This window comes from Mercurialis annua, linkage group LG2, assembly GCF_937616625.2.
Source record: "Mercurialis annua linkage group LG2, ddMerAnnu1.2, whole genome shotgun sequence".
Taxonomy (NCBI): domain Eukaryota; kingdom Viridiplantae; phylum Streptophyta; class Magnoliopsida; order Malpighiales; family Euphorbiaceae; genus Mercurialis; species Mercurialis annua.
The window spans coordinates 10,482,555-10,626,733 of record NC_065571.1 but is presented as its reverse complement, the minus strand read 5'-3'; the positions used below and the strand labels follow the sequence as shown (position 1 = coordinate 10,626,733).

The 144,179-nt window shown below is 31.4% G+C and overlaps 6 protein-coding genes, 1 non-coding gene and 1 pseudogene across 9 annotated transcripts; 2 read left to right on the top strand and 6 right to left on the bottom strand.

The window, feature by feature from the left end:
• Positions 1 to 15,073: 15,073 nt before the first annotated feature.
• On the bottom strand, positions 15,074 to 19,753 carry LOC126669419 ((-)-germacrene D synthase-like). The gene is made up of 7 exons (XM_050362880.2): positions 19,503 to 19,753; positions 19,172 to 19,424; positions 18,557 to 18,917; positions 18,198 to 18,416; positions 17,758 to 17,896; positions 16,348 to 16,599; positions 15,074 to 15,496 (listed from the first exon to the last, which is right to left on the bottom strand). Exons 1-7 carry the CDS (start codon positions 19,608 to 19,610, stop codon positions 15,203 to 15,205), a joined length of 1,626 nt encoding a protein of 541 aa, XP_050218837.1. The 5' UTR covers positions 19,611 to 19,753; the 3' UTR covers positions 15,074 to 15,202.
• Positions 19,754 to 80,559: 60,806 nt separating this feature from the next.
• Positions 80,560 to 82,961, top strand: LOC130014708 (premnaspirodiene oxygenase-like). The gene is made up of 2 exons (XM_056104808.1): positions 80,560 to 81,583; positions 82,189 to 82,961. The coding sequence occupies exons 1-2, from the start codon at positions 80,588 to 80,590 to the stop codon at positions 82,795 to 82,797; spliced, it is 1,605 nt and encodes a 534-aa protein (XP_055960783.1). The 5' UTR covers positions 80,560 to 80,587; the 3' UTR covers positions 82,798 to 82,961.
• Positions 82,962 to 89,788: 6,827 nt separating this feature from the next.
• LOC126670620 (premnaspirodiene oxygenase-like) lies at positions 89,789 to 91,794 on the top strand (annotated as a pseudogene).
• A 1,422-nt stretch (positions 91,795 to 93,216) lies between these two features.
• On the bottom strand, positions 93,217 to 97,981 carry LOC126670414 (alpha-copaene synthase-like). Of its 3 annotated transcripts, none has more exons than XM_050364128.1 (7): positions 97,728 to 97,981; positions 97,380 to 97,644; positions 96,662 to 97,034; positions 95,874 to 96,092; positions 95,199 to 95,340; positions 94,200 to 94,448; positions 93,217 to 93,660 (listed from the first exon to the last, which is right to left on the bottom strand). In XM_050364128.1, exons 1-7 carry the CDS (start codon positions 97,854 to 97,856, stop codon positions 93,370 to 93,372), a joined length of 1,668 nt encoding a protein of 555 aa, XP_050220085.1. In that variant the 5' UTR covers positions 97,857 to 97,981; the 3' UTR covers positions 93,217 to 93,369. The 3 variants fall into 3 exon arrangements, with proteins under 3 accessions (XP_050220085.1, XP_050220086.1, XP_055960452.1); XM_050364129.1 differs by having other exon boundaries at positions 97,380 to 97,641; XM_056104477.1 differs by lacking the exon at positions 95,874 to 96,092.
• Positions 97,982 to 100,067: 2,086 nt separating this feature from the next.
• On the bottom strand, positions 100,068 to 119,372 carry LOC126670413 (alpha-copaene synthase-like). Its single transcript, XM_050364127.1, has 7 exons — positions 119,180 to 119,372; positions 118,776 to 119,040; positions 108,103 to 108,475; positions 107,143 to 107,361; positions 106,889 to 107,030; positions 105,068 to 105,316; positions 100,068 to 100,430 (listed from the first exon to the last, which is right to left on the bottom strand). Exons 1-7 carry the CDS (start codon positions 119,306 to 119,308, stop codon positions 100,140 to 100,142), a joined length of 1,668 nt encoding a protein of 555 aa, XP_050220084.1. The 5' UTR covers positions 119,309 to 119,372; the 3' UTR covers positions 100,068 to 100,139.
• A 7,172-nt stretch (positions 119,373 to 126,544) lies between these two features.
• LOC126670875 (U12 minor spliceosomal RNA) lies at positions 126,545 to 126,691 on the bottom strand. Its single transcript, XR_007638865.1, has one exon. It is a non-coding gene; the product is annotated as a U12 minor spliceosomal RNA (small nuclear RNA).
• A 1,090-nt stretch (positions 126,692 to 127,781) lies between these two features.
• On the bottom strand, positions 127,782 to 130,681 carry LOC126670631 (pentatricopeptide repeat-containing protein At2g17670). The gene is made up of 2 exons (XM_050364405.2): positions 129,235 to 130,681; positions 127,782 to 128,097 (listed from the first exon to the last, which is right to left on the bottom strand). Exon 1 carries the CDS (start codon positions 130,591 to 130,593, stop codon positions 129,238 to 129,240), a length of 1,356 nt encoding a protein of 451 aa, XP_050220362.1. The 5' UTR covers positions 130,594 to 130,681; the 3' UTR covers positions 127,782 to 128,097; positions 129,235 to 129,237.
• Positions 130,682 to 132,264: 1,583 nt separating this feature from the next.
• On the bottom strand, positions 132,265 to 135,412 carry LOC126670317 (chitin-inducible gibberellin-responsive protein 1-like). Its single transcript, XM_050364020.2, has 2 exons — positions 135,176 to 135,412; positions 132,265 to 134,417 (listed from the first exon to the last, which is right to left on the bottom strand). The coding sequence occupies exon 2, from the start codon at positions 134,313 to 134,315 to the stop codon at positions 132,624 to 132,626; it is 1,692 nt and encodes a 563-aa protein (XP_050219977.1). The 5' UTR covers positions 134,316 to 134,417; positions 135,176 to 135,412; the 3' UTR covers positions 132,265 to 132,623.
• Between the last annotated feature and the right edge of the window lie 8,767 nt (positions 135,413 to 144,179).

The window sequence follows — 144,179 nt, the reverse complement described above, 5'->3', positions numbered from 1 at the left end:
AAGTATAACAAATTTATGTATTTTATAAATATCGTAAAAAAAGAGACTAACTCGTTTTATCATTGTTGAAATGTAAAAAAGTTCAAAGTTAAATATTTTTTTATTTATTTGTAGTATTTTCTTTCTAATTTATGTCATCGTATATAAATTAATTTTACATGCTTTTAAGCATTCATGCTAGACGTAGTATTTTTGAATATTAAAAATTGTATTTTCGAGGAGGTTAAATTGATAAAAATTAAAACTTTAAATTTGTAATAGGAAAAATATAGTTTAAAGGTTAATTATAACAAAATAGTATAGTTTAAGGCTTAAATTATACGTTTTAATTATCCTTCACACGCTTTAAAGCGTTTGAATATACGCGTTTTTCCACGTTGGACAAAATGAGATCAGAGAGGCGAAAATATTGAAATTGAGAAATTAAATAAAGTAATATTTATAATTAAGAGGTTTAATAGAAAATAAAAAAAATTCACAGGGAATAAATTGATAAAATTTAAGAGTAATTCGACTAAATATGTAGGTCAAGGATGCCATAAAAAAGGATTTTACTATTCACCGCCCAATTTAATAAGCACCGCCCCTAAAAATTATCATTTTACCCTTTAAGATGTTTGTCCCTCTGGGCCGGCGCCATTTCAGGACACCGACTTTGAATTTTTTTTAAAAAATAAAAAACGTAAAAACGCAAAACCAATCATTTATTGGAAGTTCTCGTCCTCTATCTTAATTAAATTCCGATATTTTTATTGTAAATCGTTATATTCGTTCGACGGATTTTGAACGAGTTAAGAGCATTTGGTTTTTTGTTTTTTAATTTGAAATAGGGTTAAGGGTATTGAGGTAATAATAGTGTGCTAGTAATTTAGAGACTGTTTAATAGTTCACTAAAAAATAATAGTATATCTTTACATCAACACGTTCATGTGAGCATAGTGCTCCACATCAGCACGAGTTATGCTCACGCATACCATCAGTGGTCAAAGTGGCAAAACAATTGAAATTTGTATGTGTAAAGGAAAATCTATTTGCTAAAGTTGTTAAAGAATAAACAATTGAATATAGTTCACCAATAAGGGTAAGCGGCTTGATATCAATTAAATAAAGTTTCGGATTCGAGTTTTTTGAATGTAAAAAATCTCTACACTCATCCACCATACCAGTTGCGCGACACGGGTCGGATTCAGATTAATCAGGGCGAAACCCTGAAAAACGGATAGGCTAACAAAAAAAAATATACAGTTCATAGGTTAATTAAATAACGCATTAAATCTATAATATATAAAGTTAGAATATTCTTGTAGTGTTAATATGTATAAAATGGCAATGACTAAATGCATTCTAAAAGTGGCTTCTTACACTCTTTTTTATAAATAATTAAAAAATAGGAATAAACTATAAAAGAAATATAAAAAACTATTATTGGAGTATATGTAGTTATTTTCGGGTAAAATAAATTTATAATATCTTACTTTTCGGACCTTGATTGTTTTAGCCATTTTTTTATCCGTAGTTTTTAATGTGTCATTTCTTTTGCGAAAGTTGTGAATTGAGTTTTTACCATTTTTTGCAAGTTTAATATATATATATATATATATATATATATATATATATATATATATATATATATTATTTATAAAAAAAAATTATAATATTTTAAAATAAATGTGTGAATATTAAAAAATAAAATAATTATATTAAATTTATAATCTTCTAATTAAACTTTAAATTCAAAAAAATAAGTTTTATATATAGAAAAAATTAACAACTAAATATACTGATAAAGAATCATATTAGTCAGTATAATATAAATCAACTTATATATAAGACAAGATAATTTATATTTTAGTAAAAAAATAATTTTCTACAAAGAAAATTTGTATAAATATATAAAAGTATATATCATAAATAATTTACAAATTAAATTATAAATTATTTTAGTTTATTTTTGAGTATTTTATGGTTTCTGATTATTTGATAAATAAGTCAAAAATTATTATATAAATGAGGAAAATATAATATTCTGTTAAGGAATAAAAACATTGACTAAATTCATTGGTTACCAATTAGAGGAAAAAAAAACAGTCAAAATAGTATTTCTACCATCTCATTTCTAAAAAAAAATTATAAAATGAATTTATTTTTTCTGATTAAAATACAATTTCGATTAGTGATATGTTTTTCATTTTATTATATTGTGTCTAGTATTTCTGAAAGACAGCTTTTTTATTGATAAATAAATATTTTTTTTAGCTTATCTTATATTTTTGATCAAAAAAACCCTTATAATTATATGTTATTATCATGAAAATTTAGTGGCCGCTAAAACGAAAGGCAAGTATTGCCCCTAAAAACTGCACGTTTATGATTATACGTTATAACTCAACATCATGATAGCTAGGCTAGAAAGTGGCCTGGAAAAAGACTTTTTTTTTTAGAGAGATATTTTTATTCAACATTTACGATTGTATGTTGTAATTCAACATCACCATAGATGGGTGAGAAAAAATATGAAATGTTTTTAACATAAAATATTTTCATTCTGGTTTTAAATTTTGGCAATACTATAAATTGGTACTGAAATATTCATTTACGGGTTATAACCAATAGGCTAGCTTCACATACAGCATTATATAAGACTAATTGAAATAGAGTATAGTCTAATTAATGTAGTAAAAGAAAGATATTGAAAATTAAGAGACATGACAATTTACAATAAGTTAGCAACCGCTTACATCCACTCTCCAAAATATTTCCATCTTGAATATTTCAGTACCAATTTATAGTCTGAGTTAGAAACAAAAATCTTAAAAATACAGCACTAAAAATTACCATATTTAGCCTGATTTTTCCTTCTCTGATTTTTTTTTCAAGACCTAGGCGTTTATAAAACTTTTAACAAACAATTTGTTCTTTTGATGCACAGAAAAATCTTACTGATACACAAAATTGCAAGTGTACTATGTCGATAAATCAAGTAATATAATGATAAGTAAAAGTCGAACCCACGAGAAATTGAATTTAGTACCAAAGTAATTAATTAAGAATTATTTGAACTAACAAAGATAAGGTTTGTGTGGTTTTAATTAAAACTAATAAAAACAGAAAATAATAATCTAAAGAATAAACAATTACGACAAATCACTCAGAATATTGCTTTCGTATGGATTATCGATGCCTTACAAATCTAACTTATATCAATCAATTTTAATTGTTACATGCAATGGAGGATAGATCGAAGATACTAGCTCAATATTTCTATATTATTGCTAGCCTATTGTTATAACCCGTTATCCCGAATCACCCTTACTGTCACGGCTTACAGAACGATAGAAGATAAAAGGCAATTTATAAACAACGCATTATCAATTAGTTATCCACATAGACCACATAACGTAAACATGGTAGTCGGTCTCATGTTTTGTAATTATGCCTTGGTTACCCTTTTCCAATTAAATTGCTTAAGTCCCCTCATCACAATTTAATCTAATTTCATGAAATTGTTAGCTACTCAATCACAAGCATTACTCTCAATAACTAAGGATTGCATTAACAAAGAAAGATATAGAAATTAGTTTTCAGAATTTAAATCTAGCATACATACTGCTCACAATATTCCAAGTCAATGAAATTTAGCTAGACATAATTGAATTAACTAAACAATTAATAATAATGAACATAATTAAAACAAGAGATTGAAATAAAATTACTTGAATAAAAACCTGGAATTATTCGGAACACAAGCCTTCGAATCAAAGTTTCGAAGATTTAAGTCTTGAAAATAAACTAAGGACTAAAACGAAATTAACCTACGACAAATTGTTTGTAGAAAAGAAAATAATGAAGAACTAGATAGAATACATGATCTTAAGATGTATTTATATAGTGGAGAAGTCCTTCATGTGTTGCAAGAGTTGTAGTTGAAATCGGGTCCAAATCCTCGTAAAAAAAGGACTTTCACGTTTTAGGTTCGTAGGTAAATCCAGGCCAGTTCCTCAATAGTGTCTGGAGGCACTTTTGAGGAATTGGCAACAAAGGATTCGCAGAAAGTAATCCGGGCCAGTTCCTCAATAGTGTCTGGAGGCACTTTTGAGGAACTAGGCATTTTTTCCAGCTTTTCTCCAATTTGCTCCAAATTACTTCGCTTCACTCCATACGCATAAACCTACAAAATAAATACCTTTTCAAGCATAATATCCTCAAAATATGCAATAATACTATATGAAATAATTGGAAAAACCCTATATAAAATATGCGTATCAAACTCCCCCACACTTAGTTATTTACTTGTCCTCAAGTAAATTAGCACTTTAATTAAATCAAACTTCACAATCCTAGCATAATAAACTTCCCCGAACAAGATTGACATTAAGCGATCAATAACAAATTGAAATATATCATGAAATCGAAATGACTTTGACTTTGATTAATGAAGTGTAATAACTCAAACTAAACATTTATTCACAAAAATTCAATATTACCCATAACTTAATATCAAACACAAAAACTCAACTCCATCATTGCCAAGATGTATCTAAGAATTAAAAAGCATCATAAGAACTTTAAATTTCCAACCACACTCAAACTTTAAAACAAACCTTTTCCTCACAAGATTTCTCTCAATACGCTCATGTATTTGGGGTATGAATTCACTCCTCGTCATCATGATATAAATTGAACCATAGGCTTGCAATTCAAACAAAATTCTACCACTTGAAAATAAATGACAACATGAATCAATAGGTCTTTAATTTTGGTTGTAATGAGGCTAAGGTTTAAGGTAGGATTTAAGGCTTAAATGAGGTTAAATGAGCTAAAATTCAAACAAATTTTTCTTTATCAATCTCAAGACAATAACAATCACTAATTTTTCTCATGAAACTCTAAATAAGAATTCAATTGCTATAATTTTTTTTCAAACCAAATTTTTTCTTTTTCTTTGCTATATATATTTTTTTATTTTTAAGAGCTTCTTTTTTCTTTCAATTCTCTTTGGTTCTCATCTCTTTTTGCTCATCTTTGAATTTTTTGTCAACTATGCTTAGTGAAACATGTTTTTTTCTTTCAATTTTCTTGCTCAAAATTTTAACTCATTGGGTTATCAAAAGAGGAAAATAAAAGAAGGATAAAAGGTGTAAACATGTGTATAATAACAAAAAAAGACTAGACTCAAATTTGGTTAATCCTAATGGGAAATTGTTAGTTTTTTAAGTGGGAAAAAGAAAGGTTATCTAAATGCCCAAATCACACTCATGTCATCACCTATTTCATATGGTCTCAAATCGATTTAGAATTGCAAGTTCTAGCAAATAAATACCAAGTAGCACACTCAAGAAAAAATATTGACACTTTAGGCTCAAAAATCTCACATTCTTAAATGTAGTTTGTAAAAAGCATAATGTGATTAGTCCTTCAAAAATTCTCAAAAAACTTAATTAAAACCTAAGCAAAATTAACTTTGATAAGAGTTGAAATTTTGCCTATCTTTAAATCACAAGTAATAGAAAATTTTGTGCTTAAAAGTTATGCTCAAAAGTTAATAAAAAATATTAAAACAAAACCAACCTTATGATTTCAATCAAATACTTTCAACAAAATTTAAAGATTTCATAATTTCAACTTGACATGGGAATATCTAAACATGCTTCTCAAGTTCTATTTGACCAATCAATGAACTATCCTACTTTTTGGACAACAAAAACTAAGCTAGAAAATTTGAAGTTTTCTCAAGATTAAATATTCTACTAAAACAGAAAATAAAATTGAAAAAAAAAATCCTAATGTACAATAAATAATACCCCCACACTTAAATATCTCATTGTCCTCAATGTATAAATATAAGAAATCAAAGAAGATAAAACAAGATTACTTACCTAGTGTGCACCCTAGTTGATGTAACTTCTAAATTTGATGACTTTGATCTTGTTTGTTACATTAGTTATCATTGCTTTCCAATTTTAATGACCTACAAAATAGACATAAAAAATTTCATGATAATAATGTGAAGGGAAAATCACAAAAAAGAAAAAAACTAAATAAAAGATATGTCTTGGGGTGCCTCTCAAGTAGCGCTTTAGTTAGAGTCCATAGCTAGACTCTTCACATATATTCATTAAGAATACATTCGAACGTGAGAGAGTATTCTTGGAAACATCTTTTCCCTCTTTTCTCTTGTCGGTCCCGTTTTAACTTGGTAGTAGAGAGCATATTCCACTTGAATCACCTTTGGATCAATAATAAATTTAAGAATATAAGGTTCTTCTTGTGGGTTCTCAGACAATATGCTCTCTTTCACATTCTCTTTATAAGACGAATATTCCTCATATGCAACATTTATAGTTGGTTGTTCATCCTCTAAATCTTTCCTACTCTCACTTGAAGATATAGGATAAACTTTCTAATAACACGATTCCTCCATATATTCTTTAAATTGTTCAATATTTTCACTATGGAGTGGTTGTGTTTTCCCTTCAATTTAAATTTCACCTAGAAAACATGAGTTAGAATCACAAGAAAGAGATGATGGGTTAGACTTGATCTCATCCTCGATCGATAAGCAATCATCATCTTTTGAAAGTTGTGCAAACACATGTTTTCCGATAAAAGTTATGTGCTCATTGATTCTTGAATTCCAAGTAGCCGGATCGTCTTCTTCTAAGCACGGAAGACTAAGATGTTCAAGATTGTTGTTACGAGCCCACTCTAAAGCTTGCTCATATATTGATTTATCCTTTTGATCATCAATCACAACCTGAATATTAGTATCACCAAAACTAGAAAACGAGTTAAAAGAATCATTAACACAATAAGAATAATCGGGTGAAGGCAGTGTTGGTGAATAATATGGACAATATGCCCAATCATGATTTCCTTGACACCATTCACAAACTTGAAATTGATTATATTGCATATTATAGTCCATCATATTAGAGTATTGTGCATTAAAACTCTCATATGGATAAGTTGATTCACCAAAATTCATGATGACAACTTATAAACAACATAAATAAATAAGAAACAAAACAGAAAATAAAAGGTGTTCAAAGCAATAATTAATTAAGTTGTATTGATATAAATATCAATTTCCCGGCAACGGCGCCAAAAACTTGATACACAAAATCGCAAGTGTACGATGTCGATAAATCAAGTAATATAATGATAAGTAAAAGTCGAACCCACGAGGAATTGAATTTAGTACCAAAATAGTTAATTAACAATTATTTGAACTAACAAAGATAAGATTTGTGTGATTTTAATTAAAACTAATAAAAATAGAAAATAATAATCTAAAGAATAAACAATAACGACAAATAACTCAGAATATTGCTTTCGTATGGATTATCGATGCCTTACAAATCTAACTTATATCAATCAATTTTAATTGTTACATGCAATGGAGGATAAATCGAAGATACTAGCTCAATATTCCTATATTATTGCTAGCCTATTGGTTATAACCCGTTATCCCGAATACCCTTACTGTCACGGCTTACAGAACGATAGAAGATAAACGGCAATTTATAAACAACGCACTATCAATTAGTTATCCACATAGACCACATAACGCAAACATGGTAGTCGGACTCATGTTTTGTAATTATGCCTTGGTTACCCTTTTCCAATTAAATTGCTTAAGTCCCCTCATCACAATTTAATCTAATTTCATGCAATTGTTAGCTACTCAATCACAAGCATTACTCTCAATAACTAAGGATTGCATTAACAAAGAAAGATATAGAAATTAGTTTTCAGAATTTAAACCTAGCATCCATACTACTCACAATATTCCAAGTCAAGAAATTTAGCTAGACATAATTGAATTAACTAAGCAATTAATAATAATGAACATAATTAAAATAAGAGATTGAAATAAAAATACTTGAATAAAAATCTGGAATTATTCGGAACACAAGCCTTCGAATCAAAGTTTTGAAGATTTAAGTCTTGAAAATAAACTAAGGACTAAAACGAAATTAACCTAAGACAAATTGTTTGTAGAAAAGAAAATAATGAAGAACTAGATAGAATACATGATCTTGAGATGTCTTTATATAGTGGAGAAGTCCTTGATGTGTTGCAAGAGTTGTAGTTGAAATCGGGTCCAAATTCTCGTAGAAAAAGGATTTTCACGTTTTAGGTTCGTAGGTAAATCCGGGCCAGTTTCTCAATAGTGTCTGGAGGCACTTTTGAGGAATTGGCCACAAAGGATTCGCAGAAAGTAATCCGGGCCAGTTCCTCAATAGTGTCTGGAGGCACTTTTGAGAAACTAGACACTCTTTCCAGCTTTTCTCCAATTCGCTCCTAATTGATTCGCTTCACTCCATACGCATAAACCTACAAAATAAACACCTTTCCAAGCATAATATCCTCAAAATATGCAATAATACTATATCAAATACTTGGAAAAATTCTATATAAAATATGTGTATCACTTACTAATACATATAGGCTAATAAGTATTCTGAGTTTAAAAAATACCAACAAATGAAGCTCAATAAAACAATTAAAAGATCAATGCAAAAAACTTTCTGTCACTGGAAGTGGATTTTTTTTAAAAATCACGCTTGAAAATAATGGAGAAGAACATGTACTATTTTTAGACAAAATGTTCAAAATAGCCTCAAAGATATTTTCCAAAAAATTATTTTCAATCCATGTTTGTTAGACTATAAGACAAGGCAATATATTGTAGAAGCTTTTTAAAAACGCATAGTAAAAATATGTAGAAAATTGTTATTCATTTTTTGTCGAAAATTGTTTTTCTCTCACGTACAATTAGTTTGGCCTTTTTTGCACATGTGCATACTACATGACAATCAGTCTCATGTTAGCAATGTTTTTCCAAAACAGTCCTTTAATAAATTTAAGAAGAACGTTCTAGATGCATTTAAACCTTTTAAGTTTTAACTTTTGAAATTCTATTAGATCCACATACCTTTACAAGAAAACCCTATCAACCACTAATGAACAAAATCAACTTGAATTGCTCTTAAATTGGGTTCCTCAATTCCAAAATCTTTGTCTTTCGGTCTAACTTCATCATATTCCAAATTAGCTCCTATTTTTCTCAAAACCCACTTGGAAAAAACATTAGTTATTACTCAATAAAGTTGTGCATCATAAAATTAGGAGTAACCTTTATCTACAATTTCTCCTTTTTTGATGATGGCAAAATTTTGAGAAGTAATTCTGGATAAAAGCTAGAAAATAAGACTAACAATGAATGCATGATATGTATAAAATGCAGATTGAAGAAAATAAAAAATTAGTTTGATTATTATCCATATTAGCCTGGGTATGTTGATTTTTACTTATGTTAGTACGTGTTGAAACAATTGCTCAAAATATATTTAAATTCGATGAGGCTGAGTCGTAGACTAGGTCGCCTTTTTTTAGACGTTTCGCGGCACAGCTCGATGGTGCAATGCTGACCGACAACCGCGAAACAATTGCTCAAAATATATTTAAAATCCGTTTTAGCGACGGATTTTAGCGACGGATTTAAATCCGTCGCTAATTACCGATGGATTTTAGCGACGGATTTAAATCCGTCACTAATTTAAAAAAAAAGCGTAAAAAAATTATTAAATTATATAAATTTTTTATCAAAAAATTATTTAGAAAAATAATTATTAAAAATAATTATCATTTTTTTAATTATATATAATATTATTTAAATAAAACATAAATATATATATTGAAAACATTGTTATTTATTTATTCATTAATAATTATTTAAAATAACTATTAATTATAAAAAATAATTATCTTAAAATGTGGGAGGAAGTATTTGTCATTTTTTAGTTACATTTAAATATAAATATATATATATATATATATATAATAAGAAGCTGAGCTGCTTCAGGTGGAGATACGCGTGGGAGAACTTCAAAATTAAAGAGTAATGAGTGGGAGCAATGAAAAGGATGGGTGACCAACTGGGAAGTTTATAAAAATTGCGAGTGGGTGATGGAGGCAACGGATGGGTAACCGAGGGCGACGGCGACGGGTGGGGGACGGAGGGCGACGGAGTGAGACGGGTGTGTGATCGATTAAATAATAATAATTTATTTTACGATTTAATTTTTTTTTTTGGTAATTAGCGGCAGATTTAAATCCGTCGCTAAAATCCGTCGGTAATTAGCGACGGATTTAAATCCGTCCCTAAAATCCGTCGGCAATTTCTGAAAAATCCGTCGCCAATTTTTTTGGTCCGTCGCCAAAAATTTAGCGACGAGGATTTTGCCGACGGATTGAGTCCGTCGGGATTCCCGACAGACTTCATGCTTTTAGCGACGGAAAAATCTATCGCTAAAAGCAAGCATTTTAGTAGTGGGCGCACTGTTTTCCCTCCAAAGCCCGCCATATTTCGCGACGGCTTAGCGACGTAATAGCCGTCGCTAATTTGGCGGGCTTGCTCCCGCCTTAAATTTTGACGAAATAGCGATATATCTAGTGTCTGTCACTAATTCCGTCGCCAAAATGTGAATTTAGCGACGGATATAGCATCCATCGCTAAAATCCGTCGCAATTTTCATGTTTTCTAGTAGTGGATGTCTGAAGCATACATTTTTATTTACAATGGCCCATAGTTGGAGCGCATATATTAATCAATAAAATTTCAATTTTTATTTAATATTTAATTACATTAACAATTACCAATTAAATACTATAATATATATTTTTATAAACAATTTTAAAAAAAATTAAATATGTATAATAAAAAATTCAAAAAATATTGCAAAATATAAATTATTTTATGTTTTTTTTATAAAATACGGTACTAATTAATTATATAAAATATTATTTTTAATAATAATAAATTATTTATTCTTATAAAAAAATTATTATATTGAATAAAATTATTATTTATGACATTTTTATAATCAATTTAAATGGATAGATGTCAAATTTAGTACGAAGTTTAGCATATGTTACATTTAGTATAAGATATAGCATGACAATAGAACTATATTTTTCATTCTAAATGCGAAATTTAACATTGTAGCTATTTTAGCATAGGAGTGGAGAAGCTCTTATATCATACAGTTTTTTAGGAAAAGGACATCTCGTTATTATAAAATGTAATCAAATGAAAAACAAATGTAAATAACAAGCTGCCTTTCCAATTGATAATTTGCTATTTGCTGAATGAACCACATATGATTCTACTGACGTGGCATTCACTGAATGAGACTGTTCATTGATACAGATCCATCCTATTAAATGAAAAATATAAATATATATTAATAACACTATCACGGAATGTTTAATTTTCCGGGTTTTTGACGGATTAGTGCCTACGAAAATTATAAAATTTCATTTTTGTGCCTGTAAAAAAATTAATTCCAATTTAGTGCCTGGGTCCACTCAATCCGCGATCTAAAATCGCGGATTGAGTGGCAATCCGCGATCTAGAATTGCGGATTGCCCTTAATTACTAATTAGGGGCAATCCGCAATTCATGAATGCGGATTGCATTCTCAAATTATGGTCAATATTGCTTTTTGATGCTTAACTTAAACCAATTACTTATTTATTCCTTCTTGTTTTTGTCTCCATTATCAATAGAAAATATGGTCAATGATCACCTCAATCCTTCATTTCTTTAACTTATACAATATTTCTTTTAACTTAACGTTTAAAATTAATATATAGGTGTCCTAGGAAGTAGGTCGTAATTGTAGGAATTTAAAATTTAAATTTAGGAATAAAATTTTAATAATCGGTTTTGAACGGAACAAATGAAATTTAGAAGGTAAATATATCAAAATTAATATATCAATGTACATCTCTAAATGTAGAGTCAAAAGTTTCGGATAAAACCTAGAAATTAAAATGTCGAAATTTGAAAGTTTTGACGTAATATGAAAGTATATAAGTTATATATATATATATATATATATATATATATATATATATATATATATATATTTATATATATATAAACAAATATAATTTATGTGTGAGGCGAAGAAAGTTTAGGGATTAAATTGAATCTCTTTTTTATTTTTTTTATTATATATATTTCTTAACTTATATAGTTCCGTATTACGTCAAAACTTTTAAATTTCGATATTTTAATTTTGAGGTTTTATCCAAAACTTTTAACTCTACATTTAGAGGTGTACATTGATATATTAATTTTGATATATTTACCTTTTAAATTTCAAATGTTCCGTTCAAAACTGATTATTAAAATTTAAATTCCTAAATTTAAATTTTAAATTCCTACAATTACGACCTACTTCCTAGGACACCTATGTATTAATTTTACACTTAAATAATACGTAAATAATCGAGTTTAATCGAGTATTTAAAGGTTAAGTTAAAAGAAAAATTTAAAAGAAATATTGTATAAGTTAAACAAATGAAGGATTGAGATGATCATTAACCATATTTCCTATTGATAATGAAGACAAAAACAAGAAGTAATAAATAAGTTATTGGTTTAAGTTAAGCACCAAATAGCAATATTCACCATAATTTGAGAATGCAATCCTCATTCATTAATTGCGGATTGCCCCTAATTAGTAATTAAGGGCAATCCGCAATTCTAAATCGCGGATTGCCACTCAATCCGCGATTTTAGATCACGGATTGAGTGGACTCAGGCACTAAATTGGAATTAATTTTTTTATAGGCACAAAAATGGAATTTTATAATTTTCGTAGGCACTAATCCGTCAAAAACCCTAATTTTCCTCCATTCGAATGAAAACGCATGTAAATAAAATCACATAGTAATCAATTACAACATATACTAACAATATATAATATGATATACGCACTAAACCGTATAACTTATTAAAGTCGTGAGGTTAATTTTTTCAACAAACACTTTTTTTAATTCATATATTATATAATTTTTTTTAAATCTTCGAAATCACTGTCATCGTCGTCATGTTCAGCAAGCTTCCTTCGGTTCTTCATAAGATTTTTTTTTATCAAATTCTATTTTTTTTTGCTAGAAGTTGCTTTAAATTTGGGAATAGTGACTTTTTTTTGTTGGGGACTGTTTCAAAATAGACCTAGTTTTCACCATTTTCACAAATTGATTTGTGAAGAAAGGAACATAAATGAAAAGGTTCGTAATTAGAGAAACGGTTAGAAAAGATGGAGTTAAAATTGCCGAGAATCTCTCTCAAATCTTTGATAATGAATCCAAAAATGTGACATGTAAAAGATTGATTCAAATAATCGATTTTTGAAATTTCAAAAGATACAATTGAGAAAAGAAAAGTTAGATTTGAAAGTTGGAACCTAAAATAAAAACCATAAATCTCAAAACTCAAACTTGGTACAGTAATTTTGAGATTACTTTGGGCTAAGCCCCTATATCTATACTATATATAAAAGCACGGATGGGGGGGACAAACACTTTTACCTAATAGCCCTTTCTAATTCATTATAATTAGAGGTATAATGGTAATTACTTAATTAATTATTAAGTTAAGTATAAATTCAATTATTAATGACATTGATTTCATAAAAAAGTTTAAGTTAAATCAAAACATCTTATTATACTCGGTAACATAGAATTCTATTTGTTTCAAACCTTCTTTTCCGTTTCTTAAGCTAACAAAATTGTGAATGCTCACATCAAGATTTTATTTTAACAAAATTAGAGAATGATCAAATTGTGATAGGCTTTGATGGTTTTTTTTCTTAGACATGGATACAAAGATTATTTCACATAATTAATTAGATTCAATTTTAATGCTTAAATTTTTTTAAAGGTCCAATAAATTTACAATTCTCAATGAAATTATCTACTTTTCTAATTATTATATTTATCTAGATCTATTTGATATAATTTAAAAAATTAATCAAAACACCATAATTCAATATAATATGAGTATTTGCTAAGTTTATGATATTATCTTAAAATTATATTCGCCTCTCTTTTAATTTTTTTTACAGATTTTATATTCCTCTAATGTTAGAAATACCAAGTGAAGAAACGTTGAAAGATAAAAAAAAGAAAATATGTTTGCAGTGTTATGAATGTTTGAAAATTACATGTCTTACTAATTTTATCATTTTTTTGCAAATAATCACGCATTACTGCACAGTAATGTGTTAATGAAAAGATGTAAAATGCACATTTAGAATAATCTCTTTAATTTTATCACCCAACAATATATAGTATTTTAAATTTAACCAAAACTCTAATTTCGTATCATATAGTATAATATACAATTATAATCCAACTAAATTTCTATTTTTGTATCATATAGTATAGATTTATAAATATTATATCTGTGTAATTTTAAACTAATTTTAACTAAAAAGATTACAAATCCAAAGAAGTAAAGTATTTTTTTTAATAATTAGGGAGGAAGAACGTTTGTGAAAGAAATACACTATTAGTTATGACGAATTTAATTAGTATAATATTACATTTACTACGCCTTCGATCATTAGTATAATTAATATATAGTCTCAATCCAACTCATAAAAATATTTCATAATTCAGCAAGAATTATGAGTAATTTAATATTAATTATACATAAAATACATCAGTGTAGTGATAAAAAATTATTTTTGATATCAATTAATTTTTAAAATTAATAAATTAAAGTAATATATTTACTTCTAACAAAAAAACTAATTAATTTAATATTTGATTATAAATAAAATATTTTAATATATTTAAAATAAATTTAATTATTACATAATTAAATTGACGAGTTAAATCACGAGCCACGTGCGTAGCACGTAATGCAAAACTAGTAATGTAAAAAAGTCTTGAAGTAATATATTATACTAAAAGTTAATCACATGCCTAAAATCTTTTAACTCTTCTAAACAAAATAAAAAATTCCTTAATTTATAAAAAATTTCAATATTAATAGAATAAAATTTGGTTAATTAACAAATTATGCAATCAATATTAATTAGAAAAATACAATTTTACTATATTCGTAAATTTTAAATTTATAAAATGTAAAATCTATAGATTTATAAAATTTTACCGTTTGGGTTGAACTTAAAAATTATGAATTTATATGGATGATCAAATAATGCATTATCAATAATCCTCATGACAAATGTGTGACCAATAATAATGCATTATCAATACTAATAAAAAGTTCAATAACTTTTTAATAGTAATATATTAAGTGGTTAAATTGATGGTTATACAGGTCCGTCCAATCATAGAAGAGATACAAAGTAAACAATTTGTTTCAAGGTGATTAAAGTGGGGCAGGGTCAAGAAGTAGAGAAGAAACAAAATCTTTTAGCACAACTCCAGCGTTCGTATAGCCATCTTCGTACTTGTACACAACATTGATTACTCTTGCAAGATTCAAAATCCTCGTTAGAACAGGCATAGGAACTGAGGTCGGATACATGCACTCTTCATTGATGTCTTTCCATGCATTTTTTATTTGCTTTCGAAGTTCTCCGACAGCTTCGTCTTCAGTCGCTCCATATTGTTTCATGTAACACTCTATGCTCGAAGCTGCATGCCCTCTCTTTTGCTCGAACTTCATACACAAAAATTAATTTATTAGAGCTTCACGCAAACCGGATCGGAAAAAACTAATTTAATAACTAAAAATGGTTATGAAGCGTGAAATTTGCTTTTATGAGATATGATGTGAAGTATGATATAACATTATTAAAACTTTTTTAGAAAAGAACATAGAGTTTTCGAGAGAAGATACGATCAGTTTGATTGTGGAAACAAATTAGATAAAATTACATTAGTAATGTTTGATTTAAATTTTTTTAATATGTTATTTTTAGTACATGTATTTTTTTTCTATTAAAATTAGTGTTTTTTTTTAAATATTAAATAAGTACTTTTAGCGTTTTTATCACTTGTACGTGCTAAAAGGATAAAAATAAATTAGCATATTGACATAAGTTTCGTTATCAAATTAGAAAAAATGGGTACCATGTGTGAAAATTACATACTTAGCTTGTCTATGTACAATGACAGGACCTGGGATGGCTTTGGCCCTCCAATTTTTCATAATTATTTAAATTAATATAAAAAATTACACCATCTTTCAATTTGGCCCCTAATTTTCAAAAATATCTTCTCATATATAATGCAATAGTGCAATTTGCCCTCTTTCCTGATATAGAAATTTTATCTCTGTTATTGTCCAATGAAAATAAAATAGCAAACTACAGCTGTTATTTAAAAATTATTTTCGACCTTTATAATAGTCTTGTATTGTAACCGAAGATGATTAAAGTACTCATTTGATATACTTTAGAAGTTTGAAAAAGTTGTTAAAAGAAATAAAAGTACAAACATTAAAAAGATATATTTTCAAAAATTAAGGCACCAACATTATAATTATTTCAAAAACTTTTAATATTATACCTTGTGGGACACAATGTCATCCATGAGCCTGCAAATAATTTGTGAGGCTGTTACCATCTTATTAGGTTTTGTGAATAACCAATCAAAGGAGTCTTTGGTTACGATATCTCCCATGCCAAGAAGGGACGTAGTTGCTAGCATTTCATAGGCTGAGGTAACCAATGCGATGGGCATATATTCCTCCATTGTTGGAATGTATTGCTTGTGGAACCACGTGGATTCAACAAAGTATGCTCGCACTTGATTTTTCATCTGCGAAGATAATTAATTAATCAATAAATTTCTTGAATTTCATTTTAATAAATAGATAAAATAATTTAATCTTTCTATCATTATAGTATCAAATTGATGGAGATATTTATGAAAATAATTTTAAGAATTTGATCCATCAATTCTATTTACTCTGACAATTGTATTCAAACAGATAGAGAATCTATTCTTAAAAAAGGTATTCTTCAGTCCCATAAGTTATTTTTACTATTAGTTGGTCCATAATTGAAGTAAATATCATAGATTTTTAATAAAAAATTATATATTATCATTAAGGGTTAATGTTATTAAAATTCACCAATTTTACACGTTATTTTTATTTTAATCACACCGTTTAAAAATCGTCATTTTCATACACGAATTACCAATTTTTCTCAAATTCATACAACGTTTAAAAATCTCATGAAAATTGCCGAATTGGCAACGGGATAGTGACATGTCATAACGAACCGGTAGTGACGCATCAGCAATTTTCACCGGATTGTTGAACGGTGTATGAATTTAAAAACAATTGCTAGTTGGTGTATGAAAATGACAATTTTTAAACGGCGTGATTAAAACGACAAAACATGTAAAGTTGGTGAATTTTTAATGATATTACCTCTATTATTAAAATATTTTTAATTATTTAAATTTTACTATAAAAATAATTAACGGTATTAAATCGAATCTTATTTGTGTTAATTAGACTCGCCCTTCGTAAACATCCTTCTAGCCTGAATAAATAATTTATTATATAATTATAATAACAATTTATCTATATTTATTATGATTTATAAAAGGGAAAAGGGTCATTTAAGCCCTTAAGGTTTAGCTTTAGGATCAAATAAGCCCTCAACGTTCAAAAAGGTTCAAATATGCCCCCAACGTCTTAAAATGTTGACAACCAGGCCCTCGATTTGGACAACCAGGCCCCTAACGTATCATTTATCCGTCAAAATTAGGGGCTTAGTTGTCAACATTTTAAAACGTTAGGAGCATATTTGAACCTTTTCGGACGTTGAGGGTTTACTTGATCCAAAAGCCAAACCTTAGGGGCATAAATGACCCTTTTCCCTTTATAAAATTGAGAGACCGGATTGCTAAAATAATTTTTTGAAAATGTTTTAATCAATTTAACTATAATAATAGATATATAACCGCTTCTTTTGCATAGTGAGAACGGTATAGTGTTCCTTGATTGAGCATGTTTTCTTCAATTTCTGAGTAGACATCCAAAAGTGCGTTGTAGCATTCTTTCATGTAATCAGGTAGCTGATGTACGGCACTTATGTCCCACCTGCGAATGAGATAGATATTCTTACCAATGGAATTGGTGGTCCATACACACAGCCTAAGCCAACAATTTTATCATGCTCTAAAACACTCTAGGTTATATTACTTGGCCTAATTATATACAAAAAACTCAAATGTTTTCTAATTTAACAAATTTAGCCAAAATGTTTAATTCTAATTTTAGGGTTGCCAACAATTTGTCCAATTTACAAAATTTACTTAATTGGTAAGTTTGAAAAGATATGAGAATTGCAGTAAGAATCAAATTTGAGATCTTTCAATAATGAAAACACAAAAAATCAAACCTCTCAATTGCTTGTGTAAAGAGCTCAAGTTCATCAGGGCTACCAAAGACATCATAGATATCATCAATAATGGAAGTCATAGCTATCACTTTCGTCAACATCGTTCTAGCCTGCATAAACTGGGACTCGAAATACGCTCCCAAAATCCAAAAGTAGCATTCTACGACCCTGTCCCTTGCAAAAGGTAGCTTGTTCGCGAAGTCCAATTCTTTCCACCACCTATTTCAAATTATATCACCCGATAGTTTAGTTTAGACTTGAAGAGAGAATAAACACGAATATTAATTAATTTGATCGAAAGAGAGAGCTTAATTGGGTAACACATATATTAACCTACAAGCTATAGTTTATATACGTACTTTGTAATGTCGCTAAGTTCCTTCTGATGCTGCTTTTGCAATATATTGAAGTCTAACTTGGCAAAGGATAGTAAAATTCCATTTCCTTGATAGATAGAGAAGTAATTCCTTGCCTCAAGCCTTGGCAAGCCAGTATGAATAGGCTGCTTTAAAGCATGAGTAATTTGATCCGAAAGAGGAGACCTCAATTGGGTAGCCATGGAGTGAAGATGAGTCCTAGTGAACGTAAGTTCTTCGTCTAATATGTCCTCTCCATGCACCCTCAGGTGTGTAGCTTCGTACAGGCTTAACATTCCTCGAGCATCGTTGAGAAGTGAATCCTTGAACCTCCCTCCGTCATCCTTGAACTTGTCGAAAACATCTGCTTCACCGTAAGAAATCTTTTATATCAAACAAGGCGATGCAACTGACACGGTTACTAACTTGACAAAATGTTATAAGAATATATTTCATCCATTTAATTGACGAGTTACGATTACTTGAAACAAAAATAAAAAAATTGGAATGACTTTGAAATGAATTGAAGTTTTGATACCAAATTGAAACATAGAGCAAACATTAGGTATCATTTAGTCTTTTAACCCGAAAATTTGAGAAGAGCATAAGAGGACATACCGCAAGACATGTTATAGCCTTGTTGTCTAAGTAAACGAAATTTGAGAGAAATGTCATGTAAATCAGAGCCATGGTGAAATGTATCTGCCGCTCCTAAGATTTCATAAATCTCGGTTTCGAAATGGTAAGCGACGCCTAATCGTTGGATTGCATCTACAGTTTCGAATGTTTTTGAAGCGTTATCCGTACTCTCCATTAGCATCTTTCTCACTTGTTCCTTGAGTGTTTCATGCTCCATTATGTCACTTGTTCGCTATATTTATAAACAACAAATTAATAAGATGATATCTCTATTTTCTCTTATAATTATTTTAAAAAATTTATAGTTTACCGTAAAATTGTTATCATGATCAAAGGAAAGAAAGTGGTTTCCCCAAATGCTAGGTTGAAAATTTGCAGATCGACGAGTAGCTGCAATGGCTGAAACTTGAATAGACATTTTCTTACTTTATTTTAGTATTTGATTTCTTGAATTGTGAAACTAATAAGCTGCAGTCCTATTGGATAGCTAATAAGGTTTCTCCACTCAGGTATTTATAGAGAAGGACTCCCAACAGGCTGGGGAGAATTTTTATGGACTAAAATGAGAAAATAAATTTATATGTTCATTTTACTTTTTTCTTTTTAAGAATGTTATATTTATAGAATTTTAAAAGTTGGAGTAGTGACATAGGCATTATAATATAGACTTAACTTATTATATGATTTTATCCATCGGATCATCGGCAGTTTTCAACTATATAATTAGTTATTAAATAATTAATTTGCTTTTTCCTTTTAACCTCTAAATAATTTAAATTTATCATTATTGTTAAGATATTTATGCAAGGGTAGTATAGTCCTTTGTATAAGACTTGGAGTAGTGGCCAAATATAAGATTTGAAATAGTGGCCAAGTATACTTGCTTATTAAGTTAGTTTGTCTATATATATAGATGTATCTTTGTTTTAGGAATTAAGATTTTCTCTTCTAATGTTAGCCTCCATCTTCTCTTTTTTCTTATCAATGGTATTTGTTATTTCTCTCATTATTCTTACCATGGTATCAATTTCTCACTTTTGCCATTGATTTTTCTCTCTGGTTGACGATTTCTCTACTCATCTTTTGGGTTTGTTCTCTCTAATTAGTTGATTTAATTTGTTGTTGATTTTGTTGATATGGATGAAATTAGAGATGATTCGCTTCAAGCGGTTAGTATTCAGTTAGATGGTAAAAATTATGCATATTGAAGTTATGTGATGAAAGTTTTTTTAAAGGGTAAATAAAAATGGGGTTATGTTTCGGGTGCCTTTGTTAAGCCTGAGGATATTACAACTACCGATTATGTGACTTTGTTAGATAAATGGGACGTGGATTATTCCAAGATCATTACTTGGATTAATAATTCTGTTAAGCACTCGATTGGTATCCAGTTAGCAAAATATGATACTACTAAGGAGGTTTGGGATCATCTAGTTAGACTATGCACACAGTCTTTGCAAAACAATATCAGTTGGAATCTGATATTCGTGCTCTAAAGCAAAAAAACATGAGTATTCAGGAATTTTATGATGCTATGATAGATTTGTGGGATCAACTGGCTCTCACAGAATCTACTGAATTACGCGCCTTTGGGGCTTATATTGCACGAAGAGAGGAGCATAGATTAGTACAATTTTTAATGGCTCTTAATGATGAGTTTGAAGGACTTCAAGGGTCCATTTTGCATCGTCATCCGTTGCCTTCTGTTGACTCTGTTGTTAGTGAACTTTTGGCTGAAAAAATTCGTCTTAAGCCTTCTGTTGTTATGGAAGTTTCTACTGCCTCTAATCCATCGGTCTTTACCATGCCTCCACACGATCAAATTTTAATTCTCAATTCAGGCCTTATGGAACTGTTACTCGGGATGAATGTGGTTTTCGTAAGCAGAAAGGTCATTGGAAAGGGGGGATTTCTGATTTCAAACATCACAAGGCTTGATTCACATTGCCATTTTGGGCCCAACACTCTTGTATTTGATGTTTTTATTTCCTCTTTTGTCTAGTACTATGTAAACATCATTATCTATATTTTAGGTTATGACACCTTTATGCAGTTTTATTCCTTTTGATTGTTGCTTCTCTTAGAATAGATTGAATCCTTTTTGAAATTATTGTTCCATAGCTTCCACCATTGTTGGTGCTTTGAAGCTTTTATTACTTTGTAAGAACAAGATCTTCATTGTTAATGCAAGCTTATTTCGTATTGAATCTCCATTATCTCTTATAGTTTATTGTTCTACTTATTTAATTAAGGTAATCCTTCTTTACTCTCTAATGCTTTATTGTTCTTATTTATTGCTTGCGTGTGTTGCTTTAAGCATGAGTGGCTAAACCCCCTTGTTTGGGGGTTGATATGAATCCTAGTTAATGCATGATTGGGTTAGGGTTTGGGTTTGTGTTGATGTTCTAATTAATGCTCCTAAGGCTTGCTTAGATTAGCTACCTAAATATTATTGTTAGATTAAGACTCACCATGAGAGTGGGTTAGTAATTAAGTGGCCCTTGAGTTGTGATTTACACTACTAGAAAACAACGTTTTAGCGACGGATTTTAGTGACGGATCTAAAATCTGTCGCTATTTTTTCGATTAGCGACGGATTTAGCGACGGATATAAAATCCGTCGCTAAACACCACATTAAATTGGCGGGAATGATCCCGCCAACTTTAGCGACGGATTTTCCGTCGCTAATGTTGGCGGGAATAGTCCCGCCAATTGTTTTAATAAAATTTAGCGACGGATTTTAAAATCCGTCGCTAATTACTGGCGGGAATACTCCCGCCTTTTATTTTTCGCAATTAGCGACGGATTTTAAAATCCGTCGCTAAATTATGCCTTTTGCGATGGAATTTAGTGACGGATTTCAAATCCGTCGCTAATTTTCAATGTCAAAAAAAATTAAAAGGCATCTAATATTATTTAGGATAGTATTTAATAAAAAATAATTATTAATTTTTTAATTACATTTATATTATTATAATATAACGTTTTTATTTATAAAATAATAATTAAATATTATTTATGAAATAATAGTTATATATTATTTATTTATTTAAAGTATATAAATATTTTAATAAAATTATTAATTATAAAAAAATTATCTTAGAATGCGGGTTTAAATTATGAAAACAAATATTTGTTGTTTTTGGTTAACATTTAAGTATAATATACATAAATATATAACATGAATATGAGCTGGTTAAGATGGAATTGTGCGCGGGAGAACTACAAGGTTAAAGAGTCTTGAGTGGGAGCAATGGAAGAATGGGTGACCTACTGGGAAGTTAGCGAAAATTGACAGGTGGATGCGGGTGGTTGATTTAACTCGGGTGGGTGAGTGACGGAGGGCGCGGATGAGGGATTGATTAAATAAAAAATTTATTTTACGATGTAATTTTTAATTTTTTAATTTTTTTAAAATTAGTGACGGATTTAAATCCGTCGCTAATTAGCGACGGATTTAAAATTCCGTCGCTAAAACGGAGACCAAAATCCGTCGCAAAATTTTTTTCCCGTCGTTATCAAACGTTGCGACCAAAAAGGTTGCGACGGACTGTTTCCGTCGCAAATCCGTCGCTAAACGTGTTTAGCGACGGATTTTGGTCATTTAGCGACGGAAAAATCCGTCGCTAAATGACTGTTTTCTAGTAGTGTTATAGCAATTGCTCTAATTGTGTTTAGTGCTACGAGAGTAGGTTAAGCTTGATTAGTTGTGATTTTGTAGCTCTTTGAGACTCGAGAGAGCGGGAGTTGCGATTTAGAAACGCTCGGCCCTCGTTGTATAACCCTACACCCGAGTCCCGATAATGCATGACCTAGGTGGATTGTCGACCTCCAAACCTCGTTTATCATTTGAATTCTTGTTAATTGTTAATCGTTTTTAGTCTTCTATAATTGTTAAAGTAGTTGTTAATTGCTAGATTAGTGTTAGTTGATTGATTAGTTGTTTATTTGATACTTGAAACCAATCTCTTTTTGTGCTTTCCGAATTGAATTTCACAATCGAATTCGCTCACTTTAAACCTCTAGTCCTCGTGGGATCGATATCCGACTTCTGAATTTACTACGAATTGGATTTTTGCTAACAGTAAATAAATTTTTTTATAACTTTATTCATTTTATGGGCTAATCTTTTTTTAATATCAAACCTTTGATGGTTTTGTCAGTTATAGCTAAACCTTTGAAAATCATTAGGATTAGTCCAGTTTGGGATATTCAGAACCTTTTCTAGCCATTTTTTGAATTTAACCCTAAGTTGTTACATGCATAGTTAGCCTAAATGGCTAGAAAAGGTTCTAAATATCTCAAATTGGGCTAATTTTGATAATTTTGAAAGTTTTGACTATAACTGACAAAACCGCAAAGATTTGGTATTAAAGAAAGAATAGCCTATTTTTAAATTTTGGAATGATTAAATGTTTTTTTTAATTTGAAATTGGAACAAATAATATGTATTTTTTGTCCTTAAAAAATTAAGACAAATGAATAACCGAGAAACATGGTGATTAGCATAAAAAGCCTAACGACAAATCATCGATCAAGCAAATACCTCAGTAATTTTATTTAATTTAATTCAGTTGTTGATTATAATAAATTTTCTTTTTTTAAATATGTTTATTTCTGAAAAATAAATGTTTTTTTTTTGATAAATGATGATTAAATAAAGTACAACCACAACAAGTGGAAGACAAAAGACCCAAATGAATCAAAAAGTGATTATAAGATTATCTAAACATCTAAAACATTGTTTCCCGAATATGGAAAATGAGGATGAAAAGCCTATTGGACTGCCTTGTCAATACAAGAACAAGCTAATGACTCAAAAGAAACCAAATAATCATTAAACACTCTGTTGTTGCGAGCTTTCCAAAATTCTCAAATTCGAAGAACAAAATAAGACGCCATAATTCCTTGTAAGCAGAATGCGAGAATGAAGTCCATATATCAAAAAGATTCTCAACCGAAGAAGAAGTAACCCAGACAATATCATATTTTCCCAAAATATAGCACCAAAAATTTCAAGTAAAAGAACAATTACAAATAATATAGGTAGTAGTTTATTTAAAATTGGAAACCGAACAACCAATTTGTTGCTAATTTGTTAGTTCTCAAAGTTTTAATTGTTGTCGCCGTTAGAGAAATACTTTATGGATTAAAAGGCTTGTTTATGGCCTTTGAATCAATTTAGAAGGAAAAGGGAGTGTTTATTCGACTTAAGTATCAATTTATCTTATCAACTTATAAAGAATGGACAATTAATATATAAATTAATTATGTGGGCAAATTAGTCACGAACTTGGTGTTTATGGGAAATTAACCCCATTTTGGCAATTTGCCCCCTCAACTTGTCAGCTAATTGTCCCCAAATTGACTATTTGCCCCCTCAAATTGTGAGCTAATTTGCCAAAATGAGATTAATTGACATAATCACCAAGTTCGTGACTAATTTACCCACAAAGTTAATTTATTTGTTAATTGCCCATCAATTACAAGTTGATGGGCAAATTGCTATTTATATCGTGTTTATTTCATGAAATAATAGTTATGCCATGTCATATTTATAAAAAGTAATTGAGCATTCGCAATATGAAATCTTTAATTTTTTTATGAATAATAATTATATTAAAAGCCACAAGGTGTGGCAAAGACCAAAGCTAAATTTTTTGCACAAGAAGTGGCACACACAAGGTGGCACACAAAAGGCTTCTACTTAAGCTAAGGACAAAACAATCCGAGAATAAAATACTTTTTGGATTCTTGAAGAAATAAAAACCAGAATACGCAAAATTCCAATTACAACACTTAAACAAACAAGCCGCCTTTGAATATCAATTAAATAGCACGTGTATTCTATCCGATGTCTTGTTCTAGAAAACTTTACCGTTTCTGCACTTTCAAATTTTCCAATCCACCGTCATCTAAAACACATGCCATAATTTTCGATAAGGGCCTCTCGGAATGATATCCTGCCACTGAATCATAAAATCCACAAACGATAATGTAAAATTCCATCCTACCTCCAACTTCTGAAGAATACTACACCAAATATTCCTAGTAAAGGAACAATGAATAAAACTGTGTTCTTCTGTTTCCACCACACCGCAAATAGAACACAAGAAATTATTCAAAGAGACTATTGATCGAGTAGCTAAAAAAATGAAGCGATAGAACTCTATTAGGCGATGCGAGCCAAATAAAAAACATAACTTGGGGTGGCGTTATAGAAGTCCAAATATTCTTGAACGGAATTAAAAATTTCTGAGATACCAATGAAATTGTTGAACTGTTTTGCCTATCACCATCCACCATGTGAGCTCCCACTTGATCACTATCTCCACTTACACGCCCGATTCCCATACCCGCAACATCAGCCATAACAGACCTGCCAATACCCATACCCACACTATCATCAGCTATTTCATTATTTGGATCTGCCGAAGCATTTCTATCAACAGTACGTTGATTTATACCCAATACAGCTGGGCTAAATCCATTAATAATCCCACACAAACTGCAATATGAGGCTGTATTAAATACACCTTTAGTGGAGATCCATGAAACCGCATCATTACGACCCATAGTAAAGCTGAGGGAAATAAACAAAAAATTCATTTTATAAAGTAAAAGAATTTCATTCCCCCTTAATCGTTGTCTCCAACGCCAACAAACACCTCTAACACCTTTAATAGTTGCTCTTTTTTTATTTGAAAGTTGATAAAGCCGAGGAAAGAGTAATATAGCCATGCCCTTCCCCGACCAATTGTCGGTCCAAAAAGATGTAGTGTCTCCCTCACAGACAATATATTTCAAATTATTGATGAAAACACCCCAATTTCGGTCATCAACACAGCACAAAATACCTCTTCAAATAAAAGATAATTTCTTCACATAACCATTCAATAAAAAAATCCCAAGCAACAAGTAAAGAGCAATGAGAGACAATTTTAAACCAAGTTGATTCGACATTATTCATCCTTAACTTCCAAACCCACTTAAACAAAAGACTTAGATTTGTAATATTGAGATTTGAAATGCCCAAACCCCCTTTATTAAAATCCCGACAAATATATTTCCAAGATACTTTACTCATCACTAGAGAATTCACGTCACCCTTCCAAGAAAATCTCAACATATATGACTTCAACTAATTACGCACTAACCGAGGCATACTAAACAGAGACATAAAATAAACCAGATCACTAAATAAACAAATTTAATAAGGACTAACCTTTCTACAGGAGAGAGCATAGAACCTTTCCAGAGAGCCAGACGTGATTTAAATCGCTCCACAACCAAATCCCATAAACCTGCGGAGAGCTTCCTGTTGTACAACAAAATCCCTAGATATTTGATTGGGAAAGAAGCAGTCTCACACCAAACCAATTGTGCCGCCACCAAAAGATCAGTCTCACTGGCATTAATTCCTATAACAGAGCTTTTATGGAAATTAATAGTCAAACCAGATAACCTCAAAATAGCGAAGAATCCTAGTCAGATTTTTAAGCTATTCAATATCGTAGGGGAGATACAATATCGTGTCATCCGCAAATTGTAATAGAGAGATAGGATCATGTTCAAAAGAAAAACTAAATCCCTTTGTAAAAACCAACTCCTCAAATTTGTCAAGCATACGCTTTAATCCTACCGCAATAACAAACAAATAGGGTGAAATTGGGTCTCCCTGACGAACGCCTCTCTGTCAATCAATAGGATCAATCAGATTGCCATTAACAAGGACATCCGTAGTAGCAGAGGATAAACAACAAGATATCCACTCAATCCATTTATCAAGAAAACTCATGCAGCGCATAACCGAGAACATATACTTCCAATCAATATTGTCAAAGGCTTTGTGAAAGTCCAATTTCAGGACGAGTAATTTTTCTTTCCTCCTTGTAGCAGCATGAACCAACTCATTTTCTATCATAGAACACTCTAGAATGCTCCTGCTCTTTAAAAAAGTGTGTTGACAATCAGAAATCACATTTGAAAGGATATGAGCTAATCTTCTACTAAAAGCTTTAAAAAGCATCTTATGAAAGCTATTAAGCAGGCTAATAGGACGATAATCCTTGATATTTGAAGACCCCGCCACCTTTAGAAACAGAACTATAAAAGATGAATTAATATCTTTAGGTAAGATACTAAAGCTATGAAACTTCCCAAAAAAGTCAATAATAACCTCCTTCGTCACTCGCCAAGCATTCTGATAAAAATAAAAGTTAAAACCATCCGATCCTGGAGCCTTATTAGCATTGCATGAGGAGAGAGCATTAAGGATCTCTGACTCCTCAAACGGCTTTACTAAGGACTCACTCTTTTCAGCTGTAATCTGATAAAAAAATGAGACCAGAGATATCAAAGCTGACACCCCCTCCCCTTCCATGCTATTCAGAGAATAATAGAAATTACTGATATGATATCTGATATCCTTAGACTCTGAAAAAGTAGTTCCTTCCACAATAATTGAGGAAATATGGTTATTCCTGTAATGAGAGGAAGCTATACTATGGAAGAACTTCGTGTTTCTATCACCCTCAACAATCCACTTGAGCCTAGATTTTTGAATCCATGAAGATTATAGATGCTTTTCAGCTCTCCACAGCTTTGGATGAGATTCGGAGTGCTAGAACAGATTGAACTCCAACTCTCAACAATAAAAGGGCCAAACTCCACATGCTTCCACCAAGAATATACCGAGCGAAACAGTTTAGTTCCCCAATTAAAAATATTAGCAAATCGAAAATAAATTGGAACATGATCAGATTGACCACCTGTCAAAGCTGATAATACCATGTTCAGCCAAGTTAGACATGTAGAAGCAGAAATCAAACATCTGTCAATATGAGATTTGGAGGTAGAATTTTGCCAAGTGAATAGCCTTCCGAGCAAAGGTAAATCTAACAACTCGGAGTTGTTAAAAAAATCACGAAGAGCCAACGTAGAAGCAGTGAAGCTAACACAATTCAATTTGGAAGCGAAATTTCATTAAAATTACCGCTGATAATCACTATTCCCATGAAACTCAATAAACTGCTAAGCTCATTTCATAAAAATAATCTTTCAGATAACAAATTGCTAGCATAAATAAGAATATGCCTACAACAAACATTGCAATAGACAAAATTTAAAGCAATCCATCTCGCATCCTTAGAAATTCACATTTTTTAATAAAATAGACTTTCAAATAAGGACCAAATCAAACCATATGATGCACCAATAGAGAAAATCCAAACATATCCAAAATCCAAATTAGACCACAAATTTCTAAGGAGAAAGTCATCAATAGTTTCCTTCTTAGGCTCAACTAAACCAATAAAATTACTTATATTTCTAATCATTAAAAATTCAACACATTTAACGCACTATTAATTTATTATACGAATAACATAGTAAAATGGTTGCATTATATAATTTGTCCGGAAAAGGACATCCCTTCGTGATGAAATGTAAATAAAATGAAAAACACATGTACATAACAAGCCTTTTCAATCGACAATTTGCTATTCGCTGAACGAACCACACATGATCGTACTCACGTGGTATTCACTGAATGAGGCTGTTCATTGACGCAAATCAATCCGATTAAATCAAAAAAATAAATATATGTATATTAATAACATTGTCACGAGAATGCTTAATTTTCCTCTATTCAAATGGAAACGCATGTAAACAAAAAAAAAATGGAAACGCATGTAAATAAACTCATATTGTACTCAATTACGACAATATATTACCAACAATACATAACTAATATGATATACGCCCTGAACAATAATTTATTAAAGTAGTGAATTTAATTTTTTCTACAAACAATATTTTTATAATTATCAAATAAAAATTGCAGCAACACGTACGATTATGTTTAATCATTATTACAAACTTTTAACCACTAAACTTTGAATTTTCATAATGATAAGATGACTAAATATGTTAGAATATGCCTAAAATTCTAATTTTTATTTGTATTAGGATTCTATTAATGAAGTGTTTGGGAGAAGGATAACTTTATTATCATTGGCTAACTAGGAAGTATAAATCTAATTAGGATTAATATTCCTAATGCCATATAGACTATTTATTCACTATATATACACTACCTTATTCACCTTTTAGAAGACCAAAAACCGAACACACAATGTAGACATTGATGTGAATAAGGGAAAAAGGGGGTGTGTGTGATGTGAGGAATATAAGTTAATTTTTACCCTTTTGGGTTACTTCTTGTAGAGAGAGAAACACTTTATGAGTTTTTTCTTCTAAGGGCATATTTACTAGAGATGTTCTCTATTTGGTGATTCTCCACCAATTTTGTACTCCTTTTAATGATTAGTGGATGACTCGAATCTTTCGCCCGTGGATGTACGCTTTAAAGAAGAACCACGTAAATCTCTTGTGTTATTTATTATTTTGCTATATTATTGTTTGTTGATCAAATCCATAATTAAATACCTACCAATGATTTCGATTCCGCTGCGCATACCAATCCGGTCACGAACCGGTCACGACAATTGGTATCAAAGATTCAACATCGGTAAAGTTACAACAAAATATCATTTGCTTTCTAATGTATGTCTGAATGTGCGATTTCATACACGCTTTATACCGGGACAATAAGAAATTTCTTAAACCTATGGCCATGTTTGGTTCATGGAATAGAATAGTATGTGATGGTTCTGGTGATGCTGGATCCGGTCTTGATGTGGCCGGTCTGAGTTTGATCTTCAATCTACACAGAAAAGATAGGTTAGAAGGATTCGAGCTGGTGTTGGCTCGAACACCCTCCGATGCCTAAGTCAGATAGACTGAATTCATAAGAGTTTAGAGTGAATATGAGTAATAAAAGGTCTCCTTTACCTGACCTAGGTCCATTAATATATAATAGATAGTCATTGCATTGTAGTATGAGTCTTGTTACTGATTTGAGTTCATCTTCTTGTTAAGATAAGGTAAAATCCGTCCTTATCCCTGATTTCACGGGATAAGGGCGTTATCTGGTCTTCTGGTAACACTGCGAGCTGAGTCAGTGACTTCGGACTTGTCTCTGAGTCAGTGACTTCAGGCTTGTCTCTGAGTCAGTGACCAATGCCACCTGTGTGGGTCTTGTGTACAATTCTGGTGGTGTATCCATCATTAGTCCCTCCTAACAAGAATATTTATATCAAGCATTTATGTTTGTTTCATTGTTTCTGTGGAGTGTGTCTGTGACCTTTTGTCTTGTATTTTGAAACGTTGCTTTCTTCGTGCTGTGTCTTCTTATCGAGCTTTCCTCGGCCCACTTCATTTCTTTGTTTTGTTCTACATGTTACATACTTGGTTTCTCCTTTATTGTAAAGATGGGTGATAATTTTCTTGATGACTTGACTCTCTGTCTCTCTCTTTTGATAATAATGATGATGTTGTGTTTGTCGGGTTTAAACCTGTGTTACCCAATGTGTATGTGAGCAGCTGTTTGACTGACTTCTGTTCCACTGCGATAAAGATCATTCGTGAGGACTACCCCGATTATGATATCAACAAGTTTATGTCGATTGATTTTCGAGCTCTGGGTCAGTGAGCTGCGGCAAAGGTTGCAGCTTAAGAAAGATGGGTTGCATGTTTCTCCAGTTCTCCCTTCGTACGCTTCTAGAGATGGCATGAAGGACGCCATGGAATCAGAGGAGAAAAAGAGCTTGCTGATACTACTGTCAAAGATGGCAAGGAGCTTTTGCCTCTTTCGGGACTATTAACTGCGTCCAAGAAAATTTCAACCATTATTTGGAGGTTGAAACTTCAGAGGTCCTTAAGCATGATTCTCTTGTCCCTGACTCAATCGAGGAACTTTCTAAAGAGAAAGATTCAGGTGGTCCAAAGGAAGGGAGTGACCCTTCTAGAGGAAAAGATGTAGGCCGTATGTTGGACCTGTAGCTAGCTTTCTTTTACTTTGTTTTGGTGCTACCTTGTGAGGTAGTACTTCTTTTGTTTGTACTTTTCTTTAGGGGGTCTTTGTGGTAGACTCCCCCTTTCAGGGAACAGGTGAGAATACCACAAAGACCCCCTTTCAGGTAGTACTTAAGACCCCCTAAAGATAGTACTTCATTTTCATCAATTGTTCCCTGAAAGCATGAGAAAGCATGAAAGCATCAAACCACTTGTACCACTGTTTAGGAGACTGTTTCAAACCATACAAGGACTTTTTCGGCAAACACACATAGTCCTTGTGATCAGAATCAAGAAATCCCTCCGGCTGTGACATATAAATCTGCTCCTCTAAACTCCCATGCAAGAATGCTGTTTTCACATCAAGTTGTTCTAACTCAAGATCCAACGCACTCACCATAGATAGAAGAACCCGAATGTTTTTGTGCTTCACAACAGGTGAGAATACTTCATTGTAGTCAATTCCCTCCTTTTGTGAAAAACCCTTCGCTACAAGTCTCGCCTTGAATCTAGCTGATTCAACTCCAGGAATACCCTCTTTCTTCTTGAAGACCCATTTGCATCCTACCGGTTTCACTCCTTTTGGTCGAGGTACCAACTCCCATGTACTGTTCTTCTCAAGAGACTGCATCTCCTCATTCATGGCAATTAACCATTCAGATGCTTCTCTACTCTGCACTGCCTCTTTATACGACTGTGGTTCATCAGAATCAATGATCTCACTTATTGCCAAAGCATAAGCCATAGGATTAGTATCAACTGTATCAACACAATCCACATATCTCATTAGTGTTCTGATTTGCCTTCTTCCTCTCCTTGTTGCTATACTCTCTTCTACCACTTCTTCATTAGGCTCGTTTATAGGATCAGTAGTAATCCTATTTGGAGCTACAAACTCCACCTTCTGGCTAGCACCCAGATCAGTTTTTCCTGCAAGATCACCAAGTTCCTCTTTCTGGCCAAACATAGTAGATTCATCAAAGGTTACGTCTCTACTAATAATCAGTTTTGGAGTTCTATCCATCTCTGTGCACCACAGTCTGTACCCTTTAACTCCAGTCGCATACCCTAGAAATATGCATTTCATTGCCCTCGCCTCAAGTTTACCATCATTAACATGAGCATAGGCAACACAACCGAAAACACGCAAGCCAGAATAATCAGAGGGTTTACCATACCATACCTCTTGAGGTGTCTTCAAATCAATTGCAGTAGATGGCGATCTATTCACCAGATAACAAGCAGTGTTAACTGCTTCAGCCCAGAAACGCTTTGGAAGACCCGCGTTTAACCGCATGCATCGAGCACGCTGTAGTAGTGTTTGATTCATCCGCTCTGCAACCCCATTCTGCTGTGGTGTGTACCGTACAGTGTGATGCCTCACTATACCTTCCTTTCTACAGAAGTCATCGAATGGTGCATTGCAAAACTCTAACCCGTTGTCCGTCCTGAGTGTCTTGACCTGTCTATCAGTATGTTTTTCAACCATGGTCTTCCACTCCTTGAACCGTCCAAACACTTCATCCTTCGATTTCAGAAAATACAACCACACCTTTCTCGAGTAGTCATCGATAAAGGTCACAAAATATTTGAGTCCCCTGTGGGATTCAACCCGAGCAGGACCCCATAAATCCGAGTGAATATAATCCAGGATGCCTTTAGAAGTGTGCCTTCCAGAAGTGAATTTCACCCTGCGTTGCTTGCCAAGAATACAAGTTTCACAGAACTTCAGCTTCCCCGTTTCCGCTCCTTCTAACAACCCTTGTTTACTCAATATGGATAGCCCCCTCTCACTCATATGACCTAACCTCTGATGCCACAACTCGGTTTTACCATCATGTACCTCCAAGGACCGAGCAACCGCCACAGTTCCCACCACTGCACTCCCTGTGAGAATATAAATGTCGTGTTGTAGCACACCCTTCATCACAGTCAATGCACCTTTAGAAATTCTGATATGTCCATCTCCACCTGAGTGGTTGTACCCTTGCTTGTCAAGTGTACCCACACAGAAATCAAGTTCTTCCGCAGTTCAGGAATAAACCAAGCATCAAATGTTCTAACCATACCATCATACATCTTGATCTGAACAGAACCACTACCCTTGACAGCAAGCTCCTTATCATTCGCCACCTTTACAGTGCCATTCCACTCCTTGAAAGAATTAAACAATTCCTTTCTAGAAGACATATGATAAGATTGTCACGACCCGATTTCTCGAGCCGCAACCGGCGCTAGGGAATGGGAGTGGTAGCTCCGAAACCCGTAGCAAGCCTAAAAACCTGTGTAAATTTTTCGCAAATCAAATCATTTTTTTTATATATCAAAATACATGGGACCCTATTTTACAAAAATATCAAAGTTAAAATGCGCTAGTCAAATACATAGACAAAAACATCTAGACTACTGCGGACTGCTAGAATGAAAACCTTCTTTCACTTTTTGTGCAAATGACTTCCGAGAATTAAAACTTCGGAAGCTTGACTTTCCAAATAATATCATGCTATCCCTGAAAAATGGGAGGAGCAACGGGGTCAGTATAAAACTGAGTGAGTTCACCAAATTACACGCAATATCACATAAAGGGTTAAAACCGTTGAAAACCCATTTTATATATAGAAAATACTCTTTTAAAATCATATTGCATACCCTCTTTACTTTCCTTCATATCTCTTTATTTATTTCATAAACTTATAGTTTATACGTATTTGACATCTTCGATTTCTTATTATGGTTTTGATATTTTTCTTCTCTCGTTTTGTTTCATTAGTTTTCGACCGAATCTTAAATCTTAGTTTATATCATCATGATTCTAAGTCGAACTAAATCATTGGCAAGTCTCTTGTGACTTGATCCTTATGGTTGGGTCCCGAGATAGTTCAACCGAGTTACCCATAACCATATGGTACAGTCCCGAGATAATTCAACCGAGTTACTTGTACCATTTCTCAATCCCAAACGATCGATAGGAGTCCCGAGATAATTCAACCGAGTTACTCCTTAGACACGGGTCCCGAGATAGTTCAACCGAGTTACCTTCGTGTCTGCATTCAGACTCTGCACCCTGCAGGTCTTTTGAACTTAACTGTCGATTCATATGATTCATATTGACATTTAATAGGAGTAATTGTTCACATTGCGTCTCGATCTTGTTTCGTATTGATTCTCGATGTATCACACTTACTTTTTATTTCGTATGAGTTCCGAGGATTATCATCGAGAAGAGATGAGATACAGGTCCCGGGATAATTCTACCGAATTCAACCTTGTATCTCAGTTCTTATTATTGGGTGTACCATAATACAATTCTCATTTTACGTTTACTAGTTGATTTTGTATTTTTCGTTATGTTATATTGATCCTTTATGGACCATGGCATGCACATTACATCTACAAGCATACATCTATAACACACGCACGTATGGGTATTTATTATGTTTGATAGTACATATCGGAATGTACTATATTTCCTTATTCATATTTGATTCGATTCATGTCATTTTACTTTACCCATCCCCGGTGCCTTAACATTTATGTTATTATCAAAATAACACATTACGATAAAACATCATTTTCAAAGCATACATACGTATACATTTTAAAAACAAACATTTCAAATATATATATATTCATATAGCTTTTCGTATTAAAATACGTAGCTTTATGAATATTAGCGAGTAATTTAAAGTGTACTCACCACTTGCTATCCATAATCTTTAAATAACACGAAGACATCTCGATCCGTTCGCCTCGATCCTTATCGATAGTCGCTTCTTCGAGTCTACGCAAATTCGATAACGCTACGAATTAATAAAATTTCTAAGTATAACTAATTTATCAAATAGCTATTTTTCTAGTCTACTTCGGCTAACAAAACTCTTATCTAAAAATAGTCCGAACCCAAAACAAAATTGACATTCTTAAAGTTCGGAATGTCGCCTACAATTTTCATTTAGGTCTCGAAATGAAATCCGCATCCGAAGGTGTCGGAATCTAGCCCATAATGTTTTTACATAGGGCTGTCCTAAAACTGCAGACCTGCTCTGAGCAATAAAATTTTCTGCTCAATTTGATCATTTTAGAGGCAGAATTAGAGAAAACTTAAAGCTAGACAATTGTAGTTAACATCTCAAAGTTTCCGTACCAACAAACGGAACTTGATTTGAACTTATATAACTCGAGATACAGTCTCTGTAACATGGCTGTTTTGCAGAACGATTTTCTGCAAACGTCCTACTTGTTTGCGGACACTTATCTCGTAATTTAATTATGGCTCATTTCAAACACTCTTATCTCCAGGAACCCTAATCAGCATTCAACATATTTCCATCAATTATTTCAACCTTAAATCAGCCACAATCTATTCATGAAACTCACAATCCAATTTCATCATTGAATCAACATTCACTCTTAAACCATAGAACCTAAGCCATTTGTTATCAATTGTTCATCATTCAACATTTCAAAATTTCCAGCCATAATATTCACAATATAACAGCCCTATTTCATCTACAATTTAACCATTAAACACTTAATCTAAAACTATAATCCTTAAGGATCATTAAACACACTATTCATCACTTAATTTCCAAAAATCATCCTCAATTACTCATCCCATTTCTCATCCAATTTTAATCATTCAATTTCAAAATTTTCGGCCATGACCTTTCTCTAATATCTCAGCCTTAATTAATCACCACTTAACCATGAGAACATACAATTCATAGCTTATTATCATCCAAAATCATCAAAACACATCAATCACAAATTCTCACTTTTTTGCCGAAACAAACAGCCCTATACTTATCAATTTCGTGCAAAATTTAACCAATAAAAACGTGAATTGATGCTTACCCTGAGTAGATGATTGAGTCCTGAATCCATAGCCACCGAAATCATCAAATTTGATCGAGAAACGAGCTCCGTAGCTCGATTCTACCAAAACCGCTCCAAACCCTCATCTTTCTCTCTTCTCCATCTTTCTCTCTTTTTTTTTCTTTTTTTTTAATGAATGATGATATGAATAAGCTAGAGAAATTGATAAGTGTTGGAAGTCAACATCTTCCTTAGGAAGTAATTGGCTAATATCAACTTTAGTCCTTAAAATTGCCACCTCCTCATTGTTTAATTCGTTACTTTTCTTTCGTCCAATTTAATTCGTCAATCGCTTAATCATTCCAACTCGATAAACTTTATATTATTTATATCCAAATAAATAATATTATTTCCATATCTCATATTTTATATTCCGATAATTTATTTTGGCAATTTTGGCCAAAAACGCTCAAATTTCCATTTTGAGCTAACTTGCACCTTTTCTCACTTTCTCGTCCAATTTTCATATTAATGACTATCGATAACCACTTTATCAATATTATTTTCTTATCTTGAGAAAATAGAGTAAACCACAACTTCCTCCGGAAATTTGTGGTTAAAAGTCCACTTTAGTCCTTAAAGTGGTTAATTTACACTTTAGCCCTTATTCTTAATTAATCGTCAAACTTTCTCCTAAAACGATTTCGTATACTTACGAAACTTTGACGATCATTTATTAATAATATTTCACGGACCTTGGCGTGAATATTATTAGCTCTGGCTTTCCAACTTATTTTATTTTATTCTCTTTTTATCTTGATTAAATCCCATTGCTCATCTAATAATTTTCAATTAAAATTATTATTTTACGATAATTCCAATAGACCCGCTTCGGTCTAAGTCCTTATTATCCAGTCTTAATCTGATAGTCTCATTCTTAATTCTTACGATTATGCCTCGTGGCACTTCACGTAATACCTCAAAAATTTAGGTTATTACAAAGATGCACCAGTATCTAGGACCCAGGTACTATCAGAACTTGATGTACTCACAGTCAAAACATCACCACTTTCTTCCTCATCAGAACTCTCCTGTACCACAGCTGCATTAGCATTACCGCTTGATTCCTTGTTTTCGCCACCCTTTTTCAGCTTCGGACAATCTCTTCTAAAGTGCCCCTTCTCTTTGCAGTGATAGCATCGTCGTCCATTTGACTTCGATTTGGAACGCGACCTGTTTCCTTTCCCACCATCTCTCTCATGACTCCTGCCCCGACTCACCACAAGACCAGAAACTGATTCCTCCTCATTAGAGTTACAGACCTTTTTCTTTAGTTCTTTGGATTGCAAAGCCTCCTTTACATCACTAACAGAAATCGAATCTCTACCATATAACATTGTATCAACAAAGTTTTCATATGAACTGAGCAAAGAACATAAAAGAATGAGGGCTTGATCCTCTTCTTCAATCGAAACACCAACACCTTGTAAATCTATAACAATTCGATTGAAGTTATTAACATGATCTCTTACCTGAGTATTTTCCGTCATCCTCAATGTATACAAACGTTGTTTCTGATACAACCGGTTTGTAAGAGATTTCTTCTGAAACTTGCTCTCCAACGCTCCCCATAAAGCATCAACAGTTCCTTCACCGATAACCTCTCTCAACACCTCATCAGAAAGACTCAATAGAATCGTACTATGTGCCTTTGACATAATATCTGCCTTCTCTCCCACAGACAAACCTTCCAGTAAATCGCTTTCTCCTTCTAACGCCGCTACGCATCCTTGTTGAACCAAAACAGCCTTCATCTTGACTTTCCACAAAGTAAAGTCATTCGAACCATTGAATTTCTCAATATCAAATTTATGAAGCGACATCTTCAATCAACAAAATACCTAGAATCTCAGATTTGAAATCTAGGCTCTGATACCACTTGTTAGCGCAGCAGAAAATAAATAAGAGAAGAGAAAAGAATCACACAAGATTTTTTACGTGGTTCAATCAATGCGATCTACTCCACGGCAGAGAGAGAATTTATTCTATATGTTTGTTGTGTGTTTACAATAGGGTCATCACCTCTATTTATAGTGAACCCTTAAGACACAATTTAAGTCCTAATCCAATAAGGAACTAGACTATAAATCCTAAAAGGAAAACAATGCTAAACAAAGGATTAAGTATCCTAATCTAAATAGGAACAATATATCTTAATCCAAATAGGAACAATATGAGTCATTACTCAACATATAGTTTATAGCGGTATGTTTAATATTTATCCATTTGAGTAATAACTACATGTCTATAATTTATAAAAAAAAAACACCCAAAACGATTTCTATTAATCTGAAAAAGAATGAAGTATTACAGAAAAGTTTTACTCCCTCCGTCCCATTTTAGAAGTCCCATTTGACTTTACACACAGATTAAGAAAACATTAATTATTCTTGTCTTTTCATGTTTTTTCATGTTTTGCCCCTATTAATGATAGTGGAATTTTCCATAGAGCTCTTTTAAGATAACTAAAATAAGGGTAAAATAGGGTATTTAATGGAAAAATATTCTAAAAATAGTAATGGGACTTTTTAAATGGGACATCCCAAAATAGAATATGGGACTTCTTAAACGGGACGGAGGGAGTATATTTTTTAAGATGGATTCGCCACTGCAATTAATGTCGTCTTGGTGAAAAAAGAAAAATTTAGATAAACATAAAAAGTTTATCAAAATAAATTTTCATTGTCTAGAATTTTTGTTTTAATTTTTGGCTTCTACTTGTACAAGAATGGTTGCCCGAGCTGTTCCTCTAACTCACATCATTCCTGAACAATTTGATAGGACTTCTACATCACCATGCAAGACCAAACTGAATTTTAATGCTGCTCTCAATTTAAAATCAGACTGATTTTTTTGACGCAGTTTGTTTGACTGATTTTAACACTCTAATTTTATATTTTGCAAACAGATTACCAGTTGTATTTTCTTCACTAGTGTTAGAATTTATTCTTATGTTTAGAAGTTTAATGTCTAACAAGCTGATGATATATTTATTTATTATTGAAGATGATGTTAATAATATGCTGCGAATCCTAAAATAGTATTTTACTGATTATAATATTAAGGTGGTTATATTTGATGTGGTTCGTCTAGCAAAATTATTAGTATCTTGTTCCTTTCAATTTGTTATAATAAATGTATGATTGATAGGCGATCGGTAGGCGCTAAGTTAACATATGTTTGATTTCTTTTGTATAATTGTTTTTTGATGGAAGTATAATATTTCTTTTTAGAGTGGCTCATTACCTATATAATTTCTTTTTACAATTAACCAGTTTAAGTTCATGGTTGATAAAAAAAATTGTAACAGTCTATTAGACAGCTTTATAATATTTACTTACCACCATCTCAAGAAATTGGTTAATAAATCAATTTAGTATTGCTAAATTTATATCATTTTGATTTTAATATTTATTTATTAATAATTTATATTTTATGAATGTATAATTTATAGATATTTTTATATTATGTAAACTGAAAATTTATTATTATTTATTTTGTATCCGTATTATATATATATATATTGATTTGTTAATTTAAATATATAAATCTAACATTAAAATAAAGAGATTTCCATTTATCATAAAAATGAAAATTAATAATATTTTAAATTCAATGTTAATAGAAAATATTAAAAATTTCAAAACTGTATTAAAAATAAATATTGAATTTTGATATTGTATTATTTTTTACATTCTTCTCCTTAATAATTGTAAAATAAATAAATTTTATTTTAGTATTTTACAAAAGTTTTTTATTGTAATTATATTATTCTTTATGAATATTTGTTTGGATTTCATTAATATTTTAACAGTTAATTTAGAAATGTTTAGCTCATATTGGTCTCTTTCTGATTCCATCGTACAATTCATCACGTTATAGTTTTTATGGCTCATATATATTTGCCTTTCGTTTTAGTGGACATTAAATTTTGTAGGGTTCTATTCGCATATTGATATTTTTATGGCCAAGTTTTTATGGCTACAGGTTCAAATCACATAGAGATATTTCGCAGTACTATGAAACAAACCGACTACTTCCAAAGTTCTGTTCACATGTTTATTGTTTTTCCAATATCATGTCAACATAAGCATTTACTTTCTGCTTAATACATTTTTGAACCCTAACTTTGTACTTTTTTTATCGATATTATTTTTTTTAACCAAAGGTTAATCTTCATTGATAGAATTCTCAGAATTATAAAAATATATGACTCCTCAACAAACTGAGTGAATCAGTCTAAAAAAATGATGATATTGTAAAAACAGTCATCTACAAGGGCTTATTTAACCACCAATGTGTCACCTAATTATAGTAACAACGTATTAAAAAAGCTATCACCCAAATAAATATATCATCATTAGAAGAAGAACTTCTGATGTCATGAAATGATGATTGTCTGTGAACAACAGCTCCTCTATCAACGTTTGTAATCTCAATACTTTGGCCACAATTCAAAAAGTCAAACTCCTACCAAAATAAAATTATTCGGCCAATTTGCAATATATCTTCTATAGTTACCTTATTAATTTTAACAAATTAAAAGTTATTTTATCCATTTTTTACCGTTAGATAAAATTATTTTCATCTAACAGTAAAATAGATAAAATAAATAAAAATAAAAGTAACTATAGAAAAGCTATTAAATATGTAAAAATAAAATGTTGCTATAAGGTTTTATTTTTCAGTTTAACTTTTATGACATTCTAACTTTTAAATTTATTTTTTAATTTCTGAAATTGTCATTTTTATGATAGTTTGATCGCTTTTTGTCCAACTCGAACAGGCATTTGGTTACAAACTTAAAAGTGCGTGTGAAAGAAACTTTTAATCTGACATATAATAAAGTTAATACATATTTTAACCCATGAACTTATTATCTTTCACCTATATAACCTTATTTAACTTTTCTAACATTCCAACTTTTAAATTTTTATATAATATATTTTACTATAATGATTAAAAAAAATAACTCTCAACTTTATATTTCAATTGGCGAACTTTCAATTTTTATAATAATTTAAAAATAACTTATGAAAATAAATTTTTATCATTTCCAAAAAGAAAGAGAAGAAAAAAATTAAATCAACTCTAAAAGTAACTTATGAAATTATATAAGACAAATTATAAAAACAATCTGTTAAATTAAATTTCATATTAATTTTTATATATGAAAAAGTTAAATCAACTCTAAAAATAAAATACTTTATCTATCAATTTTAAACTAAATATAAAATATGCTTTCATTTTTTGAAAAACAATCCAAGCTTGATTTAATTTTTTTATATATTTATGAGTCTTTTGTTAAAATATTATAAATTTCTTTTATTTATCTTTTGTATTCTTTCACTTGTTTGATCTCTCATCTATTAGAGCATTTTCAATGGACTCTTTAAAATTGTCAAACTCTTTAAATTAAAGAGTTTGACAATAAATTAGGAGTAGAGAGTGAAAATGGCTCTCCACATGTAGAGAGCCATTAATATTTAATATTTTATTAATATTTTATTAATATTTTTTATGAAAACAAAATAAAATAAAATTTAAAATTAGAAAGGCAATTAATTTAATATTATTATTATTTAATATTTTTATTTTATTATTAATTATTAAAATTATATACAATAAAAAACCGATATTAAAGAGTCCATTGGAGTAAAATTTTAAATATCACTCTTTATTTTTAAGATGATCTTTATTTTACAAAGGATGCTCTTTATTTTAAAAATAATATTGAAGATGCTCTTAGTTATCTGACCCTTTATTTTTTAATTTTGATGTTGTGTTAAATTATGTGGCAATCCACTTATTATATTTTCCCCCACATTTGTGTATTTGTGCGTCATTTTCTTTTTTAGAGGTTAGAGAAAGAAAATTTAAAAACTAAAATTGAAAAAAAGTTAAACTGAAAAATAGAAAATCAGATAGATGAAATGATACAAATTTAGTTATGAAGAACATTAATCATTTTTTTTAACTTATACGTTTATAATCATTTACTTTTTTATAGAAACATAATATTATGGCCAATATCTGCGTTTAGTTTTAGCTAAATTCATTCTGCAATTTTTGTATTATTAATTTTTATTTCATTTAGTCCTCAAAAAATATTTTGCGTTCAAATATATACTCCCTTAACTATTATTTTTTGAACAAAGGGTCAACGCATCCTCTGATCTTGTGACACGGGGTCATCTAATCCAATTTATACTTTTTTGAGCAACTAACCTCAAAACTCTTCATTTTTGAGTAAAATAACTCTATAATTTATATTTTTATTTCAAAAAATGGATTTAAAATAATTATATCGCAAAAATTAGGGAAGTATCTAATTACGTTTTAGCATCCCTCACCTCCGATTTGTGTTTTATGCATTTAAAAATACAATTATAGGGTTATTTGACCCAAAAATGAAGAGTTTTGGGGTTAGTTGCTCAAAAAAATATAAATTGGGTTAGATGACCCCGTATCACAAGTTTAGGAGACGCGTTGGCCTTTTGTTCATTCTTTTTTTGTACCCGGTGGCCCTTATGCGGATGGAATTTGGAGTGTGTAACCAAACACACCTGACGCGTTTAAATATTTAAAGCTAAAACTCATCCTAAAGTCCTCATACTATTAGCTTTTATTCCACTTTATTCTTAAATAAATATTTTATATTTAAATAATCCCTTAACAATTTATTTTGTACATCAATTGTCCATTCATTAACGAAATTTGAAATTTGTAACCAAATGTTTGTAATAAAATTAAATACTCTCTCCGTCCTAAATTATTAAGCACTATTTTATATTTTTTGTCCCAAATTATAGACAGTCATTTATTATTTAAATGATCAAATGACATATGAACCCTCATTAATTATGATATATAACATTTGAAAGACAGCAAAAGAAATTAAAATTCAAAGTCAATATCCCATTAAATAAGGACAAGTGTGGTATGTTGTCATAGAATTACTCATTTTACATAGATTTATTTATTTTTTAATACTTGTATTATCCTAAACCGTTTATCAATTTGAGACGGATAGAGTATTTAATATATCACCAATATATATGGCATTAATAGACATATGAAACTTCAGTTAAGTGGGATTGAATGTTTTTTTTGGTAAGGATATGAGTAATAAAAACTTGATTTGTATATTTATTTTAGAGTTAGGGGTGCCAAAATAGTTTGGTGGGTCGATAGAGTTAACACTAATACGATCCATTTAACTAATCATGTTAAAATTTTCAGCTCTAAGACGACATAAATTTAAAATGGATAACACGACATGACACAACCAACATGTTAAAATGAATTTGACTAGAAATGTCAAAAAATTAACAAAAAGTACACGGCACGTCTAATATCTTATGGTGTAAAAATGGGTTGGCGAATATTGTGTGTGCCCTTAATCTATTAAAATTTGTTCAATGAAGGACCACACATATATACAAAATAAATAATTAATGGACCAATATAAAATATTTATTTATGTCACGACCCAAAATTGAGGGTCGTGACCGGCGCTAGGGAATGAGAATTGTATTTCCGAAACCCGTAGCAAGCCTGAAATTCACTATAAATTTTTCGCAATTATGTTATAACACGGAAGCATTTAATTACGAAAATATTACTAGCCATTTTATAAACACTGACTATGTATATCCAACATCGTTATAATATTCATATTATACACAACAGCAATTATAAACGTTTTCCAACACTATAATATTATTCTAGGTCATGACTGGTCACACAATGTACTACTGCAGCGATCACGGAAGTCGGACTATACATGGCAAGACAGACTCCTGGCAAAACAATGGACTTCTAGTCACTCCAAGTCTAGGTACCTGAAATGTTTAAAAAACCACGGGGTCAGCTTAAGCTGAGTGAGATATACCTTACTAACGGTATTATCAAAAAAATAACATCGCAACTGAAAATCATTTATTCACGCAAATATAATATTATCATATTACAAACAAATATTTGATCCGATAGAAACCTTAATCTTAAACTTCTAACCTTTCCTAACATGTATCGTATTCATATCAAATCATTTTGATACAAGTGGTACGGTCCCGAGATAGTTCAACCGAGTTACTCGTTACCACGTGGCATAGTCCCGAGATAGTTCAACCGAGTTACTTATGCCACTACTTAATCCCAAAGTGTGAGTCCCGAGATAGTTCAACCGAGTTACTCACTAGATACGGGTCCCGAGATAGTTCGACCGAGTTACCTCGTATATACCAAAATTATAATCCTCCTTTCTGATACCCCATTTCATAATCATAAATATGATCAACATTTAATGAGCTCATATCAAACATTTCTATATACACGTATCTAGACTCTTATAGACACCGGTGATCACACGGCCTATTGACGCCCAATCGGTAGCTTGTTCATTCGGATCACACATCATTTTCAAGCATAGAACAAATAGCAACAAAACGATATACAAAATTTTAAACATAGAACAAACAACAACAAAACACTACACAATTTGATCCAACACCAAATATGTAATTCATTCTCAAATATATAATACATCAATTCACAATTTAATTATCAAATATAAACTATATATATATATATATATATATATATATATATATATATAAGGTTAATTCCTAAAAAAATTACGAACTTTACACGAAGTTTCATTTTAATCATGACCTTTAAAAGTTGTCATTTAAAGGCACGAACTTTCAGTTTGTTTCAAATCTATCACCAAAGTAAAATTCGGTGTATTTTATCCGACTAAAAATTCCTAATCCTACATAATCCAAATGAAAGATAATAAGATTTAATGTCGATTTATAATTTGCGTCTTTTATTATTGGTTTAATGAAGAATTTAGTCAACAAAAATACACTTAAATGTTAGATTTGAAACAAATTGAAAGTTCGTGCCTTTAAATGACAACTTTTAAAGGTCATGATTAAAATGAAATTTCATGTAAAGTTCGTGATTTTTTATGGAATTCCATATATATATATATATATATATATATATATATATATATATATAAAATAAGTCATATTCCGTGTATCTCACGGTAGAATAACCATTTAGTTCATACAATTTCAAATCACAACAAATCATTATATAATGCGATGTGTTTTTATAACTTATAAATAAAATATTAAATAATATTCTTATAGCGTAATAATACGCGAGAGTAAAGTATACTCACTCCTTGCTTTCCAATCCAAATTGTTTATGCTCGTTAGTCTTGGACGAATATTCCTAGGCCAAAACCGTCGATCCCGTCGCCTCTCGGTTTGTCTGTCACAAACGAGGATCAAAATACATTTATATCTCATTGACATTATAAAATCAAAACTATTAAATTACTATATTAAGTTAAGTCTTTTTAACTTCAACCCATTTATAATGCCCAATCAATCCTATAAAACTTGCTCAAACGTCTAAATTTGCTTCTTCGCATTGTTACGTCAATTTTGTCTTTTCGTGTTTAAATCTCAAAATGCTTAACCTTAATATTTTTTCCCTTAGCAAATTGAGTTTAAAACAGCATATATAACTTTTAAAATCCTTGATTTTCATACGATCTTAACCTTAGTCGAAATGCACTTCATTTCATTAAACGTCGCCTATCGATTCCTACTTTATTTAAACACGACACGGAAACAATGTTTTAAAACTTACTTAGCATAATTATTATACTAAGTTATTAACATTTTATTCAATTTAGGACAGCCCTATTATATTTTCTATAACCATTTTACCTATCAATTTCGATATTGCATTTTTTTAACGTAAGTTACGTCATTTATGTTCTATGTTTAAAACGTCAATTTTTTGGTTATTCTTTTATCGTTTTAACCGATTTAAATCAGCCTATAATTCAATGTGATTACCTATATATCAACTTCTAATAATGCCATAATACCTAACCAATTCCAACTACAAATCATTAACATTTTATCCTAAAAATTGCTTTTACGTCAAGTTTGATTCCTAGTTTCGTAACTCCATTAACTATCGAAACAATTACGCATTCGAACACAAACGGAGGGTGGCATCATCCCCCTCCCCCTCAACTCAGCCCTCCCTTCTTTTGACAGGGGAGGGGCCGGCCAACGTCCTGGTGCGTCGCACCAGGGCTGCTTCTCACGGCAGCAGCTCACCGTGCTTCGGCACGGTGAGTAGCGCGGCCACCATGGCCAAAAATTACAGCCACCTATCATCAACCCATACATATATATATTCACAACTCTCATACCTCACCATATCAGCCCTCACTAACCAAAAATTCAGTTCAAACAAATCAAATACAAGTCTAATTATCGATTCTAAACTCAAATATATCATCAACCAATAATCTCATCAAAAACATAATTCGTGCTACAGTAAACCTCACCTTAAGATGTCGATTTTTCTCTGATTTTCTGGTATTAATGTGTAGCCCTTCCTCTCCTCTTTCCATAGACACCAAGATCACCAAATTTGGTTGAGAAATGAAGAAGATATAGAGGTTTCACTACCAGAAAATTGCTTAATCGCGACGGATTTTAGCGACGGATTTTAAATCCGTCGCTAAAATGAAGATTACCGACGGATTTAGCGACGGATTTTATATCCGTCGCTAAATCCTACTAAAAATTGGCCCCGCCAAAAAAATGCACTTTTAGCGACGGATTTTAGAAATATTTATTTATTTATTAATTAAAAATATTAATTAACAAAAAAATATTTATTAACAAAAAAATATTTATTAATTAAAAATATTTATTTATTAAAAATAAGTAATTATTAAAAATAATTAACTATTAAAAATTAATTAATTAATTGTTTTTATTTAAAATAATTATTAAAATAATTATTTATTTAAAAAATAATTTGTATGAAAAATAATTATTTTATAATGCGGGAGTATATAAATTACGAGAGTAAATATTTCCTCATTTTAGTTATATTTAAATATAATATACATACATATGTAATAAGAGTTTGAGTTGGTTAAGATGGAGCTGCGCGCGGGGGAACTCCAAAGTTAAAGAGTTTTGGATGGGAGCAATTCAATGATGGGTGACCTACTGGGAAGTTAGGTCGATTGCGAGGATTGTTGGTGGGTGACAGTGTGTGGTCTATCGCGGGTGAGTGGGTTACGGTGGGCTATTGATTAAATAAAATTTCATTTTACGATTTTAATTAAAAAAAATATTTTTTTTAATTTTAAAAAATTAGCGACGGATTAAATTCTGTCGCTAAATTCCGTCGCTAATTTTTTTAAATCTGTCGGTAAAAAATTTTGCGACCAGAAATACACCGACGGACTGAGTCCGTCGGTAATCCGTCGCTAATATCAATTAGCGACGGATTTTAGGCATTTAGCGACGGAAAAATCCGTCGCTAAATGCCTGATTTCTAGTAGTGTTTGAATTTGGAATGCATAAAGGGTTAGGGATGAGGAAGAAGAAGGTGGGAGATGGCTAACAATTATGTGTAAAAATTCTGGAAATATTCATTATTAAACCTATATATATTTATGACAAAAACTCCACTTCAACCCTTAATGAAGCCACCTCCTTAACTTTTAATCCTAAGCTTTTCTTTTGCTCAATTTAGCTCAAAAATCACTCGATCGTTAAATCTCGATAAATTTTCATATTATTTATGTCCAAATAAATAATACTCTTCCGCCCACTTATTATTTAAACTCCGCTAATCGACTTGGTCAAATTTTGGCTAAAACGCTTAATTTTCCAATTTGAGCGAAAACGACGATTTCCGTCACTTTTTCGTCCTTATTTTTCTTTTATGAATATTGATATCCAAATTATCAATATTATTTTCTTAATTACTGATTCCCGTCAATAATTTATTTATTTAATATCTTTCGGGCAATAAAATTCCATTTTCTAATTTCTCGGGGACTTAATCTTATTTTTAATTCCAACTTTTCCTTAGTCCCGTTTAATTAAATTAGGCATTACCAATATTGCAATTCCTTCTTTAAATTTCAATATCGACCTATCCTCGTCCTTAATTACTTAATTCCTTCGCTAACTCCTTTTTCTAGTCGCTCTGACTATTAATTTAAATTTCGTTGCTCACTTCGGCAACGTCAAACGTACGGGGTATTATAATTTAACGATCAAGTGAAATAAAAACTAATGGTGCGAGGACTTTAGGGAAGCTTTAGCCTTAAATATATAACGGCGTCACTTACGTTTCGTCACACGCTCCAGATTCTGAACTCAGAAGAATCACAAATAAAATTAATAGTTAAGAGACTACGTAAATGTAAAATATTTCTTTAAGAATCAAATGAAACAAAAACAAATAGTACATAAACTTTAGATTGATTTAGCAAATGTTCCGCGGAAAGATAGAAAAAAGCCTAATTGTATTTTTTTAATTAGAAAAAATATGATATAACTCTTTTATTTAATTGATCTAATATTTTCATCTTTAAATCAATTAAACTGTCAAAGTTTTTAATTTGTAGGCTACATATGAAACATAAAAATCGAAAATAAGGTACAATTAAATTTTTTTCTTGGTCATGATGTAAATGAAAAAAATTATAAGGTGGGCGGTTTTTAAATAATTAGTCCTATAAAAAAATGGTTTTAATTCCAGTAATCTACATTAATCAACCTACTTTTAAGATTTGCTATCTAAAGCAGCAGAGGAGTTCAGATTTTATCATCCGACGGTTTGTTTGGCCATTCCTTGCAGAAAAGATGTTTACGTCAATCTCACCTCTAGATTGAATGGATAATAATAACTAAAGTCAATGAAAAATGACAATTATGATGAATTTTTTCTTTTTGATAATTGGGGAGGGGGAGCGCTTGTGAGAGGAATCGAACCCACAACCTAACAGTTTGCTGCCCAGCGCTTATAACATTTGAGATACAGCTCATTGGTATGATGAAATTTTAATAAGGTAGAACTGAGGCTAATAAATCTACCGTGGCACCTTATTTGAAGGCTTCCTATTATAAAATCTAGGCCTAATCACTTAAAAACCCTCCATCTTTAAACTTTTTTTCAATTGCACTCTGATGTTGGAAAACTCTCTCAAAACCCTCCCACCTTTAAATTTCATTCCAATTGCACACTGACGTAGGAAAATTCTCTTAAAATCTCCCACCGTTAGATTTTTTTTCCAATTGTAACCTAAATTGGAAATTTTTATGGTTTGATATTAAAAAGTTAGTGGATATAATTTTAGTAAGAATGATTATTTATATTATTAATAATATTAGTGTTTAATTAGAATATAAATTAAAAATTAAAGAGTATTTTTAAAAATATTCATGTGAAAAGAGGTCAATTTAATATTTTGGGATACCATTGAAAAAGAATCTAAAGGTGGGGGGGGGGGGGGGGGGGGGGGGGGGGGGGGTTCTAAGAGGATTTTCCTACGTCAGAGTGCAATTGCAAAACAGTTTAAAGGTGGGGTTTTTTTGAGTGATTAAGCCTAAAATCTAATAAAAAATATATCACCGAACCCCCTACGTTTTGCTAATTGGGCCAGTTTTTCGTCCAAACAAAAAGTTAACGCCATCAATTTTGCTAAGGTGTCACTAACGCAAATTTTCAAGTACATCATTGGATTCTTCTTTGATTTCAAGCTCAGTCAAGCTTAGTTCAAGATCAGTCCAGTTATTGCAGCATTGGATTCCTCTTGCAGTATTGGATTCCTCTTTGACTTGAATTAATGAGTTGGCATATTAATCTTCTTAGTATGAAGAGCATGTTGCTGATGTGGTATATCAGCAAGGAGCATGTGTGTTTGTTTAGTAACTGAATTTGTAACAGATTAGATTCTTTTTCTGTTTTTATTGAAATAACTGCTTCTCCTTCTCCTATAAAAGGAATCAACAGTTATTTCCTCTGTAATCTTTTTTCACATTAATAAAGAGATTGCTTTGTTTTACAACATGGTATAAGAGTTGATTTACTCTCATTTTCTTTCATTTTCTCATTCTTTCTCAGCTGCCAAACAGCTTTAATCTGTCAAATCTTGACATCTTCTCCTATTTTTCCTAGAATCTTGAGGTTTTATTTTAATTTCAGAGTTCTTATATCTTTTACTGGATCAAATTTGATCTTTAATTCTGTATTTTCAATAAGAAAATGACCTTTAGACAAGAAGAAGTCATATCAAGCCCTTATTTTCTGCATCCAGGTGAGAATCCTTCTCTGGTGCTTGTTTCAGTTTTATTGAATGGTGGAAATTATCACAAATGTTGTAGATCAATGAGAATGTCTTTGATCTCAAATAACAAATTTAAGTTTGTTGATGGTTCACTTCAAACTCCATCACCAGATGATACTAACTTTGAAATGTGGGAAAGATGTAATACTATGGTTATGTCTTGGGATTTTTGACATTTTTGTGCCTCCCTACAAATAAAATTCCGGATTTATGTCTCTTTTAAAAGAATTTCCGGATTTGTGCTTGGGTCCACGCAGCCTGCTATATGAGATAGCGGGCTGGTCTTAATCTTGATGATCAATACTAATCACCCAGATTAGACCAGCCCGCTATCTCATATAGCGGGCTGGTCCCTCTGCCCCAATGTTTGGGGAGAGAGTAATTCACTCTTTCCCCAATCATTGAGGCAGACTATGATTAGACAACACCCAATCAGTTTTTTTTTTGTTTAAAAACCTAAATATATATAATAAATTGTAATTCATGTTAGCTATTTTCAGACTAGTTTCAGATACTTCCGAGCGTTATTTTGAAAAAAAAATTCTAAACAAATATTGTGATTGAGAGTATTCTATTCTCAAAGTGCAATTGTACATTTGAGCTCTTTCGACGATAATGCAGTACATTTGAGCTTATTTTTTGTTTTTAAAGAGAGTATTCTATTCTCAACGTGCAATTATACTGATGTATTTGTTTCATCTTAATTTAAAATTTTAGTATACACTAATTATTTTATATATATATAGTTATCAAAATATAATATAAGACTAAATATTAAATGCATTTTAAGTTATAAATTATTAATTTATATAATTTCATTTATTGTTCAATTCTAAAAAAATAGAGTTGTAGTCTCATAATAATAATTAAAAATAAAATATCAAAAGAAATACTTCCTTCGTCCCATTTTATTTGTGCACTATCTATTTTCACACATATTAAAGAAACACTAAATATTAACAATTCTTTTTTTATACCCTTTTTTGGTTATTGAGTTAATTTAGAATTACTATATTGAAAAAATAAAAATAGTCAATACAATAACAATAACATTAAATGCCAATACAAATACAAGTTTATGAATAAATAAAATATAAAATAGCCAAACATATGTATTTATTATACACATTATTCTATAAATTATATCCATTAACATTAACGGTAAAAAAGAAGGAATATATATATATAAAATACAATTGCGACAATCAGTTTGGAACATCTAAATATAGTATAGTGGAGAAATAAAATAGGACGGAGGGAATATGTCTTAATAAACTAAAGGATATAGAATATGGATTCTCAAATATAGAACATTTAATAAATTATACTGCTAAACAAATGAAATATATAATGAAAGAAAACAATACGTTAAAAAATAGCAATAATTACTGTTAATGTTATTATCTAATAGCCTTTTTAAAGATAAAATGATAGTACTTGAGTAACAATTTTTTTTATTGATGTAAATTTTAATGCTTCTACTTACTAATATTGGCAAGTTTTACTCAAAATAAAATAAAATTATCATGCCATTTAACACAAGTCTATCAGTTTATGATTATTTTATTTTTATGAAATACATATTATTTTATTTATTTATCAATATCGAATAAATTATAATAATATTGCCGAATAGTAAAACATATTAATATTTGTTTAGAATTTTTTTTAAAAATAACGCTCGGAAGTTTCTGAAACTCCGGATATAGCTAACTTGAATTACAATTTATTATATATATTTAAAAAAAAACTGATTGGGCAATTATTGCCCAATCATAGCTTGCTCCAATAATTGGGGAGAGAGTGAATTACTCTCTCCCTAATCATTGGGGCAGACCCCAATCATTGAGGTAGAGGGACCAGCCCGCTATATGAGATAACGGGCTTGTCTAATCTGGGTGATTAGCCCGCTATCTCATATAGCGGGCTGCATGCCGGCTATATCATATAGCGGGCTGCGTGGGCTCAGGCACAATCCAAAAATTCTTTTAAAAGAGACACAAATCCGAAATTTTATTTGTAGGGAGGCACAAAAATGTCAAAAACCCTATGTCTTGGCTATATCGTGCTGTATCTTCTACAATAGGAGAAAGTATTTCATGCTTGGATACTGCTCTTGAGATTTGGAATGATTTGAGAGATAGATTCTCTCAAGGTGATAGTTACAGAATAGGTGATTTGCAGGAAGAGATTTTTACTTTCAGCAAGGTACTCTTTCAATTACTAAGTATTACACTTGTTTAAAAACTTTGTGGGATGAATTGAAGAGTTTAAGGCCATCACCTAATTGCAGTTGTGTTCCAAAATGTTCATGTGGAATTTTGGTTAATATGAAAACTAATCTTTCCAATGATCAAGTGATAAGACTTTTGAAAGGGCTTAATGATACTTTTGCACAAGTCAGATCACAAATTTTGATGAGTGAACCATTGCCTCCTCTCAACAAAGTTTTTTCATTAGTTACATGAGAGACAGATAATGACTCCAAAACAATCTACCGAGGTGAATGCTTTTACAGCAAAAGGCATGGTTCAAAATCAATTTGATTTCAATTCCAGTCCATTTGATGATGATCAAGGTTTAAAATATGAGTCAAATGTCAACTATGTTAGAGGAAGAGGGACTCCTTTCTATAGAGGACCTTACAAGAAACCTGAATATGGAAATTTCCAATCAAACAAGCTCAAAATATGTTCACATTGTGGATATTCAGGATACATAGTGGACATTTGTAATAGAAAACATGGATTCCCACCTGGCTACCAATCAAAACATAAAGGAGAAGGATCTCAGTCACATCCAGTGAATTGTATTGATGCAAGGACACGGGAAATGAACATTGAGACAATGAATTCTGACTATAATGGTTAGAGGAACTATCCTATGCAAGGAAGTTCAAACTTTGCTGACAATGTTAATACAGGCTCTTCTACAGGTAATGTATATCATTTTACACCAGATCAATACCAGAAGATCATGGCACTGATCCAACCACACAACTCAAATGATAGCTCACATGTCAACTCTCTGATTTCAAATTTCAGACCTCAGTTTGAAAAACAAGGTATTGTTTGTTCATGCCAAAACAATATAAAAACATATAGGAATGTATGGATCTTAGATACTGGAGCTACAGACCACATTCTTTACAATTTTGATTACTTTACTGATTCAAAACTAGTTTGTAATGTCAATGTTAAGTTGCCAAATGGAGAACTTATACCAGTTACACATATAGGTTCCGTGAAGCTAAATGATGATTTAACTTTAAGTCATGTGTTATATGTGCCTACTTTCAAATTCAATCTTATACCAGCAAGTAAATTGACTGATAATAGAGAAGTTTGTTTGATTTTTCATCATGATTCTTGTTTCATTCAGAATCGTCAATCCTGGAAGAGGATTGGATTAACTAAGAAGAGTGTAGGATTGTACCTACTGCTTCAAAAGGAAGAGATTTGCAGGCTATCTAAGGATGCAGTTAGAGTAAATAATGTTGCAGTTAACATTTCTGACAATGTATGGCATTACAGATTTGGTCACTTATCTTCAAAAGTATTGAAATGTATGCAAAGAATTGATTCTTCTATTATAGATTCAATAAAAGGGGCATGTGATGTATGCCACTATGCCAAACAAAGGAAATTATCCTTTCCTGTAAGTACTTCAACTTCTAAATCTACTTTTGATTTGATACATTTAGATATTAGGGATCTAGAATCAACAGCTTCTATCAATGGTTTTCACTATTTTCTTACAATAGTTGATGACCACTCTCGTTTCACCTGGTTGTTTTTAATGAAACATAAATCAAAAACAAGGACTATAATGTCTAATTTTGTTAACTATGTCAAGACTCAATTTTCAAAACAAATAAAGGTGATAAGATCAGACAACGGTATAGAGTTTATGGATAATGTTGTCTATTCAAACTATGGTATTGAACATCATACTATTGTGTATATACCCCACAGCAAAATGGCATAGTTGAAAGAAAACACCAGCATATCCTAAACATAGCAAGAGCTCTCAAATTTCAAGCTTCTCTTGAGATCAAGTTCTGTAGTTACTGTGTTCAACATGCTGCCTATCTTATTAACAGGACATCATCTTCTGTCATTAAGAACAAGACACCATATGAGCTACTATTTGATAAAATGCATGTGTTGAATCATTTAAGAGTTTTTGGAAGTCTTTGTTATGCTAGCACAGTTGGAGTTAACAGATCAAAGTTTGATACAAGGGCTTTAAAATGTATTCTACTTGGAATTCAAAAATCCACAAAGGGTTATATTCTGTATTGCTTGAGTTCACAGGAGATTTTGGTTTCAAGAAATGTCATTTTCTATGAGCATATATTTCCTTATAACTCTAACCTTTAACCCACCAATTTACAAACACCTCAACATCTGGACTATGATCATTACTTTCCAGAACCTCATAATTCTTCATCTCCTAGTCCAGATACTTCTTTAAACACCTCACCTTCTTCTTCACCTTGGAGATCCTCAAATCATTCTACTTTACCTTCCACCACCACATAGCCATTATTCACCAATAATGATTTTTCAGAATTAAGAACATCAACAAGACAAGAACAAATTTCTTCTCACCTAAAGGACTACACTTATTCCCTTCTATCTTCTTTTCAAAAACCTACTACAAGTCCACATATCATATCTAATGTATTATCCTATGCTCATTTATCTCCTGCTGACAGATACAGCAACAGTTGAACCAAAGACTTTTAATCAGGCTATCAAATATGATTGCTGGAAAGATGCAATGGAAATTGAGTTGCAAGCCTTAGAAAGAAACAAAACCTGGATTATAATTGATCTACCACAAGTCAAGGAACCTATAGACTCTAATTGGGTGTACAAAACAAAGTTTAAGTCAGATGGAACTATAGAAAGGTACAAAGCAAGGCTTGTTGCAAAGGGGTGCAATCAGCAAGAAGGATTAGATTACTTAGCCACTTTCTCACCAGTTGTCAAAATGACCACAGTAAGGACCATGCTTACTTTAGCTGCTGTCAACAATTGTCGTTTGCAGCAACTTAACATTAATAATGCATTTCTCCATGGAGATTAGCATGAGGATGTTTACATGTCTATTCCACCTGGATTCACTTCTGTTGGTCCTAATAAAGTTTGTAAGTTGCAAAAATCCTTTTATGGATTAAAGCAAGCTAGCAGACAATGGAATGCAAAACTTTCTACTGTTCTCATTGCTCAAGGATTCAAAGTTTCAGCAGCAGATCCTTCTCTTTTTTATCAAAAGAACATGTACTTATTTCACAGCATTGTTGGTTTATGTTGATGATTTATTAGTAGCAGGCAATCATTTATCAGCTATTGATCATATAAAGTCCTATTTACATGCTACATTTAGCATTAAGGACCTTGGTCAGCTCAAGTATTTTCTTGGTCTTGAGGTTGTAAGATCTCAGAAAGGCATTACTTTATGTCAAAGAAAGTATGCTTTGGATTTACTTTCTGATATGGGATTCATTCATGCAAAACCAGTACCTACACCCATGGTAAATTCAAAGAGATTGCACAAAGAATATGGTCCTTTATTAGAAAACAATACTGAGTACAAATAGGTAATAGGCAAATTATTGTACTTATGTATTACAAGGCCAGATCTTTCATTTGCAGTCCAACAATTGCCACAATTCTTGGACTTTCCTACTACTACATTTAGCTGTTTCTCATAGAGTATTAAGGTACTTGAAGTCTGCTCCTGCCAAAGGATTGTTCTTTTCTGCAACTTCTGATTTAAGCCTGAAAGCCTTCACTAATTCAGACTGGGCTGCCTGTCTTGACACAAGAAAATCTATATCTGGTTATTGTGTGTTTCTAGGCACCTCATTAATATCTTGGAGATTAAAAAAGCAAAGTACATTATCTAGAAGCAGCTCTAAAGCTGAATAAAAAGCATTAGCTGTTTTGACATGTGAACTTCAATGGATCAAGTATCTCCTGCATGATTTTTCTCTTCATCACATAACACTTGCTCAATTGTTTTGTTATAACCAATCAGCTATTCAATTAGCTCACAATCCAGTTTATCATGAACGTTCTAAACATATTGACATTGATTGTCATCTGATAAGAGAAAAACTGGCTCAGGGTCTCATTCATCTTTTACCTGTTCATACATCTAACCAACTAGTAGATTGTCTGACTAAACCTTTGCCACCAGCTTCTTTTACTTACTCCATTTCCAAGCTGGGCATTTTGACATCTATGCTTCAGCTTTGGGGAGGGGGGGGGGGGGGGGGTAGGGGGGTAACACAAATATTCAATGTGTCACGACCCATTTTCATGAATCGCGACCGGCGCTAGGGTATGGGTAATGTAGTACCGAAACCCGTAGCTAGCCTCCCATAAAAATCATAAACACATAAACCTGCAGAAAACCAATGCTCGGGGGCAACCGAGACTTCAACCTAATCTAGCAGATATAATAATCAACAATTAATATAACATGCTTATTCAATTCTGATTCTAAAATAAATTTATCATAAACCGATATAAATAATAAAACATGCCAAAGCAATATAACCAGTCGAACCAATCCGACAAAATAAATAATAATAACAAGGACGTCTAGTTACTACTGCGGTCTAAGAATAAAACAGTTTTACAGTTTTATTAAAATAAAAGGGAACCTCCGGGGAAAAGTAAATGCGGAGATCACCAGACTCTCTCAGATAATAACCCTGGGGAAAATTGGGAAAACAACGGGGTCAGATATACTGAGATGAGTTCATACCACTATCTACATTTATTAAGTGGAAAACCTTTAAAAACGTTTAAAACATTTAATAACGATATTACGGATAATAGTTGGAACCCTAATCCACAATTCTAAATAATAATCATAATCCAATAGGTCTGGTCCCGAGAGCTGAGCTACACCGAGTTACCACTGACCACACTTATACCAGAGTCCCGAGAGCTGAGCTACACCGAGTTACTCTACCTGGTCCCGAGAGCTATGCTCACACCGAGTTACCACATTTCCATAAATACCTTACCCAGATCAATACCGGTGCGCACGCAGTCCTAATGATGCCCATTAGGTAGCACGTTCCAACTAAGAGCCATAATATAAAAACAGTTCGAAATATACGTACAGTATATATATTTAATATTAAAATAACAATTTACTTAATAAAGCGGTAAATAGTAAATATAAACTCACTGCTTGCTAATCCACGTGAAATACCGGCAAGCACTAACTCTGGTTCGCCTCTGAAGCACGAACAGTAGACGAGTCTAGACAAATAAAATAATTATTAAAAATCAGACCCTAACTCTAGAGAGTACTAGACACCACATAAGACTAGCACAATTAACACGTAGTAAATAACAATCCAACGTAACACAAATATATTCCAAAAGGTAATAAAGCCCAATTAATATAAGTCTATTGAGTTCCCGTTTAAAATCCAATTTATAAATATTATTTAAAAACTTTAAATAATAAATAATCTCCAAATAGTGGGTTAGCCGAGTTACCAATAACTACCAAGCTAACCTCACTTGTCGGATGACCCAAGTCTAATCCGACTCAAAACGTTTATCAAATATAAACCCGAGTTTATCTTTATAAAACAATTTAACAAAATAATAATCCATTTTAAAAGCGGAACTCAATAACTTCAATTTCAAGTAACCCAAGTTACAACCCCAAAAACTTAATCATATAAGTCAAATAAAAGTTTAGGGACTAAATTGCACTTTAGCCAATAAGGGACTAAACTGTACTTTTGCCAATTAGGGACTAAATTGTAATTTAGCCAATTTGATATTCAAACTCGATTATTAGCTCTTGTTTTACAATTAAGATAAAATATGAAGTAACCAACCAAGAATCCATTTAATTAAATTATAAAATAAGTTTAGGGGCTAAATTGTAATTTAGCCAACTTTTGACAAAACGACATTTGAAAACAAATATAATTACCCGAGTAATTATATTAACTTAATTTATGATTATCTATCATTTCCACTATTTAATTTATATTCAAAATAAAACCCAAGTTATTAGTTAAAGTTAAACTTAAAGGATTGATTTTATTTAAGCAAAATAACTTGGTGGCTAAAGTGGCTATTAAGCCATCATCTTCCTTATTCAAATAAGGAGCAGCCCGCCTATGCCAATTCAAAACAGAAACCAAAAACATAGATTATGAACCTTTAAGTTTTCCAAATTCAAAATGAATTTCACATTAAAACCAAATCATAAACATCACACCATTTAACTACTACACAACCACGGCATTTTCCAATTAAATCTTACTAAACCCATTTCAAAATCAATCAAGCTTAAGATCATAATTCAACTAGAGTATGATCAAAGACAAAACACCAACCCAAAACTCATCTTAGGCAAGAACCAAATATAGAAAACATGTTAACAGAAACTCTAAAACAAAAGAAAATGAAACCGAGAACATACATTACAAAAGATCCGAATTGTCGAATTTAAAACCACGACCAAGGATTAAACCATTAAGGACCAATCCTCTAAGACATTTATGACATAAAGGAAACCAAAAACAAGCCAAAGGAATAAGCAAAGCATCGGCAGAAACAATAATCAAGAACAGAACATTATCAAAACAGAAAACGGAAATCGTACGGCGAATGAAACGAGATCAACGGCGTACCGTTCAGCGAAACTGAGGTAGGGAAACGTAGGTACGTGAGTCTAGATCGTCTGGAATCAAACGGTATCAATTTCGATCTAGAAACGAAAGAGAACGAACCAAATTACGCAATGACGTTCAAAAACGAAATCTGGAAATCATAAGAATCTGAAACTTACCGAACAGCGATCTTTGGGAGATGATAACAGGTTCGATACTCAGCGAAATGACAAGCGGAAAACGGCTAGGGTTTGTTTGCAGCGTGATGAAGGTTTTCTGTGAAGAAATCGACTTTAAATATCGAGAGGAGATGGGTCGAAAACGAGTGCGAACAGGGCCGGGCGAAGGGGTCCATGATCTGCTGCCATTCACGAACGGGAATGGCCATATTTGGCCTGTTCCCGTTCGAGAATGGGCCTGTTCCCGAACGGGAACAGGCCCGAAAAAGGATTCCCGTTCGGGAATTCCAATTCCCGAACGGGAATGAATAATTCCTATTTTTTTTTTTTTTTAAATTAAAAAAATACAATTGGTTAAACCAATAAATCACACCCAAACCAAACAACTCGAACCAAGCCACTAATATCGAGATTATTTCAAAACGACCGGGAAAAATGTCGGAATTTAAATGTAAAAAAAAATATAAAATATTACGGGATATTACACAATGACAGCATTGGATTCTTCTTTGATTTCAAGCTCAGTCAAGCTTAGTTCAAGATCAGTCCAGTTATTGCAACATTGGATTCCTCTTTGACTTAATTTAATGAGCTGTCTCTAGATCTGTCTACCTTTTGAGCGTTGAAGCCGGACCGTGCTTAGCAGAGCTGTTGTTGGAATTGGAAGTTTGTACTTGAGTTTGTTTCTTTGTCGTCATATTGTGAGTTTGTATTATTATATTCAGTTATTAATAGTTCTGTACATTATTTCATTTATTACAAACTGATTTAAATGAAAATGTTTTCAAACTGTTTTTAAGACTGTTATGGATTTAATTGGAACGAATTATCTATTGGGTCTCAATAAGATACCATGGGCATGGGTATCGATCTGTGATTGTGTATGTGTTTTGTAGTTTACGATATTACAATAAAATAATTTAGAATATTTATTTAATAGTTTAAAGTTTAAACAATTAACATTTACAAGATATAAATTGCATTAATAATTTTTAATTTCTTTTGTAGTTGTAGATATCAAATATATTTATTTAATTTATCACCCTTAAAAAAATCAACAATTATTAAATTCTTTTTTGCCAAAAAAAATATTTATTAAATTCAATACCTAGTTTTTGGATTTTCAGTTTTAGATTTATCAAACATTCAGTTAGTAAAATAATTCTTATATTATTAGAACATCTTTAATAGACACTTTATAATTGTCAAACTCTTTAAAATAAAGAGTTTGACAATAAATTAAAGGTCACATATATTTTTTATAATTTAAATTTAAAATAAAGAGTGAAAATAGCTTTCCACATGTAGTGAGTCATTTTCATTCTAGTGAGTCATTTTCATTCTCTACTCTAAATTTAAAAGAATAAATTTTTAATTTTAAAAATAATTGGTTATTTTTCTTTTCAAATGTATTTTTTGATATAAAATTAAATAAAAAAACTTAAAAATTAAAAATTAAAATACATTAATATTATTAATATTTTTTTGTTTTTATTATTATTTATAAAAATTAAAATAAAGAGTCAATTTTAAATAGTCTAGTGGAGTAAATTTTAAAATATTATTTTTTATTTTGAAAAAGTTTTTAATATGACAAAAGATGCTCTTTAAAATAAAGAACACTACTGAAAATATTTTTATAAATTTTTAATCTTTTTAACTCTAAATTTCCCTATTTTCATGGCAGTTGAAATTTATCACTCTTAAAAGATGTAAATTGTTTTTAGGCTTATATGCATAAAAAATCACCAACTTTCACGTGTTTTTGGTATTTGACACCAACTTTTAATTTTGGCATATAAATACATGAACTATCAATTTTTGCATATATGGCCATGTTTCTGTTTTAGGTGAGAAACGGTGTCGTTTTAGGTATAAAATGTTGCCGTTTTAGGTCAAAAACGGTGTCGTTTTATGTCAAAAACGGAGCCCGTGTTATATATGCAAAAAATTAATAGTTCGTGTATTTATATGCCAAAATTAAAAGTTCGTGTCAAATACCAAAAACACGCGAAAGTTTGTGATTTTTGAAGCAATTAAGCTTTGTTTTTATATTATTTTATATATGAAAAAATTGCATTAACTACATACGTGACTTATGAAGTAATATTTATTTATTTAAAAATTGATTTATTGTTTGGTAATTATTCACAAAAATTCTAAATATGGTACATAGTTAAAACAAATATATAACAATAATTCTAAATATGGTAAATACCTGTCAATTACAAAAAAATATCAAGACTTTTCAAAATAGAAAAACCATTATCTGGATAAGAATCTAACTATTTTGACTTGAATGTTTTTATTTCTAAAATTACTCAAGATAAGTAAAAACAAATGACAGCTTATGATTTATGTATTTTGTTAAAAAAATTGGACTTTCTTTTTAGCTTAAAATTGGATAACAAAATTAACTGATGGATAATGCCCAACATCACTAATTAGTTAAATGACAACACTCATTTCATCTTAAATTGCCTCCATGTCACAAATATAATTAATTGATTGTTGAAATCCTCAGAAAACGTTTGCTATATCTTAAACTATATAATAACAACAAATGTTGAACCCTTTAAACTAAAACAATTCTTAAATATTTTCTCGTCCTGTTAAAGTATCAAAAACAAAGAAGACAACACACAACATACAACACATAACACTCAGTTGTACGTTAATAATATATGGAAGGAACAATTGCAAGCAAAATTATAATCACCATATTTGTGATACATGTATGTATAGAGGTTGGAGAATCTTGGGAATGGCCATGGCAAACTGATAATTATTACATTAATGTTGCTTGCTACAAAGATTGTTATTCACAATGTATGGGTAGCATTAAGTCTAATCCTCAATTTTGCGAGAAGCGCTGCAAGCTGGTTTGTCGATCGGGGAAATCAGATGGATTTGATAATGACCCGAAAGATCATAAATTCAGATTACCAAAAGGGATTGTGTCAAAAGTTATGAGTTATCCAAGAAAATTAACTTCTAACAATGTTTCAAATGATATATCAAATGAGGAAACAAAAGCAGATAGACACAGTCAATTTTTAGGATCAAGTGCAAATTTACGAAAAAAAAGTGATTAATTTGCAATAAAAAAGGTGGTATATCAAGCTTTTAATAAAAAAAGTATACAAGAAAACCAAATCATGGTTACACGATGCTTGGTAAACTTTTAGGAAATTTTCGAACAGTGTGAGTGACTTTGTTATATGAAAAATCATGGAAATAACTCTCTGGAAATGGCTAAAGATATTCATAGACACGAGAAAAACTCCATGTTTACTATGCAAAAAATGGAAATTCCAATAAATCTCAACCCGAATCTCTTCAAATTACATGGAAAAGAATGTATAGCGTAGTAGAATAAGAAAGTTGAAAATCAAAATGTAAAATTTGAACTTCCTAATCTTTATATTGGTATATTATTATTAAAGTTTCCTTTGAAACAAATTTGTATTTATAAATTTTTGTAATTTTGTTTATCTGTAAAAATAATTATTTCATCCCAGTGTATATTCATTTAAATGTAAAAGTTAACTATTCAACTAGAACAGAAGTAAAAAAAATTCAATAGTTGGCATTAGGAATAAAAGTAGAAACTCCAAAAGAACACCTATGATTTACAATGCCTAATGATGTATTCATTATAAAATGGTAGCATAAGATTTAACATGATATATTTTTTGTCCATAATTGACTAGGTTCAAAATAGAACATTGCAAACAATTACTATAATTTAAAAGAGAATGTTTCAAAGGAAAGGAGCCAAGGAGTCAACCGAAGAAGAAAGTTAAAATTAAAATTTTCCAAGGTTCAAATATAAAAAATGAGAACTACATTTTTGAAAGTAGAACTAAAAGTATAATTCTTGATTGTGAAAGTTTAATTGGAAGTCAGAAGAGAAGCTTTAAAAGTTGGACTGAATATCACGATCCAATTTTACGGCCTTGGCCAATGTTAGGGAATGAGAGTCGTAACTTCAAAATTCGTACCAAACCTTAAAATTTATCTATATGGGTTATCCACCGCATGTATGTATGTGTTTTCTCACCAGTTGTAATACTCCAATACTGTCGTCATGTAAGTTTTTAATGTGTGACATGTGATCCGTCAAAATCTCGACGTGACATGTGTCATATTTAAATAATTAACTTTTTTTATTTTATGTAATCAATCTATGGTTGGAGTAATGAGAATATGAATTAAGAATTTAAACTGGAATAAAAAGGTTATACAATAATTAAAGTGTCGAGGTGAATTGTAATTACAATTCTTTTAACTGTTTGGTCATTCATCAGAATTAAATTCCGTATAATTCTTGAAGAAAATATATGTCAAATAAAGAATTTATGAAATGGTATTATGAGAGTTTAAATTAGGTTTTAATCAAATTAGTTTTAATTCATTTTCACGTATTACTCGTAATAGCACTTGGATGTTTGCCGAAACTGTCATGGTCTGGTAAAAAAATGATATCTCCAAATTTTCCACGAGGATTATCTAAATACTTACCGTTGTGATATGAAAATAGAGGTCCATGCAATCGTCTGAATAGCAAATGACCGTGTTCCCTGATAGGCCTCTAAATAAACACCTTTATCGAACTAAATTCCATGTTTCTTCTTTACTTCGTTTTTTTCTTAGATATATTAGCTTGTCTTTTTCTAAACACCGTAACTAGAAATCCTGCATGAAACCTTGAATTTTTAAGATCAAACCCTTTCTTTTGCCTTGGAGATTGAAGAATTGAAGTGTAAAGACAGATGTATTGAAGTTTCTCTCATTTTCTCAAGTGGTTTTCAAAGTGTTATTAGTGGTTTCATCAATTTTTCTTTCTCTAACTTTATTAATTATATTTTAACATCCTCAAGGTTAGTTCTCATTTTTTCCTATGAATTTCCCACATGAATTGTCATATGACCCGATTTCATAGACCGTGACCGGCGGTAGGGAACATGAGTGGTTGCTCGGGAGACCGTTGCAAATCTAATAGAAAAGTATAAACAATCTACAATATTCCAAACATACATGCAAATCTTAATGCTTGGGGGGCCACCGAGTCTGCAATATCAAATAACTACACTCAGCACAATTCAAGATTCCAACCTTAGTCTAAACAATATAACAATTGCTCGAAACGATTTGAGACATCAACATTCATAAATAACATTGAAACGACATACAATATCCATGAACGATTATACGGCTGAAAAAACATAAACATTCATCGGAAAAACCTGAGAATACCAACATAACTTACTGCGAGTACTGTGGTCTAGAGTTTAAAACATTTATTCCACATACTTAAAAGTAAAAACAACTTGTGAGATGACGAACTCGTAAAAGACACTCTAAACTTAAATGCTAAACTTGAAAATGGGAAAAATAACACAAGTCGGTCGCATGGGAAAGAATTATGTCGCACCGGAATTTCAATTTATAATGTTTTTAAAAGGAAAAGAACTTTGGAGTCATATCGATGGGTCGTCTATTGCTCCTAATGATTCTAAGTCATACGGTGAACAATTTACGCTCCTTTGAAACAGCTCAAGATATATGGAATTATTTGAAGCGCGTATACTATCAAGATAATACTGCACAATGTTTTCAACTTGGATTTGAGATTAGCAACTACAATCAAGGTTATCTACATATTGAACAATATTATGGATTTCTTAATTTGTAGAGCAAATATTTTGGTATAACATCAAAAGAGGCCTTAATCGGTCTTCAAGAGGTTCATGAAAATAGTAGACGAGATTAGTTTTTGATGAAATTACAGCCAAAGTTTTAAGTTTCTCGAGCTAGCTTATTGAATAGGAATCTAGTTCCTTCTTTGGACGCATTTTTAATTTGGTGAATTATTGCAAGAAGAGCAGAGAATGGCTATGTAAGCTATCATAGATTGTTCTAAAGAAACATATGATGTTGTGAATGTTGCTTATGGCGCTCTAGGAAAGAACCGAGGAAAAGCACCAATGAAATTTTATAGTTGCAAAGAGTTTGGGCATTATTGCCCGCAATTGTACTAAGAAATTTTACAATTATTGTAAGTAGAATGGATATATCATCAAGGAATGTCCTACTCGCCCATAAAATGGGCAAGTTCAAGCCTTTCATGCAGCCGCTTCAGGTTCTTCACCTACAACCACAAGCAATAATCATTCTACAATTACCCTAGAAATGGTACATTAAATGATTCTCACTGGTTTTTCTCTTCTTGGCCTTCAAAGTCAAGGTATGCATGTTCCTTCTTCTTGGTTTACCGATTATGAAGCCTCTAATCATATGACTAGCTCAACTGATTTTTTGCACAATCTACGACAGTATACTAGATCTCAAAATATTCAATCCATTGATGATATTGGACATTCTTTTCGTCATGTATTTGGGGAAGGTGATCACGAGGGGTCTAAAGTTGGCAGATTGTTCCTGCTACAATTAATATTCCTAAAGAGTTGTTTTTAGCTTCTTTTGTTGTTGAAAATAAGGCTGAAAGTTGGCATAAACAATTGGGTCATCCAAATAATGCAATTTTGTCAAATTTAATGAAGCGTGGTTTTTTTTGGTAAGGATAAGTGTTCTCATTAATTGCCTTTCGATTGCTCTACTTGCAAATTGGGAAAAAGTAAGATTCTACCATTTCCTACATATGGAATTCGTGCAAATAAATATTTTGAGATAATACATTCTGACGATGGGGACATTACTCCGGTCATTTCATATGCGCAGTACACATATTTTATGACGTTTATCGATGATTACAGCCGTTTCACATGGATTTATTACGTACCAAAGCTGGGGTGTTCGATGTTTTTCAAACCTTTTTGGCTTATATTGAGACTCAATTTCCACTAATATTAAGGTTCTACGATCTAATAATGGAGGTGAATACTTGTCATGAGATTTTCAAGCCTTTCTACAGCAAAAAGGTATCATTTCTCAACGATCATGTCCTTATACTCCTCAACAGAATGTGGTGGCTAAACGCAAAAACCACCATTTGTTGGATATTGTACGAACTTTAATTTTGGAGTCTTCAGTTCCGTCTAAATTTTGGGTGGAAGCTTTATCAGTTGCAGCGTATTTGATTAATCGACTATCTTCTCAACAACTGAAACTTGATTCTCCTTACTATCCTTGTCTGGTGCACATCCTGATTATCACCATTCTACATCAATTGGAAATTTCTTACACCAATATACATACATTCCAGAATTGATTTCGTTGGTTGTCCTTCAAGATGGTTATTTTGTTGATACTTCTATAGAAGTAAACGTTAAATATTATCGTCAGGAAGGTGATTTTCTTTTTGATCCATCTATGTATAGACAACTGGTAGGAAGCTTGAATTATTTGACTATCACTCGGCCTGATATTTAATAGGGTTAACTAAATATAAAATCACCACCTTTACACGAAATCTCAAAAATACCACGACCTTTAAAATGTGTCAATTCAGGGCACCACCTTTTGTTTCTTTTCAAAAACAACTTCGGCAACTTTTAGTGGCGATTTTACTGACGTGGCATGACACGTGCACTCCCATCGGGTGTCCAAGTCAGTAAAAGTTTACCTAAATAGATCCATGTTGTTTTTGAAAATAAATTAAAGGTGGTGCCTGGAATTGACACATTTTAAAGGTCATGTTATTTTTGAAAATTCATGTGAAGATGGTGATTTTATATGTAACTAACGCTATTTAATATGATGTTCAGCAAGTAAGTAAGTTTAAGCAAGCACGAACACATCTACACTTGTCTATTGTATGTCGTATTATTCGATATTTGCAAGTAACTATTGGTTGAGGTCTTTTCTTCCGAGTGAATTCTCCCATTCGTTTGTGTGTATATAGTGATGCTGATTGGAATAATTGTTCTGATACTCGACGTTCAATTACTAGTTGGTGCATGTTTCTTGGTAACACTCTTATTTCTTGAAAAAGTAAAAAGCAAGATCGTGTGTCTAAGTCATCCATTGAGTTTGAATATCAGGCTATGTCCTCTACCTGTTTTAAAATAGTTTGCATTCGAGGTCTATTGGGTGAACTTGGATTTTCCCAAATTGATCCTACTCCTCTACAAGCAGATATCATTAGCGCAATTCAAATTACTGCTAATACAGTATTTCATGAGCGTACCAAGCATATTGAAGTGGATTGTCACCATATTTGAGACATTTATGATAATCATATTATTTCTCTGCTACATATCACAACTGATCTTCAAACTGTAGACATTTTTACTAAGACTCTCTCACGACATCAACATCAGTTTTAAGTTGGCAAATTGATGCTTTCTAACCATCCACCATCAATTTGAGGGGGGGATATCAAAGATAAATATAATATCTAATTAGTTTGTATATTTAATAGAAATTGTAATTGTTAATATAGATCTTTACTTAGAAAATACTCCAAGACTTAAGGCAATACTTCAAGTCTTGTCCTTATCAATAATCTAAAGACTTGGCCAGTACTCCAAGTCTTCTACTTGGCTATTACTCCAATACTTATATATAAATACCTTTACACTTAATGAAATAGATATTCTCACACAGATTATATATATATACACACAATATATATAAAAGAATATATTAACTATATATATAGCTTATTAAGTAATGTTTCTTAATAAAAAAAAACTTATTAAGTAATGTTAATTTATTTGACATGAAATTCATTTTTTTTGATAATTATTTGATAGTTTACAACAGAATAAAAAACAAATCTAAATATGTTAAATACATGTCAAGTATGAAATAAATAAAATCTTTCAAATTTAAAAACACATTATGTGGATAAGAATCTAACTGCTTTGACTTGAATGTTTTTATTTTTAGAACTCATGTAATAATGTGATAAGTAAAAATAAATAATAACTTGGCTTGTGAATAATGTATTTTGTTAAAAAAAAATCTATACTTGCTTTTTAGCTAAAAATTGGATAACAAAATATCCTTATCCAGATGGATGATGGTTAACATCACTAATTAACTGATTAACAACTATTATTTCCTCCTAAATAGCCTCCATACCATAAATATAATAAATTGATAACTGAAACCCTGAGAAAAGTTTGTTGTGTATTAAATATATAATAACAACATATGTAGAACTCAATCTAAAACAATTCTTAAATATTTTCTCGTCCTGTCAAAATACAAAAAGAAAGAAAGACATCAGACAATATAAAACATATAACACTCAAACATACATTAGTATTATATGGAAGAAACAATTGCAAGAAAAATTGTAATCACCATATTTATGATATATGTATGTATACAGGTTGGAGAATCTTGGGAATGGCCATAGAAATATGAAAATTATTATATTGATGTTGTTTGTTACAAAGATTGTTATTCACAATGTATGAGCCGCGTTAAGTCTTATCCTCAATTTTGCGACAACAGGTGCAAGCTCGTTTGTCGTTTGGGGAAATCAGGTGGATTTGATTATGATAATAAAGATCATAAATTTAGATTACCAAAAAGAAATATGTCAGAAGTTTCAAGTTATCCAAAAACACTAACTTCGAACAATGTTACAAATGATACATCAAATCAGGCCACAAAAGCAAATGGATTTAGTCAATCATTAGGGTCAAATGAAAATTTACGAAAAATAGCGGTAAATTTGCAATAAAAGAATATGGCATGACAGGCTTTTTATATAAAAAAATATACAAGAAAGCCAATTCATGGTTAAGTGATGCTGGCTAAACGTTTAGAAAACTGTAGAACAATATAAGTGACTTTGATTGTACGAAAAATGGAGATTCTAACAAAACTTAACCTATATTTCTTCAATTAGCATGAAAAAAAATGTATGTAGTACATTACAATAAGGAAGTTGAAAATAAAAATATAAAGTTTGAACTTCCTCATTTTCAAATTTGTAATCATATTATTATTAAATTTCCCTTAAATCAATACATTATTGTATTCATAAATTAATTGTAAAATTATTTTATCTCAAACGATAATTGTTGGATTCAATAGATAAAATTTATTTAAATGCACAAAGTCAACTATACAACTAAAACAAAAATAAAAATTTCAATGGTTTGGTATTGGAAAATTAGTAGAAACTCAAAAAAAACACCCATGATTTATGATGCCTAATGTTGTATTCATTAGAAAATAGTAACATAAAATTTAACATAATATACTTTTTTTCATAATTAATAAGATTCAAAAGCGAACGTTGCAAACAATTAACTATAACTTAAATGAGAATGTTGCAAAGGCTAGAAGAACCTAAAGAAGGGAGAAAAATTGAAACATTCTAAGGTTCAATTAATAGACATGAGAAATATAATTTTGAAAGTAGGATTAGAATCAAAAGTTTAGTTGTGAAAATTTTATTGGAAGTATAAGACCAGCTTTAAAATTTGGACTGAATGTCACAACCCGATTTCACCGTCGCAACAGACGCTTGGGAATGGAAATGATAGCTTCAAAAGTATTAATAAACCTTAGAATTCATCTTTACTAATTATCCATCCCGTTTATACACGTGTCTCACAATTCAAGAGAGACTTTCACATTATCTTACTCTGCATGTATTCACTCATTTCATCAAGTCGCACACTTTATAACAATTATAGGCAAAATGTACATACATGTCCATTCATAATTTACAAAGTCAAGATATTAAGACTACTGCAGAATTTTAGATTTTAAAATAGACTTTACATGCGTTTGATAAAACATGACCTTTAAGGAAAAAAAAGGATGTAAGTCAACTTTGACCACAATTGTTTTCTTAAAAAATGGAAGACTTTTTTATTGATAGATCCAACAACCAATCTATCTTGATTAACAATTTTTTAAGCGCCATTTGAATAAACTTCTTGGAGAATAAAAGTATTGTCATGACCCAATTCAGAAATCGTGACCGACGCTAGAATATGGGTATGGTTTCCTCGCAGATAACCACACAAACATATAAACCTGCATGAAAACCACTGCTAAGGGGCAACCTAGTCTCCAACCTAAGTCTAACAGTTTATATTACAATTACATAACCGAATGCTCGGCTCAAATCCAAAGTAAACATACCAACATATATAAGTTATAACAGCCATAATATAAATACTTACATCCAAAGTAAACATACCAACATATATAAGTTATAACAGTCAGGCCAATCTGGCAGACAACAAATAAATGTAACGATATATTAATACTACTGCGGTCTAAGAGTTTATATGAGTTTGACATATTTATATAAAACAAAGATGAACCTCCGAGGAAATCAACAAAGATGCAGTTCCAACACGCTCAAAATCATAAACCAGAAAATGGGAGAAAACAATGGGGTCAGATATACTGAGATGAGTTCATACAACTATTTATATTTATTAAGTGAAAACCTTTAAACCCTCAAAACACTTTTATACTAATATATTACATTACAGAAATACAATATTTAAATGATCCCAGCGTAAGTATAACGTATCACACCGAATCCTAGAGTGGATGGGAACAAATCCTCGTCAATTCCCAGCATAAGTAAGACATTAGTTTGCCGATCCCATAGTACTTACCGGTGCACACAGTCTCGATATAAGCCTATCGAGTAGCTCGTTCCAATCTAGATCCATAGTGACTTAAAACCAGGTCATAAACATTTATATATTAAAATACACAATTTACTTAATAAAGCGGTAAATAGCGATATAAACTCACTGCTTGCGAAACCACGTGAAAATCCAAGCAAGCAACTAACACTGCGCGGACTCCGAAGCACGAGCAGACGACGGGTCTAAAAATAAGGCATAAGTCAAAATCCAAACAACCCCTAATTCTAAGAATATTAAACTCCACATAGGACTAGCATCTCAAACCACATCCAACATACAAGCTAAAGTATACATACACTTTTACCAATCCATAAACTAGTTAAGTTTATACGAGTTCACGTTTAAAAAAAAAATCTAGAGTTCTTACCAAACTTAGATAGAACATTTTAAAACCAATTGAAATTCCAAAGTAGTGCACTAGCCATAAGCCATACTATAATCTCAACACAACATGTCGAGCGATACAAGTCTAACCCGACCTAATAAAAGCCAGAGTGAAAGCCAATGTTTAAAATCCTTTATATAGAACCAAAGTATTTTAAAAGCGAGAACTCAAATAAAGCTTAACAACAACAACAATCCATTAGCAATAACATGTCAAACAAATTGCCAACACTTGGCAATTTCATCCAAGGTATAAATAACATGTATAAACAATCTTAAATGAAATCAAACATGATTTTTTTACTTTTAAATACCTAACCTCAGATCTGAATTAGTAATTTAATTAACCACAAAACCTTTGCAAAACTTAACATAACTTTCACACTATTCCATCAATCGATTACATTTAATCTAAAACAATGTCAACATATTTAAATCACTCAAAACACCCCTATAACATATATAGGCGGCCCCTAACATACATAGGCATATAATCCATATGAACAATCCAAATCAAAGAAAAACAAGTTCATAAACCAACAATTAAATCACTAAACAATTAAACATTCATAGCCACAATTCCAATACATTAGATCAGCTCTAGGTCATATATTTTCAGCCCCTTAAACTCTTTAGTAATTTAACCTTAGCCAAACCACAATTGACATAGCATCTAGATCTAGGCAAAAGTTCCACCATACTTAAGATATAGACAACAACAACAAGCCAAACACAAGTTTTAACAAACATTTCTAGATTTTAAATAAGTCAAAAACAGTAATTTCCATACCACAACACTCAAGGCACAATAAACATCAATAATCTAGCAATTTCCATGAAATAACAATGAAATGGAATCACATACCTCTTGAATAGCCAAAGGAACACAAAACCCAGAAAATATCATCCAAATCAGCCTACAATTATGATATAGAAAGAGCTATTGAGTCTAGAATCACACCAATCCTAAACCAATAAATTACACAATGAAAACTAGATTAGAAACACTTACCAATGATTAAAAAAGAAGAAGGATTATGATAGGAAATGACTTAGAATAAGGCTTCGGTCATTTTAGGGTTTTAAGAACTGATAGAAATGTTTTTAGGTCGAATAAGGAGGTTTAAATTGAAAAACGATGAGCTCTGCAGTGTCTATCACGCCTGTGACATGCTCTGTCACGCCCATGAAACTCCTCTGTCGCGCCCGTGACAGAGGTTTTAGATACAAAAAATTGATTTTTTGGGCCTAAACCCAAAGTCGCTCCAAACGATCCGTAACGCAACCGAAACACGATCAAACATCAAAACAAAGTGTAAGAACACCAAAATAAGATTCAAAGCAACCAAACAACCAAAGATCGCACATAACATAGCAGACAATTCATTAGAAAAACACGGGGTATTACATTATCCCAAACCTAAAAACAAAATCGTCCTCGATTTTGAAAACTCACAAAACAAAGCAACACAAACACACATAGCCAAACGTAAACTCAAACAACAATCATAACAAACCCCAAGTACCTCAAGAAAAGAGGAAAGGATAACGTGTCCGCATATCGGACTCCATCTCCCAAGTTCACTCCTCAACTAAATGATTATGCCACAGAACTTTGACCATCAGAATCTCCTTATTCCGTAACTTACGCACCTGCGTATCAACAATCTCAACAGGCCGCTCCTCGTAAGATAACTCTTGGTCAATCTCGACACTCTGAGGAACAATCACATGTGAAGGATCAGAAATACACTTCCGCAACATCGAAACATGAAACACAGGGTGAACCAAAGACATGTCTTGTGGCAAAGTCAAACGATAAGCAACTGCTCCAACTCTCTCTGTAATCTCATACGGCCCAACATATCTCGGTGCTAACTTCCCCTTAACACCAAAACGGACAACACCTTTCATAGGCGAAACCTGAAGGAACACAAAATCACCAACCTGAAACTCAAAATCCTTCCGCTTAAGATCAGCATAACTCTTGTGCCGACTAAAAGCAGTCTCCAACCTACGCTTGATCAAAGATACCTTCTCAGAGGTAATTTGGATGATCTCTGTTCCAGAAAGTTTATGCTCGCCGACCTCTTCCCAATAAATAGGAGATCGACACTTGCGCCGATACAAAGCCTTGTAAGTTGCCATCTTGATACTAGCGTGATAACTGTTGCTATAAGAAAACTCAATCAAAGACAAATGAGTATCTCAGCTACCCTAAAAATCAAGCACACACATTCTGAGCATATCCTCCAAAGTCTGAATCATCCTCTCAGACTGACTGTCAGTTTGAGGATGAAAAGCAGTACTGAAATCCAACCTCAAACCCAAAGATTCTTGCAAGGATTTCTAGAACCTAGAGGTGAAAACTGAAACTCTATCCGAAACAATCGACACTGGTACACCATGAAGACTAACAATCTGGTCGATGTACAACTGTGCCAACCTCGAAGCTGAATACGCAACCTTGATCAGTAAGAAGTGAGCTGACTTGGTCATACGGTCAACAATCACCCAAATTGAATCATATCCCTGCCGGATACGTGGTAAACCAACCACAAAATCCATAATGATCCGCTCCCACTTCTACTCTAGAATAGGTAGCTGTTGCAGATATCCAAACGGTCTCTGATGTTCCAAGTTTACCTGCTGGCAAGCCAAACACTTAGACACGAACTCCGCAACATCCTTTTTCATTTTGCTCCACTAGTACGTACCCTTGAGATTAAGGTACATCTTAATTGCAAGAACTAAGTTTTGCATAAGATGATTATGGGTCTTCTAATTGCAAGAGCTAATTAATGAAGTTGATACAACTAACTAAAGCCAACACATCCCATGATCCTAACTCATGAAAGACCAATTGATAAGGAATATCAAATTGTAATCCCATATATACAAGATAATAGTGTCACCGCAAGTCGAAGGACTTGCATGTACAATCATGAACTAAATGAAAATATATTGACATATATGTAATACCACGTAAAAGTAATTTACCGTCACTATTTGACCTACTCAATGATTGAATGTCTACATGTTTATTCTGATCTCCATCAAGTAGCACGAGATGCACTACCTCCATCTTATATAGAGAATAAACAAAGTGGCGAGCTTGAATAATGTGATTTCCCCGCTTATAGTATCAATAGATCGTGAACTGATTTTTAGATCACCTATATAAAAACATTTGCCACTCATATTTTTAACATATAAGTATAAACTATTTCACAACATGATTCTGAAAACATATAATAAATGGACACTTAGTCAAACAAAATATAATTGTCACAAGGATTAGTTTATACAAGTATACAAGAATATAATGGCCTTAGGGCAGATATAATTAACAATATAACACTTAAACTAGTGCAATTGCCTACTATATCTAAGGACCATCTTCTCAGGATGTAAATCTAATTAACTATGTATTATAATTATCAGTGGGTAATCTGTATTCTAAACTGAAACTTTCTTTTGGAGAGAAACATCTCCTTTTCCAACAATCTCATGGATGATATGATATTTCCTTTATATATATTTGGATTTCTTGTGAGACCGGTGTTTATTATCTTGTGCTCTAGCTCCATTATCGTCGTAAAAAAGAAGATTAAGTTGACAAATAATACCAAATTCCTTTAGGAACGAACAAGATTATGAACTCAAGTCTCCTCCTCGATCGGAACGTAGAGTTTTAATATTTATTCCAACTTAGTTTTCTACTTCGTTCTTAAAGTTTTTGAATTTTCAAATGCTTCACTTTAGTTCTTCATAAGAAAAATGTAATCATACTGTGATAAATTATTAGTGATAGTAATGAAGTATAAGTAACAATCTCGACCCATTTCTCCAAACTTTGGATGAACTATCTTTATTGGAATTGAAATAACAAGAAATAAACATATCATGGGTGACATTGTCTTTCTTTTTATTCATGCCATTTGATTCCAAATACTTGGGGATGCTAAATATGTTATTATGCTTATTATTATGTAAGGATAGTGTAGTCTTGTTTTCTTTAGTTTACCCTATATATATCACCCTTTGTATTGTTTTTGGGTTAAGGTATTCTATTCTAATATTAGCCTTCACTTCTTTGTATCTCTTTTTCTTTTTCAGTCAATGTTATATTTAATCTTCCATTAACGTTATCAATTTGTGCCTGCAGTAGAGCTACATGAAGTATAATGTGTGTGTGTGTTATTTGCAATGCTACATTCAATGCTACTATAAGCAAACAATATTTGGGTTACCGCCCCTCAAGCTAGTGCATATGTATCTATATGCCAAGCTCGATAAGAAAATATCATTGTATCTTGTTGCTGCTCTTATGCTAAAAACATCTAAATAGTGTGGGTACGACCATCAAGTTTTAGATAAGAAGGATCGTCCACACTCGAACCATTTCTTGATAATAGATGAAATAAAATCTCAACATTGCATAGGCCATGCACCATCCAAGTCAGCAAAGTAAGCTACATTCCAAGAGCAGTAGCATATGTGAAAGTATGAGCTAGCCGTGGTTTGTTAAAAAAGCGATAACAACATTACAAATATCACAATTCCTATTTTCCTTATAATAATAATGATGTTTTTAGAAGTTTAAATTTTTTTATTAAAAGCTAGTGCTTTCTTTTTGGGGTAATTACATATAAAATCACCACCTTCATAAGAAATTGCAAAAATAACACGACCTTTAAAACGTGGCAATTCAGAGCACCACCTTTCATTTCTTTTCAAAAACAACATGGGAACATTTCTAGTGGCATTTTTGCTGACGTGGCATGACACGTGGCGATTTTATATGTAATTAACCCTTTCTATTTTTATAGCTCTTTTTGCCTTCCGCTTTTTGCGGATGAGCTAATATAATTCATAATTTAAAAAAAAATTAATCCAATCTTATATTTTTGAATTGCTATCTATAAGAATTAACCATTCCTTGAGAATTTTTAATCAAAGCAGTAATAATATCCACAAAGATTAAAGAAATAGCACATAAGCAATACCAACAGGTAAAAGAAAAAATCAACTTAAACAATAATCCAAATCATATAATTCAAATCACATGTACTAACCAAATCAATCTTTTGTTGCACTGACACTATATTCAGTATCGACCTCGTTCAAATTTATGAAATAATCATCACTCAACAGGATTCAACTTTCATTGAGGTGTTACATCAAACACTTAAGAAGCATTACTGAATCAAAACACTTATCTCCACAAATGAAGAATTTGAAACCAAACAAATATTGAAACAGAAATCAATTTGAGATTAAAACTCAAATGATAACAAAGAGATAAGAAATTGACCGAAACTGATATTGTGAAAAACGAAAATCATAAAATCAAAGAATAAGAGAATACAATATAGAATAAGAAGACGAGAGCCAAAAGAGCGAAGATTAACTGTTAACACTACTAGAAAAGTTGAATTCAGCGACGGATTAAAATCGCCAAATTTATTTTTACCGTTCATCGCTAAAAATTAATTAAAAAAATTAATTGTTTGAAAGAATATTTATTTTAAAAAATAATCATTTCATAAAATAATTTTAAAAAAATTATTTTAAAAAATTATTATTTTAGAATGCGAGATTAAAGTGCGGAAGAGATAATTTGTTCTTTTTATTTATAATTTAAATATACTATACATAGATATATAACAATAATTTAATATGGTTAAAATGTAGTTAAGTGTGGAAGAACTTTAGAGTTAAAGAGTTTTGGGTGGGAGGGATGGCTGACCAATTAGGAAGTTTGCAAAAAATCACAGGTGAGTGATGGTGGGTGACCTATCAGGTGATCGACGGATTAAATAATAGTTAAAATCAATACTTTTTACGATTTAAATAAAAAAATTAAATTATTTTTTAAAATTTTAAAAATATTGAGCGACTAATTTGGCCATTTATCGACAGATTTTTCTGTCGCTAAATGGCGACGAATTTTGAAATCTTTTGCTAAGTGATTTAGCAACGAAGACTTTGTTGACGGATTGAATTTGTCGGCAATTCGTTACTACACACATTTAGCGACAGATTCTGGCCATTCTTTTCGTCGCTAAATGGCATAATTATAATAGTGTAATCTAAAACTGAAATATAGAAATTGAACTGATATAATAGAAAAAATTTGCTAATAATCAACCACGGACCCTCGCTTTAGGGCCCTTTATAATAAACCCTTAAAGTTTTCTAAACGACCAGGAAACCCCTAAATTACGTGACTGCGCTTATTAAACCCCTTCCATCAAAAAAATTGTTAAAATTGTAAAAAACGATGAGCTGTCATTCAAAAAAAAAAAAAACAAATGGCGGCGCCACTTCATCAAAATATCCTAAAACTTTAAAACACCTAAAATACTCCTAAAACTATGAAAATTTATTTAAAAGAATATAAAATTTAACCCAACAAAACCTAAACAAATTCAATCAAACCAAAACCAAACCACCCATTTAACCCACCCACCACTGTTGGAAAGCAGATCGTATTCTCATCTGAGAAGATGATCTGCGTATTCTCATCTGAGAAGACGATATGCGTCTTCTCAAACAACCTGAGGACAAGGAGCCGTTCCTCCTCTGTTGGCGGTGGCAGCGTAAACCCGTGGTGGGAGTGGTGGGTGGCGGTTAGGTGATTTGATTGAGTTAAATTTTTTAATTAAATCTTAATAAATTTAGAGTTATTTTGGTGTTTTAAAATTTTAGGTATTTTGATGATGTGGCGCCGTCAATTTATTTTTTGAAATGACAGGTCATCATTTTTTATTGTGTTAACTGATTTTTAGATATAAGGGTTGTTTAGTGAGCGCTGCCATATAATTTAGGGGGTTTACCACAAGGGGGACCCAAAGTGAGGGTCCATGGTTGAATATGAACTGAAAATTTGAGAAAACAAAGAACATATGCTTTAAACATGATCAAAATAGTTATTGTTGAATTGAAATCAACAACAATAAAATCGAAATACATCAAAAATTGATTAAAAAAAATTTGAATTCACCGATAGTAGAAATTGAAACTGAAATCAAAAAATCATTGATAAAGAACCAAACAATAGAATTGATCTCAATCGATTCAATCATATATCAATATTATCATAAAATCATCTCCATAAACCAAACAAAGGAATCAATCTCAATTGATCCAATCAAAATAAATATCAATCTGCACTGCTGGAATTGGACATCCAAATCGGTACATCGGAGAAGAAATTGAAAATGCGGCAGCAACACCGGTAGGGATGGCAATGGGGAGGGGATTCTCCGTTCCCCGTGGGGACCCGCCCCTAATGGGGCGGGGAATCTCCACCAATTACCCCCATGGGTACGGGGATGGGGGAAAATCATTCCCCAATCACGGGAATGGGGAGGGGACGGGGAGTATAGTCCCCACCCCATGGGGATCCCCATCCCCGTCCCCATAGAGACCCGATTTATATTTATGTATATTTATATTATATTAGTATAAGTTTTAGTATGTTATTTATAATTTTAAATAATTTAATTTAATTTTTTTTATTAGTTTCAATTTAGTTATAAATATATAATATTATAAAAGATAATAGTATTTTCTATAATTAGTTTTTTTAAAATATCTTATGAAAATAATGAAATTATTTATAAATTATATTTAATTGTACGGGGAACGGGGATCCCCATGGGTATGGGGACGGGGATGATTTAAACCCCATTAATTAAATGGGGATGGGGATGAGGATTCCCCATAGACACGGGGATGGGGATGGGGATGGCTTCCCCGTCCCCACCCCGCCCCATTGCCATCCCTAAACACCGGCGACAACGCCTGATCCCAGACTCGGACCAGCTCTGTTACCAGAAACAATAAATATACACACAATCTATGTGATTTGTGATTGCAGTAGACCTACATGAAGTATATAGTGTGTGTGTGTGTATTATTTGCTCTGTTACAATTGGTGCTACTATATAAGCAAACAATATTTGTACTGTTAGGTTGGTTAGTGTTTATTTGGACATGGTTGGTTTATTGTTAAATATTTTAACAATTACTTTCAATTTTTAAAAAGTATTTATGCATCTTTCTTGGTTAATGCAGATATTATCTGTTGGAATTCCATTGGAATTCCAGCATCAGTTTTGAGAGCATGGAATTCCTGGAATTCTAGCATCAGTTCATGAAATTCCATTGCTCAAGCTATTTGTTGTGTTACTTTAAAAGTAAGGAATCCAAAAACACAGACTACCAATCATTCAAGATCACAAGGATTGCTGAGCTGTACAATACAAGTATGTGCACATGCTGAATGTATGTGAACTCTTAGTAGCTGCTAGATTCATTTTTGGTAGTTAAGTAGTTTGTAACACACACTTTGTGTGTTTTGTATTTCTTTTATACCTTGCCACATCAGCATTAGTTAGTTATGCTAATGTAGTATAAATATGCATCTTTGTAATTCATTGTTGGTTAATAAGAAATATAAATTTTGTTCTACAATCCTTGTGACCTTGAATGATTGGTAGTCTATGTCTATGGATTCCTTACTTCTGTAGTAACACAGCAAATAGCTTGAGCAATGGAATTCCATGAACTAATGCTGGAATTCCAACAGAAAATATCTGCATTATTGGTCAAACAAGTATTCCAAAAATAAAAAAAGTCAATCCGTATTTTTATAATTTTTTCACTTTTTTTTTTTGATATTTTTCTTAAAAAAACCGCAATTATTTATATCCAACTACAACTCCAAATTTTCCCGTTTCCAGTACTTAAAAGTTTTCTGAGTTATGACACTAAAGTGATAGTGCCAAAACTGGTAACAGTGAAAATAGAGATAATGATGAGATATACAATTGAATGAAATGTACATTTTAATTTTATTTTGCCTTTTGAACGTGAGGATGAAACGAGATCAATAAATCAACTTCCTCCATTACAATTGCCGGTTGAGCGCAAGCATAATGACCATAAGGAATGACAGTAGGTCCGCTTTACATTGGCTTTTATGATAATCTGAATCTGCTCATTTTGTGAATCAAATATCTGCTTACAATCGTATCATATTTGCTATCATTTTTTCGATCTTTGTCATCAGATATATTCACAATCAGTTTGAATTTGATGTAACGCGATATTATACATTAATATATATAAAATCAATCTTATGTGGAGTATATAATATCGCGCCACGTTAGCTTCAAACCGGTTTGTTGGTATATTTAAAATGCGAAAGATGATATTATATGAAACCACTTAAAATTCTAGTATATTTGATAAAATGGTTAAAATTGTGGACAGATGAATGTCATTTTACCTTTTTTAAATGAATAAGTAATTAAATAAATATAAGCATTATTTCATTGAATTCAATAATTAGATGATATATTTAACAAAATAGCTATAAGCCTATAACTGTGATGAATAAATGTCATTGTCTTTCTTTTATGAATAAGTAAGTATAATCATTATTTCATTCAATTAAATAATTAGTAAAAATTATAAGAAACAATTTTAAAATTTTATTTTTTCCATCCCTACATTCATATTTATGTGGTTTAATTATAAAACAGTTTTTTCTGCAAAAGATGACACTGCAACATATGCTTTATATCTCACTAGCATATCAATTACAACTATCCTTCCTTCATTTCACCGTTATTTATACTATGGATGACCTGAAATATTCCTTTTTTCTTCCCTTGTTGTGCTTCCTTTTGCTCATTTTCATTGTACGGAGAAATCTGAAGTTGTCCAATGCAAGCAGCAGCGGTACCTTACCTTACAAGTTACCTCCGGGGCCAATAAAGCTACCAATAATCGGTAACATGCTCCACCTCGTCGGCTCTCTCCCGCATCATCGTCTTAGAGATTTAGCCGACAGATACGGCCCTATAATGCACCTTCAGCTAGGCGAAATTTCAACTATAGTCATTTCTTCGCCCGAAACTGCTAAACAAGTGCTGAAAATCCACGATCTGAGCTTCGCCCAAAGACCCTTTCTACTTGCTGCAGGTATTGTCATGTATAATTTTAAAGATATTGCTTTTGCACCTTACGGTGATAACTGGAGGCAGATGCGAAAGATTTGTAATCTCGAGTTATTGAGCACAAAACGCGTTCAATCGTTCAGATCAATTAGGGAAGAAGAGGTTTTATTTCTTGTAAACTCAATTTCTACTAGTACAGAGTCACCAGTTAATCTGAGCAAGATGTTATTTGCTTTGTCGAATATTATAACTTTAAGGGCAGCATTTGGGAAGATTATAAAGCAGAAAGATGAGTTCTTGCCACTTATTCAGAAAACTATTCAGATGTTTGAAGGTTTTAGTGTTGCGGATATTTTCCCTTCAGTTAAGTTTCTCCATGGAATTACAGGGATGAAGCCTAAATTAGAGAGGCTGCATCAAGAAGCTGATATGATTCTTGAAAATATTATTAAAAAACATAGAGAAAACAAGGCTTTGGGAAGTTATCCGAAAGCGGGAGAAGCAAATACTCTTGTCGATGTGCTTTTGAATCTTCAAGATCATGGCAACCTTGAATTTTCCTTAACAACTGACTGCATCAAAGCGATCATGCTTGTGAGTACTAAAAATTAGTTCTAACTTTTTGTTTTTGTTATTTTCTTGAGGGTTAAAAACTTGAATGGTGTCAATTATTTTTTATATCTTTTAATTTGGTACAGAACAAATTATTTCGTATCAAAATAATATCAAAACATCGGTCACTTTCTAATTTGATATATTACCATGTTGGTAGCCATCTAACAAAACACTAATGTCTATTCATATAATATAGGATAAACCCAATTTAAGGTCGCTGAACTTTATGTTTTTTGTTTATCCGATCCCTAAACTTTCCTTTGATCTTATCTGGTCCCTATATTTTATATTTTTAGTTTAACTGGTCCCTCAACTTCCATTTGATCTTATCTCGTCGTCCTTGAATTTTGATTGAGGAACAGATAAACTAAAAACGTAAAGTTCAAGACCAGATAACACCAATTAGAAGTTTAAGGATGAAATAAACTAAAAATGTAAAGTTAAGGGATCTAAAAAATGTGTTAATCCTATAATATATTAATTGTTATTAATTGTCAAATAAACTTATTGGAATCTCATCTATTGAAGCTTTTTTAATCTACTAGTTTTTGTTGAAAGTAAGATCTTGCTACTGATTATTTCAGGACATGTTTCTTGCCGGAACCAATCCATCAGCTACAACAATAGAATGGTCAATGTCAGAAATGATCAAAAATACAAGAGTGATGCAAAAAGCACAAGAAGAGGTTAGGAATCTCTTTAATAAAAAACAACAAGTTATAGACGAAACAAGTCTCCAAGAATTGAAGTACTTAAAACTTGTTATCAAAGAAACATTAAGGTTACATCCTCCTGCTCCGTTACTTCTTCCGAGAGAATGTAGAGAGAGAGTAGAAATTACTGGATACGAAATCCCGGTAAATACTAGAATTATTGTGAATGCATGGGCAGTCGGAAGAAACCCTCGTTATTGGAAAGAAGCTGAGAAATTCAATCCAGAGAGATTTTTGGATAATTCAACTGATTACCGAGGAAAAGATTTTGAATTTATTCCTTTTGGTGGCGGAAGAAGGATGTGTCATGGTATGTCATATGGTATGGCCGTTGTTGAACTTGTACTTGCAAATTTGTTGTACCATTTTGATTGGAAACTCTCCGGTGGAATGGAACCTAATGATCTAGACATGTCTGAATGTTTTGGAGCTTCAGCTAGAAGAAAAAATGAGCTCTACTTGATTCCCATTCCATACTAATCATATGCAGAGATGCCAAGTTTTGTGTATGAACTTTCGTTTTTAGTCGCTTAAATGAATAGGCAAGTTAAATAAAAAAGATTTTCTTTTGTTGTTTATTTGTAATAGTTTAATAATTAAAGATAATGCATATTTTTTTTTTGAATAAATGATTATTGAATTAATCATTCTAATAACAAACACTGACTTTTTGTTCAAGAGAACTAAGAAAATCAATATACGAAAACTGTTACGTAATTGTAATTAAAATTGTCTTCGTAAATGTTCAAAAGTGTATCTCTTTTAGGAAGAAGACGAAGTTCAATTTAGAAAATAGAATCAAATTGGTAATACAATAAATCGTAGCTTTAATTTGAGAATTCCTTTAGTTAGGTGATGTATCGTAGCTTTAATTTGAGAATTCCTTTAGTTAGGTGATGTTTTTAGGGTTAATTTCATATAAAATCACCATCCTTACATGTTTTTTCATTTTAATCACGTTCTTTAAAAAGTGTCAAATAAAATCATCACCTTTCATTTTTTTGCAAATCTATCACGAATGTGAAAATTCGGTGTATCTTTATTGAATCTACAATCGGAATCAACAAGAAAAGAGTAAGATGAATGTATTTTGTATCTTAATAGGGCATTAGTCATATTAAAACATTTGTTTGGGAGGAAAAAGACATCAAATTTTACTCATCGATGATAAATTTGCAAAAAAATGAAAGGTGATGATTTTATTTGACACTTTTTAAAGAACGTGATTAAAGTGAAAAAACATATAAAGGTGGTGATTTTATATGAAATTAACCCATATTTTTATTGACTAAAAAGTTTCTAACGCGTTTGGTGGTGTCGTTACAATGTATCTCCTAACCTACTCACAAAACTACATACTTTTTGGAGTTTAATCCAAATTTTTGTGTTGGATATAATAAACTCAATGTTTTATGTTCTTCAACTTAATTACCACTATATAATAGTAAATTCTTGCATTGCAATGTTCACTATTTTGGGGAAATTTTATCTACTCTTTGGCAGTATACTATAATTTATAATTTATAAATATAAATTATTCTTAGGTTTTACTCAATTATTTAAATCCACCTTCAGCTCCAAATTTTCTTGTTTCCAATTATGAAAAGGTTTGTGACAGTAAAGTTATATAGTGCCAAACTTGTCATTGAAAATGTCTGGAAAGCAACAATATTTTTTGATTAGGTATCAATCACGATAAATTTGAGTTTTATTTTGCAATTTTAATGTGAGGATGAAAAGAGATCAATCATTCAACTCCCTCCATTATAATTACCAGTTAACCCCAAGCATACTGTCCATCAGAAATGACAGTAGGTCCCCTTCATAGTGGCTTTTATAATGATAATCTTACTATAATCATTTTGTGAATCACATATCTACTCACAATCATGTTTGCCAAAATATTTTAAAATCATACCATATTTACCATCACTGGTCCGGCCTTTGCCAATATACGCACAATCAGTTTAGATTTGCTAAAACATTTTTTTATATAACACGATTTTAAAAATATATTATAGGCAAAAGGTTCAGATTGGCCCTTGTGATTGGAGCCAAAAATATTTAGGCCCCTAAGATAAACTGTGGCTCACTTAAACCCCTGGTCATAAAAAATGGTACAAAAAGGACCATACTGTTAACTCCGTTAAAAATTCCGTTTTTTAAAGTAAAAAGTTGAGACTAGCCCCTGTGATTAAAAATTAAAACATTTAAGCCCTTATAATCTAAAATGAGTCCAACTTTTAAAAAAAAAATTATTTTAATTGAATGTAATTATCTTGATTATTATAAAATTATTTTAAATTAATGCTGATTATTTTTTTCCAGTTGAGTTATTTAATAGCTAATTTTAATTTTTTTATGTCTTATTTAATAGTAAAAAAAATTGAGTATGTTCAAAAAAATTATTTTTAAAAAACAAATATTTGTTTGAATAATTTTTTTTTGGATAAATGATAGGTGTATTAGCTCATCCACAAAATGCGGATGACAAAAAAGTCAAGAACAAACCACTAGAAAATAATCTAACGTACGAAAAACGTCATTCCCATTGAAAGGCAAAATATGATTCCTAGCTCGAAAGAAATCCACCACTTTGCAAATCGAAAAGAAAACCAAGCTATCAATATTCTCCGCTTCATTCTTGATTAACACCCTTTTATTGCTAGCCTTCCACAGATCACAGCTCATCACCAGCTCACCTAGTGTACTGAGAATTTCAGAAACCAAAAGTAATTCTCATTCCTTATCTGAATATGAAATACAAAGAAAGTATTTATAGAGAACATTGAGAGATATACACGAGAGATTATAATGGAAACAAAAACAATATGTAGGCAATAAGTCTCCAACGGTATAGCTGAAATCATGGGTTAGTATAAGGCAAGAATCTCTTTTGTTTAATGCCCATTGATATTGCAGCACACTCCATGATATTAGCTGCAGAATTTCTTATTTCCTTTATTTGAGTTTGAGTCAACCTTTGATTCTCTTCACCCTTTTTCAAACTGGAGGGAACGAGAGAGTGTACTCCAAGTTTGCTGCGAAAAAGACAGAAAGGTTGTTTTGGTAAGGGCTTCGTGAATATATCTGCGATTTGATGAACTGATGGAATATAGCGAGTGGTTAATGCACCGATGGCAACTTTTTCTCTGACAAAGTGATAATCGATCTCGATGTGCTTTGAGCGAGCATGGAAGACTGGATTAATGGTCATGTATAGAGCACTCTTATTGTCACAAAAAAGTTGAGGTGCTTCATGGAGTTTGACACCAATATCTCTGAGTAAAAACGTGATCCACACTATTTCAGCAGTTGTAGAGGCTAAAGATCTATATTCTGCTTCAGAGCTGGATCGTGAGACTGTTGGTTGTTTCTTTGAGGACCAAGAAATACAATTGGCACCTAGATATATACAATATACGGTTGTACTCCTTCGAGTGTGAGGGCACCCTGCCCAATCCGCATCACAGAATCCGTATAGCTTTAATGGACTTTGAGTCAAAAATTTGATTCCATAATGCATGGTTCCCTTGAGATATCGAATGATTCTTTTAACAGCTTTCATGTCTTCTACTGTTGGATTTTGAAGTTTTTGACACACCTTGTTGACAGCATGAACAATGTCAGGACGAGTGTAGGTTAAATATTGAAGAGCTCCTACTAAGCTTCGATATTCTGTTGCTTCAATTAATTTTGAATCTTGTGGCGTTAATTGAGTTTTGAGCGCCATTGGAGTGTTAAAATGAGAGCTGTCAAGAAGTTTTGCTCGATCAAGGAGGTCTTTTATGTATTTACTTTGGGAGAGAGTGATGCCACCGGAGAAACGTTGTACTTCAAGTCCGAGAAAATAACGAAGTTCGCCAAGATCCTTCAAAGCAAATTCTGAACTGAGTTGTTGTATAAGAGAGTGAATAACCTCTTCATTATTACCTGTAAGAACAATATCATCGACATAAATTAGCATGAGTATAACCACATTATTTTTGTGTAAAATAAATAAAGATGAATCAGCCTTGCTGCATATAAAACCAATATGAATTAAGAAATCGGATAAACGGTTGAACCAAGCGCGCGGTGCTTGCTTAAGGCCATAAAGGGATTTGTTTAATTTGCAAACAAAGTTAGAAAATTTTGGATCGCCAAATCCAGGAGGTTGCTCCATGTAGACAGTTTCTTTCAAATATCCATGTAGAAAGGCGTTCTTGACATCAAGTTGTCTCATTTTCCAATTTGATGTAGTTGCAATAGCTAGTATGAGACGTATGGTAGTTGCTCTTACAACCGGGCTATAAGTTTCTGCATAGTCTAAACCTTCTACTTGAGTATATCCTTGAGCCACAAGACGAGCCTTATATCGCTCTATGGATCCATCTTCTTTGAATTTAATTTTAAAAATCCATTTTGAGCCGACTATATTTGTGTTTGTAGGACGAGGCATGAGAGTCCATGTGTGATTGTCATGCAAAGCTTGTATTTCTTGTTGCATTGCCTCTTTCCAATGAGGAATATGAAGAGCACTTTTATATGATTTTGGAACATCATTATTGTTGTATGTGATATATGTCACGTGGCTCCTTCTGTCTCGAACTTTTTGAGTATCTCTAGCAAGTGCTGGATCAAGTTCAGGACATTTCTTCAATTTTAATCTAGTCACCATTGGAGTTCCTTGAGACTTTTCATTTTGACCTGCATCATGTAAATTTAAGTCAATATTAGGTAAGGTGCCAAAGGCATTAGAAGAGTCCAAAGGCTCATGTTCATCAAGAGATACAATATTTTCATTTGAACAATCAGGGGGATCTATATTTTCTGTTGTGTTTTGAAGCGCAACATCATCAAGGGCAACATCAGTAATGTTTGTTGAATTATTGATACAGTTGTCGCTTCCTTGCTTATCTATGTCTTCATTGTAACACAAAACTTCATTTGCTGTATTAGCGATGCTACTGTTTTGATCACAGTCAATACAAGGTTCCCCTTTTTGGATTGATTCAAGTTTGTTTTGAATATTGTTGGAGCTGTTACAAGGTTCCCCTTTTTGAGTTTGAGTATCCTTGCTTCTTTCTTTTCCATCCATTCAATCTTGTTTGGGAAAGTTGTAACCTCCAATTTTTCCTGCGATGTAGAAACTGTATGGGGAGCGTAAGGAAAGACACTTTCGTCAAAAATAACATGGCGAGAAATAAAAAATTTATTTGTTAATGGACAAAGACATCTATAACCCTTGTGCATTGGACTATATCCAAGAAAAATGCAAGGATATGTCTTCTTGGAGAACTTGTTCTTTTTATGATCTCTCAAGTATGGAAAGCATCTGCATCCAAAGATTCTTAAACTCCCATAATCAGGATCATAGTTAAACAATTTAAAGAAAGGAGTTTTCATATTGAGAGTAGAGGAAGGCATACGATTGATTAGGAATACTGCAGTAAGAAAAGCATCGACCCAATACTTAAGAGGAAGATTTGCTTGAAATAGTAAAGTTAAACCTGTTTCCACAATATGGCGGTGTTTTCTTTCAACTACACCGTTTTGCTCTGGAGTGTAGGGGCAAGAAAATTGGTGATGTATGCCACAATTTGATAAATGCGTCTCAAACGCAGTAGACGTAAATTCACCTCCACCGTCGCTTTGGAAAACTTTGATTTTCCTTTCAAAAAGGTTTTCAACTTGTTTTTGAAATTTGACAAAATTTTTAAAGAAATCAGATTTCTTCTTTAAGGGAAAGAGCCAAGTGTACCGAGTGCAGTCGTCAATTATAACAGCATAATATTTAAATTGTTGACATGAAAAAATAGGGGCAGGACCCCATAAATCACAATGCAATTTATCTAAAGGGAAATCTGAAATATTATTAGATAAAGAAAAGGGAATTTTACAACTTTTTCCCATTTGACAGCTAATACAAACCGACTTCTGTTTTTCCCAACTAGAAATATTAATCAAGTTTCTTGAATGCAAATGCTTTAGAAAATTTGAATGAGGATGACCCATTCTTTTGTGCCAAATACTCTGTGATGCTTTATGTGTAAAAATTGCTAGAGCTTCATGTTTCCTTTCATCTAAGGCATATAATCCTCCATTCTTGTAGCCTTTAGCAATTACTTTTCCCTGCTGAGACTTAACAAAGAAACTATTAGCATCAAATTGAATAGTACAAGCGTTATCTTTGGTTAATTGTCCCACGGAGATAAGGTTCTTTTTAATATTAGGAACAACTAAAACATTTTTGAGTTTTAATGTACCATCTGCTGTTTCAATATTTCCTTCACCAGTGTGTGAAATATTTAAAGTTTCACCATTTCCAACAAAAATAGTTTCTGCTCCTTTGTATCGAGTAATTTTAGAGAGTTTACCTGGATCATTTAGCATATGAGTAGTTGCTCCAGAATCAGCATACATGATAGGGTCATCATCTGGCTTTAAGTTCACTGCTGCAAGAGCTTTTTGTATATGATCCTCTGGCTGAAAAGTATGATCAAATCTATTCCAACACTCAAGAGCAGAGTGATTGAATTTTCCACATATTTGACAAGTTGTGGTGCCTTCTTTTCTTTGTTGCTGATTGTTATTTTTCCAATTGGAATTGTGTTCAGTGAAGTTTCTTCTAACCTGTTCATCACTATTGAAGTTCTGTCGAGGATTGGAGCTATGTCTGGCAGCTGGGTTAAATCCTCTTCCTCGAGAATTAAACCTGCCTCCATTGCGTCCCCGTCCTCGTCCTCGTTGGCCAAAAAAGGCATGATCATGTCGTGGCATGTTTTCTTGATCATCAGTGTTGTTCAACATCTGTTCATGAGCTTGCAAGGATAACACAAATTGATGGTAAGTAGGATAAGGTGGTTTTGTTAGCATAGCTGTTCGAAAGTCTTGATACTTGGGTCCAAGACCTGTAGCTAAATGAAACACTTTTCTAGTTTCATCAATAGGTTTTTTGATTGCTGCAAGACTATCGCAAAGACTTTTAAATTTTTTAAGATACTCATCTAGAGGGAGATTACCCTTTTTCAAAGACATCAAGGTATTATTTAATATCATTTCCTTTTCAACAGTAGTAGGAAGGATTTGTTCCTCAATCGATTTCCATACCTTGTGGGCTGAACTCATGTTTTCTAGAGAAATGAGTACCTCTGTGTCTATGTTTCTTAACAGCCATGCCGTTAGGAGCCCGTCATTCCGTAGCCAAAGAAGGTATTCTGGATTTGATTCAATTTTTCCGTCCTCCTTTGTGATCTCCTTTGCTGGTTCATTGCCTTCGATCAAGTGATGCGCCATGTTGATACTGTGAATCAGTGGCTCCATCTGTGAACGCCAAAGCAAAAAATTAGAGTTGTCCAGTTTGAGTGGAATAAGGCTGGAGCATTGGTGTAAGGTTTGTAAAGAAAGTTCAATTTCTGGTTGAATTTTGACAATAGCAGAAGAGGCCATGAGAATCGAAGATTTAGTCTCTCGTGTTGGCTCTGATACCATGAGAATTTCAGAAACCAAAAGTAATTCTCATTCCTTATCTGAATATGAAATACAAAGAAAGTATTTATAGAGAACATTGAGAGATATACACGAGAGATTATAATGGAAACAAAAACAATATGTAGGCAATAAGTCTCCAACGGTATAGCTGAAATCATGGGTTAGTATAAGGCAAGAATCTCTTTTGTTTAATGCCCATTGATATTGCAGCACACTCCATGATATTAGCTGCAGAATTTCTTATTTCCTTTATTTGAGTTTGAGTCAACCTTTGATTCTCTTCATATGCGTGAGGCCTAAATTAGAGAGGCTGCATCAAGAAGCTGATATGATTCTTGAAAATATTATTAAAAAACATAGAGAAAACAAGGCTTTGGGAAGTGATCCGAAAGCCGGAGAAGCAAATACTCTTGTCGATGTGCTTTTGAATCTTCAAGATCATGGCAACCTTGAATTTTCCTTAACAACTGACTGCATCAAAGCGATCATGCTTGTGAGTACTAAAAATTAGTTCTAACTTTTTGTTTTTGTTATTTTCTTGAGGGTTAAAAACTTGAATGGTATCAATAATTTTCTATATCTTTTAATTTGGTACAGATCAAATTATTTCGTATCAAAATAATATCAAAACATTAATTATCAATACAGATTGTAATCGTACGTGGTCACGTTCTGATTTGATATATTACCATGTCGGTAGCCATTTAACATTACATATTAGTATATTCATATAATATAGAATAAACCCATTATAAGGTCACTGAACTTTACGTTATCTGGTCTCTAAACTTTACATTTTTAGTTTATCTGCTCTCTCAACTTCCATTTGCTCTTATTTCGTCCTTGAACTTTAATTATTTTATTCTCTCGAGTCCTCAAATGGATAAAAGTTCGGGGATCAGATAAACTAAAAAATGTAAAGTACAATGACCAGATAAAATCAAATAAAAGTTCAGGGACCAGATAAACTAAAAACGTAAGGTTCAGGGACCTAAAAATGTGTTAATCCTATAATATATTGCTATTGATTGTCAAATCAACTTATTGGAATATCATCTATTGAAGTTTCTTTCATCTACTAGTTTGTGTTGAAGGTAAGATCTTGCTACGAATTCTTGTGTATGTTAAACTAATATTTCAGGACATGTTTCTTGCCGGAACCGATCCATCTGCTACAACGATAGAATGGGCAATGTCAGAAATGATAAAAAATACAAGAGTGATGCAAAAAGCACAACAAGAGGTTAGGAATCTCTTTAATCAAAAACAACAAATAATAGACGAAACTAGTCTCCAGCAATTGAAGTACTTAAAACTTGTTATCAAAGAAACATTAAGGTTACACCCTCCTGCTCCATTACTTCTTCCAAGAGAATGTAGAGAGAAGTAGAAATTAATGGATACAAAATCCCAGTAAATACTAGAGTTATTGTGAACGCATGGGCGATCGGAAGAGATCCTCGTTATTGGAAAGAAGCAGAGAAATTCGGTCCAGAGAGATTTTCGGATAATTCAATTGATTACCGAGGAAAAGATTTTGAATTAATTCCTTTTGGTGGCGGACGAAGGATGTGCCCTGGTATGTCATACGGTATGGCCGTCGTTGAACTTGTACTTGCAAATTTGTTGTACCATTTTGATTGGAAACTCTCCGGTGGTATGGAACCTAATGATCTAGACATGTCTGAATCTTTTGGAGCTTCGGCTAGGAGGAAAAATGAGCTCCACTTGGTTCCAGTTCCATACTGAATTCATATGCAAAGATACCAGGTTTTATGTATGAACTTATATAAAGAAGATTTGCTTAAATACTTTTGTGAACCAAACCATTTATTATAAATATCACATTAATTGTATATATTTTAACTATAATTGATGTGATATTTATTAATTGGTTATAACATTTATTGTGGACACGTGTTATACGATAAGTGGATAGTTTATAATCCTATGTGGCGAACTTAGAAATTTCTCAATGAATAGGCAACTTATATAAAGAAGATTTGCGTTGTTTATCTGTAATAGGAAGAATTCTTAGGTAGATTCAGTCCACCATGTCATCCGTGAACTAAGTCTATCACATAATGATATGTCATTAAAATTATGGAAATCTTCATTGTTCGGGGGTTCTTTTTTTTCCTGAATAAATGGTCAAACTGTTTTAAACTCCTAAACCGCTGTAGTACTAGATGTCTTATGTTTTAAACTTATATAATTGGTTTAGACTTATACTTTATTAGAGTAGTCCAACTATTTATTTATTATTATTGGCATGTTCACATTGTTTATGGTATTTATACATATTGCCATACTATTGGAGTTTATGATTTGAGACATTATACTGTGGATATATGCTGCCTCTATATACTGTTAGAATAGGCTGAAGTCTCGTTTTCCCCGAGCATCTAGTTCTATGCAGGTATATTGTATTAAATGATTATTGATATTATTCGCAAGACTTGCTACGTGTTTCGGTACAATCATACCCATACTCTTGCGCCGGCCCGACCTATAAAAATGGGTCGTGACAATAATAGAATCTTAGAGACAACTGAAAGAACTTAGAGAGAAATCTTTAGAATTTTTTAATTAAAAAAATCAAATTACAAATTGTTCTGGAGCTACATATTTATACTAATCAAAAGTAACCGCTCTTGTAACTAACTCTCTAAAAATTTATCACTAAGCAACACACCATCAATGTAACTTGAACACATGAACAATCCTATTACTTGCTGATTAAGAAACAAACTATCAGCATGTCTGCAAAACACACGAGTTGCTCTATTGATGCACTGACATCGCAAATCAGTTAGAAATGAAGCTTCAGTCACAGTCATGTGTTTGTTGTTGATCTTCAACTTGCTCTTTTTCTGTTGCAGTAGCTTTAGGATTTAATCCATAACTCATTTGACAAATAATCCCTAATTCTCATTTCATACTTGTTAAATCCATTATATTTTAGTATTTACTATTTATTATTCTTAGTTTAATTGTTTCAATTCAATCCTTAATTTGCTAGACAAATCGAAATTCATAATTTGTGGGATAAAGATTAGTTTTTCCTGTGGAATTAATATCCGGACTTCACAATCCTATATTACGAGTTAAAATCCGTATATTTACGGATTTTTACAAACAATGCACTCGACCAGTCCATCAGATTAATGAATATTTGTTGTTATTTATTTTGAAACAAATTTTCAGAATCATCAAAACTTAATAATTACATAATTAGATCAAAAAAAAGATATCACCAAATCCATCAATATATTGAAGAGATTAGAAAGAAAAACAATATTCACTAATCCTAGGTTAAGCGAAGATCATCATTCGACTAAATTAGATTGTGTATTTAAATGTCTGATCGAGAATATAGTGTCTTTTCTCGATCTTTTTATTCATTAATCATTCGTCAAACATAAATTAAACAACTTTCACAAGTAATCTTTATGCATAGCAAAAAAGACAGCACATAAATTAAAGTATGCCAAGAACCTTTAATCCCAACAAAACTCGCCAATTTTATTACATTTTTCATATTCAATAAGGTAATAAATTACGAAATAAGAGTACTGCTCAAAGGAGTACATGGTCCATAAGAACAGAGGCAACCAATTCTTTCAAGATATGAGAATTTGTGTATCCGTCTTCATCCTTATATATTACGTCCATTGCTCGTGCAAGATTCAAAACACACTCCAGCAGTGGCATTGGAACTGGAGTCGGGTTGAGGAGATCCTCGTTTATATCTTTCCATGCGTTTTCAATCTCCTTCCGAAACGATTTTACTATCTCTTCTTCATATGCACCGTATTGCTTCATGTAGCATTCAACAGCTGAAGCCACATGTTTTCTTGTTTGTTCAAACTGTATATTCATATAGATAGATTGGATTAAAATTAGTCTTGCATTGCTAAACAAATGACTCGCCATTGGTGATCATTTATGTGCGAGTTAAAATAACTCGTTTAGTTAAAGATTTAAATTTGAATATATGTTCTAAAAAGGTTACCAAATTATATTTTTTATTACCGCCTTACATGGCTTATGATTGAATTGCTGACGTGAAGAATATTCATGTGCCACATCAGCAAAATTAGATTAAAAAAAACTTTTTGAAATAAAAAGACAAATTACTTTTTTATGTCCACAACTTTGATTATTTTATTCGTAAAATAAAACTTCCTGCATAAAGTTGAAATATTTTAAAATTCGTTAATTGTCAATATTTTGGATATAAAAAATCACTATTCCAAAGAAAAACTAATTTCATGACATTTAAATAATACATTGATATTTATAATCTTTTTCGAAATAACTTAAAAAGGTTTAGTGACTCATAATATATATCTGATTCAAATATACTTATGCTTAAAATTTAGGCACAAAACTGACCATAAATTTACCTCATGAGAAACTATATCGTCCATTAGTCTACCAATAATTGCTGAAGCTCTTATAATTTTAGGGTCTTTCGAAGCCCACTCATAGGCATCTTTTGTTGCAATTTCCCCCAGGCCAAGAAACGAAGTTGTTGCCAGCATTGGATAACAACAAGTTATGAGTGAAACTTTCATATATTCCTCCATTGTTGGAATGTAATCCTGCTCGAGCCACTTAGCTTCGGCTAAGTAGGCTCGCGTTACTCTCTTCATCTAAATAAATATAAAATAAAGGTGAAATATGAATTGCTATATACAATTTATGAAATATTTCATATTTATAAAATTTGTCAATCAATCGTTGTCAAATATATATGTAACTAATTTGGAGCTGACGTGTTATATGTCTATATGTAATAAATTTAGCCTACTTGGCTTGTAGAACATCAAGCTATGTGAGCTTCAAATAAATTGAGGGGATATTTGATAAAAATTAAAAAGATGATAGAACAAACTGATAAAATTTAAAGAACATGACATATTTGATAAAGGGCTTAAACTGATAGGTAGATAAACTCATTTTGTCAAAATAAGATTAAGCAAGATGAAATACTATGGAATAAAAAATGAAGAAAAGATAATTACAATAAATGAAAAGCTTTACTCAAACCTCTAACTCCTAAATTTGAATTTATATCCTAATGAAAATAAATTATCAACTCAATAATGCTTTTCATTACTCTCTTGATCTAGATATTTAAAAATAAAATTAATAAAATTATATTACTATAGAATTGATAAAACAATTTCTTTTATTATAATGAAAAAGTTATGTTTATGTGTACAAATTGTCAATATCAAAATTGAGGTGTGTAAGTGACTAATTTATTGAAGTTTAAGGTCATAAATATATATTTGGCCTATAATGAATATGGGAAGTTCGAACCTATTAATTAACTCCTAAACCCGAAGTATGTGTCGTAACAAATATTAAAATAAAATTATAAAGTATATCTCACTCACTGCTTCTTTGGCATAATACAGGGAGTAAAGTGGCTTTTGTTCATTTGCAACATTTTCTTCATATTCATTGTAGATATCAAGCAACGTAATATAAATCATTTTCATGTACTCTGGAAGAGCATCTTTGGCCTTTATATCCCACCTGAAAATTAAGAATCATCAAACACTCTAATCTGATGGACTTCAAATTAATTATATAAGCTTTGGATAACACTAATTAATTAATTAATTAATGACAAAAGGTATAAAAAAATCCTCGTAATTTTCACAAAAGTACAAGTCAGCCCTTTTACTATATTCGGGTATAATTTAGCTCTTTTTGTTTTCAAATAGAACAAATAACTTTTTTCGTCCAACACCATTAGAAATACTCGTTGATGGCTGACATATTTCTCATAATCATATAGGAAAAAAGATCGAAAATAATTTATGTTTAAAATATTTACCAAAAATTTGAGGAGTTAAGTGCTCCAAAAATAAACTAAAAGAGTTTATTCGTTCGATTTTAAAAACACGAGGGTTTAATTGTTCAATTTTAAAAACTTAAGGGCTTAATTATGCCTAATAAAAAGGTTGATCTGTACTTTTGAGATAAAGTCGAGGATTTTTTGTACCTTCTACCTTAATTAATTTAACTTTTTTAAACCATTAAACCTTAAATAATTAATTTATAACCTTTGAATAGCATCTGTTAAAATCTCAGCTTCTTCAAATGTAGCATAGTTATCATAAGTATCATCCAATAAGGATAGAGTTCCGATTATTTTTGTCATCATTATTCTTGCAAAAGAATATTGAGGCTCAAAGTAAATTCCCATCATCCAAAAGTACAACTCCACAATTCTGTCTCTTGCATAAGGTAAATTTGTTGCCACATCCAAAGTTTTCCACCACCTGAACTCATAATAATTAAGCTGCCTTAGTACATAAATTGTTTATATTCAATTGTGGCATTCATGTTAGTTATATCCAAATCTAAAATAAAAATATAATAAGTATAATTTGCAACCTTTTCTAAAATAAGTATGTATATTAAACTTTTAAAATCTTCAATTTTAACTATTTTTTCATTTTTCAATTTCAATTATAGCTATTTGTTCAAATTAAAATGAAAAATATTTAAATATATTTTTCATATTATTCTAATTTATTTTTTTACCATCAAAAATTATAAATATAAAATAATATGAAGCATACAGTGAATATTTTTTCCGCTCATACAAATAATTAAAACTGAAAATATGAAAAATTAGCTAAAATATGAAAAAAAAAAATTGAAAAGTTAGGGTTTTTTTCAATGGTTAAGTCTTTTAAAAATTAATAGTTGGCTATGATTAAATATATTTATCGAAGTTAAATTAAAATTGACGTTTTTGAAAGATTGTGATGTAAAAGTGTGGTAAATATGAGTGATTATACCTAGTTTTTTTGTTTGATTAATTATTAAACGAAAGTGAACTTACTCTCTGACGATATAGAGCTCCTTTTGGTGTAATTTTTGCAACATATTGAAATCCAATTTAGCAAATTTCAACAACGTCTCGTCGTATGACTTCTCCATAGGATAGGCATCGATATAGTACCTTGTCTCTAACCGTGGCAAGCATTTTCGGATAGGACGGTTCAATGAATGACTTACATGTGTCGCAAGATGATTGGTTAATTCCGGCAAAAATGATTGAAGAGTCGCCGTAGTGAAATCTAGGGCTTCATCTAGGATATTTTCTCCTGGTATGCTAAGATGGGCTGCCTCGTACAAACTTAGCATGCCAAATACATCATTGGTAATGGATGTTTTAAAGTTGCCATCACTTTCTTTGAATTTGTCAAATAATTCTGCAAGGCCAGATAAACAATTTAAAACACATGTGAAAAGTTTCACACTTAATCTATTTATAATCCACGCTTTCATTTTTTTATTTGAAAATCAAGCGATTTAGTACTTTTATCTATTCAAACCACCGATTTTGAGGGACGAAATCGAGTTTGATATGATATGGTTGCACACTTTTATTTTTATCTACGATTTCGTCCCTTAAATTTAAAATTAATTTAATTTAATTTGGTTGACTAACGTCAAAAATTATGACGAATATGAAGGGTTTTTACTTTAATATCAAAACATTAGGTTTGGCACCACAAGTGTTTATATAGGTTACTGTTGGTTAAAGGATTAATTACCAGATGAAACCTTAATCCCATGTTGTCTGAGCAGCCGAAATCGAAGAGCAACACTGTAAAGGTCCTCGATCTCATCGTCGTCATCGAAAACCTTTTGCAGTGCTTCGTTTATCTCACTCTTGAAATGGTAATTAACGCCTAATCGCTGAACCGCATCAATCAAACTCAATATATTGCGAGGCTCGCTCTTCGTATTCCTTATCATTCTTCTCACTTCTAGCTTCAATCCTTCGTGTTGTCGCTCACTCGAAGCATCATTCATCTGCTGACGCGAAATTCATGATAGTTATATAAGCACAAAACAGTTACATAAAAGAGAAAAATTGCATGAAAAAAATGTAATTTGACCTTAGAATCAGTAGCATATTTGAGAAACTGATCTCCCCATATTGTTGGATTAAAACTGGAAGAGGTGCGTTTAACGTTGTCAGATGTTGGAATTTGGATCGAATAAACTGCTAATAATTGATTAAACATTATGGGGTATCGATCGGTACTCAAATTTTGCACCTTTCTTATGAAAACTTTTGTAATAGCCAAAGTGCTCGTGTATAGTTTGGCTTTCAGAAAATAAATAAATTAGAGAGAAGTGTGAAAGAGTTTATGGCAGAGGAAAAGTTGTGTGCTGCTATATAAACTAATACATGTCTAAATATTTATGAGGTCACATAATGGTTACGGAACTATAAAAAAATTACAAAATAGTTACCAAACAACAACTTTTTTATAAAACGGTTACCGAACTATTAAAAGTTATAAAATGGTTGCCAAACTATTATTTTTTTTTCACAAAATGGTTACCATTTTAATGATGTGGATAAGGAAAAAATGCGTAAAGTAACTGCTCATAAAAAAATTAAGAGCAAATTATTTAGAGGTCTCTGAGGTATATCATAATTAACAGTTTGATCCTTCTTGTTTTAAAAGTCTATTTAATGGTCCCTCAATTTTTATTCCTTAACTGTGAGATCCCTCTGTTAATTTGAGGGATCAAATTGTTTAACGGATTAAAACTCAGGGACTAAATTGTTTAAAAGTGAGGGATCAAATTGTTTAATAAAATTTAAAGTGAGGGATCTAATCGTTCACAAAATTAAAGGTTGGGGACAAAATCGTTTAAAAGTAAGTGTCGAAATTAACAGAGGGACCTAACAGTTAACGGAATTAAAACTGAGGGACTATTAAGTAGACTTTTGAAACAAAGGGGACCAAACTGTTAATTATGGTACCTCAGGGACCTTAGCGTAATTTGCTCAAAAATTAATAGTTCAATAATTATTTTATAATTTTTTATTATTTGATAACCGTGTTGTAAAACGGTTATAGTTTAATAACTATTTTATTTGTAATTTTCTATAATTCGGTAACCATTTGGTGACCCTAAAAATATTTAGCCTAGCTAATACATATATACAAGGCAAAGCCTTGTACATATTTGCCTAATTTACTAAACATTAGATAGAGCAATAACGGAGATATCACAACTGGGTAATTGAGTAATTAAAGGCATATCAGCTAGGTTGTGCGTCACTCGGTTCAGTTATTGAACCGAATCAAAAATTAAAACCTACTGTATCTATTGTTTGACCAGCTGAAAACCGAATCAAAATAAGGGAAATATTATTACACCATAGCCAAAGAAATGAACAAATAGGTTGCCCAATTTCTTTAAATTAACAAACATAACCCGCAACCTCATTTAAATTAAGAGAGCGCCTTAGTAATTCATACATCTTGGGGTTATTGCTGCAAGTTCTTTATATTCAAAATATGTTGATCGTCATAACACGGTTCATTAATTTCTAGATTTTTACAAATGCGATTAGAATCAATAAAAATAGAAGTAACCGGTTATTGAGCCGTGATTATCGTACCAATACCTGCCCGGCTGCCCGATACAATCATTATAAGCATTAACATTATTAGATGAAGATTGTCAAACCCTCATAATTTTATCGTACTCAAGGAAACGAAACCAATTTCATTTTGCTGTCGTGTAGGGTAAGAAAATTTGGAAACAATGAACCATTTGCTGACAAGGAACTTGGAATTACTTCCTAAATTTCTGAATAATTGATTAGAGAGGTTGAAACCAATAGCGACCTAAGAAAGATGAATTAAAATTAATTTAAAAATAAAAATTTTAAGAATAGAAATAAGGTTTTAGGGTTTAGAGGAGGAGAAATTTTAGGTAGATTCGGTCTACCATGTAATTGGTAGACCCAGTCAATAAAATTAGGCCATATCATCTAAATAATCAACTGTTAATTTCATTAGAATAATTAATTAAAAATACGTAATTAAATATTTTTTTGAGAAGAAAATTCTTTCGATCTTCTTATTTTGTACGCCTCCGAAACACATCGGTCATTCATTGTTCGTCTTCTTTCATTTTACGCATATCTTTAAAAATATATGTATGTATGCGTGCGCGCTTGAATTGTTGATTCAATAAAATTTGATAGAGAATATCTTTTATTTCTTTTTCCGAGTTTAGTATTCTTTGAGAATCAACAATTGTTTAATCCTAATATTCATTAAAATCAATAGATTTTAGATGCCTATTTTTGGTATTCATTAAAATCAATAAGATTTAAAAGCTATAATAATGACATTAATTTATTAATAAACAGATTTAAAGTTTTTTTTTTGTTATTTTTTTTGACTTCTGCTGCATTAAGAATAAAGTGACTCTTCTAAATCCTTTTACTCATTAACCACTGGTCAAACATAAATTAAACAATTTAGACAAGACATGAATTAAAGAAGGACAGGGTCGACGAGCACAGAGGCAATCAAGTGTTTTATGATATGAGAATTTGTGTATCCATCTTCATCCTTATATATCACATCCATTGCTCGCACAAGATTCAGAATACACTCTAGCAGTGGCATTGGAATTGCAGTTGGGCTGAGGCACCCCTCGTTTATATCTTTCCATGCATTTCTAATCTCATTTTCAAACAATTTCACTGTCTCTTCTTTACATGCACCGTACTGTTTCATGTAGCATTCAACCGCTGAAGCAACATGTTTTCTTGTTTGTTCAAACTGTATATTCATCATGTACATATATAGATTAGGTTAAAAAAAATGTCTTGCATTGCTAAACAAATAACACACATGTTATGACCAATGAGCTATAACTCAAACGGTATAAGCGCTAGACAGCAAACTGATAGGTCGTGGGTTCGATTCTTCCCACAAGCGCTCCCCCTCCCCAATTATCAAAAACAAAAAAAAACACATTTTATGATTGTTTATGCGCGGAATCAGAGGTGGCAAATGGGTGAGTTTGGGTGGGTATGGGTTGGGTTTAAATGGGTAGGGTCACAAATGGGTAATCTACCCATTTATGACCCGTTTTAATTTTATATGGGTGTCCATACCCTTATAACCCTATATGACCCTAACCCACCCATTAACCCACTTTATATATACTAGTTTCGCATTACATGCTATGCACGTGGCTTGTAATGTAACTCGTCAATGTACATATTAATAAATTTATTATAATTATATTAATTTTTTTATTTATAATTAATATTAAATTAGTTAAGAATTTTTATAAAAATAAATATAATATATTCGGTTATTAAATTTTTTTCATACTGAATTTATTCTTCTTTTGGTTTTATAATAACCATAATTAAATAATTAACTTAGTTTTATTAATAATATCTTTAAAAATAATAAGATATAAATTTAAATAATAATATATTGATCAAATATAATATTTTAATTTTATAGTTCAATCAAACTAAAAGATAAGTATTCCTACTAATTTGGAGACAATTTAGTTATTTTTTACATACTAAAAACTAAATTGAAAATAATTTAGCTACCTATTCTAATTAGTATTTTAATTACAATAGTGATTAATTAAATGAGTAATTAGTTAATGACTATAAAACCTTTATTTAGTAATAAACTGAAAAGGATTATTCAGTAAATTTGCCTGTCCCCCCCCCATCCGTGCTTTTATATATAGTACTAGCGTTTCGCCACGTGCTACGCACGTGAGCAACATTTACATGACCCGTTATGTAATTAATAATAAGTATAATATAAATTAAGATAGTTTAGTTGTTAATAAATTGTTATGAATAATCTTTATTTATACGTGCTACACATATAAGTGATAATTATATGACCCGTTGTTTGATTTAAATAGTAATTAAATTATTAAATATAGTATTAGAAGACTTGCAAGTTAGAATTGAAAAAGCATGTAAACTATTACTTTTAATAAATTTATTCATATACAATTTAATTATATAAATAACTATATAATAAAATAAGTTCTTATTTTTATTTTTTGAACGTATCTTTAAATTAAACAAATCCTAATATATTTAAAATATTAATTTTCCATGTAAATAACTTTAAAAGATAAAATAAATCTTCAAAAACCATTTGAAATTCAATTTATATGGCCTGTTATATATAATATTAAATAAAAATTAAATTATTAGATATTAGTGTAGTTTAATTATTACATGTCCCATTTTATTATACTATAATTATCAAATAACTCAATTTTACTGTTCAACAGATTTTTTTTGTCAAACTAACTATTCAATAGATTTTAGTATAATAATGAATCATAAATTACACAGTTAAAGTAAACTTTTTTTAATTAAAATTAAAATTAGAGTTTTCCTCAATTCTCTTCAAACATGGACTAAGTACAGTGAATACATTTCACGTTATATGCTACTTTTTCAACAATTAACCAAACTCATCATTCCGTTATAGTGTTAAATTAGACTTCCATCTAATACTATATTAACCTAGATAAGGCTGAACTGAAAAATGGTAAAATTTTACATAAATAAATGCAGCAAAAAAAAATACAAAAAAATCTAAACTTAAAAAGACTATATCAAATAGTATCACTTATGATTCAAAATATAAGTAAAATGTAATTTTTAAAAAAAGAATATACCATTAGAAGCAATCCGAAGAAAATAAATATTGATAAAAATAATATAAATATCAATCTTGAGCCTCCTTGATCTTCTTTTCAAGAATCCATAAAAGAAGTAAACGTTTTTTTTATGAAATTCCCTTGGAAGCTACACGAAAAATAAAAAAAATTACTTAGTATATTATTAACTCGAAAAAACACTTTCCATAATAATGAAATAATAACATACAAACAAATTTAATAAACTGCATAAAACTTTAGCTGGTAAAGATCACAATCTCGATGTCAATAATAATAGGTTATTTGGATTAATAAGTTTGGTGTCAATTAAATGCATATTGGTATCAATTTATATACTAATTGCGGTGACTATATCTTTTAATGTATTGTTAGGATTCATAATCATGAATAAGTCTTTTTGATTGTAAACTCTTAAACTTTGGCTATTAAAGTGTAAGTTGATTCTTATCTACTCCAAACTTCAGCTATTAAAGATTTTTTTCCGTATTTCTTTTATTAATTAAAGTTAGGCTAGCTTATATTTAATTATCGGTTTAATTTTGCTATAATAATTAGACTTCCACTTAACTAAAATAACTTTGTTAATATGATTAGACTTCTACATTCTTGATAAGATTAAACTTCTAATTAATTTTTATAAAATTTAATTATTTTTTATTAGAATTAGATTTGTACTTAATTTCGTAATTTTTTTAATTATTGACCCTAATATCGTAATTTTGCCTGTCCCCCCCCCCCCTTCCCACATATAAGATAGTTATAGATAGATAGATAGATAGATAATGTTAAAAATTGACTTTTCAAAATTTAAATTATATTACATTTTAATTGTACATCTTGTGAGAATTAATGAATTTTAGAGAGAAACTTTTTAGAGAGAATATGTTTCGGAAAAAAATACTTTCCGAAAAAAAATATTTTCTGAAAAACAATTCCGACAAAAACGTTTTCTTTCTGGAAAAGATATTTTCCGACAAAAAAAAGTATTTTCTGAAAAAAATTTCCGAAAAAAAAATATTTTCCAAAAAAAAAATATTTTCCGAAAAAAAATATTTTCCGAAAAAAAAAACTTTTTTCCGAAAAAAAATATTTTCTGGAAAAAAATATTTTCCGGAAAAAAAATATTTTCTGGAAAAAAAAAGTTTCGGAAAAAAAAATAATATTCTGAAAAAAATATTTTCTGGAAAAAAACAATTCGAGAAAAAAAAAATTCAAAAAAAAAACTTTTTAGTTTATTATGACTTTTAAATATTGATTATGAAATTTAAAATTTATTTGATATTCTAAAAAAATTTATACTCTTAAATTGACATGTGTCATTCAACCAATTTTGCCTATTAGATCATTATGGGTAGAGTGTGGGTACCCATGTCAAACCCTTTTATAACCCTTATTTTAATGGGTTGGAAGATTTTTACCCATTTAATATATAACTACCCTTTTATAACCCATACCCTTTATACAATAGCCTAATGTTTTAAAAAAACCCGACCTTTTAGCCCCTTTTCAATCATACCCTGACGTTGAAAATTTGTCAATTTTACCCTATTTTGCATTTTTGTGTTTCAATTGTACCCTGAAAAATTAAATTAACGTCTTTTGCGTTTGGAAATTTGTTTAAAACATTCTTCATGTCTCGCATATATTGATTGTATATTTTTAAAATTTATTTAAATTTAGTTAAATTAATTAAAAATTTAAATTAGTGTTAATTTGATTATGGTTTTTAGTTAGTTTTTAAAAATAAAGGACTTATTTGTACTTTTTTGAATAAAAAAGAATTTAATTTCATGTTTAGACTTAATTAATTGAATGATTTCATCATTTAAATAAAAAAATTAACAAAAATTAAAATATTGGGGTACAATTGAAAACGGAAAATTCAAAAGTGGGTAAAATTGATAAATTTTCAACGTCGGGGTGGAATTGAAAAAAAGTTTAAAGGTGAGGGGTTTTTGAGTGATTAGGCCTTATACAATGGGTGGGTAAATGGGTATGGATGAAAATTGCCACCTCTAGCGCGGATGAATAAATAACTTACTTTTATTGCACGATTCGAATATAATTTGTAAAATTTATTGCGTAATGGGTACCATCCTACATGGGCTTATGACTGAATTGCTGATGTGATAAAAATTCATATGTTACGACAGCTAAATTAAATCAAAATAGAATCAGTTTGAAAAAAGAAAGCAAAATGATTTTTTATGTCAACAATTTTGATCATTTTGACAAATATATCTCTAAAATAAAATTTGACATGATGATTCCACAATTTTTGCAAAATGGGATAAAAATATCCAACTCTAAGTTTAGATCTATTTTTGAACACATAATTCTCATTTTAATCTCACACATAACCCTTCTTAAACTGAAATAAAATATCAATTCTGCAAAATAATCATTTATAGAATCAAGAATTTATAAAAATGCATCTAGAAAATAAATATAGTGTTAAGTTTGGATATAATCGTTTTAATTATTTAGAATTCAAAATTATATTTTAAGAATATATTTGATCAAAATTGTGGATATAAAAAAATCATTTTGCCAAAATTAAAGTTTGGTGACCTTAAGAAAATAAATTGGTGTTGGTATTCTTTTAAAAATCACTCGACCCACAATTTATTTGACCAGAATGTTCTTATAATTAAATCTTGATTCGAAATTTTTTATATTTTTAGACTTTTGTAAATGTAATCTAATTAAAATTTGGACACAAAATTGATGAATTTACCTCATGAGACATTATATCGTCCATAAGTCTGGAGATAATCGTTGAAGCTCTAATAAGTTTAGGGTCTTCTAAAATCCACTCATAGGCATGTTTTGTTGCAATTTCCCCCAGGCCCAGAAATGAATTTATAGCCAGAAATTGGTAACAAGAAGTTATAAGTGAAACTTCCATATATTCCTCCATTGTTGGAACATAATCTTGCTCGCGCCACTTGGCTTCGGCTAAGTAGGCTCGCATTACTCTCTTTAACTAGATAAAAACAAAATTTAATCAATTTTTTTTAAAGATAGATTTTTAAATAAGATTAAATTATAAAATGATTCATGAACAACCACTATAAGAATTTTCAAAACTCTAAACTACCAACAGAATACATATGAAACCGTAAAAACAAATAAAAAATTAATCGAAAGGGAATAATTAAGCCGAAGTTCCGCAAAAGTTAACACAACGTTTTGTCCGCGATGCAGGGTCTTAATTCATTAGACCCATTCGATTATAATGTAAAATCGCTGACTCCTTAAACTTCATCCGCATCTTCAATATGAATCCAATAAGATAAATCTAAAAAATATTAGAAAGAACTTATACATAATTTAAATCAAAGATAAACAAATTAAAAGACGCATAATTAAGACCCTAACTTTAGAATTTGAAAAAACTATTAAGTGGTTTCCAACCGCCAAAAATCACTTCCTCTAAAAAATTAGTTTCTTCAAACCGCTAAGAAAAATCAAAATTAAGGATTCTATTTTTTTTAAGTTTAAGATCACAAAACCGCTAAAGAAAAAGAAAAACTCGTAACTCGTAAATATTTTAAGAAAATCACTAGAAAAATTAAAAGGTGGGTTAATTTTTTTTTTTTCAAATTATTAAAATATGAGACATCTTCAAATAATTAATTTTATTATAAAATCAAGCTAACTAAATTTTTGAAAGAAATAAGAAAAGGAATGGGGAGGTGGTTTTCTGGCATAAATATCAAAATCACTTTCTTCAAACAATAGTTTTTAGTTTTGTATTTTTAGAGAGAAAAGAGAGGATTCTTTTAGAAAGACTAATTGATCAAATTCAAATACTATGGAAATAAAGCGATAAAATGATGGTAATTTGAACCTATAACCCTTACTATATCCTTTTTATGAATGAAAATTATCGGCATAATAAATAATTTAGTCGCTAAACAATGATACTTTATTTTATAGCACTTTTTTGGACTAATGCGTTAAAACATTATAATTTTTTGGTCCCTTTTCAATCCTACTTTAACATTGAAAACTGGTAAAATTATTCTATTTTGTATTTTTGTGTTTTAATTATATCCTGAAATGTTAAAATGATGTTTTTTCATTTGAAAAAAATTCAAAAGTGTTTTTCATGTCTAACATATACTAATTGTATGTATTTAAAATTTATTTAGATTTAGTTAAATTAATTAATGATTTTTATTAGTTTTAATTTGATTATGGTTTTTAGTTAGTTTTCAAAAATAAAAGACTTATTTGTAGTTTTTTGAATGGAAATGAATTTAATTTTATCCTTAAACTTAGTTAATTGATTGATTTCATCATTTAAGTAAAAAATCTGAAATAGATTACAATTAAATCGAAAAAATGCGAAATAGTGCAAAATTGACCAGTTTTCAACATCAGGGTAGGATCGAAAAGAGGCTAAAAGGTCAGGATTTTTTTAAAGAATTAGGTTTTTTTTTTACTATAGCACATCTAACATTTTAATTTTATCAATTTAATACAACTAGAAAACAGGAATTTATGAAGTATGTGTTGTAACAAAAAAAAATTAAAAGTATATAGCACTTACTGCTTCTTTGGCATAATACAGGGAGTAAAGTGGCTTTTCATCATTAGCAATATTTTCTGCATATTCATTGTAGAGATCCAACAACGTAACATAGATCAACTTCATGTACTCTGGAAGAGTATCTTTGGCCTTAATATCCCACCTGAAAATTAGGAATCATCAAACAATCTTCCAATGCAAAAATTAAAAATTGAGTTCAGATTAATAATATAACCTTTTGATTACAATAATTAAATTAATAATTAATTTATGACCTTTGAATAGCATCTGTTAAAATCTCAGCTTCTTCAAATGTAGCATAGTTATCATAAGTATCATCCAATAAGGATACAGTTGCGGCTATTTTTGTCATCATTATTCTTGCAAAAGAATATTTTGGTTGAAAGTAAATTCCCATCATCCAAAAGTACAACTCCACAAGTCTGTCTCTTGCATAAGGTAAATTAGTTGCCACATCCAAACTTTTCCACCACCTAAATCCACAATAATAAATAATTTTGAAAATGTAGCTTAGTACAAAACTGTATGAATTTCTTCGTATAAACTGTATGAATACTTAAATATACTTTTTTATTTTAAGAATTTTAGTTAAGCATAGTATTATTTTTTGTAATTGTGATATTTTTAAAGATTATTTTAGTTGAGCATAGTATTAAACTAAAATGATGGCATGATTGCAACAAATCTTAAAAGATAGGATATAACTGTAAAAATTACAAACTAAACTAAATGTTATTGATGATAAAAAGAATTGCAATATATATATAATCATCAAACCATAATAAATCTAAGATATTGTTTGGATTAAGGGACTTGGATGATTAAAATCCAAAAATTAAATATTCCAGATTTAGACAATTGGTCGTTTGGTATAGGATATAGAGTTGTAAAATTCATAAATTTTGAGCATAGATCATTTTTAAAAAAAAAATCATTTGAATACCCACCTCATAAGTGAAAAAAGTTAAAATTCATCAGTCGTTTAATATTCTCATAAATCAAAGGGTTTTTATGTTCAATTCAAAAGATATAATTTATAAATTTATGGATTTTACATTCAATAAATTTGAAATTTTTAGATTAAATAAAATGCACGATTTTAAAATTCCTAAATTCAACCGAGCCTAAAATCTAGATTATGATAGGTTTTTTATTTGATTAATTATTAAAAGAAAGTGAATATTTTTTTTGTAACTAAAAGAAAGTGAACTTACTTTGTGACACTATAGAGCTCCTTTTGATGTAATTTTTGCAACATATTGAAATCCAATTTAGCGAATTTCAACAACGTCTCGTCGTATGACTTCTCCATAGGATAGACATCAATATAGTACCTTGTCTCTAACCGTGGCAAGCATTTTCGGATAGGACGGTTCAAGGAATGACTTACACGTGTCGCTAGATGATTGGTTAATCCAGGCAACAATGATTGAAGAGTCTCTGTGGCGAAAGCTAAGGCGTCATCTAGTATTACCTCTCCTCGGATGCTAAGATGCGCTGCCTCGTACAAACTTAGCATGCTCAATACATCATTGGTTATGGATGTCTTAAAATTACCATTACTTTCTTTGAATCTCTCAAATATTTCTGTATGATCAGAAAAATAATAATTAAACAATTGATTTAAAAGTCTAAGTGATATCAACTTATTAATTATTCTATGTTTCAATTTAATCAGACCTTTAGTTTAAGTTAAAACATTAATGCACAATAAAATATTTAAGAATATAAGTTTATATGACAACCAGTGCAATATAATTTAAGTATTGCTCGCTAATCTGCTTATATATGTATAGTAGCGGTATGTAAGATAAAAGGATTGGGATTCTCTCAAGTTCATTTTGAACTTGAGATGGTCATGTTCACGATCTACACCGTTCATTGTAAAATGAACGTAGATTAAGATACAATTTTAATCAAATTAATCTACACCGTTCATTTTATAATGAACGGTGTAAATCGTGAACATGACCCTCTCAAGTTCAAATAAACTTTAGGAAATTTCAATCCAAGATAAAAATAAACATGGCGGCTGACATAGCTAACGTGACTCTTGATAGGAGTAAAATTACTCCTATATTCCGAGTCGTTTCTAAGCGTATTTAATCACTTTTATCGTATTATGCATACATTATTTAGTATTTTTATGCTTTATGGTGTGTGTTAGTGTTTCAAGGATTATTTAGTGATTATGGAGCATTTTGAGCAATAAAGAGTATAAATCGTGGATTAGATCGAGGTCGTGAAGCTTGGGAATGAAGAAAGCACATTTGCACACATGAAAATCTGACCCCGGCGCATTCATTGGCAATTTTGGAGAAGATAATGACTTCAAATGACTTTATGTTCTTCATAAGAAATAAAGTAGACATCCTAAGCTTTCCAGCGGTTCAAGAACCGACTTATTTGGAGTTTTCTACATCGAGTTATGAAGTTTTGAAGTTAGTAGTTTCGCAGCTGAAATTGTGTCTCGAACGGGAAAGAGTGTCCCGAACGAGAGCTTTGCTCTCGGCAACAAGTTTTTCGAACGTGAATGGTTTGTTCCGTTCGGGAAAGAAGAAAATTGGACATGTCACGAACGGAACTACAGTTTTTCCGAACGGGACAAGAGTAAAACACGCATGCTTCAGGATTTGATTTGGAGTGAAATTCTTCCTCAACTCACAATTACAACTCCTATTACAAATTGATTTGCAATACGAATTAGAAGACTCCGGAACTTCTCCTACTATATAAAGACCTTGTACTAGACTCAATTTAGTATGTAGAATAATTTAGAATACATTAGTTTTAATTATTTTCTCTTAGATTAGCGTTTTAGTTTTCTGTTTCTCAGCAGTTTATAAGTAGTTTATAATTAGTTTCTGCAAGACGATTGTTGAAGATTTCAAGCTTAATCAAGACGATTCTTTCCGAAATTGACAACTCCGGTATTTATTGTTTAATTATGCTTTCTTCTTCATCATCCTTCTTGTTTTGTTTCAGTTTTAATATGAGTAACTAAAACCCTTGTTCGAGGGTTGATATGAACTTATAAATTGGTAATTACTTGGATTTGATGGATTAGTGTTAATTCGTGTCTTAATTATTAATCTTATTGCTTGGATTAAATTAGCTACTTAGTTCATGATTTTGTGTTTAATTAACTAATTGAGAGATTGTTAATTAAATAGACATAGATAATTAAGAACTTAAAGAAAAACGCCGTGAGAGCGGGTTGGAATTTAGGTAGTCGTTGAGTTTGCTTCATAATTATAATTTGATTATCTAATTCAGTTTTAATATCGTGAGAGCGAGTTAATAATTGGTTAGTTAATTAGGTTGTGATTTTATTCGGATCTTTGAGGCTTGAGAGGGCGGGATTCGGTGCTTTAGAATAGCTCGATTCGCGATAAAATCACTAAGAAATCCTATTCCATAATTTTACTTATTTATTTGGGATTATCAATCCTTGAACTTTTTAATCTTATTGTTTTAAACCCTATTTTATTATTTGTTTTCAGTTTATATTAGTTTAATTAAATTACAAATCCTATTGATTTTTCTAGCTAGCCGATTAAAGAATATTTGAAATTAGTGATTAAGTCCATTGTCTCTGTGGGATCGATACTTGGTCTTCCAAGTTATATTACTTGAGCGATATCGTACACTTGCGATTATTTTCCAACAAGTTTTTGGCGCCGTTGCCGGGGACAATTGCGTACTTAATAAATTAAGAGCATTATATTCTTGATTGTGTTAGCTTTTATTTTCTGTTTTTTATTTTTATTTTTTTGTGTTTATTGGATTTTACGTGGGGTGTTCTTGTTTTTGGGTGTGCAGGAAATTTGATATTTGTTGGTTTTTCCTCAATTTGTTTTTGGTGTACCTATTTTGGAAAGAGTAATGGCATGGAATCAAAATTATATGCAGTACCGAAATTTTCAGTATAACTGTGAAATTTGTGGGGATTTTGGTCATACTCGAGCTGACTGTCATGTACTCTATCCAGATTGGAATGGACATGCCAACTATATGGGTGATCAATGGCAAGATAGTGAAACTTATGGTTGGAACGATACTTGGGAGAACTTCAATGAAAATTTGAACTTTAATTCAAGTTATCACCCACATCAAAACGAATGGGATTTCAATTCCAACTTTGATAATGAACCACAACAATCACCGGATTTTCAGCAAAATTGGAATGTGGATGAAGGAAGCAAGATTGACGAATTCATTGAGGAGATGAGAACCGGTTTCCAAAATCAAGCCGCGGTCAACCACCGTCTTGAGACGCAAATTTCTCAATTGGCTATTTTGATTTAAAATATAGCTCAAGATGGTCTACCATCTACAACAGAATCAAATCTAAAAGAGCAAGTAAAAGTAATTGAGCTTCGAAGCGGAAAATCACTTTACAATCCATATGTTACGAAGGTGGTTCAAGTTGACGATGTGCCGATCAATAGTGAGGATGAGATAGCTGAAATTCCATATGTCAATGCCTTAGTTGGACATCATCCAACAAAGGTACATGTAGAGGTCGAAAAAGAACAGTGTGAGGATGGTGAACTTGAAACTCCGATTTTCCACCCAATTACAACATCCATGAGTTTAAATAATGAAAGTGGAGAGCAATTTGGTATTACGGTACTCTACGAGGAATTTAATAAAACCTTTGATTTCAAAGATCCATTCTTAGAAGGGTTTGATTCCGAGTATGATGGAAATAATACTAAACATATGAATATGCTTCATACTCCTCATGTTCTCTACTATAGAGTACAAGCATACTCTATATCATCCGAGTTTTTCTTGAAGGAGCCAACAAGGAAAAAGAGGGAGAAGATGCTACCAAGACGGCTTCCTCATGTTAGGTTTTATTTTTAGCAACCTTACGCGAAGAGTCTAGCTTTAGACTCTAACTAAAGCGCACTTGGGAGGCAATCCCAAGAGGTATTATTTTGCTTTCATCTTACACTCATGTTTTTCAATTTTTTTATTTCATTACACTGAGGACATTGCATGAAATAGTGTGAGGATGGAGGAAAAACATATCGTTTAGTTAGGATTTTTATTTATTTATTATTGTTTGTTTATTTATGTTTTCTTAGGTTTAGTTTGTGTTTGTTTTTATTATTGTTGTTTTTCTTGTGTTTTTGTGTTTTAGTAGATAGTATTAGGGTGTTTTAGGATATTTATAGTTTATTTCAATGCCTTGTATCGTTTTAAATCTTTGTCTTTCAATTATGAAAAAAGTGTTAGTTGATTTGGTGTTATCTTTTAAATTTGTCAATCTTAGATTTTCCCGAATCGATGAATGTATGAACGCGATTTCTTAATTCGACAATTGATAAGTGATGCTTGCTTAATAACTTAATAATTCGTTGACATAATCCGATGAAATAAGGGTGAATTCAAAATTTAGACTTGTTCAAATCGTTGAAACATAATTGAATAACTTGATGCGGATTCATGACATGTCGATTGTTTATTTTTATAATCGTTTTCAACTTTTGGCATAAGTAGCATAATTTTTGTAGGAATTGAGTTTATGGCATAACACTACACACTTTTGAGAGTTTTGAGCTTAATTTTCTTGTTGTGAGTGTTGATTTCATGTTTTATTCCTAGAACTTGCTCGGTGTCCGTTTAAAGTTACACGATTGAGTTTTCAACAATTAGATGATTATGGCAATTAGGTATTACCTTTCTTTTAGACCACTAAATAGACTACCCTTATCCCCTAGATTACACCAATTTGAGCCTTAAACCTTTTTTATTGTTTTTACCATATTTTACCATTTACCGTTCTATGTTTTACCTCTTTTGTTTACCTTATCGACTTTATATATTATTTGCTATGATTATGATGAATATAGGTGATTAATAACTCAAGATTAGTGAAAAGAGAAAGTGAACTACATTGTGCTTAAAAGATTAAGTTTGCGCCTTGAAAAAGATTGAAAGAAAAGAAAAAAAAAGAGATAGAAATTTGCAAGCAAAAAGCTTCAAAAAGAAGAAAAATTCTGAGATTGCAAAAAGCAATGAGTAGAGCGTAATTCAAAAAAAGAAAAGAAAGTTATGAGTTCATATAAACGCAAAACCGGAGTTATATCAACCTAGAAGTTAATAGTAGTAATAAATAGTGTATTAAGTTGATAATTAGCCTTTGTTTAAACCTTTTTACCTACCCTTTACCTTAGCCACATTACAACCCAATAAAAGACCATATGATTTTTGTTGATTACCGAATCAAGTAGCGGAGTCCGGGACTATGAGCAAGCTTATGGTGAGTATTCATGTTTTCAATTGTGAGCTTTCTTTGTTATATACCCTACTTGTTGAAATATTGATGCCATTAGCTTAGTTTTTACTAAATTGTACTATGATTTGCCTAAGTGAGAAATCAATTATTTTCCATGTCCCGCAAGTGATAGTAAAGCTTGAAGTGTGATTCAATTTGACCTTGTACTAATGAGTTAGTAACCGTTGTTATATTGAATTATGTCATAAAATTATTATTATTATTTGATTGCATCATTATTTAGTTGTCGGGTTTAGAAGTTTGTTTTTCATATTGTTCATAGGTTTGGGGATTTCTATTATTGATATATTTTCAAGATTGTGCTAAGTTTTCTAACATGTTTTGTAGAGTAAGATTTATTTCTTGCTTGAGGACAAGCAAAGGGTAAGTGTGAGGATGTTTGATAGGAGTAAAATTACTCCTATATTCCGAGTCGTTTCTAAGCGTATTTAATCACTTTTATCGTATTATGCATACATTATTTAGTATTTTTATGCTTTATGGTGTGTGTTAGTGTTTCAAGGATTATTTAGTGATTATGGAGCATTTTGAGCAATAAAGAGTATAAATCGTGGATTAGATCGAGGTCGTGAAGCTTGGGAATGAAGAAAGCACATTTGCACACATGAAAATCTGACCCCGGCGCATTCATTGGCAATTTTGGAGCTGATAATGACTTCAAATGACTTTATGTTCTTCATAAGAAATAAAGTAGACATCCTAAGCTTTCCAGCGGTTCAAGAACCGACTCATTTGGAGTTTTCTACATCGAGTTATGAAGTTTTGAAGTTAGTAGTTTCGCAGCTGAAATTGTGTCTCGAACGGGAAAGAGTGTCCCGAACGAGAGCTTTGCTCTCGGCAACAAGTTTTTCGAACGTGAATGGTTTGTTCCGTTCGGGAAAGAAGAAAATTGGACATGTCACGAACGGAACTACAGTTTTCCCGAACGGGACAAGAGTAAAACACGCATGCTTCAGGATTTGATTTGGAGTGAAATTCTTCCTCAACTCACAATTACAACTCCTATTACAAATTGATTTGCAATACGAATTAGAAGACTCCGGAACTTCTCCTACTATATAAAGACCTTGTACTAGACTCAATTTAGTATGTAGAATAATTTAGAATACATTAGTTTTAATTATTTTCTCTTAGATTAGCGTTTTAGTTTTCTGTTTCTCAGCAGTTTATAAGTAGTTTATAATTAGTTTCTGCAAGACGATTGTTGAAGATTTCAAGCTTAATCAAGACGATTCTTTCCGAAATTGACAACTCCGGTATTTATTGTTTAATTATGCTTTCTTCTTCATCATCCTTCTTGTTTTGTTTCAGTTTTAATATGAGTAACTAAAACCCTTGTTCGAGGGTTGATATGAACTTATAAATTGGTAATTACTTGGATTTGATGGATTAGTGTTAATTCGTGTCTTAATTATTAATCTTATTGCTTGGATTAAATTAGCTACTTAGTTCATGATTTTGTGTTTAATTAACTAATTGAGAGATTGTTAATTAAATAGACATAGATAATTAAGAACTTAAAGAAAAACGCCGTGAGAGCGGGTTGGAATTTAGGTAGTCGTTGAGTTTGCTTCATAATTATAATTTGATTATCTAATTCAGTTTTAATATCGTGAGAGCGAGTTAATAATTGGTTAGTTAATTAGGTTGTGATTTTATTCGGATCTTTGAGGCTTGAGAGGGCGGGATTCGGTGCTTTAGAATAGCTCGATTCGCGATAAAATCACTAAGAAATCCTATTCCATAATTTTACTTATTTATTTGGGATTATCAATCCTTGAACTTTTTAATCTTATTGTTTTAAACCCTATTTTATTATTTGTTTTCAGTTTATATTAGTTTAATTAAATTACAAATCCTATTGATTTTTCTAGCTAGCCGATTAAAGAATATTTGAAATTAGTGATTAAGTCCATTGTCTCTGTGGGATCGATACTTGTATCGTTTTAAATCTTTGTCTTTCAATTATGAAAAAAGTGTTAGTTGATTTGGTGTTATCTTTTAAATTTGTCAATCTTAGATTTTCCCGAATCGATGAATGTATGAACGCGATTTCTTAATTCGACAATTGATAAGTGATGCTTGCTTAATAACTTAATAATTCGTTGACATAATCCGATGAAATAAGGGTGAATTCAAAATTTAGACTTGTTCAAATCGTTGAAACATAATTGAATAACTTGATGCGGATTCATGACATGTCGATTGTTTATTTTTATAATCGTTTTCAACTTTTGGCATAAGTAGCATAATTTTTGTAGGAATTGAGTTTATGGCATAACACTACACACTTTTGAGAGTTTTGAGCTTAATTTTCTTGTTGTGAGTGTTGATTTCATGTTTTATTCCTAGAACTTGCTCGGTGTCCGTTTAAAGTTACACGATTGAGTTTTCAACAATTAGATGATTATGGCAATTAGGTATTACCTTTCTTTTAGACCACTAAATAGACTACCCTTATCCCCTAGATTACACCAATTTGAGCCTTAAACCTTTTTTATTGTTTTTACCATATTTTACCATTTACCGTTCTATGTTTTACCTCTTTTGTTTACCTTATCGACTTTATATATTATTTGCTATGATTATGATGAATATAGGTGATTAATAACTCAAGATTAGTGAAAAGAGAAAGTGAACTACATTGTGCTTAAAAGATTAAGTTTGCGCCTTGAAAAAGATTGAAAGAAAAGAAAAAAAAAAGAGATAGAAATTTGCAAGCAAAAAGCTTCAAAAAGAAGAAAAATTCTGAGATTGCAAAAAGCAATGAGTAGAGCGTAATTCAAAAAAAGAAAAGAAAGTTATGAGTTCATATAAACGCAAAATCGGAGTTATATCAACCTAGAAGTTAATAGTAGTAATAAATAGTGTATTAAGTTGATAATTAGCCTTTGTTTAAACCTTTTTACCTACCCTTTACCTTAGCCACATTACAACCCAATAAAAGACCATATGATTTTTGTTGATTACCGAATCAAGTAGCGGAGTCCGGGACTATGAGCAAGCTTATGGTGAGTATTCATGTTTTCAATTGTGAGCTTTCTTTGTTATATACCCTACTTGTTGAAATATTGATGCCATTAGCTTAGTTTTTACTAAATTGTACTATGATTTGCCTAAGTGAGAAATCGATTATTTTCCATGTCCCGCAAGTGATAGTAAAGCTTGAAGTGTGATTCAATTTGACCTTGTACTAATGAGTTAGTAACCGTTGTTATATTGAATTATGTCATAAAATTATTATTATTATTTGATTGCATCATTATTTAGTTGTCGGGTTTAGAAGTTTGTTTTTCATATTGTTCATAGGTTTGGGGATTTCTATTATTGATATATTTTCAAGATTGTGCTAAGTTTTCTAACATGTTTTGTAGAGTAAGATTTATTTCTTGCTTGAGGACAAGCAAAGGGTAAGTGTGAGGATGTTTGATAGGAGTAAAATTACTCCTATATTCCGAGTCGTTTCTAAGCGTATTTAATCACTTTTATCGTATTATGCATACATTATTTAGTATTTTTATGCTTTATGGTGTGTGTTAGTGTTTCAAGGATTATTTAGTGATTATGGAGCATTTTGAGCAATAAAGAGTATAAATCGTGGATTAGATCGAGGTCGTGAAGCTTGGGAATGAAGAAAGCACATTTGCACACATGAAAATCTGACCCCGGCGCATTCATTGGCAATTTTGGAGCAGATAATGACTTCAAATGACTTTATGTTCTTCATAAGAAATAAAGTAGACATCCTAAGCTTTCCAGCGGTTCAAGAACCGACTCATTTGGAGTTTTCTACATCGAGTTATGAAGTTTTGAAGTTAGTAGTTTCGCAGCTGAAATTGTGTCTCGAACGGGAAAGAGTGTCCCGAACGAGAGCTTTGCTCTCGGCAACAAGTTTTTCGAACGTGAATGGTTTGTTCCGTTCGGGAAAGAAGAAAATTGGACATGTCACGAACGGAACTACAGTTTTCCCGAACGGGACAAGAGTAAAACACGCATGCTTCAGGATTTGATTTGGAGTGAAATTCTTCCTCAACTCACAATTACAACTCCTATTACAAATTGATTTGCAATACGAATTAGAAGACTCCGGAACTTCTCCTACTATATAAAGACCTTGTACTAGACTCAATTTAGTATGTAGAATAATTTAGAATACATTAGTTTTAATTATTTTCTCTTAGATTAGCGTTTTAGTTTTCTGTTTCTCAGCAGTTTATAAGTAGTTTATAATTAGTTTCTGCAAGACGATTGTTGAAGATTTCAAGCTTAATCAAGACGATTCTTTCCGAAATTGACAACTCCGGTATTTATTGTTTAATTATGTTTTCTTCTTCATCATCCTTCTTGTTTTGTTTCAGTTTTAATATGAGTAACTAAAACCCTTGTTCGAGGGTTGATATGAACTTATAAATTGGTAATTACTTGGATTTGATGGATTAGTGTTAATTCGTGTCTTAATTATTAATCTTATTGCTTGGATTAAATTAGCTACTTAGTTCATGATTTTGTGTTTAATTAACTAATTGAGAGATTGTTAATTAAATAGACATAGATAATTAAGAACTTAAAGAAAAACGCCGTGAGAGCGGGTTGGAATTTAGGTAGTCGTTGAGTTTGCTTCATAATTATAATTTGATTATCTAATTCAGTTTTAATATCGTGAGAGCGAGTTAATAATTGGTTAGTTAATTAGGTTGTGATTTTATTCGGATCTTTGAGGCTTGAGAGGGCGGGATTCGGTGCTTTAGAATAGCTCGATTCGCGATAAAATCACTAAGAAATCCTATTCCATAATTTTACTTATTTATTTGGGATTATCAATCCTTGAACTTTTTAATCTTATTGTTTTAAACCCTATTTTATTATTTGTTTTCAGTTTATATTAGTTTAATTAAATTACAAATCCTATTGATTTTTCTAGCTAGCCGATTAAAGAATATTTGAAATTAGTGATTAAGTCCATTGTCTCTGTGGGATCGATACTTGGTCTTCCAAGTTATATTACTTGAGCGATATCGTACACTTGCGATTATTTTCCAACAACTCTATATCCTAATCCTATGTTTCACCACTCATTCAACACATAAATTATATTCTGGATTAATCATATAAAAAGTCACGATTTTTGCATGTAATTTTATTTTAAACACGAATTTTAAAAGTTAGCATAAAGAGACACGATCTTTCATTTTTCTTTTTCAAATCTCTTTCTAAAGTGAACTTTGGAGTAATTTTTCTGACTAAAAATTCTAAAGCCTACATTTTCTAGCTGAAAGATAATAAAATTTATTGTCGATTTATAATCTGGGTGTTTTATTGATGGTTTAGTCAACAAAAATGCACTGAAATTATGAATTTATAAAAAAAATGAAAAATTGTGCCTTTATGTGGTAACTTTTAAAAATCGTATTTAAAAATAAAATTATATACGAAGGTCAGGTCGTGATTTTTTTTTATATAATTAACCCTTATACTCGTTCGAATCAAGGGGAAATAAGAGGCAAAAAGTGGGTACACCAGTCTTTAACTACACATGTACATGTACATATTACTCTTGGTTATAAAGGGATTAATTACCAGATGAAACCTTAATTCCATGCTGTCTGAGCAGTCGAAATCGAAGAGCAACAGTGTAAAGGTCCTTGATCTCATGGTCGTCGTCGAAAATCTTTTGCAGTGCTTCTTTTATCTCACTCTTGAAATGGTAATCAACGCCTAACCGCTGAACCGCATCAATCAAACCCAATAATTTGCTAGGCTCACTCTTCATATTGGTTATCAATAGTGTTCTCACTTCTTGCCTTAATCCTTCGTGTTGCTGCTCGTTCGAAGCATCGATTATCTGCTGAAGGAAATTACATTCATGATAGAAATATGTATATGCTGATGAAGCAATTCCACCAAATTTCACAGACCAAAAAACATGGTCTTAACAGTTACATAAAAGAGAAACAAATTGCATGAAAAATAGGGCACTTCACCTTAGAATCAGTGACACAATTGAGAAACTGATCTCCCCATATTGTTGGATGATGAGTAGAAGATGAACGTTTGACATGATTAGATGTTGGAATGTGGATTGAAGAAACTGCTGAAATCTGATTAGACATTATGGGATATCTGCAACTTATCCTTGTACCTTCCTTATGCAAAGTCTTCTATATATTATTAGCATATATATAAGGCAAAGTCTTGTACATTAGTAGCCTAATATGCCAAATATACAAAGAGTAACCATAGGGATATTACAACAATAATTGAGTAATTAAAGGCATATCGATTACTTAAGCGAACATTAGCACTAGAAAGAGATGAAAATATTTGGCCAATACCTTAAAAAAAACCGACTTTGTAACCCCTTTTTGATTCTAGCCTGACGTTGAAAACTTGTCAATTTTACTCTATTTTTTATTTTATCGTTTCAATTGTACTCTGAAATATTAAAATTGACGTCTTCTTCATTTGGAAAAAAATCAAAAACGTTTGCCATGTGTAGCATATATTAATTGTACATGCTTAAAATTTATTTAGATTTAGTTAAATTGATTAAGAATTTAAATTAGTTTTAATTTAATTATGGTTTTTAGTTCGTTTTTAAAAATAAATGACTTAATTGTACTTTTTTGAATGGAAATGAATTTAATTTTATCTTAAAAGATGGTTTTTAGTTATTTAGATTTACTTTTTTTGTAAGTGTTAAAAATTTAGAGTACAATTGAAATGATAAAATGCAAAATAGGGAAAACTAATAAGTTTTCAACGCCAGAATAGAATCGAAAAGGGACTACAAAATCAGGGGATTTTAAGGCATTAGGTCAAAATATTTTTATGGTTATTGAACTATAATCTTTCTAAATAATGGTTACCGAATTATAAAAATTATGAAATATCATCCAACTATAATCTTCTTACAAAATGGTTACTATAGGTGTTTTATAACTTTTTCTTGTCCACATGTATAATTCGATAATTCTTTAATAAAAAGCTATAATTCGAAAATTATTTCATAATTTTTATAATTTAGTAACTGTTTTGTTAGTAGTATGTAGCCGTTATATATTTTTTATAATTTGATTCTGCAAAAATATTTAACCTGTTGAACCGCAATAATTTTATAATTTTCATAGATGAGGAGTGTTGAATCATCAATAATATTTTAATCTTGTTGCTCTGAAAGAAACAGATCCAATTTCATTTTGCTTTCTTATGCGGTCCGTAAATTTGGCAACGCTAAACCATTTACTGGCTACGGAATTTCCTTTTTTCAAGAGGGTTAAGGAAATAGAGGAATTTGAAAAAAAAAAATTAAAGTTGTTCTCAATATCTCATTTTCACATATTTACTTTTTTACTCTATTTTTCTATTATTTGTAGTTGTACTCTAAATTAGCTAAATAATTTAATTGCATTTCTACTGTGCTTCTTTAAAACACATTTACATCTTTTTTTCTCTTTTTTTTCTTTTTTTTCTTCTTCTTTCTCTTCGTCTTTTTTTTCTCATTTTCTCTGCAACTTCTTTTTTTCATTTTCTTCCATGGAATTTCTTAGCAAATTCTATTTAAATTTTTTTATAATTTATTTAAAATATTCAATTTATAACACAAACAATCAGAGATTTGAAACAAATAATAAATCAAATATGAAAAAATCAATCCTATTCGTCACAGAGAATTTGAAGCAACGAAATATTACGGCTTCGCCACCATCATATCCTCTTAATCTGAATCTTTTTTTTCCTCTTTCTATTTTGTTATGTATTAATTTTTAATTTCTATTGATGATTTTTGTTCATACGTCACCCAAAGGGTTGTTTCTAAAAATCATCATCGGACGTTTTATTCTTTATCACTTTTCTACTTATCCGAAAAAGAGACTTTTTCAGTTAGGATTAGAGTTTTTTGGGAGAGACATTGTCGTGTTTACCTGCTTTTATTTTATTAAATTCACAAAAGAAAAGTTTGGTGTTAAAAGCTCTTTTAGAGCACATAATTATAATATTGTATAGGATAAAATTTGTTGATAGATATTAAAAATAAATTTATTTAAAATTCATACAAAATATTATTTATTACTTTTTCTTATTATTGATTTTCATTAGACTTTATTAAATAGATTTAAAAATTATAATTAGTTAAATAATTAGTTAGTTGATTAATCAATGTTAAAATATAATTTTTATGGGATCCATACTGTATTTATTTTAAAAAGAATTTAAGGTTAATGTCAAAAAAAATCAATAACTTTATACGTTTTCTCATTTTAATCACGAAATTTAAATTTTTTCATTTGCATACACGAACTACCACTTTTTCCCAAATTCATACACGGTGCCGAGGTGGCACTCATTCATTAGTGTAAAATGACCTCCGCCTCAGTGAATTACACCAATGGAGCCGTGACACCTCAGCACCGTGCATGAATTTGAGAAAAAATGATAGTTCGTGCATGAAAATGAGAAAATTTAAAATGCATGATTAAAAATGAGAAAACGTGTAAAGTTCGTGAATTTTTATAATATTATCCCAAGAATTTATACACTTAAAATTTTGCTATTAGTCTGATCTCTTTTGCTCCACTCATACTGATTGAAAACATAATCCCAATTGTACATTTCCTATGGAAGATATCAAAAGCATCTTCAATAATGTTCCCAATAATTGGCTCATCACAGACTGATATAATTAGTCAACAAATTTGTCCAGCGTGATTCATGAATATGAGTGGGTTTTATGGCCATCTTTATCTTCTTCTTTTTTTATGAATTTATGTATATTAAAAACCTAAAAAAAGGAAAAAACTCAAACTACAAACTTTCGCACAAGAAGTGGCGCATATTTGATGGCATATTAAAAGTTACGACTCTTCTTCTTCTTTTATGAATTTATATATATTAAAAACCTAAAAAAAGGAAAAAACTCAAACTACAAACTTTCGCACAAGAAGTGGCGCATATTTGATGGCATATTAAAAGTTACGACTTATAAAAAGGCTACAAATCAACGGTCCGAGAAAAGAACATAAAGAGGATTCCTAAAAAAGTTAGAATTATATATGATGCGCTTTTTTTAGAAGGGTGATAATTAATGTTAAAATATATTAATGTATATAAGTTGTTGTACTTTATAATTACTAACAAATTGCAATCTTTGCATGTATTTTCATTCAAGTCGCAGAACGGAACCATATAAAATATCACTTCCTAATAAAGTTTTCCAGTGGATAAGTCCGAGATATAAAATGTACTCCTAACAAGGTTACCAAGTTGATAAGTTATGTGGTTATGATGCTAGGTTATTCAATGGTAAGTTGAAAACCATACCATGTTCTATTTGTTGCATGAAATGTGTAAGGTTGTCAAAGTTTATTTGCTGTTTGGAATTTGTTGGTGTACTTCTTTTTTTAGTTTATAAATGATAGCATGGTAAAGCACAATCACAAAAAGTGGAGGGAAAAAAGGATGCAAAAGAAATCAATCAAACTGGTCTTTACAAAACAATCAATGCATCTAAACGCATTATTTCTGAAATATGGGAAATGAGGATAAAAAGAAGCATATAACATAACCGCCCTAAAAATGGCAGAATAAACTAAAGACTCCGAAGAAGAATAAACATCGTTAAAAGGAGATTAACGACGGATTAAAATAAATGAGGAAAAAATTCAAAACCTAATGGAACCAAAGGATAATGAGAGATGTATGTCACTATACTAGAAAAAAGGAGGTTAACGACGGATTAAAATTCATCGCTAATTTTTATTATTTACCGACGGATTTGTTCATTGCTAAATTTCCCACGGATTAGTGACAGAATGTGTCGCTAAACGTGGCAGGCAATTGGCGACACAATTTAGCGACGGATTTTAGCGACAAATCTGTCGCTAATTTGGTGGAAGAACTCCTGCCAACTTTGTGTCTCAAATTTAGCGATGGATATTATACTCTGTCGTTAAATTTAGCGACGGACTGATAAATTCGTCACTAATATGCAATTAAGTGAAACATTGCGTTTCATTGAACATTTTACCGAAAGATTGTTTGTCGGCAATCTGTCTATGAAGTATGACCTAAAATAATTGTGCCTCTTCTCTCTTTTCCTCGTCTTTTTTCTTCTTCGTTGTTTTCCTTCGCCGGTTTTCATTTCTCACCGATTCCCCTCCTCTAGTGTCACGACCCTAAATCTCGAACCGAGATCAGCGCTAGGGAATGGAATAGTGGTAGCTCTGAAACTTGCAGTAAGCCTAAAACTTGAATTCGCCAATATTCATGAAAGTTGTAGGTATTTGAGATAACTTTCCAAATCTGTTTGAATAGGTTAACCACATGTTAGGAAAAAACATTATGACATAAATACTCAGAATGAACTATTTAAAAAGAGATGAATATATACGGATACATGTGGATGTAAAATTATATATAGTGGTTATTCTATAAATAGTCTGGCTGGACTCTCAAAAAATACTCGTATAGTATATATATTGAGTGAGATTTGTCACAAAATTTTATTTTACCATAAAAACCGTAGTTTTAGAGCCGTTTGAATGAGTTAAAACAGTTATCGAGAAAAAGAGTCCCTTCACAAATACAGACTATACTCATAATGCTCATGCCTAAAAGATATATATATATATATACACATAAGGTGGAGAGGGTTTGACATGATAATTTTTTTTTTAACAAAGGCTAAAACATGACATGATAAAATTTTAATAAATAAATAAAATATATTTTTCGTCAGACAAAGAAAAATTACGCGACAATCGTATACGTATATTTTTAATCAATTAAAATAGTTAATATAACTTTGTTGAGCCTCCATTCACTATAAAGACTTAAATAAATGTTTTAAAAAACCGAACCGAGGCAATCGGTTTCCGGTTCAACCGGTAGAACCGGTTTAATGACCGGTTCAACCGGTTTAATAAATTTTAGAAAAATTTAAAAAAAATAGTTCATCGGTTTTTTACCAGTTCAATCCGGTCCAATCCGGATTAACATCCGGTTTTTAACGGTTTAATCTGGTTCAGTCCGGTCCAATCCAGTTCAACCAAAAGATTCGATATTTTGCAGTTTTAGACCGGACCAGTGACCGGTTCGCAATTTAACCGGTCCGACCGGCCGGTCCGGTCCGGTTTTTGAAACACTGACTTAAATATTCACCTTACCGAATAGCAAATCAAATTTTTTTTACCTAGAATGTACTTCAACCAAATTACCTAATCAAAAATATACAGAAGAGAATGCAAAACTCCGTAAGAAATGCATATTATTAGAAAAGTGATCAGCATCTTGAGAAGCAGTCGAAGATGTCTATTTCCATGCCAAGCATACGTTAGAAGCATCTACAGAAGTTCTGTAGTGCTTAAATTCATTTACATGGAACTGCTACAGCTACAGCTAAAAGCATGACATTCACTTGATTTAATTACCACTATTCCCTGTCTAATAGTGTATGATAATGTTACATCTGAGTCCCACAGATGTGTGTTTCCCTAAAATATGATCCACCTTACTTCATTTGTCAGCTTTACTTTTATAACTATCTTCTCAGCAATAAGCTAAAGAATCAGTAAAAGTTTGCTATAGCAAATATTAACTGGAAAATTTCCTAACACGGAACCGAGTCCGTGTAAGAAATAACAGTTAAGATCAACCCACAAACAGAACAACCATGTCAACTGTAAGCAAAGAGCATTCAAAATGTGATACAAAACATACCTGGTTAAACAGTAAGAACCTGCTCTAGTGCTTTAATCGGTGACTTCAGTGTGCTTTCCGAAGTCGTGTAATTCATCCAACACTATTCAAAACACTCTTTAATGTCTGGCATGTCTCTCATATTCATATAGGAAAAAAATTCAAAAATAATTTTAATGTTTAAAATATTTACCGAAAATTTGAGAGGGTAAGTGTCCCAAAAGTAAATTAAAAGGGTTTATTTTTTCGATCCTAAAACAATGAGGGTTTTAATTGTTTAATTTAAAAATACGAGAGCTTATTTTTTGCTCAAAAAAAGTAAAAGAGTTGATTTATACTTTTGAAAAAAAGTCGAGGATGTTTTTATACTTTCTGCCTTATTTTAAGGTACAAGATTGAAGAAAGCAGAAGCAAAAGCAGTGTAACTACGATGCATGATTAAAGCACTAATCAAATTACATAATAATGTACGTAGTTACCATTATTTATCATTTGATTCAAGAACTCAAAGATTACCTTAAAGTTAAGTGTTTACTTATCTAGAGAGCACCTCTAGTGAACAATTGCTTCACAAATAATAGAGTTACAGCTCATTGTATTGTATCACAACACGACCAACTATATGCTAAGCAAATATTTAGTATGGAAGGTGCAATTCTCCTTTCAGTGGCATGTACTTAATTTAGTCAGTCACTAGCACAAAATATAAAATTAATTTAACACTTACAAGTTACTCCCTTCAAAAGTTGTAGTAAGCTCACAAGTTCTAGTAACCTTCTGATTTTAGAAATGACCAATCCGCTAAATTACTCATATTGCAAAAGTGCATAGGAAGTCTGCATTAAACAACAGAATAAGATTGCTATAGACAACTAAAAAAAAGTATTGTGATGATACAAAAAAAATTACTCAATGCTCACCAAGCGTTTAAACAAGTCAGAATCACGAAGCTTGTAACTATGGTATCGAAGTGTATTTTCTTGAACTTAGGAAAAGGCCGTTAGTTCATATCAAAAGGTAAGGTTTGAGAATGTTCTTTATTCTGTCATAAATTGATGGAAGCTTAATTCTTTTGACTGAGAAAGAATAATCTCCCACATCAGATCGTGCACCCGACAATTCATCAACATTGCCAGGTAAAGCATTCTTTACATATATCCAGAAATCAGTTCTCCAAACATCATCGAAAACTATCACATACCGCTTCTCCACCAAATATCTATTGTGTCAATTCCGTCAAATGCAGGCTGCAATGTTCCTTGTTGAAATTGCTCTATCATGGTCCTTAACAATGGCATTCTGTTGTAGGATTGTCATACAGTGATACATCAATACAACATTCAGTGCCAACTATAAGCACCAATATGGATCTGAATACGGGGAACTGTATGCGGGTATGGAAGGGACGCGGCAAATTAAATTTTTTTATGTTCGCAAGGGCAAACGTTGAGGCCTGATCCGTTGTAATTATTTACATAGAAACTTTAGAAAATGCAAAAACTATGAATTACAGCAATAAACTTTACTTCCGGTATCTGACTAAAAATTAAACTGCATCTTTCTTTTTGAACATAAAATTGCTTATTAACGTAATCAAACTGAAATTAATTAACAAAAATATTAAAATTAGGTTTGGGGATGGGTCCTTTTTAAAGGGAGGCCCGCACAAGCGAGTTCTGCGAAAGTAAGCAGCGTCTACACTTGGCCAGCCTATTACCCTCCAAAATTTCTTACGCTACAAGCGCAGCGAGCAGCTCTCACCGCTCGCATTGTTTTCCTTACTCATTGGTTTAAGGCAATTTGTAAAGTTGTACTGTGATTCTAATTATAGAGTATTGCATGCAAGACATTTCCTTCTGTCTCCGATGTGGGATATATAACTTGTAAATTGTAAGGAACAAAGGATCATTTCACACCTTCAATTTGGCACGAAATATCAAAAAAAACCCAAGTTTGTACAAGTGAATCACTTTTCCCCTGAACAAGCAAAAACGTATCGAATCAACCCAAAGAGAGTAAGATAACCATCTCCCTCAATTATCAAAACCGGATTAAGTTAGCCCTCCATTTTAACCAAATTTAATACAAATTAAGCCTAATTATACTAAACCTAATTAAACTTAATTTAATATTATTTAATTTAAATTAAATTAATTTTCATTAACCCGCCTCTATTTCGATTCCCTCTCCACTCCATTTCGACCTCCGCCAGCCATCCTAATCCACAATCAACCACCTCCGAAACCCTCTCACCGTTCGCCACCTCCAAACCCCTCACCGCCGGCCGCCTCCAAACCCCTCACCAATTTGGAGAATTATAAGAAAAATAAGGACTATTTTGGACTTTATACTATTTTTTTAAGAGAGTGTTTCAAATACATGTGAGAGTGCGCAAAGGTAGAGGAGGGGTGAAACCGATCCGATTTTGCTTAGTACAGGAAAAAAGTGATCCGGTTTTACGAATTTGGACTTTTTTTATATTTTTTGCCAAGTTGAGGGGGTGAAATGATCCTCTGTTCAAATTGTAAGTTATAAACTGAGGTCATTGTTCAACAATTTGAATTTTATGGAAGTTCTGTTAATAATTTCAATATTTTTAGCCTTCTAGTGTTTTTAATTTTGGTATTTTAATTTCAGGTTTTTTTTATGTCAATTCTCAACTACCTCGGAATCAACAAGCTTGTAGATATCATATCTAGCTTTCTCCTTTAATCTTGTATGAAGTAGGACAAGTGGTATCTGCTCCATTTTACCAAATTCATGACCTAGGAAACAGAGGTTTTGAAAAAAAAATTGCATTTTTCGAATCTGAAATGTTCTGGAGATCAAAAACTCAAGGAAACTCATTCGCGAGGTTACAGACAGCTTCGGTAAAAATTAGACATCCACTTACTAAAAAAAACTCTAAAAGATTACCCTTAGATACAAAACGCTAAAATAAGAAGGTTAGACAATGTTTGAACTGCAAAGGATCCTCCTTTAACCTCGACCATTAAAGAATGAAAGAATTAGTTTGAGTTTTCGGCTTTCAAACTTCTATAATTCTCAACAGAAAATTGACGAAAACTCAGCTCCCACAATACAAAGGGATTCGACATCCTCTAGCTACTTGAACAAGGCTTCTATGAATAAGCTCAGTCAAATTCTTCAGCGATCACATCTAGGGGCGGAACTACTTGTAGGCCTGGATAGGCTTTAGCCCGGGCTGCCATCAGAAATTCGGAGGTTAGAGACCGTTCGCTGCTCCTACGCTGCTCCTACGCTGCAATTTAACACTTACCAGCCAGTATCTAGCACAAAATTTAGCCAGTATCTAGCACAAAATTTAGCCAGTATCTAGCACAAAATCTAAAAGTAATATAACACTTGCTAGTAAAACTGCAGCATTACAATATGTCCCACAGTAAACTTTACTTTGGATAATGATTTCCCATAATTCTCAATTTCAAGGTTTACGAGTGAAAGAAGGGCGTCATCTGAAATTAAAATTAAACATGAAACGAAATAAAAACAGCGAGAAAATAGATAAATCAGAACATGTCCTCAATGGGAGTAATAGCAGAAAAAACATAGACATCTCCTTCAAAAGCTGTAGTAAGCTCACAAGTTCTAGTAGATTCTACCAACTTTCAACCAATCTACTAAACTACTCATATTGCAAAAGTGCATAGGAACTAGGAAGTCTGCATTAAACAACAGAATAAGATTGCTATACACAACTAAAAAGAAGAAAGTATTGAGATGATACAGAAAAATTATTGATAGACATGAGGAAAAGATTTTGGAGGCTGTAACATCGTAATCCTCTTATAACAGTAGACAAATCTACATACAAGCACAGAGCTAAAAGCAATGGAATTAAGCAGTGGAAATAAAACACCTAGGAAAATCAGCCATATTAAAGTATAAGAGTCGATATTGGTCCTCAAGGAGATCAATTGATGAAACAATAAATCATATGACTCGAAGCTGAAAAAGAAGTATTAAAACAAAGTAATTTACTATCCTAGGGAGTCCTTTTAGTGAGCAATTGATTTCCAAATAATAGAATTAAACGCCAAGGGATATTAAAATGAAAACAAAATGTGCCATCCTCATATCAGTGACATGTTATTAATTTATCTCAGCTCAATTTGCAATTATTTCCAGCATAAGAGTATAGTTTAACATTATACTCCAAAAATATATTTCCTTTAGATATGATCTACCTTACTTCTACAATGTAAAGGTTGATAATGATTATTTTTTCAGCCAATCAGCTAAAGAGATTACAAGTTTATCATAACAAAGATCAACTGACAATTTCCTAACACAAGAATTGAGAATCAAATGTGAAACATACATGTTAGACAGCGAGCCCTCGCTCTCTGGCATTCCGCAGCCACTTCAGCGTACTCTCCAATGTAGTGTAAGCGGCAACTTCATTTAAACTCTTACTTTCCAATGCATAATCAAACACCTCATAAGCCTCTGCAACCTTGCCCTCCCTACAAAGAGACCTCACAAACGTTGCATAAGAAGCCGTGTCGAGCTGCATACCGTCTTCTTTCATGGCTTTATACAACTCAATCCCTTTCTCCAACAATCTACCCTTGCACAGCCCATGAAGCAATGTATTATATGTGCACGAATTTGGACTACAACCTTTCTTTTCCATCTCCTCCAGCATTGCCAGTGCACCTAACGCATCCCCTTTTCTACATAATCCATTCATCAACGAAGTATAAGTAACAGCATCAGGAAAATGACCCAATTCGACCATAATTCGAAAATACATTTTCGCTTCCGGAATCCTCCCACCTTTCGACAACCCAAAAATCAAAGTATTGTAAGTAACAAGATCAGGCTCAACATCCTCCTCTTTCATTTTCTTAAGAACCTCAATAGCCTCACTCCCTCTACCCATCATACAATACCCTTTCATAATCGTATTATAAACGAAACAATCCGGCTTAAACCCGCACTCTTTTAACATGCTCAACAGCTTCATAGCCTCTCGAAGATTCTTCGAATTACAAACACTGTCAATCAATATAGTATAAGTAACAAGATCAGGTTTCAAATCAAATTGACTCCTCATTTCATCAATAAAACTATAAACACTACTCAAAGCTCTACACTTGCACAAACACTTAACAAGAAAATTATACGTAAAAGTATCCGGCTTCGAATGCTTTACCGCCAATTCTTTGAGCAAATGAACAGCTTCATCTTCTCTACCGACCGAACAAAGTGATCTAACAACAATATCAACAGTGCCTTGAGTTGGATTAAGCCCATTATTTACCATAAGATTGAGAATTTGGTGAACTGGGGAGAGGGTAGGATCAGGTGTTTTGCAGGATTGGGATAGCAAAATATGATAGGTGGATAAGTTGGGGGTGAGGGAAGGGAGAGATTTGATCATGTGGTGGAGAAGAGAGATGGAATCATCAATGGTGGAGATTGAAGTGTAGGATTGGAGAAAAGAGTTGTGGAAACGGAGGTCTAGTGGGACGTTTGTAGTGGAAATGAAGGAATTGAAGAGTTTTTTAGCTTCATTGAGATGTGGAGACTGAAAGATTGGTTTTTTATGGTGGGTTGTTTGGAGGGTTTCCTGGGAAAATTTGTTAATTTTCTTGGGAAAGTGATGGGGTTTTTCAGATGGGTTTGGTTTTTTGATTAGTGAAGTTGTTGTCAGTGAAGGTCGGAATTTCCCCATTTTTTACTGATTAAACTTTTTCCTGCTGCTTAAGGTGTGACTTTCACCATGTTTATTGTTTTGCTTTCCGTTTAATTGTTTGAATTAGGGTTTAACAGTTTTTTCTGTATTTGCGAGGAAGAAGACGGATGGGCGATTGAAATCTTAACCTGGTGGGCTATACACCAACCCAGACTCAGCCTGGTGGGCAGTATACCAGCCCATTTCTGACAATTGATTCTAAATTCGTTTTATTTTTAAATGAATTTTAATTAATGTATAAATTTTTATATCCTCTTTCATAAAAGTTAGATGTTAAATTTATTTAAATAAAATAAGATAAAATTTTTATTTTATTTTTTTGTCAAAGGCTACAATTTCATTACATTTGGTGTAATTTTAAATTTGATTAAATATTTATTTTATCAAAAATATACTTTATATATTTAAATTATAATATTTATAGTTTTCAAGAAATTCACATAACGATTAAATTTTAAATTGCTTTTTGAATATTTTAATATTTATAATCTTTTTCTAAAAGTTTATAAATTTTTGTATATGGATATATAAATTTGAGCAAACAAAAACACATGTTACTTCAACAGTCGAATTCTACACAAATCAATAGGGTGAATTTGAAGAAGAGAAAGTGAAATTGTTTCGGAAGAATATTAGAAATGCATGGAATTGTATAAACGAGGAGTGCCTCGAACCAGCTACAGTTCGATGGTGCTTGCACATTTCTCACATTTTTGAGAAATATTGTTGCCTAATAGAATAGGAAATAATTATAGCCCAAATGGTATAAGTGCTAAACAGCAAACTGTTAAGTCGTGAGTTCAATTCTTCCTACAAATGCTCCCCCTTTCTAATTATTAAAAAAAAATATGTACACTCCAATAACATATTTTACTATAATTTTTATATTGTATTTTTATCTGTTAATTAACACACAAATAGATTGTAAAAAATAAATTTTTGTAGTATTTTAGTCTATAAAAGAAATATAATAAAATTGACCAATTCGATTTATATTTTTCATGTTGTATATGTGTTTGGATTAGACTGTCTTGGATAAATCATCTCAAGTGATAGAGATAATTATTAGAGTCTTACCTGAACTATATAGGTATCTGCACTTTTATGATCTAAATGTTTAATTTAAATTATTAGCAATCTCATTTGATTAATTAAATGTACAAGGTAAAATGAGCTTATACTTTTTAAGGCTTCAAACTCAAATTAAATATACATTCGTGGTGCGGAACTGTGTTAAAGACAATCTAATCGTTGGAATTTCACCAAATAATTAGACTCTAGATGTATTGATTATTTGGGATTAGAATCCTCTCTATTTCATTTTAATATGAAAAACTATTTTCGTGAAATTTATAACATTCATTACAAACGAAAAGTCTATACTAATTTAAATTTATTTAAACTCTTTTAATCTATATTTTTCATTTACAATAAATGGTATGAACTTGCGGAACATTACCTCTCATGTTCAAGTGAACTTTTTTTTGTCTGCATTTAATCCCTTAGGTATTATTTTGTTCTCTTACAAACTGTGATTGAAATCACCTTAATTTCTAAGGCAACAAACAAACTCATCCTCTAATCAGCTCAGCTGTGCATACAAGTTTAACTCTTTTAACTGCAATTAACTAGTGAAGAAACATCATGTCAAGCATCTAAATTTATTTTTATTTCAAGATCACCGGTCACGGAACCGGAGAAAAATATGTAACAAACAATTTTTCTGCAAATCAAACGATCTATTACTGCATCTGGAAGAGAAAACCCAGAATGCATCCTGTGCACACTGAACAGCAATTACAGAACAGAATACATATTCTATTTATAGAATACACAACTCTTTACAGAATTAAAAAAATCATTAAATTAAATATTTAAACAGAATTACATGACTACCAAATACTACATCTTTCAACCCTCCTATTGCTGCCATGACAGTTTTATCATTTTCCAACACAGGTTATCGAGCTTCGAAGTTATTGCTACAAACATCTCTAGCTGCTGTGAAATCAATGCCATGCGGAAGCAGATACTAAATTTCTGTTCTTCCACCCCAATAGCATAGCTCCATCCTTTTCGATGAGTGTGTAATGTTCCGAGTAGCACCTCAGTAAGCTCCTTATTACAGAGTTAACATATGAACTTAAAGGGTATTGTCGGAACCCAGCCATGGTCAGCCTAGACTTCCACTTGCCAAACAGCTCGTGGCGCTCCACTCTTTCTTTACCCTCGCAAGCAATAATGTTGACGATATCTTTGGCTAAACAGTGCTGCTCCACACCAATCCGCTCCTTTCTGTCCCGTGGCAGTGTCACGTCTATGGACTCGAACATAGCCAAGTAGAAGTCGAGAGTTTCTATAAACCTAGTTAGGAAAGGGGTTGTGTTTGTATTTGATTCTTGCTCCACCAAAGTTACCACCTTTGGGTTAAGTGACTTCACCATTCGCAGAAGCCCGTCTCTTGGATTGCTTACATCGACACTCTCATCGGGAGTGTGGTGAAGCTGCAACGGGAAGTTTACAGCCAAAGCTTCACCCGGCCTCACATCAAGCATGGCTGGTGTGACATCTGGAGCAAAAACCGGCACCCCGTGGAACTCGATGGGGATATTAAATTTCTCAGAGATTGCAGCTAATCGTCCGTGAACCACTTCTAACCCATTACCACCACGAGCATGTTTATTAACTGGGTCATCAATACCTGTAATGCGAACATGGGGAGCTCCACCTGGCTTCGCTGCAAGAGCTTGAAGTAGTGTTATCCATTGTGTCCCCTGAGCGATTTGGAAGTCGATAATATGGATGCGGTTCTCATTCTTGCAAGCGTCAGCTATGGCTCCATTAGCTGCCATGTACCCAAATTTGAGGTAAGGACAGATTTCGTAGAGGATCTGCATGTACGAAAGCAAATCCTTGCTTTCAGGCTCTCTACACCTAAGCGAATGGTAAATGTTATTCCCCGATGATTCCTTCCTCGCTATCAAGCCTTCTACCAAGTATGCACCAAGACGCTGAATTGGCTCTCCACTAATAGACACTGCAGCTTTAGCCTTTTCAATCAACCTACCAAATTCATTCATGTTGTTTTCAGAAATTGCTTTAGCACATGCAATGAGCAACTGTTTCAAATTACCCGGTGGGATATTTAGCAATAAATTTGCTTCTTCGGACTCTTTCTGATGTTTTTCACCATAAGCATCATCACCAGATTGCCTAGGCCTAGATACATAGGATGGCTGAGACTGAACTGCCCGAGAACCCTGTCGCTCCTGGCTCCAGGCCCTACTTCTTTCCCCTGGCGTCTGTCTGCTACTTTCCCCCATAGTAGTATCAGGCGTACTTATGTCTACATCGTCGTCTGGCCCCATCAAATCAGTCTCTAGTTGCAGAAGTGCGTGCTGTATATTCTGGTTAGAATTTACATCTTGCAAAAATGAAGGGCTTGGGCGATTAAAATAACTATTCAAAGAGTTGCAAGAAGGGCTGGCTCCAGAAAGATTCTCAGTAGAACTATACTGCTCCTGGCTGTCACTCAATGCAGTAAGGATATCACAATCAAACTGATTCGACAACGGTGAGCTAGGTGAGTTTCCAATAGAAAATTTCAAGGACCCGAAAAGTCTATTAGGTATTGAAGGAGATGAATGAGATAGTCCTGCACCCGTTACACTGCCGTATCCAAAAATGGGCTGTGATTCCATGCTACAATCAGCTGTTCCCCTATGTTGTAAATTACCAGCAGAGTTTTTAATCTTCAGGGCAAAATTATAAGATTGTGTGTAGTTTATCAAACCAATAGTAGCCTGCAAATAAAAATCTTAATTAATTTAAATTCAACTTTTGGGACAAGAAGCAAATACACTGACATGAAGTATACTTAAGCTAGGTAGAACAGATACTTTCACTCGATCAATGTTTTCCGTTCCTTAAACATATCCGACACTTAGCGTTTCAGACACGAAACTTCAATTTTAATTTGGAAAACCTTAAATTTAAACCGTTTCCCTGTGTTTGTATCCAAGTATCATGTTTCCCCGAGCCCGTGTCCGTGCTACCTAGTACTTAAGGGAAGAGACATGTTTAAGTAAAGCCATGATCATCAAGCAAATCAAATGTTTTCCGTTTCGGAAACATATCGGACACTTGATGTTTCGGACATAAACTTCAATTTTACTATAGGTAACTTTAAATTTAAGCCGTTTTTCTTTGTCCGTATCCAAGTATCCTGTTTCCCGTGTCCGTTTCCGTGCTACCTTAGTACTTAAGGTAAGAGACATCTTTAAGTAAAGCCATGATCATCAAATCTTAAGCAAATCAAATAATCCTAAAATCAATCAACATAAAACCCATAAACTAAACATTTCTTCAAATTGAAAATTTAATAAACGGGAATAATCATTAAGCAACCAAAACCTATCCATGGTTGTCAGTAAATACTATTTCAACAACTCATCATACATTTAAGCATACAATAATTCAACAATATTCAATAAAAACAAACACTTTCAAGTACCCAAAAAGCCAAACAATCAAGAAATGAAACTTAAGTGTTAAGAATTACCTGAAAAGAGACAGAATTTCTTGGGTAGTAAGACAAATACAAAAGTTGAAGTCTTTTCGGGTTAATTAAGGTAAAAGTTTTCAATTGAGAGGAGAAATGATTACAGAGCTTGGAAGGAAGAAGGAGCCAAGGCCTGAGTTTATATATGGAGAGAGATATTAATATTATTAAATACGAAACGGAATGTTAACGGAAACGAGTATGGATGTATGATGAGGTTTCTGAGAAAGCATGAGTCGTTATTGGACAGCGTTAACGGAGAAACGCGCCGACCGCTTTTATTAGTGAATAGTGATAATATCTGAAATTTTTATAATTATCTAAATTTTAATTTAGAGTAAATTATTATTATTTTTTTTGCCAAAGATAGACCTACTTTACTTGTTAGCGGGGATTAGCGGGAGTTAGTTGTGGTTATATACATTTCTTTTTTAAATCAACCCACTGGCTCTTGAGATCTGGGTCGAACCCAGGATCTCGGAAGGATGTCTTAGGAGCTTTGCCAACCAGGCCAAAGCTCCCAGACGAGTAAATTATTATAAAATCCTTATATATATATATATATATATATATATATATATATGTATATATATATATATATAAGGAATAAGGTACAAAAGTGACCCTATTGTTTATCTAAAATTTTACTTGATCTTTTTATGTTTTTCGGATCTCAATTAGAACTCTTATGTTGCCAACGAAGTGCGAAAATGACCTTAATATCTTGAAAATTGAATATTAGACCCCTCTGTTAGACGGGGTTAAATTTCACCGTTAAACTGACGCCTGAGGGTCATTTCGCACCTTTTAAATTATTAGGATCATTTTAGCACCTCAGTGGCAACATTTGGGTCATTTATGTATTTTTTGATTATTTATATCAAAATAATAAATTTCAAACCTTTATTATAAATTTTTCCATTTAAATATTCACCAATCAAATAACTTTCTTTAAATTTTTGACCTTTATTATTTTTATTCTATTTATATTCACGAAATTAAAAGTGAGCAAATACCGAACCAAATTTTATTGAGATTGAAAGTGGATTGATTAGTGGTTAATATGAATTGGTTGTGTTTAGAATTTCAGTTTTGGTTTTATGGCTAAGTTCACTGAACCTAATCCAAAAAAAAAACGAAAACTCATATATATCGTTTTGATGTGTGTGTGTGTGTGGAAGTTTGTTTTTGGTTAGGTAAACCGAACTGTGAAACCAAATCACAACCTAAAACTAAAATTTTCATAAGTCCAATCGAACCATATTAACCACTAATCAATTCACTTTAATCTCGGTTAGGTTTGGTTTAATGTTTGCTCATCTCTAATTTCATGGATACTAAATGAAGTAAAAACAATAAAGGTCGAGAATTTAAAAAAAATATTGATTGGTAAAATATTAACGTGAAAATTTGTAATAAATGTTCAAAAGATTAATTTTTTGATATAAATCAGCCGAAAGGTACATAAATGACCGTAATGTTTCCACTGAGGTGCAAAAATGACCTCAATGAATTAAAATGTGCAAAGATGACCCTCATTTAAAATTTAACCCTTTCTAACAAAAGAGTCTAAATTTCAATTTTTAAGACATAGGGTCATTTTCCTACTTCGGTGGCAACATGAGGGTCCTAACTGAGATTCAAAAAACATAAAGGGGCCAAGTGAGATTTAGAGTAAACATTAGGATCATTTTTGTACCTTCTTCCTATATATAATAATTAACAGCTTGATATCTCTTATTTAAAAAAAACACTTGTGGTTTTTTACTTTTAATTTTATTAATTCCTAAGATCAAAAAAATATGTTAATTATTAAGTCCTTCTGTTAATTTGAGATAGTAAATCGTTAACATAATTAAAAGTGAGATAACAAATCGTTTAAAAGTGAGATACTAAATTGTTTGAAAGTAAAGTTTATTCATTAAAAAAAATTAAAATGAAGGACTAAATCGTTAACAAAATTGGAAATAGAATATCAAATGGTTTAAAAGTAAATGTCAGAATTAACGGACGAATCTAATAGTTAATAAAATCAAAAGTATGAATCATTAAGTAGAATTTTAAAATAAATAGTATTAAACTGTTAATTATGATTAACTAGGGGTTTTTTGAGTAATTTGTTTTTCAATTTATAATTAAATTAGAAAGAATTTTTTTTACAAAGTAGGTAAAATTAAACTAAAAATCTATAAATTTAATAATATTTAAACTTCAAAATGATATATTATAAATTTGAAGATAATATCAATGAAATGTAACTTAATTTACATTTTTAAACTTCAAGTGAATTTTTTTAATACTTGAAAATCTATATTATCTTCAGCCATTATTAAAATATACTTAAATTAAAATTTTAAAGTAGTAAATAATTATGTTAATAAATTTATATTTTTATTAAGATATATTACTATGGTAATTATATAAATATACATCTGATAGATTTTTTTATTTCCGTGAACACTTGTCAAATAAAATATTTATATAATACTATTTATAATTGAATAAAAATATAATGTGAGCGCTTCATAATATGGTACATCTCTTTGTATAATTGTCGTATCAATGTATTAAAATATAAATATTATTTGTATTTTTTATAATTACAACATTAAAATTAAATTAATTGTAAATGAATACTAATATTTAAAATTACAAATGGTAGAAAAAATAATTACTACCGTTGATGAAAAGTTTATTTGTTTTCCTTAACCAATTAATTTTATAAGGTAAAACTTGTAAAAGAGAATGTTGAATTTTCATGGGTGTTTTGACCTACTAAGCTGCGGATTCGTGTATGGGCTTACCAAAAAAAAAATAGTTTTTCATTGATCACCTTTTTGTTTTTCTTTCTTAAAGGTTAATTCTTTTATTAATAATAATAAAAATTACAAATAAACAACTTCTCCACATAGCTAATTGTCCACCCTTTTCAAGTGTGCCTTTTATGTTATGTATGGCCGTGTTTAAGGGCATATCGGTTGAAGTATATTCTTCTTTTTAATCAATCAATACCTCTTCCCAAACTGTACAAACTTCTTCCAAAACATACGGCTTTCTGGGTGTAGATGATGATATCTATACATATGGATTTTATATATGGTAAAATGAAATAAAGTACTACATGAGTGGAAATATAGGAATTACTGTCATCGACTAGGATTTTTCTAACCACCAAGCAGGTCACCCTAAAAAATTAGACTTGATTTTATTAAAATGCTCGCACAACTTCCACAACGTGCTAGAAGAGTCTAATCTATGAACGTTTCATACTAAGTGATTATTGATCTCGATGGTCCTGCATCGCTTGAGCCACCGTTAGAGCAACATCCACAGAAACACCTTTCTCATTGATCAACTCCAAAACTCGAACCACCTCTGGTTCATAGTTAGAAATCCGTTGTTAGATGGCGATTCTAAATGCAGAGATTCAAGTCGTTTGCAACGGAAAAAAAAATTCATCTTCCAAAATGAAAAAAAAAACTACTCTTAATTTCGATTAGATCAGATCTAATCCAAATTAAGATATTAGGATAGAAATTTATTTCTAGATCTATATCAAATTGGCTAAAAAGGAAACTTTATTCAAAAATAAAGATAAAATTATTAAAAACTGGAAAAAAAAAACTGAATCAAATGAACAAAAAAGAAAAGGCAAAAATACTGAAAACTCCTACACCTTTGAACTTTTTTTCAATTCCACCACCACCTAGGAGAATTCTCAATTGCACTCTATTTAGGGTTTTCAGTTTTCATCTGTACCCGAGAATAAAAAAAATTGATAATTTAATCAATTTAATAATAAATTATTAAAACCAACTAAATAGAGCGATTGTATCATTATTTTTTTCATTTGAAAAAAAACAAATAAATTAGTATATGAAGGATTAATTTAAACTTATTTCTAAATAAAAAGAGGTCATTTTAGTTAATTGGGGTACAGACGAAAACTGAAAACCCTAAATAGGGTGTAATTGAAAATTCTCCTACGCGGTGGTGCAATTGAAAACAAAGTCAAAGGTGGGGGGGGGTTTTAAGTATTTTTGCCAAAAGAAAAAGACTTGTATGAGAGGTTTTTCGAAAGAGCTCAATTCACCCTTTCAACTTAATATGAAATATTGAAAAATTATTATTGTTGATTTTGATATAAATCAACTCGTACGTATGTTAAAATGCATCAAATTAACTCTTTTTTATTCTTACGCTCATAAGTGAAATACACTTTCCATTTAAAAATATAAAAAAACTAAAATAATCTTTTATTTTATTTTATTTTACAAATTAATATTTAAAAAATTCAAATTTTTATTTGTAAATTTTATACTTTTAAATTTTATAAACCAAACAATTTTTTTAAAACAAATTCTCCATTTTTTAAGGATGAGAATTATTCATCCTCAAAGAGGATGAACCCAATTATTCATCCTCAAAGAGGATGAACCGATCTGGGTTCATCTTCTTTGAGGATAAAAGAATTGATATATTTATCCTCTTTGAGGATGCACAGATCGTGTCTGTTCTCGTATGGGTCTGTTTTTGTCTGAGAACAATGGCCGACTGTGGAATTAGGATGGATGGCGGTGGGAGTAAGGTGTCCGGTGGCAGATTCGAATGACCAATGGTGGATTAGGGTGGCCGGTGACGGTTTTAGATTTTTAATTAATTTGAGTTAATTAAATGTTTAATTATATTTAGTTAGTGTTAAATTAAAATTAATTGGGTTTCAATTTTGAAATTAGGCAATTCCAATCTCTTATTTGGGTGTTTTTGTGTCAGAGGGGCTGATTTAATGCACTTTGACATAGTTGCGGATTGGTTTTACCAAAACCAGCGAGAATGACTTTTTTGATATTTCGTGCAAGTTCAGGGGGTATATTGATTCTTTGTTCGTTTTTCACCACTACTAGTTTATTATGTTATAACATTTTTTTATTAATTATAATTTACAACTGAAATTGTTGAATGTGATATTTTAATAGATATGTATCATGATTTTAATTTGAAATTGTTGCATGTTATTTTTTTTTATATTTTTTGTTATTTATATTTGATATTATTTAAATATAGAACTGAAAAATTAAAATTAAAATTAATAATATAAATAAACTAATACATATGACTATACAAAGACAACAAAACATAAATTGTTTTAGTTATATATGAATTTTTTAGATTTATTTCTTACAACCTCTAAAATTTAAATTATGTATATTCGTGAATCTATTTATTAGTATTGATGGAAACACGTTTATATCGATCATAATAACGAACCGAGTTCTATAAGGGCTCGGCGAAAGAAGCCTACCTCAAGACTTAACCTGAAGTAAACTGGCGACACGTATCAACACGGTCGAATCTTGAGATTCACCTATCTAAGAGTATATTTGTATAAATCTCGTCCAATTAAGATAACAACTGAATCCTTCTAAAAGTAGGCCAAACTTTAAAAGACTGAAGTCCTATTAAACTAGTGTAGTACTAAATACTGTTCCTAAGTTACCAGGTCCCGCCTTTTTTACCGAAATTACTTTTTTCTAATTCTAAAACTTATATTATAATCCTCTCAACTCATATTCAAACACAAATACACTTATACTATTAAGAAGAGAATCTAAAATATCAGATCTTCTAGATCTATCAAGAGATATACTCTTAAACAAGAATAAAGACCAACATAGGAAGATATCATTGTTCATGACTCCTCCCTACATAGGAAAAAAGATAAGATCTCGCTAGAAAGTAGGAATTTCTTTCCTATTCCAAAACTTATTCCTTAAAGAAATCTCTTTCCTTATAAAACTCAATCAGATCAGATCTTACTGTTATAAAAGGAGTTGAGATAATGCCTTTACACATATTTTTAATAATATTATTTCTCCCATCAAGTCTAAACTGATTTAAGCATCGGAGAGTTAATCGGACAAACCACCATACGGTTAACCGTCTATCTTATTTTGCAAGTCATATCGGTCAATTGGAGCTCACAGTTGATAGGAGTATTTTACTCCTATATTTAGGGTCGATTTTACTCGGTTTTCATCATGTGTAGTATTGTTTTTATACATTATTTGGCGTTTTTACGTTTAATAGTGTTTGTTAGTGTTTCAGTGGAAATTAGGTGAAAAACGACTATTTGGGGCAAATTTATGGTGGATTGCGTGTACGAGTAAAAAGCGTAGCTTGCGGACGAAGGAATTGAACTTCACGAACGAGATTAAGGAAAAAAGGGGATGTTCCCGTTCGAAACAAAGGTTTCACGAATGGGAACCATGCAGAATGAGCATGAGTCCCGAACGAGAAGGCCTTGTCCCGTTCGGGACTCAAGAAGAAATCAAATCTCAAAGCTTTCGGTCTGCAGTTTTTTCGAACGGAATTGTGGTTTCCCGTTCGGGAAAGAAGAAAATTGGGCATGTCACAAACGGAACTATGGCTTCCCGAACGGGAAAGAAGAGAATTACACGTGCAGCAGACTTTGAATTGGACTGAAATTCCTCCTCAAATTACAATTTCAATTCCTATTACAAATTGATTTGTAATACGAATTAGAAGACTCCGGAACTTCTCCTACTATATAAAGACCTTGTACTAGACTCAATTTAGATGTAGAATAATTTAGAATACATTAGTTTTAATTATTTTCTCTTAGATTAGCGTTTTAGTTTTCTGTTTCTCAGCAGTTTATAAGTAGTTTATAATTAGTTTCTGCAAGACGATTGTTGAAGATTTCAAGTTTAATCAAGACGATTCTTTCCGAAATTGACAACTCCGGTATTTATTGTTTAATTATGCTTTCTTCTTCATCATCCTTCTTGTTTTGTTTCAGTTTTAATATGTGTAACTAAAACCCTTGTTCGAGGGTTGATATGAACTTATAAATTGGTAATTATTTGGATTGGATGGATTAATATTAATTCGTGTCTTAATTATTAATCTTTTTGCTTGAATTAAATTAGCTACTTAGTTCATGAGTTTGTGTTTAGTTAACTAATTGAGAGATTGTTAATTAAATAGACATAGATAATTAAGAACTTAGAGAAAAACGCCGTGAGAGCGGGTTGGAATTTAGGTAGTCGTTGAGTTTGCTTCATAATTATAATTTGATTATTTAATTCAGTTTTAATATCGTGAGAGCGAGTTAATAATTGGTTAGTTAATTATGTTGTAATTTTATTCGGATCTTTGAGGCTTGAGAGGGCGGGATTCGGTGCTTTAGAATAGCTCGATTCGCGATAAAATCACTAAGAAATCCTATTCCATAATTTTACTTATTTATTGGGATTATCAATCCTTGAACTTTTTAATCTTACTGTTTTAAACCCTATTTTATTATTTGTTTTCAGTTTATATTAGTTTAATTAAATTACAAAACTCTATTGATTTTTCTGCTAGCCGATTAAAGAATATTTGAAATTAGTGATTAAGTCCATTGTCTCTGTGGGATCGATACTTGGTCTTCCAAGTTATATTACTTGCGCAATATCGTACACTTGCGATTATTTGCCAACAACAGTCCATCAATTTGGCGCGGTCTGTGGGAAAAGTTTAGAGCTTCAGTTAAGAAGCTTAGCTAAGAACCTAATAAATCTATTGATCAAGATGATTTCCGATGGAATTGGCCCTGCAACCCAATCTCTAGTGGGATCCATGCATCTTGCCCTGGGCCAAACGCAGACAATCAACATGATAATAAGTACGTATCACCAACATTGACAATGCACCAACATTGACAATGATCGTGGATAACTAGAAAATGGAGCAAATTTTAGTAGACGAATAAAGCGCTATAAATCTAATGACTCAAAAGGCTTATGAATGTTTAGAAAAAAAAAATCTATAAAATTAAACAAGATCACAATCTCACTTACAAGATTCAAAAGACCATCCATCTTTCCATCAGGGGCAAAATTCATAATAATGAAAATCGGGAAGGAAGAAAAAGATCGAAAAATGACGACAATATTTTACATTGTGTATATCGACCTCCTCTACAACGCGATCCTTGAAAGATATCAGAAACCGGCTACAAATAACAGTTGAACTAAACAAACTGCATTAAATAAGAATGTATGTGTTTAAATATAAATACAGATATAAACTTGTAGAAATTTGTATGCAAATTTATAATAATATTAAATGAAAAAATACTTCTTAGAAAAAATATGTAATATGGATATGTTAAGAATTATTTTTAGCGTGAAAGACAATGGATTGGAATAAAAGTACGGAAACACTTAGATTGCATGGATTTCATATTTCTACTTTTAGGGGTATTAAAATGGATCACGACACGATAACACGATTCGTCAAACGCGTCAATTTGGCAAATCCGGATCGAGATTTAGTGGGTTCGTATCATAAATGTGTCGGCCTATTTATGACATGAAATAAATAGATGGTGTCACAGGTTGATTTGTGAACCCATCTGATCCGCCTAACCCGTTTATAAATTATAGAATTCATAATAAAATAGTTATAATTTTATAAAATAAAAATAAAATTATTAAATTAATTAAATATAATTATATTAATTTTATAAATAAAATAAATTATATTAAATATTTTAGAGTATTAATTGATAAATTGAGGTTAAAATTATATTTTTATGGTTTAAATATTTTTAAATGTCAAATGGATTGTGTTAGTCGTGTTGTTAATCGTGTAATTGTGTTAATTATATTATCCGTTTATTTTAATGTGTTAATTAATCATGCCGTATCGTTTCACTCATTTAAAATTTATGTCGTGCTAAAATTAAAAAATTTGACACAATTAATGAAGGGAGAAGGTACAAAAATGACCCTAATGTTTACCATGTATCTCATTTAGCCCCTTAATGTTTTTCAAATCTCAAAAATGACCCTAACGTTACAAAAACGGAACAAATAAACCCTCCATTTAACGGTAGTGTGTTTCAAAGTTAAGTTTGCTGATCTGGAAAAAACTAGCCTTTACCAGCAATCCATGTGGCATTTATTCTTGCCACATACCCATTCAATTACGATTTAAC

Excerpts from the sequence above, each read along its gene's own strand:
- LOC126670631 (XM_050364405.2), bottom strand. The coding sequence starts at position 130,593 with ATGGGGAAATTCCGACCTTCACTGACAACAACTTCACTAATCAAAAAA.
- LOC126669419 (XM_050362880.2), bottom strand. The coding sequence starts at position 19,610 with ATGTCTATTCAAGTTTCAGCCATTGCAGCTACTCGTCGATCTGCAAAT. Across the intron at positions 19,425-19,502 it reads ATCATGATAACAATTTTACG|CGAACAAGTGACATAATGGA; the intron begins GTAAACTATAAA and ends TTATAAATATAG. Across the intron at positions 16,600-17,757 it reads CTCACTATGCAAAAGAAGCG|ATGAAAAATCAAGTGCGAGC; the intron begins GTTATATATCTA and ends TTATCTTCGCAG.
- LOC126670414 (XM_050364128.1), bottom strand. The coding sequence starts at position 97,856 with ATGTTTAATCAATTATTAGCAGTTTATTCGATCCAAATTCCAACATCT. Across the intron at positions 97,645-97,727 it reads AATATGCTACTGATTCTAAG|CAGATGAATGATGCTTCGAG; the intron begins GTCAAATTACAT and ends ATTTCGCGTCAG. Across the intron at positions 94,449-95,198 it reads TGTATTATGCCAAAGAAGCA|ATGAAGAGAGTAACGCGAGC; the intron begins GTGAGTGAGATA and ends ATATTTATTTAG.
- LOC126670413 (XM_050364127.1), bottom strand. The coding sequence starts at position 119,308 with ATGTCTAATCAGATTTCAGCAGTTTCTTCAATCCACATTCCAACATCT. Across the intron at positions 105,317-106,888 it reads TGTATTATGCCAAAGAAGCA|TTAAAGAGAGTAATGCGAGC; the intron begins GTAAGTGCTATA and ends GTTTTTATCTAG. Across the intron at positions 100,431-105,067 it reads ACGATATAATGTCTCATGAG|TTTGAACAAACAAGAAAACA; the intron begins GTAAATTCATCA and ends ATGAATATACAG.
- LOC130014708 (XM_056104808.1), top strand. The coding sequence starts at position 80,588 with ATGACACTGCAACATATGCTTTATATCTCACTAGCATATCAATTACAA. Across the intron at positions 81,584-82,188 it reads GCATCAAAGCGATCATGCTT|GACATGTTTCTTGCCGGAAC; the intron begins GTGAGTACTAAA and ends TGATTATTTCAG.
- LOC126670317 (XM_050364020.2), bottom strand. The coding sequence starts at position 134,315 with ATGGAATCACAGCCCATTTTTGGATACGGCAGTGTAACGGGTGCAGGA.